Here is a 144,179-nt window from a genome sequence, read left to right on the forward strand (position 1 = left end):
AGGATATTAACTTCTCTCAACCCCCTGGTGATGATCTTGCTTATACTGCCCAGGATGCTGTTCACCTTCATTGCTGCAGGGTCACACTGCTGACTTAGGTTCAACCTGCTGTCCACCTGACCAAGTCCTTTTCTGCAAAGCTGCTCTCTCACCAGTCAATGCCCGGCTTGTACCAATACGTGGGGGTTTTCTGCCTCAAGTGCAGGACTTCACACTTGTTGTTGAACTTGTTCCTGTTTGTTCCATGGTTGCAAGTTCCGTGGGTTTGTATATGTCTGCTTTATTTAATTATTTCCTAATTTGATCCTCCTCTACTGTAGGTAGTATCTCTCTCCTCCAATCTTCACTAGTAGTCAAAGAAACCTTATTAGAGAAGAACAGAACAGAATAGAATAGATTAGTTCAGTTGGAAAGGACCTTCAATGATCATCTGGTCCAACTTCCTGACCACTTCTGGGCTGACCAGAATTTAAACCGTATTATCAAGGGCGTTGTCCAAATGCCTCTTAAACACCGACGGGCTCGGGGCATCGAGCACCCATCTAGGAACCCTGTTCCAGTGTTTGACCACCCTCTTGGTAAGGAAATGTTTCTTAATATGCAGTCTGAACCTCCCCTGGTGCAGCTTTGAACCATTCCCAGACATCCTGTCACTGCATCCCAGGAAGAAGAGATCAGCAGCTTCCTCTCGTCAGGGAGCTGCAGAGAGCAATGAGGTGGCACCTCAGCCTCCTTTTCTCCAAACAAGAGAAACCCAGAGTCTTCAGACGCCCCTCACATGACGTGCCTTCCAGCCCTTCCACCAGCTTTGCAGCCCTCCTCCAGACACATTCAAGGACCTTAACAACCTTCTTAAATTGTGGGGCCCAGAACTGCACAGTACTCCAGGTGAGGCCGCACCAACACTGAATATAGCGAGATAATCACGTCTTCTGACTGGCTGGTTATGCCCTGTTTGGTGCACCCCGGGATGTGGTTTGCCCTCTTGGCTGCCAGGGCACACTGCTGGCTCCTATTGAGTCTGCTGCCGACCAGCACCCCCAGAGCCCTTTCTGCAGGGCTGCTCTCCAGCCATGCCTCTCCCAATTTATTCTTGTCTCCAGCATTACCCTGTCCCAGGTGCAGAATGCAACATTTGTTCTTGTTAAATTTCATGCCATTGATGATTGCCTAATGCTCCTGTCTATCTAGATCCCTTTGCAAGGCCTCTCATCCCTTGGAAGGGTCAACAGCACCTCCCAGTTCAGTATCATCAGCAAACTTACTAATGGCGCATTCAACTCCTGCATACAGATCACTGATAAAAAGATTGAACAGACTGGAAGAACCTGGAAGGCTTAGCAGGAGATTCTGCTAGTAAAGACTAAAATAAATAAAGCATTTGGTACCTCGGCCTCTTCCATGACCTTCATTAGTAGATCGCCTGCCTGATTCAGCAGCAGGTCCATATTTTCTCTGGTCTTTCTTTTGCTGCCAGCATACCTGCAGAAGTCCTTCTTGTTGTCTTTCACATGCCATATCTGCTTCAATACCAGATAAACTTTGGTCTTGCTAATTCCATCCTTGTGTGCCCAAGCGATGCTCCTATACCCCTCCTTAGTAGCATAGCCTGTCTTCCACTTACAGTACACTTCCTTCTTGTGTTTGAGCTCAACCAGATGGTCCCTGTTTGACCATGCTGGTTTCCTGCAGTGCCTGCTGTATGTCTTGCATATTCAGATAACCCAACTGGCCAATAAAGATGTCAGGCCCAAGCAAGTTGAGTTCACTTGAAAACAGGGGTGCACAAATTTAAAATTTTTTTTTCCAATTTTGGCTTTGAGAGCACTCTAATATTTTGGCTTAGAATGATTTTTTTTTTTTCCTAATGGAACGACTTCATGTTGTCCTTCATATCTAAATTAGTCATTAAGGCTGAGACATACTAGTGCCTTAGTCCCTCTCTGTCAGAGCTATAGATTATGAGTAAATTCCATATGTGAGAGTTTACTTATTACTAGAATTGAGGGGTTGACAGAAACACTGTTTGAATCTTTCTTTCTCTAAGCCATGGTTTCCTTTTGCCTTCCTCAATCTTGTTTCTGAACAAAGCATGTGTGTACCCACTCTGTTCATTACAGAATCAAAATCAGAAAAGGAGATACAAATCCAGTGAGAATTCTGAAAAGCAGAACCTTGATGTTGAACCTGAATTCAGAGATGCCTGGCTGGAGGCATAGGTGGAGAATATACACGAAAAAGTAATCTAAGCACAGTATTCTAGGTCTCCTGAAGAATATGGGGATTTAGAAGAGCTATAAAAGAAAGACCTGAAATAGTTGAGAAAGGAAATGATTCAAGAATGAATAAGAATTTCAGCAGAGCCAGGAAGGAAAAAGTCTGTCAGTGCTGTAGAGATTGTGAGAAGTCAGTGACACACAAGCATAAATTGTAAGGAGGGTAGCAGGCTTAAATATCAGTTCAGGCTCAAGGATGGCTTCAACATTTCTGGCCTTCACTACTGCAGAAGATAACTAAGCAAGTAATTGCATTAGTTGGAGTCCTCTTACAAAGTTAAAAAACATAAATAAAAATTTCACAGCTTCCAAGCCAGCACCCCTGTAGGCTTTTCCTCCCTTTCAATAAAAGTTGAGGGAAGGAGGGATGCACTAGAAGAACTACAGTGGTATTCTGGTACTGACACCTGTCAAGGCTGGCCTCAGTGCACTTGTGTTAAAACAACCTATAACATACATTTGGAAATACACATGTAGAAGATTTATTTGTTTGAAGAGACATTGCAGAGTAAAAAAAATAACTAAAGAAGGTGTAAGAGAGGTTTGACATTGACAGCTCTTCTACAGGTAATAGTCACGGAAAGGGGCATGGAACAGAAGGATCATAGCAAATGCAGAATATTGTGGGATCATCTCATGTAGACAGAGTTCAATGGGCTCAACAGAAATGGGAACCATAAATGAAGGAAAGTCATAGGTGCCATTCTTGAAGAAGCAGTGACAGTTCAGACTGAAAATAGTAAAAACCTTAGACAAAGAAAAGGTGTAGAGGAGACAGCAGGTCAGTTACATGCTTTTCAGGGCTGTTTGGAAAGTAACAATGACAAAAGCAAGGTGGACAGGGTTCAGTGGTTTCCACCCAATAGATGTTCAATATACCTTATGTGAAAATGCTGTGCAAGATCTAAAAATGAGACTGTGCAGCTGGCTTTTATGCAAAGCTGTTGTCTCAATGAGAAAATGTGAAAGGCTGAAGAATAAACGTAAAAGAATAATTATTTCATAGACCTGTAAATGTAACAGAACACAGTCCTAGAGAAGAAATAAACAACTCTTAGATCAAAGGATTCATAGATCACCTTCACTGGAGGAATAAGTAGAAATTTATTAGTTGCCTTTTTCTTCTTTTTTTTTTTTTTTTAAGCCAGCTCACAATAAGTATAGAGCTTAATGTCAACTTAAATTACATCTACAGTTTTCTGACAGATTCATTTGCTTTTTCAGGTTTATGTCTAACACACTGACAGTTTCTAATCAATAGGAGACAATTCCCTTCGAGAGTTATTAAAATATACCTTGCATTTAAATGCAATAAAAAGCATGACTGAACATGCCTCTGTTCCTCATAACACATAAATACCACATCTGGTCCATAAAAAACATGCATTATACAGAGGTTGTACGAATGCCAGATACATATTATTACATAGAACTGTTTTATCCATCTAGCCTAATTTCCAGATGTTTTATTACTTGTAGACAAGAGTATTGTCAAAACTGTTGCTGGAAGTCCATTTATTTCAACAGGGAAAGGGACAGGGATAGCGAGTTAAGCTACAGGAAATGTTTGTGATATAGTTAATGGCAAGTCATGTGACAGAATCATCAGTGCTATCATGTTTAAAGAGATGCACTTAAAAATTCAATTTCAGACTAAAACTTCAGTTGACTGCATTTTAAATGTACAGTTACTTATTCTTCCAGCATTAAATGGCACATAATTGCAGGTAATATTTACAAAAAACAGAGCAGGCAACTAATGGAAATGAAATGGAAACCATTAGTACAAAAGTTGCTGGCAACTATAACCATATCAAAAAACATATTGAGCAGTTAGCTAAAAATTGTGAGGACACTGAAAACTAATATCCTTTAATTCCTCCAATTTGAAATTGGGCTGTGGGACTTTTCTTGGGTTTTTTCTCTGTAAGGAACAGAAATGTGTTTTCAAAAATTATTTGAAATTAAAGCAACAGTTTCAAGGAGCCATATGACACCTAAAACCTTGTTTGGGTACCCCCCAAAAGTGAGGTTTCTAGTGCAATAGTAAAAATATGATGTAGAGAATGGGAAGAAAAGGCATGTAGGTGAGTGCAAAAAGGAAAGGAAAAGCAGCAGACACTATGTCATAAAAATGGTGTTTCACAAAGATGTCGGAAGAGACACGGCTAGGTTTGAGCACAGCAAGGTAGAAATGAAGCAACAGTAAGAATGCTACTAGAAAGTAGGCACTAATGTGAACGTTGCACAGTAGCCACTAATTTTCCTTGTAATGAAAGTACATTTCATAAAATGCAGGATTTGGTTTAGTGAAGTACAAGCTATACAGAAATGTGAAGATTACCAAATGAAACACAGTGATTTTTAGAATATTTGACTTATCAGTGTGACATTTCTGATTTTATCGCTGAAAAAAAATTTAGAATTACTATAGTAAATTTACTTTACAATCACATTCAAAATGGCATCATAACGTGATCTCATAAGTTCTGTTTCGAAGAAGTAACATTAACCCTAGGCTCTTTTCTGTCCTGTAACATTTCCCATACTGGCACTGAAAACCTAAAAGTTGCTCTGCTCAATTCATTGTGGGTCCTGTTTCAAATTATGTACTATTTCTCACACCATACCTTCTTTTTTAGTAAATCCTGAGCAGGAGCACAGCCATTTAAAAACAGTGTCTCAGAGAAACCTGAAGGCTACAGTCTATGATTCTAGGGTCAATTTCCCAGTTAAATGATTAATTTGACTACCTCTCTTCAGAGGTAACATTTAAAACATTTACACTATATCCAGTAAAAACCTAGAAAACATTTCCAAATTGTTTGAGATACATAATAGCTGGGAGAGTAAAATTAATTTCAGTCCTCTCAATACCATGACCCCATAACTTGTATTTACCTGAAAACAAGCATAGACTCTAAATGTGACCCAAGGTTTAGAGAGAACTCAAGAAATGGGAAAATATTCATCATACTGTCCATGAAAAATATGATGGTTACTCCTCCATCACTGACGGTTCCTCAGAAATCAAGTTAAGATGATCATCAATAACATACTGCACTTCTCAGGTTAAGGCCTGTCCTGCTACAGCCGTTTGCCCTCTTCTCAAAAGACAGCTCCACCAGCTGCCTTATTGATTAGCGTTTCAGCAGGCCCCTTAAACCAGCCAGAAAACTTTGGTTTAATGTACTGCCAACTAGAAGACCAGGATATCTAGAATTACAGATTGAGTAGCACAGCACGGGAGATTATCCTTGATGAACACAAGACCCCTTGGCTCTGGCTTCTCAGTGTAGTCTGTGGCCAAAGCCAGGAGAGTTCTCATGTCCATCCCCTCTCAAAAGGTTTGTTTGTAGTGACCAAGATAGCTGTGATAAGGCTAAGGAGGTAATTAGTATTTCTCACTGTATGTATCAGCCTGATCGCTAAATGCATTCCCTTCCCTTTCTCTTTCAAACTCTTTGTTTTCTCGTAGTAAATGGAAAGCAATCTGGGCAGACAGCATGTCTGATTCTGCTTGTACAATAGATTGCTCAGAGGACAGAGTACACAAAAATAACCCTGTGTACAAACACCACAAAGAAGAGGGAAACAATACACTTGTGCAGTGCTGGAAGAAAAATATCCTGTACATTCTCTGCAATGTTTCTGTGTTGGGAATGTAAGTGAATTGTTCCTTTCTGAAGAAATATATGGATAAATTGATCCTGAGACTCTGCATGACTCCTGCTATTGAACACAGCCTCTTTGTGCTGCTAAATATCCTGACATCTCTAGGGATCAAATCTGTCACTTAGAATAAGTCTACACTGTCTCTAACAGAATGAAATTAAACTTGACTAACTACAGCAACACGTAATAGGAAGAGAATTCAAAACAAGCAGCTTGTTACAAACATCACAAGATTTACACCTTTATGCTCAAAATAGATTTTTTTCCAAAGCTAAGAACATAAGGTCTATAAATACTAATAGTAGTGTTCATGTTAGGAGGTCTCCAAATACTTTGCAAAGGAGACACAGCTCTCCAAATACACCATGCAAGCCAAAAACATGCTAACCAAATTACAGAGACAGAACAATCCCAAGCTAAATCAGAACAGCTGCAAATTATATAGCAGGTAGAACTGGCCTCATCCTCAGTTTTTAGAGTAATGCATTCACCTGTGTCCCACTATCCATTTTTATTGAAAGCATCTGCAAGCTTTCACTGCAACACTCTATTGTCCAAGAGAAAGATGAGTGTTGTTAAAAACAAAACAGTATCCTCAAAGATTGCCCCTATGGGGATTTTTCAATATACTGTTACCTAAATTATTGTCTAAAACATAGGGTATTCCTTTTGCAGCTCTCATGAAATCCAAGGGAAAAAAAAAAAAGGATATCTGTCTATCTTTGATTTTCTGGACTAGAAATGGTGTCTGCCTTGTATGTACTCTGGGTCCTGTTTGCGTACATGCTGTAATCCTAACACATGTTCTTGTTTCATTTTTTAAAGGACCAGTGGAAGAGTTTGTATCCACTGGACTTTTTACTGCTTCATAAAGCATGCCTCTTCTGTAATCAAAGTTTGTGATAAAAATGAAATGAGCCTAAGGAGGCTAATTCATTCCTCCTTCTCCATATCCCCCATCCACTCCATCCTGCAGTAAGGAGTCTGTATTTGAAATTGAAAAAAAAAGGGGGTTAGATTATTTTCTTCTTAACAGACTACTCTACATGCAGCTTGCTGCTTTTCAGGATCACAGTCCTGTTTTAAAACAATGGAAAATCAGTAACAATTTGCCAGCAGTGAATAATGCACCAGATCTAGTTTGACAACACACTAGAACACATTAGTGGTGGGCAACACTATCTAAGCTTTTGGACATACAGATACCAAATAGATATCATAACTCAAGCATGTCAAACATTTTCAGAGCATCTGTGTCTTTCATCTTTTGCTAACCCTTTTCTTGCTAGGTGATCTGACTGCTTTTGAGCCAGAACTTGACTTATGGGTCTTTACCTCAATGGAAAACCTGGAGCACTGTGTGACACACGCCCCCTTTTTCTTCTCTTCTGCCCTCTCTGCAAGACTTACTCCCCTTACCAGGACCACATAACTGCAGCGGTAGCTCTGCTCCATGTCCAGGTCAGCTTTTCCGGCACCCTACCTACCTCTGCACACCAAGGCACAGTCACAATGAAGCTGGAGGGTCTCTGTCTCCAGCTGCAGCAGGGAGAAGCACAGCATGGCCAGGTGGCATAGAAAGCTGAACCTAGTTAGGGGTATCCAAGGAGGACAGAAGACAATATCATTTGGATACTGTGCCTAATAACTTCAATGTCACATACATTTACCTCACCAATCAGTGCATACACTTAATTTAACTGTAGTGTATAATATAGATCTACTGCAGCTGGCACTAAGCCACAGCAGCATTGATCAAAGAGTATTGGCAGGAAAGGACTTCTGCGCAGAGTGGACTAACACTGACACCAGAATAGGTCAGCCACAGCTTTACCTGGCCAAGCTCAAAAACCCCTATGGATGAAACACTGTGGCCTCTCCAGAGAGCTTGTTCCATTGCTGCACCTAAGAAGTTACCAGCCTAGACTGATGCACAGGGCTATTCTACCCCTGCATACTTCTTGTCACTGAAGTTCATGAGTTTTCTGTTACTCCAACCCTTAAGTTTGTCAAAGTCTCTCTGAAATGAAGTTCTACCTGTAGGCCTGGCATCCTCTCCTCGACATCTCATCACAACAGACTCAGCGTAACCCTCTCTAGAGATCTGGGACTCCACTTGAAACCACTGCGCGTATGTTCATTTAGCAGGGACTTAGTACATAGTAAAATCATTAGGAGAAAGAGATCAAAACTTTTCTAAGGCCCCAGCAACTGAATTCATCCTAAGTTTAACATTTTCAGTGACAGTGAGGAGGAAGGCAGGAAAAAACGAGATCCACTCAGGTCCTTAGAAATTATTTTGTTTCTTTGCCCTCTAAACATATCCGGTTTAGCTTTTTTGCTATTGGAAAATTATTTTAGTGTCCTTAAAGAGCACGGGCTTACCCTTGTGCACTGAATTTTGCCCTGTCTCAGAAGCTGCAACAAATACACAATTAACTATTATCCTGCAATCTGTAATCAGTGAATTTTAATGATAGATACTCAGAATACAATTAATCATGAAGTAGACATCTGATTTGCATGGATTTCTTCAGTGACAAAATGCAATAATATTTACTTTGCCATATATGCACAGCATGGAGGAACCTAGCAAAAAACTATGCACGCGGAATCCCGGGGCTGTTTGTAATCAGCTAACAAAAGATGCAGACGAGACTAATTGCTGTTTCCATCATGCCTATAGTGCTACTTTCAGAGTGATGAGCCCAGGAATGAGCGCCAAACGCTGATTCAGTGAGAGCATAGCACCACCTACTGCCGAAGACAAGGCTTCAGAAGGGAGGAAAAGTTTTTGCCATCTCCCTGTAATACTGCTAGGTTTAATTAAAAAAAAACAACAAAAAACCAACAAAAAACCCAAAAAACAACAAAACCTCTCTGTATAGACCCGATCCTCTTTGATTATTAAAGAAGTCTGCAACATACAAAACTTGCAAGGGTTCTGTGCCTCAGATGTTGTGTGAAGACTCCTACTAGGTGTTTCTGGACCATTTCAATTAATCTATCACATTCATATTCAGTGCTGATAAGGTGCTTCTCTAGGAGACATCGCTTTTAGAGCTTGTACACATAGGCAGTTTAGTCTAGTATAAAGCAAGGGATGTAGCAGGGTCTGTGTCTTCAATGTGTAATTTATTACAATGATGCAACAGATAAATGACTAAAATTCTCTGACAGTAAATTAAGGTCAAACAAATGTACAGTAGTTATGTTTGTATGGGTCTGCCTTTGGTTTGTAATACATTAGCAGATGCCTTCCTGTACCACACCTCTTCCTGATTCACCAGCCTGCTCAGGTGGATGTGCTGTTCTCTCTTGAGATCTTAGAAGCCTGACGTCACCTCTCTGAAAAAATGCTGCTGTGCTGCCAGGCTTGGTCTACTTCCAGGAGACAGAGCATCTAACTAGCAAGCTCAGCACCTGGTCTATGTGTTATGCTGGCTTCTCATGTTACCAGTTAGAGCTATGCTGGGATCCTGAATTTTATTTCCTCTAAGGAAGCAGTAAAGAGGCAGGATGCCCTGAATGCTTAACATCAGGAAATTTTTGAGGAAATTACTGTCTTGTACTGCTATCATAGCTATCTTGCACAGACAAACTAGTGGTCCTGTCTGAGTCACCTCTCCCCATCTGAGTTGCACCCTCTCTATATATGTACCAAAAAGCTCTAATATGATTAGAAGTTTTGCAGTAAAAGACCTTTTAATAGCATATAATTCCATGACTGGGGGAACGCAGTTGCAGGAAGCCAGACAGATAAACAGTTGGAGATTGTAGTGCATAATTGCAAGGAAGCTTGCCCAGAAGAAAAGTCAAGAAGAACAACTGGAGGTATTTTTAAGGACAATCTTATTTAGCAGAAGGCCAGAACTACTTGAGTATTTGAGCTATAGTGGTAAAAGATCTGGAGATCTTCAGGGAAGTAGTCCTAGAAGCATTAGAAATTCTCCTTCTGCTTGACTAGTCCTTATTCCTCCGTGCTCAAAATAGTGACTCATTTGCTTACTACCTCACTGCTAATCCAAGGTAGCTCTACTATGTCCTACCCTGCCAAATCGTGTATGCAGAAAGCAGCAGGTAATGATCAGGCACAAAGCATTACTCAAAGCAGACTGGACAAGAGCCCTTACTGACTTCAGCCTTTTCTCCCTCTGATTATCTCATTGCAATCACTACAGACCAAAGAACCAGGGTTGATGAAAATAAAGACCTCAGAGCAATGTATTTAGGAGCAGCAGTTCTCCACCACAACAGGAGACTCCATCAGCCTGAAGTCCCCAAACCCAGAGTTAGCATTGCTCCAGACCTCAGAATTCCCAGACAGCTGTGAAGCAAAAAGACAAATCAATGAAAAAAAAATTAGTTTTATAGCCAGCCAATAGACTAGAATGTTCCTGCATCTGGCATATGCTGGCACTTTCTTCCAACATGTTTTTCATCCCTTCTAGGGGCTTAAATACTGAAGCCACAGACTTGACTCTACCAGAATCTACTTGAATCTACCAGAATCAGTCAGACTTTCTTGTATTCAAACAACATAGCAACCACTGAAACACTAATCAGACAACAGCATACAGTGAGGCTGGCAGCCTAAACCATGATTCCCCTTACAAAACAACATGTTTGTATGGTACATGCTATGTCCGCTGTTTGCTTTGTACCTTGCACATACTTAAATTAATCATACATCTGGCATGTGTATCCATTCAGAAACTGTCCTTGCTATTGTTTGAAGCAGTTTTGGCCTGTGAGTTTTCGCCATGTTACATCAGTTAAACATCCTGTTTTGGTTAGTTCTCAATCCTAATTACTTATGTATGTCAACATCAGTACCAGCATTTTCAGTGTGTAGCTTACACACAGCTCCTGTATAATCTTCTTCCATTTTTAAATTCTCCTCAGCCAACAAACATACTTGAAGTCTGCTCGTCCTAGGCCCATAATTCAAGCACTCTGTTGTCACACAAAGGATTTCTAGACTGTTGGGGGTTTCCAGCCTTCTAGATCTAATAGGTGCCTGGATACCCCTGATAGAGAAAAGATGCCCTGGAAAATAAATCTGTAAAAAGTGGCCAGTATAAAAGAGACAAAATCTGGCAAAATCTGGACTTAAAATCACCATACAGAAGACTGCGTATAAGCTAGATTAGGAATTTACAGTGCAGCAAGTGACTCCCTGCTAGAAGTTTATTCTATTTCCAAACTGCAGAATCTTCACATTTCCCTATAGGAAATTAATGTGAGCAGCTACTTGTAGTATGAAATTATCATCCTACCATACTCAGTCACAACATCTCCTTGTAGCAGGCCCTTCAGCTGAGGTACCCTATGCCATTTACCTAGAGAGTAAGCTACTGCATGTATAGATTCAGGCTTGTCTGCAAATTATATGTACTACTCATACTTAAAGGATATGTTCCACTGCTCCCATAGAGGAACAGCTGAACTGCTTACAACCATAGTGAAAACATCTACCTGTAATTCAATTCAGTTACCTATGAATTTAAATTAGCTTGGAAATGCAGTAAGTAAAGTATCACTTGGTTTCCAAATGATGGGAAAGTCACACTTCTTGCTAACTGTGATAAATTTCTTTCAAAAATCAATGGACGTGCCTTTAACATACTCTTAAAATGTCTTCAAGACACACCAAAGTGGAATTCCCAGTCTGGTGTCAATTCATACCGTAGTTTACTGGGCAATAACGTCCCCATATGCTGGCCAGACTACAGTGGCCACAGAATATTACTCAGTGATAATAAGCTACTATTTCCTCTCTGCTGCTCTATTATTTCTCAAATAAGAAGGGGAGTCAACTGCAGAGACTATATGGTAAATTTCTTTTCACATCTGGGAACACTGCTGAGAAATCTCCAGTCACTTTGAAGTGACTGCTGTAGCCACAGCATAATTGGCAGAACTGAGAGCCACCTTTACCACTTCCTCCTATAAAAGATACTGCTGTCCAGTCCTATTCCACCATTTTGGTTAGCAAGATGAACCTTTGAGACTCCTTAATGTCCAAAACTGTGTTTGGTTTTCCTCCTATTTAACACAAGGATGTGTGTGTCAAGGAATCTGTACAATTCTGTTGTAGAGGTCAAGCTCAGCTGTATTCGTATCATGTTTTATTTTTCCCTGTAGCACCATTTTCCCCCTTCTTCAGACCTGCCAGGAAAAAGGGTTAGACCATAACTAATTGATACTTAAAATTTTGCCTTAGAGAATGGAAAAGCCATCTCTGATAAAACCAGGAGATGCAGGTTCCTCATCTGAATAATGATTCATGTTTGCACTTCTAAATTTCTAAAAATTTCCACAAAAATGCAAAAGAGTACTTCTAGTACACATTTACAAGGTATGTATAAGCTATAAAGTTGTGTAAGTCTTTACAAGTATAGATAAAAGTACATTCCTGTTCTACACAGTTTACAATCATAGAATCATTCGGGTTGGAAAAGACCTTTGAGATCACCAAGTCCAACCATCAACCCTACTCTGCCAAGTACACCCCTAAACCGTATCTCCAAGCACCACATCCTAACAACCTTTAAACACATTAAGGGATGGTGACTCAACCACCTCCCTCGGCAGCCCATTCCAATGTCTGACAACCCTTTTAGTGAAAACATTTTTCCTAATGTCTTGCCTAAACTTACTCTGGTGCAGCTTGAGTCCATTCCCTCTTGTTCTATCATTAATTACCTGTGAGAAGAGACCAGCACCTACTTCTCTACAATGTCCACTTAGGTAGTTGTAGAGAGCAATAGGGTCTTCTCTCAGCCTCCTTTTCTTAAGACTAAATAGCCTCAGTTCCCTCAGCCACTCTTCATAAGACTTATTCTCTAGGCCTTTCACCAGCTTCATTGCCCTTCTCTGCACTCTCTCCAGCACCTCGATGTCTTTCTGGTATTGAGGTGCCCAAAACCGCACACAGTATTCGAGGTGCGGCCTCACCAGTGCCCAGTACAGCGGCACGATCACCTCCCTGCTCCTGCTGGCCACACTATTGCTGATACAGGCCAGGATGCTGTTGGCCTTCTTGGCCACCTGGGCACACTGCCGGCTCATGTTCAGCCGGCTGTCAACCAGCATCCCCACGTCCTTTTCTGCTGGGCAGCTTTCCAGCCACTCCTCCCCAAGCCTGTAGCGCTGCCTGGGATTGTTGTGACCCAAGTGCAGGACCCAGCACTTGGCCTTGTTGGACCTCACACAATTGACCTCAGCCCATCAATCCAGCCTGTCCATTTCCCTCTGCAGAGCCTTCCTACCCTCAAGCAGACCAACACTCCCACCTAACTTGGTGTCATCTGCAAACTTACTAAGGGTGCATTCTATCCCTTCATCAAGATCACTGATAAATATGTTAAACAGAAGTGGCCCTAGGACTGACCTCAGTGGAACATGACTTGTGACTGGCTGCCAGCTGGATTTAACTCCATTGATCACCACTCTCCGGGCCCAGCTGTCCAGCCAGTGTTTCACTCAGCAGAGTGTACGCTCATCCAAGCCATGAGGAGCCAGAATTCCCTGGGAAACAGTGTCAAATGCTTCACAGAGGTCGAGGTAAACAATTTCCACAGCCTTTCCCTCCTCCATCAGGCCAGTCATCTTGTCATAGAAGATGATCAGGTTTGTTAAGCAGGACCGGCCTTTCACAAACCCATGCTGATTGGGCCTGATCACCTGGTTGTTCTGTAAATGACTCATGATAGCACTCAAGATGATCTGCTCTGTGACCTCCCCTGGCACTGAGGTCAGGTTGACAGGTCTGTAGTTTCCTAGATCCTCATTTTGTCCTTTCTTGTAGATGAGTGTCACATTTGCTGTTCTCCAGTCAACTGGGACCTCCCCAGTTAGCCAGGACTTCTGGTAGATGATGGAAAGAGGCTTGGTGAGCACATCCGCCAACTCCTTCAGTACTCTTGGATGTAGCCCGTCCGGACCCATAGACTTGTGTGCATCTAAGTGGTGTAGTAGGTCACTGACCACTTCCTCTTTAATTGTGAAGGCCACATTCTGCCCTCCCTCCCTGTCTTCCAGCTCAAGGCACTGGGTGTCTAGGGAACTACTGCTAAAGATTGAGGAAAAGAAGGCATTGAGCACCTCAGCCTTTTCCTCATCCTTTCTCACTGTGTTTCCTCCTCTACCTAGTAAAGGAGGAAGATTCTCCCTAGCCCTCCTTTTGTTGTTAAAGTATTTATAGAAACATTTGTTATCGTCCTTAACAGCTGTAGCTAGTTTAAGTTCTAATTGGGCTTTGGCTCTCCTAATTTTCCCCCTGCATAGCCTGACTACTTCTTTATAGTCCTCATGAGAGACCTGCCCCCTCTTCCAAAGGTCACAAACTCTCCTTTTTTTTTTCCTAAGTTTATGCCAATGGTCCCTATCAGCCAGGCCGGTCTTCTTCCCCGCCAACTCATTTTTCGGCACAGGGGGACAGCCTGCTCCTGCACCTTTAAGACTTCCTTCTTGAAGTATGTCCAGCCTTCCTGGGCAGCTTTACCCTTCAGGGCTGCCTCCCAAGGGACTTTGTCACCCAGTCTCCTCAACAGGCCAAAGTCTGCCCTCTGGAACTCCAAGACGGCAGTTTTACTGACCCCCCTCCTTACTTCCCCAAGGATTGAAAACTCTATCATTTCATGATCACTATGCCCTAGATGGCCTCCAGCCTTTACTTCCCCCACAAGTTGTTCTCTGTTCACAAGGAGCAGGTCCAGAAGGGCACCTTCCCTGCTTGGCTCTCTCACCAGCTGTGTCAGGAAGTTATCTTCCACACACACCAGGAACCTCTGGGACTGCTCTCTCTCTGCTGTATTGTATTTCCAGCAGATACCTGGAAAATTAAAGTCCCCCACAAGAACAAGGGGTAGCGATCGTGAAACTTCTCCCAACTGCTTATAAAATATTGCATCCACCTCTTTATCCTGGTTGGGTGGTCTGTAACAGATTCCCGCCATGATATCAGCCTTGTTTGCCTTTCCTTTGATTCTTGCCTAATTCTAATTCTTACCTAATTTGCCTTTCCTCCGATTCTTACCTTAGATCCTTCAACCTAAGCAAAAAGTCTACAATAAAGGAGGATCAAATTCCATTCCTCTCAGAAGCATGACATCAAACTTACAGAACAGGCTAAGGATAAAGAATTATAGATTTCCACATTCAAGACTTTGAGTTGATAGTGGAGCACAGTGATCTTTGAGAAATACTCTTATTGCTTTCCCAAATTGTTCTATGAATTAGAGGTATAAAGTCATAAACAATTCAGAGATACTTTAAAACAGTATTTGCTAATCATAGTACAGTCTGGAAGCATAACCATATCTGTTATTAATGAATTATTAAAGTCAGCTATGACTTGATGTATCAGCCCACCTACAAATTTCAAAAAGAAAAACAAAATAGCATGATTCTCCCCCAAATTGTGACACTTCTTTAACCCACTGTAATGTGTATCTAAAACAAGGTGTACCCCCTACCCGAAATCTATTTCTATTGTCAAAGCCTTCTTACACTAACAAGGTTAAAATGTCTCCACTGCGGTGTTTTCTCCATCACTGTTCACAACTGTTATGGCCCCATTTCCTTATTTCTACAGATAGCGGCAAAAGATTCCTTCCTTCCCAGACTGATGCTTCATCCACATTTATTCTGTTTACTATGTCTCATCTCCTCCACTGCCAACATCCGCATCTGACTTTCTAAAAAAGGCAAGTTAGAGACAACAAGTAATTCTGTAAAAGACAGAAAAGTTACTCAAGAATTAAATCCCAGAGTGCCTATTCTTTAGGCAAAGGAAATGCCCATGCCACATCTTCCCACTTACATGTTCTGCTAATAACTTCCACTAAGAAAGCCCTTGTCTCCCAGACCCTTTCCCACAGACTAATAGGGAATAACACACCACAAAACCCTGAGAACATAAGGAACAATTGGTTCTCTCAGTGCATGCAGAAGTGTTTCCATCACTGACACCAGGGTTTGTCATTCACACGGCAGAGGAGGCATACCGTGTTTTTTGGGGGAAGGGGAAATGGAAAGAAGCTCTTGGGGCTGCAATGGGGTGTGGTTATGAGGGTCATAAGAGACAAGGTAACTAAAGCACGCTGTCTGGCCAGGGAGCCTTTCATTTCCTTGGCTAATTAATAACAATTTAAGTGTGGCTATTCTCCCTGTACCCTTCTGAATAAAGGTTTTATTTGGCAGATCAATTAAACTAAAGGAAGTTGCTTCACATTGACAACTGATTTATGCCATATACACAATATTTTCTTTCTGCCTTCTTAGCTGTCTTTAAGGAACTGAAATCGTCAGCTGTGTGTGCTTGGGATCCAGTCTTCCGGATCTTGTGTTTATTCCCTACCGAGAAAGTAGAGAGGAAAAGCACAGACACTCATCAGCCTGTTGCTGTGTAACATCAGGCTCCATTCTGCATCTCTGCAGTACTAGCCCAGCTCTTTATTACTTCTAAATTTCCCCCTGATATGCTCCTTGAATCGACTAAGGCTTTTATCATTTTTTTTTAAAGAGCATGAATCACACTGATGTCTTCTCTCCTCATGTGCATGCTGGAAACAATTAGAGTTCCAGATCTGCAGTTTCATCCATCTACTATGCTCAGTGGAAACCTCACTGAAATCAGCAGGCTGCTGAAGAAGCTGACATACTGGAGGACATATTTGCAACCTGCAAATACTCTTCAATTCTACAGTTCCCTGCTTATCCTCTACTTCTTCCCTGTGAGCTTAAAATGAGTCCCCAGATGCAGTATAAAACTCGGTTACTTTACAGCACTTCAAACATAATAGTGTCTAAAAATACCAATGCAAACTCAGATTGCTTATGGTTATTAAAGACACAACAGTCAGGTTTCCCCAGAAAATGCGGATAGCATGTTCATATCTGTTTACACCACCCTTCCACCCAGTAACTTTTAAATCCCAGTGGCCAATTTCAAGCAAAACTGGCAGAGAGGTAGATGTCTCAGAGATACTAAGTTCCTACAAGTTTGTCCAAGATAAAAACAAGTAAAATAAAGAAACTATATTGATGGACTTACGCAAGGAAAGACTACCTGCTCTCTTTATTGGTCAACAGAAAATTTACCCAGAGAAGAAAAAAAAATGCAAAATTTATTTAGTTAGTTTTCTGTGCACAGAATAGCTTATTTAAAGAGTGACAATAACAAATAAATAGGTGAATATTTATTAGGTGACTAATCAATAGATGTACTTAATTGATATAGAACAGCCTCGCTCTACAGAAGCTACAATCATTGAAAACCAAACTAAAGTAAAATTGCTCAGTGCATTTATAGCCACCAGCCCTTTGGGATGGCTGGGCTGGTTAATGCTAATCTGTAAACAGCAGACTTAGTTTAGTACCTTACAGTGCCCCAGCAACTTCAGTTACTCATCCTTGCCCTCTGCTTCCCCAACAAAGTTTACTGATCTCTCAGTTGTGCCAAAGAAACCTACAAAATAATCCAGATTTTCTAAATATGCCTAAAAATATGACCAGAGGTAGGCAACACAAACAGTTGAGTCAGCACGGCTGAAGAGACAATCACACCAGGCAAAGGGAAGGGCGTATGTAACGAGCAACCTGAAACCTCTGCCACCACTTGAACAGCAAAGTGTAACAAATGTCTCTGAAAGGGCCAGAAAAGACTGCACTGCCACTTCCACGTATCTCAGAGCATGCTGTGGGCAGGAGAGATGTGTGAGCATTACGTACTGTGTGCCTGTTCGGTACCGCATCATAAAGACTTGCTTTTTACTTATAGCATGACAAGATTGAACAACATGCCGCTATGGATAGCCTGCATCAAACAGCTTCCATCAAACCTTACACAGCAATTGCATGGATGGGCACAGAGAACAACAAAACCAGGATGTTTTGTGACTCATTCTCTTCAAGTGCAGTTCACAGTTTAAACAGGCCTGGCATAGTCCCAACCTTCCCCTCCTCCTGCTGTTTATTCCCCCTCTTTTCAGTGTGCCATCACTTTTTCTGGAGGGGGGAGAGATTAGATCAGCTCCCCGGACCTGCTGAGTGTGCAATCACATAAATCTGACTGCATGAATGGGAGCAGCACTGGGAACACCTGGCAGTCAGGACTCACATCTTCCAAAACTGCTGTGCATCCCAGCCCTGCAGTGATTCACGCATTGGGTGAGGTGCCAGCATCTCCCGGGGACCCTCCCGGACAGTAGGAAGAGCTGCTCCTCCAAACCTGCTAAGCGACATAAGCCAAAAGAGCAGGACAAACCCTACTGAAGAAGAGGGGGTTTGCTTCTTGGTAATTCTATGGCAAGAGGTCTGTGTCCTTTGCAAACAGATGTAACCTTCGTTATGGAGACACTCTTTAAAAAATTTTTTTATTTTACACAAAACAGTCTATTTTGTATCCCGGAGCATGTGACTACAGCATTAATCTTCCACACAAGGAAGATCACCAAGGGAGCCATGGCTGACCAGCTCAGCATGCAGGCATCAGCTCCCTCACTGCGACGGGTTTAACTGGTGCTTCAGCCAAAGCAGCAGTGATGACGCTTCAGTGTTTGCATTAACCATTCAGTTAGAGGTGGCTTAAAACACTAATTCCTCCCCACTGCGCCTTCCAGCTTTCAAACACTTGATCTGCCTTCTGAACGCTTCACAACAACTTTCTGAAACTTGTATTGGGATCTGTCAAAACAGCTGGTTTGTCTGGTTAAATCTTGAAATAATTTGCCGCCAGTCTGCCTCCTGCTTATTCACAATATAGCTTATAAGACAGCCTCAGGAAGGTCTGTTAAAAAGTAATTTCTGCTGAGACTGAACTTGGTTTGTAGCAGTACAAGCAACGCGTTAGCTTTCCCTTTATAAAAATGTAACCCAAATCAAGCCCTTTCCGTACAGAAATTAAACCGCTGAAAACTTCCCACCCAGCAACGCCCCCTCGTTATTCCTTCGGGCGGTGTCACGGGCAGGACCACTCGATGACAGCCGCAGAAACAAACCCCTCGAAGGCAGCGGGCATCGACCTCCCGCCCCGGCGGGTCCGCCTCCCTGGGCCTGCCCTGGCCGCGCAGCCCAGGGGGCCGCCGGGGGGGCCGCCGGGGGGGCCGCCGGGGGGGCCGCCGGGGGGGCCGCCGGGGGGGCCGCCGGGGGGGCCGCCGGGGGGGCCGCCGGGGGGGCCGCCGCCGCCGCGAGGGGGCGGGCGGGCGCTGAGACGCGGTGGCGAGGCCCGCCCCGTGATGGCGGAGGCGGGGCTGGGCTGGCCTGGGAACGGGTTTCCGCGGGTTGACAGAGGCGGGCAGCGCTATGGGCAGAGCGATGGGGCTGGCTGGGTTGCTGGTGGGACTCTTCCTCGTGCCCGCCGTGCTGGTGAGCACCAGCCTTCGCCACGGCGCCCCGCGGACCGAGCCGGAGCCGGCCGAGTGGGAGCCGGCCTCGGGCTCCGTCCCCGAGGACTCGCTGTGGCCCCTGCCGCAGCGGCTCCGCACGTCCCGCCGCCAGCTGCAGCTGGACCCCGGCCGCTTCCAGCTGGTGCACGGCGCCGGCTCCTCGGCGGGGCCGGCCTGCGGTCTGCTGGAGGACGCCTTCCGCAGGTGAGGGGCAGGGAGGCCGGGGCCGCGGCGGGGCTGCCAGCAGCGGCCTGGTGGCGGGAGCGGCTTACCTCAGGGCCCCGCTGGCGTCTGTGCTTCCCCGGCAGGTACTACGAGTACATGTTCGGGCAGTCCCGCCGGCGGGAGCGGGGCCGCGGGCCTCTCGGCGCCCGAGCGGAGCCCGAGCTGTCGCAGCTGCAGGTGGTGATCGAGTCCTCGGACCCCGGCTGTCACAACTACCCGCACCTCTCCTCCAGCGAGGCCTGTGAGTACCGCGCACGGCCGGGCACCGCCCTCCTCTCTCCTTCCACGGCTGACACTGCATCGTTAGCCCTTCTTTGCCAATCGCGTGTCCGATCGAGAAGTCAGCAGATTTTGTTCTTTTTTCAAAGGAACTGGAAATCGTAGGCTTACTGAGGCACGTGAGGACGTTTCACAACAGTGGCCATCAGAAGATAATTCTTGCTCTTAATATTGTGGCAAGTCTCAGCCCACAGTGAATCAGGAAGCTGTTTAGAAGTGTAACCTGTAATTTCTGCAGCTTAGCTGGCATTCAACTCATTTACCTGCTGCTGGCCTTTCTAGTAACTATCATGAAGAATCTGAGGTATTACACTATGCTGTACCCCATTATGTATGGTGAGATCTATGCATAGTCAAGAGATCATCCTTTCTTTCAGTATAGGGTATTGAGTGAAGGCTGGCTTTGCTTATTCACTTGCTCACCTTAGAAATAACTGCATTTGAGTTGAAGCTAGCTACACTGGCTTATGTACCTGGTATTTCTGTTTTTTCAGGAAAAACAGCAAGTGTTCATTGAACTTCTTGTTATCCATCTTGCAGTATTATCAATCCACTTTCTTTCTGTCAGTAGATACAAGAAAGGTTTTAAAAACATGATGGTTATATTGGATTTGTTCTGCTATGCTGCTTTAGTTCTATGACTGAAGTCCAGAGTGGAGAAGTACTTTAGAATCACCAGAGAATTTTCTTAACAGAAATAAGGATGAGTTAATAGTACTGCTTTTTGTCTGGGCAGGTTAGCACAGAATTCAACATCCTCAATTCATCTAGTTCTGTCTTGAGATGATCTTCTGTACTAGGCAAGGCAGTTGTTTGGTATCCAGGATACAAATCCTTAGAAAAAAGCCTTTTAATCTTAAGGCATACATCTGCAGCAGGATTAATTCCACTTGACTTTTGATAGAATGTACTGATTTTAAGTTTAGTCAGTCTCTTTGGTACAATGAGCCAAATAGTGCAATTTTTGTGTGTAAGTTTATCACTAATTTCAATGCAAATGAGGTATAGCAGCAAAATTGCTAATGCTTTAGAATTTTTCTGCCACAGTCAAGTTATACTGCTTTACTACTAGTTGAACTTTGAACTGGTTTGTGAACTTCAGATTTTAACCAAAGCTGGTTCTTCTCTTCTGTCACAGAATCTGTCAGATCATGTGAGTCTTAGGTTGTGCTCTTCAGAAAAGGCAGAGTTTTTCCCTCTACTGTTGGAAAGGGGTTTCCTGTTACAAATAATACTGAGTTTTCCTCGTCTAGTAAGCTGAGCTCTCCAGACTTCAGCAAGGTTTTAATTTTCTGTTTTTAATGGGATAGCTTGTTCAGGGAACAAATGCTGAAATACTTGCTGGGTTGAGCAGTTTGGCTCCTTTTCTTGATAGAGATAGTGTGGGTCAGTCAGTGACTATCCTGTAGCAAGAGTATTGGATATGTAATCAAAGTTGTCTGCCCTTCTCCCTGCTGGCTTCTTGCCTGCCTGTGTGAAAGGTTCCAAATAGCCATATAAATCTTGTCGTTCTGCATTCATTTAAGGTATGATACAGGTCCAGAAAAAAGCCTGCTGTCTTGGAAGTAAGTCTCTGACTGAACTACGGTTTACCACAGAAATACCTGTGGAGTTTGCAGTAGTCTTCTAGGTTCTCTTTCTTATCCAGAACTTCTAGTATATGCAATCTGTGTTTAGGTTAAAATGGAAGCTTGAGGTACTTTCTTGATGTCACTGAACGTCTTTTCTCTGGTAGTTGAGAGAAATGTTTGAACTGTATAACTTATAACCAACTGTTCTTTCATACTGAGGCAGATCCAATAAGTCATTGTACAGCGATTTCCCTCTCTGATTCTTTTCTCTACTGCTTCAAATGTGTGGCTCTGGTCAGTTTATTATTGCTTCGATGTTTAATAATAATATAAATCTATAGATTTATAGATATAGTATATTTTCATACATATGTATGTATGTGATTTTTTTGTGTAAAATTTAATGTTTAAAAGATACTGATTTCTTCACTAAAATTTACTGAATCATCTTAAATGGAAAAACAAATTTTTTTGTTGTTGTTTCAGTACTTTGTACTGTAATTCAGTACTCAAGGGAGGATTGTTACAGATACCTTTGGATACCACTCTTCATTTTACTTATATTACTTCATCTCACTGCCCCCATAATATGCTCATTAGATGGTGGGATCTGGTCTGTTTGTTTGTCTGTAGGCCTTTATAGTAAGCACCTAATAATATTACTTGGCAAGCTATATCTCTAAAAAATATGTAAGCATAATCTATATAAAAGCAAGGTAAAAGGAGAAATAAAATTTTGCAGTTAGGTCTGGCTTAGTTGCCCAGCACTTACCACCCATGTCTTAAATGCAAAAATATCATCTGATAAGTTTTAAACCAGTTGGGTTAAACTCTGCTGGAATTCTGGCCCATGTGCAGTATTTAACATTGCCATTATTAATCACCGTATTTGCATTACCATCTTACTGATTAACTGTTGACTGTCTGATAAGTAGCTTGCATTACTTCAGGAGCACGCAAATGAAAAATAGCTGCACAGTATCGCTGTTTAAAAGCAATTTAAAATATAGAATTTAAAAAACAGAGGGAGACACGGCACTTGAAGGATCTGTTTAATGTCTGTTAACAATGTCATGTCAATCCATGCTTTCTTGAGGAATAACTTTTTTTTCTTTTCTTTCTCTTTTCCTTTCTTTAGATCATTTAACTGTAACTGAGCCTGTGGCTATACTGAAAGCAGATGAGGTATGGGGTGCTTTAAGAGGTAAGCTGATACTTTTCCTATAAAGCTATTTGTTCTTATATCTGGTCTTTTGCAAACTCCCTGGCAGACTAAAAACCAGCTGACCACCGAGCCTTGCCCTCATTCAGTCCTTCATGGGAAGCAAAAGCTTGGGCATAGAGGCCAGAAGGACACCCATGTGTGTATTGGTCAGACCCTCAGCCCAGATGCTCAGCATCTCAGATCCAGTGGCACACTGTATGTGCAGTCTTGCTGTGCCTGAAGTCAGCCAAGCCAACCAAATCCTGGATGCTAAAAAAGCTCTCTGATCTACTGTGTGAACAGATTATTCTCTGACTGCACCTAATAACTGAACAAGAAGACCATAATGCTGAAGTTTCGGTCTTTCGTTCTTACTGGAACGTTAGTCTAAATTAGCAGAATTTTCATGCTGAATTAGAAACTTCACCAGTTCCAGAAATGACAGGAATAGATGCATGACAACACCAGAAATTCCTACCTTACAGTCAGTAACTTCCATGCTATTCAAGGATTAATATGGTATAGCTGAGCTGTGGTGCTGATATTCAGTATTTGTGTATAATGGAGAGTTTGAATGGTTCTCTCTTCAGAATTTCTTTAACTGTGGTGCTTAGACAATTAAGGAGACTGTGCTAAAGAGAATGAAACTCAGCTAGAAAGCATTCTTTCTAGCTATGTGAACACCTGTGAATAGTTATGGTCCCATTTTTCACTAAAACTTTAAAGACAAGTGCTGGGTTGTACTCCATATCCCGTTGTTGGATTTTTTTTCCAGGTTTGGAAACCTTCAGCCAGTTGGTTCATGAAGATGACTATGGAACTGTAAGTATAGCCATTAACTGAAACCACAGTCATGATAACAGACAACCACATTCTTTATTAGGTGTTCTTCTAGAAACAGAAGATCTACTAGTTTCATTAAGTATTTTTTCAGATAATGATCCTTGGAAAGCTGTTAACAGACTGCAAAGTAAGTATTTCCTGTTTGAAATGATGAATATAAAATGGGAATTCTAATTTTTAAATCTCATTCTTGTAGTTTCTTGTCAATGAATCTGAAATTGACGACTTCCCGAGATTTGCTCATAGAGGAATCTTATTAGACACTTCAAGGCATTATTTACCATTGAAAACTATTCTTACAAACCTGGTAAGTGGGCAGTTTTGTATCATTAATAGTGAAGTTTTTTTGTTGTTGTGTTTTGCCTCCTTTGTATGAAAGGAGAACCCGTCTCCTTTGTCTGACTTCTAAAAGGACAGAGTGAAGTTTGCCAGGTGAAGGTCGGAACGTACACCTGAGAGGAATTGAGTGGGCAGACACAACACTTAGTGAATCTGTAAAGGAGGCTGGGATTTGTGGTACCTTGGGTTTTCTGTGTTTTCTGTTGTCTAAACCAGCTCACATATTTCTTGGAAGCATGTTTTGAGATATCTGACTGTCACCAAGCAATTCACAGGAGACCTTTCAAGTCCTAGCTTCAGTGCCAGTGGTTGCAGGAAAATTCCAGTCTTTTCAGTTACCAAGCTTTGGTAGTCCTTTCTTAGGCTGCTAAGAGCAAGCTAGGTAATTAAGTAGTACAGAGCAAGGAGGGGAATTGGAAAGTTAATTGGAAGCTACTGGTTTCTTTCACCATGTCCCTTCAAAAAGAAAAAAAACAGGCAAACAAAATGTTTCTCCAAAAAGCTTAAGTAAGCACACTTAGAATTGTATAATCCTGTCTTGGTGGGAGGGTATGAATTCGTGTAATCATAGCAGCTACAACTATGAGTGTTTCTGTTTTGTACTCCCTTTTTCTGCTGTTGAAATCCTTGTAGCAGGGCTTATTTGGTGCGTTGAAATGGAGGAGCCTTTGAGCGGAGGAACATGCAGTTTCCTGCCTTGTCTCTGTTTTGTGTTTCCAAGATGAAATGGTATTAGAAATTTCCCTTCCATGTTGTAGAACTTTGCAGAGCAGGCTTAAGATGGGCAGGAAGAGAGTGCAGGTAAAACCAGTCTTCATTTCCGAGATCATCCTTAAACTGTGCTCAGAACTTGCTCCTCTGTGGGTGTTTAGCCCTTGCATTTACCTTTAAGATCAGTCCCTGTTCAGCGAGTAGTATTTATGTAGTATTTCTTTTGCAGCCAAGGGTGCTTTGAAGATTCAAGTAGTTACTCTTGTCAATTTTTGTTGTCTTTTCTGAAAGAGACAGCAATGTCCAAAGAGTATCTTGACTTTTGAGGCTTACATTTCTAACCATTTTTGTGTTTCTGCAACTGTTGCTATTCTGTTTTATTTTCTTAAATGATGTCTGTGGCTCAGATACTTTCCCAGAGCTACATTTTGTACCATTTTGCTGGTTTAAGAACAAGTCACCTCTGTGCCTGCTTGAATCCAGGCTAACCTAATAAAAAACAGCAGTAATCCCTTCACTGACGTATGATAATGAGATGCTTAAGGCAGCAGATCAAGTACATTTCGTGTTTGTGTTCTGCTGCTGTACTGTATTTCCAGGAAGGGCATTGTCCTTGAGGAAGGAGTGGCTGAGGAGAAGGCCAGGAGATACAATTTTCTATGTGGGAAAATGGTATTTGATAGAAATGCATGAAGACACATGGTAATTAAAACTTCTGCTGTCTAACAAAACAGATAAATAGTTTTGGGGAATGGAAAAGGTATAAATCTTCCTTTGGATTTGGTGGGAGTTCCTGAAGAGATTTTGTCACTTCTTTAAACACAGCTCAGTGAAAAAAGTAAGGGGAAGGGGTAGAAATAAATGTATTGTGGCAAGGGATTGGAAGCCACTGGATTGCAATTACTAAGTCACAAACAATGTAGAGAACATTTGTTCTGCCTGCTTGCAGCACACAGCACTTCTAGTGATTCTAACAAACTTGCATTACTCAAGGTGTGTGTGTAACTGTCCATCTGAAGTCATAATTCTAAAGTGAGTGTGTTAACATTTATCTTGATTGTCTTCAAGTCCAAAAAAAGGGAGGTACTGACACTGTGGTGACTGAAAACATAAGGGGAACACTATCTTCTGCAGGGAAAATACGTCATTTATTTTGCGTGCATTTGAAATGGATTCTGCAGAGGTCACTACCAAGTAGGTACATGCTAAATCAGTAGGAAGCACTCTTAGGCTGTTTAGTTATCGAGTCCAAAGTATTTAGGTAGAAAAGTGTAAGCTTTTCCATAAGCTGAAATAGTTGATAGTGAATAGAGAATTTACCACGTATGTTCTGAAGCGGAAGAAATTCATAAGCCTTTACAGGAGTTCCCCTTCTACCAGCCAGTGTAGCATGATCAGATCAAGAGCTTGTTGACAGGAGTGGTGCAAATAGATAGCAGAGGAATTGAGCAGTAGTATAAACAGGCGGGTGTCGTGATATATGCTTCTAGGATTCTGTGGAACAGGGTACACTTTTTGTTTGGTGTTGTATTTTGGTTCAGTTTTTAGTTGTTGCTTTAGGCATGCAGGATGTACTGGGACAAGAATACCTTTTTTGCATAGGTTTTCTGTGAGAGTGAAGCGCTTAACTAAACAAATTGCATTATTTGTTACAGGATGCCATGGCTTTTAACAAGTTCAATGTTCTCCACTGGCATATAGTAGATGATCAGTCATTTCCTTACCAGAGTATTTATTTCCCTGAGTTAAGTGACAAGGTGAGTAAACATCATTGGAGCTGGGGGCGGGGGGCAGAAACCTGGCACATATTTCATGAAAATAAAGTGCAGAGCCTACTGATGGTTGAGTACAGCTGCCTGGCTGATTGTGAAACAGTACCAGAGGACCAGTAACCAGCAAGTCCACATTTAGGATCCTGCCTGAGTGTCTGTGTGGACCATGTTCAAGTCTTCCTTGGTGGATGCATGGTAGATGACCTTCCTAACTCTTCTGTGCAAGTTTGCTGGTGACAGTGATCCTCAGTATTTGCAGACCTTCCAGCAATGATGGTGTGCAAATAACCCATTGTGGTGAACACTGCCTGGATTTCTGTTGGTGTGTTTGTTTAACTGGTAGACTTCCTGCCACTTGAACAAATGTAAGAGAGCTTCCTGTCAGCTCTAGGTTTGGAACCACTGCAGTAGTACTTTTGCCCTGCCTGAGATCTAGTTAAGGTTACAAAACACAACATGTCTGTAAAAGGTCCAGACGTGAGAGGCTGTTTTCTAAAACAAATACAGTGCAGTGTATCTATTTTCTGATTCACAGCAGATTTTGCTAATTAATGAAAGCCATCATGAGGTTTTTGCTCAGTCACAGTACAGTAATGGCCAAATCAAGCATGAATAATTGAGTAGACTGAGCCTAAGCACAAGATTTGTGATTCTGTTTTAAAATGCTTGCTACAATCTGACCCTCATGAAAATTATATAGGCAGTGCTTGAGCAGATGCCATGAAAGAAAAGTATTATAATTCAAAAGCTGTAGATGCTGCATGGTGCAGTCGGATTATTTTTCCTAGTAATAGCTGTGGAGTTCTGTCCTGTTCCCCATTGACAGCTGGAGAAAGGGAGATGGCCTTTGTCTCGATAGCCTTCTTTTTGAAAGGCTTCTTGTTTGTCATTATTAGCTGTGGAAGCCATTCCCAGATAAATGGAAGCTTAAGGTGCCATTAATCATGAGGAGTCATGATGCTTTTCTTGCTCTTTGGCAAGCATCTGTTTCACCAAACTGTAGGAGTCGGTTGGCTTTGTGGGAGTGGAGTAACGCTCAAATTCAGCGTCAGAAAACAAACTTGCCTTGATGCTAAGTTGGGCATTGTAACAAAACTGACAAGCAGAAGTGCTGGAAGATGACACCATTCTTTCTGACTTGGCAGAATTTATCCACTAGTCTTGCATGTCATGGGCACAAGGGCCCTAGTTTCAGAACTAATGATGCAGAGATGGAAGGGAAAACTAACTTACCTCTGTACAGAAGAATTGAAAAATGTATCTTTTGAAAATCTTGTTAAATTGAAACTAGCTTTTCTGTTTTCTTCAGTAACTGTGAGCTAAGGAGGAAAGGACGGTCCTCAGGAGATTTGTTGTAGTGTGGAAAAAATGGTTAATTCTTGTGTTTGGTGCTTTTTTTTCCCTCTAGTCAACTGAAAAGTTCTGTCAGTGCTGTTGCACATGTGATAAACCAAAAAAGGCCAACTTGTAAAACGGCTCTCCAGTCTAAATTATAACACTTTTATCCCAATGTTGTAAGCTGCTAGTATAATGTTTTGTAAACTGACTCTAAATTTGAATACTTTACAGGGAGCATACTCCTATAGCCACGTCTATACTCCTACTGACGTCAATCTGGTGGTTGAGTATGCCCGGTTAAGAGGCATTAGAGTTATCCCAGAGTTTGATACACCAGGACACACGCAGTCTTGGGGAAAAGGTATGTCTAACAAAGTATTAATGGTTAAAAGATTGTGGTAAGTAGGGTGTAGCAAGCAAGTGAATTTGTTAAAAAGCGGCCTTTAAAGTGCTTTGAAAGACTCGTGATAAGAGGTAAGCAAGGGGTGCGTACTCAGTGATCATCGTGACCTTTATGTGTTAGAGGAACTAAAGTGTGCTGGATGTGTGTGCGAAGGCAGATATATTCTGTCTGCCTTAGACTTCATGTCGTTGTTATCCCCCCATCCAGTACACTTGAGTTTAGAGTAATAAGGCAGTGGCTAGAAATAATGAGTTGCTGTCTCTAGAGTAGAGATTTCTGCTTTGGGAAGGTTCTCTCAAAGCAGTTGATGTTTCTATCTATTAGTAAAGTGGTAATCTGCCAGTGTACAAAACACGGAAAAGTTGGATGCTTCTTCACTCTCTGTCTTCTGGGGTTTGGTGTAATACTTCTCCTGATAGAGGATGCTTGAATCCTGAAATTAGCAGTGTTTACATGTACTCAAGGACCAGGGAAACTTGTGCCTTGATTCAAGGTGCACTGGCTGTGATTTCACTGCAAGTAACATGAGATCATTTTGGCCAAACTGGAAATAGTAAAGATTTTTGTAGCACTTCATAGCTTTAGCTTTAGCTTTAGCCATGGGGCAAGTCTTATGCTTGGGGGGGTGTGGCCATGTTGGAAGATATATCAGGTGCTTTCTCACTAATTTGAAATGAGGAAAAGAGCAAGGCAAAACCTAAATTTGCTAAACACTCTTTCTGAATCCTTCATCTCATGTGGTCTTTGCTGTCACAAAGCACTAATAAAAGCCAGTGGCTTGCTTAGTGAAATGTGAGGTGGTCTACCTTCATATTGGGAGCTCTCTTGCCTGAATTCAATGGTTCCTGGTAGCTTCTTATATAATAGCTTTTTTTAATGTGGTGCACAGGAGCCAGTGCTGGCTTTGCCTATGAACCTGGGTAGCTATTTTGTTTGCATTTGAATTGAAGATATTGGACAGAAGTCTTAAGGCATGTAAGGAGGGTAGTTGAAGCAATCTACCACTAGGGCCTTGTTTGGGGGAAATGTGTTTGGAGTAGGAAACACAGCTAGGAAGGTGCTGCTGCTGCAACCACAGTTTACCACATAAACTAGACTTGAGAGTCTCCAACCTACGTGTAATAACTTTTTTCTATTTTGTTAGCCTGGCTCATATTGCTTCAGATATCTTGACTCAGGAACCAGTGATTAGTTTTGATCTGTGTCTGGTCTTCCTTTCTTGTGTAGAGGTAAATTCCTAGCAGACTGAGAGTTAGGACATCTACCTTGAGCCATAAACCTGCCACCTATTTAGGTGTTAACAAAGCAGAGGAATAAAAAGAGAAGAGAGGCCTTTGGAGCACACACATTATATTTGGCTTTCTTAAATGCATTAAGGCTTCTTTTACTCAAGTAGTCATCCAGAATCTGTTTTCCAGGTACAGTGACATGTTCCATAAATTAGTGTGTGTTAATTCACAAATATAAAAGTCAGAGTCCTGATTTCCAGTTAGAGGGTTCTTTAACCTTGGGCAAGTTGTTTTATTTCATCCGACCTCTACTTGGTTATGCTTAGAATAGATGAGCACTTAAGTAATGAATATTAACCTTTTTAATATAGGTAACTGCCTCTTCCTTCTAGCGAAGTTAGGATACCAACATGGAACTGAATATCTTCTATCAATTCCTTCTATTAGGTCAAAAAGATCTTCTTACCCCTTGTTACAGTGGAGAACAGCCAACTGGGTCCTTTGGACCTGTAAATCCCATTTTGAATACAACTTACGACTTCATGACTAAATTCTTCAAAGAGATCAGCAGTGTATTTCCAGATGAATACATTCATTTGGGAGGAGATGAAGTGAACTTCGATTGTTGGTATGGTGACAGTTCAAAGAATAAGTATCTAGTGCCTTTTAAACTTGCCTAAATCCATCACTTATGGAACTCAGTTGTGTGAGACAGTTTTCACTGCTTAACTCGAAGTTCTCCACTCCTGTAACTATTTACAGGCAGAGTGTTTGTGATCCTCAACAAGCAAGTGAAGTTGTGCAGAATTTTGCTTTGACTAGTAGTTTCACGAATGTTCAGGTACTCTAAAGGATTTCTTTATGAAAATTAACCTGACAGGAAGGAGAAATAGTATGGTAGAAAAGTACTATATAAGATAATTAATGTTTAAATACTTGTTAAAGGAAAAGCAGTTCTTTCCGCTGAGGTCTGCCTTCCAGAAAATCTGCTAATGTTAAGTATTCCAATGCTAACTCTTGCGTACTTGTATTAAAAGTACGGCATGAGTTCTTCAATTGGTTGTGGATTTTTAATATTTTGGAGTATCTCTGCTGGAGTAACTAATAATACAGAATTTGGAGCAGATCTAATGGGTTGAGTATTCAAATTCATCACATTAGTATTTGTGTGTTCTCTTGAAACATCAAATCTGAACACTCAGGACACTCAGCAAACCAACACTTCTGTGATAAAGCATTTGTCAGAAATTTTATTTCTTTTATTTGCTTTTTGGGGTATTTTCCCAAATTCTTGATGTCACTCCTGCAGATCCCCTGGTACTATGGCTGCTCACTTTCCAGACCTGCTGGCAACCTTTCCACAAAGTTGCAGGGAAGCCAGGAACCCCAGAGCTCTTAGGAGCTTGAGGCAGCCTGCCAGAGACTGCTTCAGAACAGGGGCTCCAAAGGAGGGCTGTTGGCTTTATTTCAAATCAGGATGAAACTGTTTCGAAGTACCTAAATCATGTTAGCCTGCTGCTTCTGCTCTCTTGTGCATTCCACGCTATGGCGTGCCTAAGGTATCAGCTAGTGTGCTGTGCATAGGTGGAAATGGTTGGGAAATCTGGTTTAAAACAGAAGAAAATTATTAATTTTTTAAAAACTCATTTTGTTGTTATTATTTAAGGAAATCTAACCCTGAAGTGAAAGAGTTCATGAAGAAGCAAGGATTTGGCATTGACTATACTAAACTGGAATCTTATTATATTCAGAAGTATGTTGTTTTTTTTAATTCTTGCTCAGCTTTTCACAGCGACTATCTGAGGGTGGTGTTGAGGTGCAGATACTGAAGCTAATTTAGAGCTGATTTTGTTTTCAACAATTGTCATGTATTGGGGACTACCCACTTTCTTTTATTCAATACACTGAATAGCTGAAACATCTGGGACCCAGCAAGGATATGTAGGCTAGTTCTACGCACACTCTCAATATATGGGGCATCTTAAACTAGGTATCTGCTATAATGTGTAATCATTGCACAGGGCGGGGAGGAAAAGTCCTAAGATTTTTGCAGCCATGTATTTATCTTGTTCTTAAATAACATGGATTTAGACACCTGTATGAGTCGCTGGTAGTAGATCAGTTTGTGTTAACTGCACATGCATGTCCTTATACATGGGAGAACAGGCTCTTCGAGACAGAGCACTGAAGGCCAAACCCAGAAAAACTGTTTTTTCTTAGTTCCCTATGCAGTGCTGGGAGAGAGGCCGGATGTGCCTTAGGGCAGAAAATATTGCTACTTTGTGTGCCTGTACTGATCTCATTAAAGTTCACAAACATAATCTTCTTTCTAAATTCTAGGATTTTGGACATTGTTTCCTCGTATAACAAAGGATACATGGTCTGGCAGGAAGTGTTTGATAACAAAGCACAGGTAAGATGGGAGAATAAATAAGATACTCCTGCGTAACAGCACAATATTGTGGGAGACTTCCAAAGTAGACTATTAAGTAGTTACGGAGTTAAAGCAAGTCTGCCGACCTTAGCAAGTTTCCCCATGTGTGTGCCTGCCTTGAAATTATCATTTATTGAACATGTAAAACAGGTGGAACAGGAACACTAGCATTGAAGTGCTCTCTAAAGGTGAACACAGATAATATCCTTTAGAGCATCAGAGTAAAGGGTAGGGAAGTTTCTATGAGTTTCCGTATTTTTTTTTTTTTTCTCACGTAACTGTGCATCTGGTCTTAGTAAAACCAGGTGATCAGCTTTTCAGAGATGATCAGAACTGGTGCAGGTAGGAACCCTCTTAGGGCATTAACTGCCTACAGGATAACCTAGGCTTCAGTCTAGTGTGAACGCTGTTTAAAACCAGCAAAGAGTTAATCAGTTTTAGAATTTGTCATTATTTTTCCCCACAAGGTAACTTCCAAAATATTCCTCTTCAAAACAAAACACCACCCTCTCAGTTTTGAAATCCATGATCCTTTTTCATGGTAACAGAATTAGGATTGTCTTCAACGTTTTGGGGTTGGTTGGTTTGTTTGTTTGTTTTGTTTTTCCCCCTTTTAGCTGAAACCAGACACTGTCGTTCAAGTGTGGATGGGTAACAACTACGCTCATGAACTGAGCCGTGTCACTGGAGCTGGGTTCACTGCTATCCTGGCAGCTCCCTGGTACTTAGACTACATCAGTTATGGGCAAGACTGGAAGAAATACTACAGCGTTGAACCGCTTAACTTCCCTGGTTTGTTACTCTTTTATATGCATGTGCTGCGCATGAAAGTCTTTGGTTCACAGGAAGGTGTAAATGTAAAAAATAAGGCTATTTAGAGTGGTCATGTCATCACCATGATCAGATTCACTGTAATCAAAAGACTCTAATGTCAGCTAGAACTCTGGAAAATTCTCAAATAAAAAAATGCAGCTTTCCACTTCTCACAGGGAAAAGTGTTGCCTTACTCAAGCACATGGCACTGATGCTTGTGTGAGACAGGAAGCTGGGCTAGGTGGACAGATGCATTATGGGCAGAGTTGTGCAAAAATGGCTATTGGTAGACAGACGTGGAATTTGTATGTTAGCAAGCTTCTAGAGCGTTAGGCTGTTCTAGAAAAAGGCATGTTCTTTCCCTCTGGCTAAAGCTGATACAAACATCCTCTGTGCTGCCCGGGGCTTCCATTTTGTGCAAGGTCAGAGCTGATTAGGGGAACACCTGACTTCTGTAGCTTTTTCAAGGAATGTTCTATGTGTGACAGAATGAACAGTTTCAATCAGGACTGAAATTTCTGAGGAATGTCTTCAGAGGTTAAATGTTAAAATCCTTTCTGATAGAGAAGGGAAATGGGTTCTCTGCGCCAGTGGCCTGGTGGTTCTCGCATTCAGTAACAAGACTACCAAAACGTTAAGTTAGTGCTCAGGATAGATGTTTTATGTGATAAACCAAACAACAGCAATCCCCTCTGAGTATTGGAAAACGAAATTTTGGTATGTGCCTGTCTTCTGGGCAAATAGAAATTCTAACTTTCTGCTTTGAATTCAGGATCTGAAAAACAGAAAAAGCTTTTAATAGGTGGAGAAGCCTGCCTGTGGGGGGAATTTGTGGATGCAACTAACGTCACACCAAGATTATGGTATGAACTGCTTTGTCTTTAGATTTTAGAAAGCCAGGTACAAGGAGCATTAATTAATCCAACAGGATTGTGTTTTAGTGGTTATAGTGTGTACTGAACCTGAGCAGCTGTAAAAATTGATACTTCTGATACTAAAAACTTTAATCCATTCTTGGTTATAGACTCTACCTTCTTTAAACCTCAGTGTATCTTTACAGGCCTCGAGCAAGTGCTGTAGGGGAAAGACTGTGGAGCAGCAGGACTGTGACCAACTTGCAGGACGCCTATGAAAGACTGAGGAATCATCGATGCCGCATGCTCCGGTAAGATTAATAGCTGTAGTGAAGCTTGGTTCTCATGCCTTCTAACCAATGGGAGTTCAAGTACAGGCCGAAATTGCTGGCCCAGAAATGAAGGGAGGAGAGCTAGCAGTCTAATCTGACTATGTAAATGTCATCCCATGGGGTTTTTTTTATCCTCAGAAGAGGAAGAACAGATACATTAAGACAAGAGTTCCAGACAGTTTTGCCACTAACGTTTTCAGAACTCATTAATTTTTTTCAGTGAAATATTGGAACTCATCTATGCCTCTTTCCTCTGAAGGAAAAGCCAACACCATGATTGTCTTATTTCAGACAAAAAGGATACTAAAGAATATACAGGAGGAGGACACAGACAGAAGAAAAAATAGACTTTTAAAAAAAGGTTTTCTTATTTATTTATTATATATAATAAATAGAGACATGCAGCAGGCAATCAAGTGGAGTGATAGGTGAGCTTGAGTGAGCTATTCTTTTGGGTATTGCCTTAGTGTAAAGACTAAAAGGGGTGGATAAGGAGTCCTTGATGAATTACATTTTATTTATGGCTACTGTAAACAAAGTCAGTTCATAACATATTCTTCTCTGCAGTTCTTTCCTAAAGACTACCTAGACAAGTTACTGGTTGTGTAGTCTAGTAGCTGTCTTTGTATATTCACAGTTGTAGATATGAGTGATTTCCAGGTCTTAAGTCCAAGTTTGACTCCACTTTTAAAAGTATATAGTCAGAGAGCCTTTTAGGTTTTCCCAAGTGCTGCTGTAAAGTTGGACTGCAGCACAAATGCAACGTGCTGTTTAATTTCTCTGCAAAAGTTTATGACAAATCATTGAAAATCCCAACAGTGTGAATGAGTATTTCAAGGTAGATACAAATCAGCTTTTTAGAGAATGAGATACAATGGCAGTTACAGTTGGCACTCAAAACTCAAGCACTCTGCTTACTTTCCTGTAGATGTCTCAGCATGACTATCTGTTGTGACATTTAGCTCACAGTATAAACTAGCTCTGTAATTAATCAAGTTAAAAGTGACTGAAAGACTCGTAAGGGTCTTGTTTGGTTTATTTCAAGCTGGCTTTAAAGAATGCTATAGGAAAATAATTCTATGTGAATTGTATTATCTCAGCCATGAGAAAAATAGATATTATCTGAGCCAGTTAGCAATTACATGTTAAAAACAAGACTGAAGGGCTTTAAAAAAACTTAAGTCCTGTCACTTAACAGAATGGTGCAGCTCTTGATAGGGCTCAGAGAAGACACTGATACAACTGAACAGTGAAGCGTACAGTGGCTGTACTTCTAGGATTAGGGTTTTACACTGAACTAAGCCGTGCTATTCCTGGGCCTGATGAACTATTGCTCCACCTCAGTCTTCTTCCTTAATGCTGGCACTTGTATTGCTGTACAGGGAGCTGACCCATGGGACTGTAGCTGCTCGGGTAGTGCTAGCAGGAGAGATTCAAACTGCAGGGCCAGATGAAGGACTATTCCCTGTACTTGTTGCACACTTTTTCCTTAAACCACTTTCAGGTGTGAAAACCGTTTTGCTGGCATAAAAACTTATGGTGAACAATTCCTGTTATAAACAGACTACCTTAATGAAAGGACTTGTCCTTCTAAAAACGATACCTTTTACATAGGCTTTGAACCAGAAAAACGCGAGAGAAACTATTCACTTTCCACTGATGAAATGAGTGTTCCTTGGAGCTCCAGTTATGTTGCCTTGCATGTGTACAGGGCTTCCTTAGCATCGTGTGAACTCACAATGAGCTGATTTAATTGGTCAGGTTGTTGCAAATTCTTAGAGCGTGGGCGAAGGACTACGTCCCTACTAATGTTTTCATACGTGGCAGTTGTAGCAGGCTGAGGAGCCTTTCAGAGTAGAACAGCTCTGCCTTCCTCTGCAGCTTGGGTACCAGGGAGTGAGGGAATGCATAGGCAGAACTTTGTAACAGCCAGATCAACGCCACTGGAAGAACAAGTAGCTCTGCCTATCCACGTCTGAGGCCATTGCTGTTGACGTAGTACTATGAAAGCAGTAGCTGCTATTCAGATATAAACTCAGCTTCCTGTAGGAGGATACAGCAGCCCAAATTGCAGAGAAATGGTGATGAGAGAAGAAAAACAAACAGGTGGGCATATATTTCAGAGACCTAGACAACAACCCTGTCTTCTACAAAGAGGAAGTCTGGCTTGGGGGCAAGTGATAGTTCAGCTATTTCATTATCCAGTTTCTTCCATTGAAGCTCTTAAGTGCAAATTAAACACCCGTATATATTATTCTACAACTCACTGTAGCAGTATTAACTAGCTCTTAAATATCCAGGAAGCAGAATTTTGACCACAACTACTTTTAACTCTGAAACATCTTTTTATACTGTTACTGCAACATCATAAGCTAAAGGGTTTTTTTCTTTGGTTTGTTTTAAAGCCACATGAGAACAGACTAATTCATGTTAGTGTAGTAGCTGGAAAAGGTCCTCTTTACTAAAACTGGCTACCTCCCAAAAATGAATGAAAATGACAGTTAGAGCTGCATATGAAGGAAACACTGGGGTTGGGGCGAGTGTGCAGATGTCCACTGATTCATATTTTCACATTCTTATGACTTCTCTTCAATAAAAAAGCAATAGGTTTTGCAGAACATCAAGACAACTAGCCCCTGAATGTCAGCTTTTCAACCTGTTTTCTAATACTGCAGTTGAAACAGAGAACTGTACTTAACTGCAGTACAATCAACTGTAGAGTGGGGCCCTTTTTCACTCTCTAAATAGGCCATTTGTTCTTTCTTGGAAGTAGTTTTGTTTACACAAAGATTAAAATAGAGTGCCAGTATCTCTCTTCCTACCTCTGCAACCAGCAGGTGTTTGATTATAATTATACACATTCCACTTTATTTTAACAGCCGTGGCATAATGGCCCAACCTCTGTTTGTTGGATACTGTGCCCATGAAGCTGGAGGGCAGTAACTGCTGCAAGGACTTCTAGGCAACAACCTGAAGTGCCTCTGGGGTATGAATGTATGTACATGCAGTCTGATATTTGAACCAAGACTTAAACTTCTTGCTTTTAAAATAAAGTTATTTGACATTGTTGAAGGAGTAAAAATTATGGGGTTTGGCTTTCATTAGCAATAGGGATTCTTCACTGTGAAATCCTGAAACTTGATACTATGCAGTTAGCAATTCCAGTTTCCTTACATTCAAAAGTTGAGGGAAAAATTAAGATCAAACTATCCTTTTATTTCAAAGTATTTTATTATTTGCATTTCTGTGTAACCAGATAATTACAAATCAGGGCTGACTTGTAACACAGAGCAAGCACATCGGAACCATGTCAGCTTAAATCACTCATTCCTAAAGGTCAAAAAAAATCCTCCCTTAACATACTCCAAGGTGGTAGGTAGGGATCACTGTCCTCTGAGAACTCTGCCTTTCTCGTATTTTTTGCACAGACATTGCTCAATTTGCAGAAGCATCCACTCCACAGCACACTTGGGTAGAAGTTACACCCAGTCCTGAACCGTGGTTCAAATTGGTTTCTAACAATAGAGGAAGTAATACTTACAGTTGTACAGTTTAAAATGCGTATTAACTATATTCTCTTATTCGGCTGAAAACAAATCAAGATACAGACTGCTAAAGTTGTACAGTTATTTTATTTATAAACAGTCCTAATGGCACATTAAGGTGCACTCACTGCTCATTTCTGTGATGAGGATTTGCATCACATCTCATTGCAGAGATCTGTAAGATAAGAATTTGCAAAGCAGCAAATTGTGGTTGCATCGCTGGTTCAGCTGCCAAAAGAGCACCGTCTCTTGAACCTTCTCTTGCACAGGTAAGAGCACAGTCTGCTCATGCAGCTGCTAATTCATTTACCACAACCAGGTGGTCCCAGAAGAACATACTGGTTTACATAAACAGGCCTCTGAAAATACTTAACAGGGAGGATAGAAAATACCTTTACTGTTCTACAGAGTAAAGCAATCACACCAACCCCATTCTCCTCTGAAGAAGCGCGCTTTGCTCTTGACTGTTCAGGGCTTGATAACTGGCAAGCTCCAAGGTGAAGGTTGCTGAGCCTGATGTTAGAGAACGGAGAACTGTTGAGTAGCCCTGGACAAAATGGAGAACACATGTCACTTGGTTAGGGATAAAGGGAAGGTAAGTTAGCACAGAAAGCTCCTCAGGTCACAGAGAAAGTCAGAAGTATACTGCAACAGACTAGTAAGTTTTATTTTTTTAATATTACTGTATTAAAAGTGGAGTACATGCATGAGTCAACCTAATAATACACTTTTAAAAAAACTACTCTCTGCAAAACGTTTTTAGTAGTATTTACTTTACTCTGACTTACAGTTGAAGAGCATGCTGATTTAACAATCTGAGTCAGGCATAAAAACACTACAAGATTTGTGGGCGCTTGTTTCAGACCTTCAATAATTAAAATACAATTAAAAAAATCCATTCCAAACTTATTCATCCATAACAGGAAAAGTGAACTGAAGCATAATTATTTTTAAGCATATAAACAAAGACCAGATAGGCATTTTACCATTCATAATCACATACCATCATTTCTGCTAGTGGAACAGCAGCAATCACAACTCTGTTATCTTGACGACTCTGGATTTCCTGAATACTACCTCTCCGCTGTGCAAGGTCAGCGAGTGCTGCACTGAGATGATCTTCGCTTACTGTGATTTCTAGGTTCATCAGGGGCTCCAGTATTTGTATTCCAGCTTTTTTCAAAGCCTACATAGAAGGGAAGGGGAGTTACGTTGACTTTTTTTTTTTTCCCTAGTAAATTGACATAGTTAAGTACTTGCATAACTCAAGCTACTGCCTCTCACATTCTCTACTTCCAAGAGCTATAAAGTCCCCAGCGAGGGCATTACACTGTCAGAGATATTTTCCAAGGAGTATATCATGCTAATGTGTTCTATGGCAACTTACAGTTTCACTGTACCTTTTGCATGCAACGGGAGACACAGGCCGATACCATCGTGTGGGAGGTGTCGGGATGCACCGTCAGTGATTGTACTGTCACATCTATATCCTGAACTGGGAATCCAAGCAAGGGTCCTAGGGCAGGGGGGAGGGGCAAGGGAAAAAAAAAAGGCACATTTGGTTTTCAGAATATTAAGACACAGGCAAAAAAGTTTCGGGATTAATTTAGAGATTCTCACTTTGCTCTTTCACAGAATCACAGAATGGCAGGGGTTGGAAGGGACCCCTGGAGATCATCCAGTCCAACCCCTCTGCTAAAGCAGGGTCACCTACAGCAGGTTACACAGGACTATGCCCAGGCGGGTTTTGAGTACCTACTACCAAAACTGCAGAGTTAATTAACTCAATTCCATGAGGGATGAACCACGTCTAGTTCCTAGGTAGGTTATCTCCCTCCAGCCCAGACCAAAAACTGTATTAGACTGGATAGGAGACCCTAACCACATCTGAGCAGAAACACATAGCTTTCTTCCTACAGAGAGCATGGCCAGATTTTTATTTTTTTTAAAGCACTTAATGGCATGAATTTTAGGCTGGAGACAGCACAGTTCTGAAGTGGCTTCAAGCAGTGTGAAGATGCAAGTCAAGATGCATTCCACAGCCAGAAATGAAAGATGCTTTCCAACTCAACATAGCAGCATGAAAAAAACCACCTCATGCTGCTGCTTCTAGAGTAATTCTCATTTATCAATCCACTGCCTGTTAATTTCACGTAAGGGAGAGTTATTAAACACTTCCTATTTTTAATAAAATATAATGCTTTTAGTCCTTTAGAAAGCCTATGCTTTGCAATTAGGTAAGGCTTTTTATTGTGTACTTTCATGGATTTAATGTATCTGAAAATCCAAAAAACATGGCAGTAACTCTAATAGAAGTGTGGTATATACATGTTGGACTCCGAAGCTACTTGTCACATTGCTGTGGTTTACATGATGTCATTAAGTATACATGTTACCTCTGATAGCAGATCAAAAAGCAAACCCAAAGAACCCCAAGCTCACTGTTGAGTGACTGAGGAGAAATCAACCTTAAAACCAAAGGCTTGCTGACTTCCATTCCTGACATAGGGAAAGGAGTGCTTGGCAATTTTTGTAGTTAAGGCAATTTCAGAATTTTCCTTTGCTCCTAATGTGTGTTAATATGTACTATCTTTTAGTTTTCAAGCTACCGAGGAAGTTTTTCCTCCTAGAAACATATTAAATTGCTTCTTACGGAAATGTTTGACCAGTATAACTGTCACAGCACTTCCTTTACCTTGAATGCATGAATTTGTGATTCCATTTTCTATAGCTCCTTGGAGTTCTTTGGGTAGCACTTCAATGACACTTGCAGCATACTCGATGATGGGTTTTGTCATTGCTCTCTCCCCTAACCTGGGCCTCACCTCTAACTCTGCAGTTACAAAGTGTCGTTTATCTCCTACTGTTTTGTCCAATATATCTGCAGGAGGGGAAAAAAAAAAAAGGCAAACCAACCATTTGGAAAAAAACCCAATACAAATTCATCAGAAAGTTACTTATAAGATCATTTAAAGTAAATCAAGCTACAAAATCAGAAACAAGCTGTTCCTTCCATTCACTCATTTTACCTGTAGCTTGGGCAGTATTTAGGATGGTTTCTCTGTATGCTATTTGAAGAGGTCCCAAATAAGTCTCAATTCCATATTCACGTTTGATTCGGTCATGAATGATCTCGATGTGTAGTTCCCCCATGCCACAAAGAATAGTCTAGTAAGAAGAGAGTTAAAAGAGAAGAGGAAAAACGTGCAAAACTCAGGTTTTAATAGAACCTGTTTAAGCAAGGACTTGCATGCTCTGAACAGTCTCTTAGAAGTATTTCAGATTATAAGGAGCCTAGAGAGAAAACAGGACTGCTTTATGTCATCTGACATAAACACCGTATAAGCAAGAGGGTAATTACCACTACCGTGACCACTATAAAGAAGGTCATCTTACATTATCTTGAAGACCGTGTAATTCAAGCTTTTTTAAACACAGAACTTTCAAAAACATGCAGAACACACGATGACTTCCTCTTCTCTGTAAAGCTTAAGTGCACAAGGCTCCATTTTAGTCTAATGCACAGAATTTTGTACATACATGATACAAACATTTAGAGAGTCCTTTTTATTCAAGAAAATCTCAATATGTAAATGAACTAACTGAAGTTTGACACTTCTAAAATTAAGCTTGAGCAAGCAATAGAAGATTCATCTTACTTGTCCTGTGTCAGGATCTAGCTTCACTTTTAAACTTGGATCTTCACGCTGAAGGCAGCTCAATGCGTTATCCAATTCTGTACATAAATATCAAACATTATATCTAAAAAAACTTCAGTAATTTGAGAACCACAATGAATGTCTAAACATCACTTGCCTCATCAGGTCAAATCTTATTCTCAGAAGGAATCAAAAGGAATCTAGAGAAGCACAGATTTTGGCAAACAAAGTCGATTCAAATTACAAGCAACTTGCAACTTCTGATTCTCTCCAACAAATTAACTGCATCCTACAGAGTGCTTATTTAATTACCAAAAATACCATTTTCAGTGTGATATTTTTTACTTGTATTAAGACAGAATGGAACCCATAAGGGCTTCGTCAAGTCAGTAAAAAGTACTGCTCCCTTTTTACAAATAAGAAAAAAATGTCAACTAACTCATACATGACTTGCCTAAATATTCAAGATGAGTTCAACATGAAAAGGTTCAAATGCAAATTATTTTTTCTGATTCCCCATTATCTTTAACTGTTGAGGAAAGCAGCTACAGAATGATAAACTCACAATGGAGGCTGCATTTATCTACCTTACAATCTTTGAAAAAAACAACCGAAACCCAGAAAACCCCCACAAACCAGAACACCCAAAAAACAGGAACACTTCACAACGCAGTGGCTCAGCCTGCAGACATGGTGCTCCAAATCTGCATTCTACCTTGCTCCATTCCATCATACTACACTGGTACTTGTTCTTCCTCCTTTTCACCCCCACCCAAGCTCTGCTTCGTTGGAAAGAAGATACAGAGTTTAAAGTATGTATTTCCAAAAAGAGTCAAATGGACCCAAGTTCCCTGGTACAGATTCTCGGGAAAGGCAGTCAGACTACAGGTCACACTGCATGGGTGGACCCTAACTAGACACACAGAAGCCTCAGTAAGTGCAGACTTTACACCATCGAGTAAAACTGCAAGTGCTGACTAAAAAACCCCCACCATTTGTCAAGGTTATTTGTACTCAGGACACTATGTACAGCACACCAGCGTGACTGCAGCAAAAGTAATAAGCCTGACAATAGGAAATGAAAGTGCCTCCATCTCTTCTTTCAAAATGAAGAACTACTCCTTTTCTAGACACAAAAACTAGAAAAGTACTAGTACTAGTACTGCTTAATGTAGTAATGGCAAAGGATACTGACAACCACAATCTAAAATATATCGTCTGTGCAAAACACCAAAAAGGGCCTTATTAGATCCCCGACGGACAAGTTTGTGCAACTCACTCATGTCAACCAGGTGTGCATGGACTGGGGCCGAGCATTGTTCCTTACATAGGAGAATATGGTTATGCTTGAATATCCCATTTGTAGAATACCTTATCATATTCCTAGGTAGCTCTGTCGTACCTTGTTGTTTGGCCATGGAAGGAGGTTCAATTGTACAGAAGAAGACGGGGTCAGGGATCTCCACCCCTGCTAGCAGAAGGCTCTCTATGTCACTGGCAGACCTCTTCTCTCCCCCAGCATCCCTTCCAGCTCGGCGTGCTGCAGCTACTGCTGAAGCCTTTGATGACACTATGGTATCTCCAGTGGCACTCTATAGATCAACACCCCGTGACCAACAAGATACAGGAGCAGGAGAGGAGGGGATATGGAAAAAAAAACACAACAAAAAAACCACAAACCCTGACCATTTCTCTTCCTCAAAATCACTTATGCTAAACTCCACTTACAATTACTGTAACTTCTCTCTTGAAATAACTAAAATTATCTGAAAGAGGACAGTGCCTGTGCTCAAATTTAGACTAACATGTCTTTGTCCAGTTCACTGCATTTTAAATCTAACTTACCAGTCAAGATATAAAGCCACAAAAAACCATCACTGGTAAATGAAAATTTGCTTATGCAAGCCGAAGTTGGTTACATTTTAGAAAATCTGTGCAAATGAGATCTATGCAGCTTGTTCAGACAATAAAACACTGAATCAGTTAAACAATAGAAGCCAGCATGAAACAAAGTTAAATTGTTGCTTTTGGGTAACATTTGGAACATCACTCTTCTTCCCCACAGGAGGTCTCTCTATGGCATTACCGTGTATTTTAAGAGTTACAACATAAATCCAGGCTCAGAACCCTACTAAAACACACCTTGGGTTTTCAGTACTTGCCATGTAATCAGCACTGCATCTCCTAGGTTAATTACTGACACCTGTACATTGCAATATTTCATTTTAGGAGGAAGTACGTGTACTTAAAATAAAGGAAGTTTACATGTGTCACAATAATGAAGAACACATCTGAGATACAATACCATAAAAGTAGAAAGCACACTTAGTGAAACAGGCCCCTTTACAGAATCAATATTTTCCATTACCTGTTTTAACCCAACAGTAAGGCCAATGTTGCCAGGCATTAGTGATGGTATCTCAATTTGCTGATCAGCAAAAGGCAGGAGCAGCCGGCTCATTCTCTCCCTGAAAATGAAATTCTTGTATTACTCAGGCCTTTTAACAGACATTCCAACGACACACTGATCAACACCTCTACCTTACTCACGTGCAACTTTTGTTAATATTATATACAGCTGATTGAGGTTTCAGTGAACCTGAGTAAACGCGAATGAAAACTAGTGGTCCACGACATTTGTCATGGAGAACTTTGAACGCTAGGGCGCACAGGTCATCCTTGTACCATTGTCTGCAAAACAAAAAGCACAACAAAAAGCATACTTGTAGGATTCATCCACTCAAACTCACATTTACCTAAATTTCCACTCATTTAAGAAGCGGTATGTTTCTTACTGTAATATTAATACAGGCAGATTTTTAAAAATCAGTTTATACTGAAAAATATTAACCTAAGCAGTTCCAGATCCAGTAGGACACGTAAGATATCATGTGACTCAGCCAACACTAAAGATGATCCATAGACCTCAGCTTTGTAAAATGGCAATCTCCTCAGACTGAAAATAGACATTAGAACTCTGAAGTTTGACAACTGGAGATTAATGCATACATTTCAGTGGCACCAACCGAAGCAGGTTCAGTACTCAAGTGTATTTTCACGACCACATATCACATTTTTAAAGATATGAATGCTTTGTTACTATTTTTCATTTTCTCCTTTTATGCTTTCCTACTTATTTTTCCTTTTTCCTGACCCTCCTTTTCTCCCTGTACTTACAGAAACTCATATGAACGCTCATTAGGTGCAGGCAAGTACATAGTAATAGCATCCAGTAATGGCTGCACTCCTTTGTTCTTCAGTGCACTGCCACAGAGTACAGGTACCGCTTTCTGAGCTAGCGTGATTCTGCGGAGAGCAGACTGTAACTGCAAAAAAGAATTACCTTCTGTTAACATGTGAACTACGATTTAGCCTTAAATTGCATTCCAGCTATCAGATATTGCTCACAAATTCCCAAAAGCTAAAAAGTATGTTGGCAAATATCACTCATCCAAACTCCTTTCACTGCTTTCAGTGAGATCCAAATCACAAACCCAAATGTTTAGATTCCAAAACAGAAGACACTGCTTTTAAGATTTCTAAATATCTCATGCACAGCTTCAGCTGTTCTTCTCTCTTTCTAACAGTCGTTTTAATTCAGAATGTTGTACCTCCCCACTTTCAACATGCAGTGTCTGAAGACCTAACCAATTCATAGTGGTTGTGATGCTACTTTTGTTAGTAAGAATGAGCAGCTTGGACACAAACTGCACTGACTCTACCTTGAAATTACATTCATCTTCCCCTAAACGCTTTCACAGCAGCCTAACTTTCAAAATCAAACCAAAACAAAACTCACCTTCCTGCACAAAGGTACCCTACTTTTAAAATTGTGTCTAGTGTGGCTGAGAATCATAGCTAGTGCATTAACAAAAAAGATTCATACTAAGCTTGAATATACTTTGTCCTAAATACACAGCACTGTAAATTCACTACAAAAGCTGGTGTGGGGTTTTTTGTTGATAAAATACGCACATCTGCAAAATGCCAAAGGAAGAAAATCTGCATGTGCCAAACCCCACCCTTCAGAATATCAGCTAGTAAAAACTTGTTTATAAATAACGAAATGTAAAAATTACCTTGTCAGCTGGTATTAAGTCAAAATTTTCACTATATTCTCCTAGAACCAGTTCAGCAAATTCATCATCCAGTTCTGCAACCTTCAACAGAATAGTTCTTTATTATTCGGCATATAGCAGTTTCACAGACAAGTCCCAAATCTTAGTTATGTAGGATATATAGCTAAACAGAGCAGGAACAAAGCCTTTAAAGACATCAGAGATCATAAACCACAGAATATTATGGAAACAAAGGTTTCAAGAAAGGACAGGGGGAAAAAATAAAAATCAACTTATAAAGCTGCTGTCAGACACAACACCAGCAGAAGAGAAAATGCGTGTGCTTCTCCCTGAAACTGAAAAAACCTGCTGCTGTACAGCAGCAGCCATGAAGGGTATAACTGAATTTATTTCAGATCTGCAAACAAGTTGAAGTCTGAAGGAAGCAGCAAGTAACCTTTGCAAGCCAGCAGATACACAGCTGGAAAAAAAAACAGACAAGCCTTCAGGGAATTTTGACCTTTGTAGGTACAGGAGCTCAACAGTGTTTTCAAACTGTACCACTTAGCCTAACGATTAAGTTAACTACCCTTTGAACCTCATCTCTTGTGCTGTCATAGACCCGGGACACTCTACATGCAGGAAGGCACTTTGCCCCTCTAGTGGCTATGACAGCCATTGACCAAATACTGAAATGAATCACTGATAAGCAATCAGAAGTCTAATCAAGCTAACAGTTAAACACATGAGAGATAAAGGAAAGCGTTCATTTAATTAATTGAAAGCTAAGTGTGCAAGATGGCTGATATTCTAAGTACTAAATTTCACAGTGTTTCTGATAAGGAGTGTTACTAGGGTAGAAAGCATATCAAAAAATATTTTTGAATACAAAGTTATCTCAATTACCATGCTACTGGTCCACGCCTTCCTGCTTCATGAAGAGCCCAGAAACCAAAGGAAAAGAAACCCAACACTGTTCTTACAAAGTTTTCTATCGTACAACACATTTCTTAAGATAAGAGGCTGAGTAATATCACTCCCATTTAAAACACCATTATTTTGAACACCAGATTGTGCACGTGTTTTACTGAACTCAGAGCAGCATAAAATGGATCTCTGATTTTGATGTTTCAAAGGAAACTGAAAGCGTATAGCATCATCTGTTTATGCACTTGCAGAGTGTTACTCAAAAGTTGTATGGAGGGCAGCCCTTCCAGCAAAATTGATCAATACCTGAAACACAGTTGCTAATCTCCCATATTTTTGCTTATGTAAGTATGCATTCGAATGTAATCACTGCTACACTGTTAAGTTATAGATAAGCAAATCCAATGCAATAAAACCCCCTTTTTACTTGGGCAGAAGACTTGCTTAGAGCCTCTCAAGTACAACCAACTCTTCCAAAATAATTTTATCAATGACAAAAAACAATGCGGGACCTTAAAATGCCAGCTGATGGGGGAAGAAGAACACTCTCGACAAACTCTATCTATCATATGTTCTGCACTGCTCAACAGGCAAATTATTCTTTTATGTCCATTAATTCTTCCATTCTTCACCCCTTCTAAACTGTCAACTGTGGAAACCTGGTTATGAAGTAGATCAAGTTTCTATTACCTTTCTTAGCTTCACAGTTTGACAATTTATGTTAAAGAAATATTGATACTGTTCTTTTCTCATGTCTCCCAGGGATGTTTTGGATGGATCTGGAACAAGACTTATGGTGGTCCTCAGCTGCCTCTAACACAATAGTTAGTGATATTTTGACAAGCCTGCAACATCCCACCCAGCTTCTAGCTGCCACTCCAAAAGGGCATGGCTATCCTGCAGGTTCTGGGTCACATCTGCCAGGCCTCATGTGAATGTCCCAAGTATCTTTTGGCATCTAGGACAGCACAAGATGCCATGTTAGCCAACTGAATGCAAAAGCTGGTGTCTGCTTTCTTCAGTTCCTTATTTATAAAGCAGGGAGTATTTTCCATATTATGCATGTACTGTACAGCCAGGGGGGCCAGCTCTCTATATTCAGCGTGTTTTGCGTCACGTATTAATGTTTTCGATGTGCATTAAACATCTTTGACAGACGGAAAGGAAGCGAAGAAAATTTGAAATTAGTTCAATAAGGAAAAATGCAGAATCTTGCACCTGTGACAGCAGAAATCCATGTGCTGATACAGAGTGGGGAACAACTAGCTAGGAAACAGCTCTGCAGAAGTCAACCAGAGGGTCCTGCTGGACAAGCCAGGCAGCATTGCCTTCCAGTGACAAAGGCTAACTGCATACCGGGCTGCATCAACCACAGCATAGCCAGTGGATCAGGGCAAGAGGTTAGTACCAACTACCCTGCACTGGTGAAGCTGCATCTAAAACGCTGCCTGCCTGCTCTTAGTTTCCCCAGCACAAAAGAGACTGACGAACTGTGGCAAGTCCAGTGGAAAACCACTAAGGTGGCTGGAATGCAGCTGCAGGCCCCAAGAGTTGTGTCTGTCTCACTGGGAGAGGCTAAGGCACAATGCAAATGCTGTCTCTTACTACTTGAAATGATGGTGGTGGTGGTGGGCCTGCTTCAGGGAAAAGAGAGACAGATTCTTCTCAGAGCTACAGAAGGAAAGAACAAGCAGCACTGTCACAGGTTGCAACATGGTAAATTCCCGCTGGACCAGAAGAAATAATGTTTCACTACAAGGACAATCAAACAGTGGGACAGGCTGCCTAGACAGATTGTAATCACCATCCTTAGAGACTTGAAAACTCAACTGAAGAAGGCCTGAGCAACCTGACCTAATGCTGAAGGTCGCCCTGCTTTGAGCAGGTCACTGCAGCAGACACCACCAGGGGTGCCTTTCAGCCAATTTTTTCCTACTGTTCTAAATAACGGCTTTAAATATATTACGTATTTACTTTAGAACTTTACTTGTTCTATTAAGGTATTTCTTGCATCCTGGACTTCCTGGAACAGGTTGGGATCATCAGACTCCAGCAGTGGTTTTTGCTCAAAATTTTTTCCATCATCCAATTCAGAAGTAGGTTTCCAAATTATTTGTTCTTTAGTCACAACATCAACCAGTCCTCTGAAGGTCTTGGCTTCCCCAATGGGCAACTGCAAATACAGTGGAGATTTTAGACAGCTGCAAAAAATTAAGAAAGGAGTTCCATTCAAAAGGAAGTAAATAAGCATTTAATTTCTAAGCTTACCTGTAAAAGCAAAGGTTTTGTCTTCAACTTTTGTCTGATACTCTCAACAGCATATGTAAAACTATATTAAAACAACAAATACTAAGTTACACAAAACTTAATGTTATAGTAAAATAGGTTTACCATTCCTTATTTACTGCAAGAATTACTCCTAAAATAAAAATATGCATCTGTATAATCAAAGATGTATACAGTATTAACATAATTGGCTTGCTCCATGCTTAACAGAAAAACTTTAACTCAGTTACATACACTCTTTTACAAGGTTTTTAGCCATGAGATTAAAATAACTGTCTAAATACCTTGCCCTGGTTTTGTCCATCTTGTTCAAAAAGCAAATTCGTGGTATCTGATGTTTGTCTGCTTGTCTCCACACTGTGAGAGTTTGGGCCTAAAGCAAAAGACAAAATGGAAATATTACTGCTGATAGCTGAACTATACTCTCCCCAACACCGTTGGGGGACTGAGGTCAGAGTACAGAAGGGAACTGTGCTGCCTGTGTTGTGACAATCCTGTATCAGCACAGATGAACTCCACAAGCAGCTTTGTCTCATCTCATCTCCCAGCTGTTGTCATTCACCCTCCTTCACTAAGTACACACAGGCATGTGTGGGAACATGGAGAGAAACTAAGCATTATAGGGGATATATACGGAAAAAAAAATCAGTAGAGACTTAAGACTTCATTGCCAAGTTACTTAAAGCACAGACAGGCAAGCATTTCTGTGGCTACATATACAACACTAAAAGTACTGTGGTTTTGCTAGTAATTTGTGTACTGCTGAGCCATTTATGATGATACACATTTTTATTTGAAAGTTAAAACAGGTATACAAGAAAATCAGTTCAGATTCAGAAATAGTCTCTTAGCAGTACATGGAAATAACGCAAGAACTTCCTACACAGTTTTAGAAAAAAAACAAACAAACCACAAGCAGATCTAATTGTTTTGTTGTTGGGGGTGGGGGCTGTTAACTCAGTTCAGGTTCATATATGATGGCTCCTAAATGCTCTCCAATAGCAAGTTAAATAATGTGATTGACCAATCAAGACTTCTCTCATCCCTCATCCAGGAAAAAGGTATGTCCCCTGGAACACAGTGATTTCACAACATGTAACTTTTCTACAGGATTGAACTACTCAAACATCTCATGCTATAAAGTCAAATTCCAGCCTGCCTCCACCTCTTCTGCACTATGCCCCAAAAGGCATGTTAAACAGGACATTGGGGAGGGAGGAATTGTGGATGAAAATGACTCATTTTCTACATGAAAACTGAAAGTGAGAAATGAACAGATATTTATTTCTTTCCACTGGTGGAGCTAGCCAGAAGCATTCACCTCAATCAACATTCCTAAAGGACAGCAGCGAAACAACAAAAAATTCCCAGACTTTAAATGGAATCCCACTTATTTACCCCTTATTATCATGGACATGCCTGCACACTAGAGGACTTGAAATTAAATGCTGGGCTTCCTGAAGCTGAATTTTGATCAAAGCATCAAAAGAGGTAATACAGAGCAACATCTCTATACTATTATTACTATTTCAGTCTGATTTAAGTCACTAGACAAAAAATAAAAATTTCTAGCAGTTATTTTTACCTCAACACCAGCTGAAGCATCAAACACCGCTACTGCTCCATCCAGGACTCTCAAGCAACGCTCAACTTCCACTGTAAAGTCCACATGACCTAAAAAACAACCTCCCTTTTACACCATCATAATTCAAACAGGCAACATCAACAGGTCATTACAACTATTTTTAGGGGTTTTTTAAAATCATGTCAAAACAACCCTGTTTTCACTTGCAGAGAAATGTACCCATCAGCCCTTGAAACACACAAGACTGTTACGTTGCAACCCCAGAACTGAGGGCAATTTAGCGTGGAAACACGTGAGCTCACTTTAAACAAGCTAGATTAAGTACCAGCAATCAGTAATTAGCCAAAGCTGAAGAGAGCTCAGTATAGGCCTTTTTACTGCCCCAATTAAACCAATCAAATATTGCACCATATCTAAAACTCAGACTTTGTTCTATGACACCCCACCTTATCTACTCTTCTCTAATAATGTGAGTACTGCTAAAGTGTAGTACCTGGGGTGTCAATCAGATTGATTCTGTAGTCCTTCCAGTCAAATGTAACAGCAGCAGACTGAATGGTAATACCACGTTCTCGCTCCTGTACCATAAAATCTGTCACTGTGTCCCCATCATCAACATCTGTGAACAGGAAGCAGGATTATAGTTGGGTAGGTAAATAATTCAAAAGCCAAAATTGTCTCGGAATTCAGATGCTCAGAGAGATCTGGAAATACTATCCCTTTTATATATGTATAAACTATGAAAACTAGCCTTTTCAGAAAATGATAATTTACCCATACTCCCGTTCCAGTGAACAAATGCTCTGTAAGTCAAAGACAAGCAATTCCAACAGCCTTTCTGTTGTTCTTAATCCTAGTAACACCATGAGAAACCTGGTGTTACTAAAGCAAAGTCCAAAATCATGAACAAATTACAGTTTTAAAAAACCTGGCTGCACTCATTGTATGGAATGTGACTGACATTTTAAAATTTAGTAATTAAAAGGTAACGAAGTTAAAACTAAACTGAAGTTAAAAAAACAAGCAACAACAACAAAAAAACCAAACCAAAACAAACAAGTATGAGGTTGGGTTTTGCTTGTGTTGTTTTTTTTTTTAATTTTAAATTTTAATAAAAAGAGCAGCAGTTCCACATTTTAAACAAGCAAGCCACCATGCTCAACATCTTCTACCATTCTCATACACAGTAGAGAAGAGGGAATTAAATTTAAAAAGTCAAAAAGTAGCCCAAATGGGGGCTGCTGTGACCCTTTCAATCTTGAAGAGTTCTATGAGAGTTGTTGAAGCAAGGAATTCTTCCTGTGCTATAACTTTCAAAAGAAATGGTTACTTCTTGTTAATCTGGTTTCTTTGTAGGTCAAAAGAGAACCGAAGAAACAGCTTTACCAGAACGGCCAGTCAGCAACAGGCGAAACACGGGGAACTGCTCATTAAATGTTAAACAAATCAACGCAGTAAAAGAAAAATACGAACCTACGATCTCTCAAAGTACAACTGCCTTAGAACATAATGGAATGTGCATTAAAATTTCTCTATATTGCAGCACAACTTTGGAAGAACTGGCTTCTACGGTAAGTACTCCACCAGCAACCTCTAACTGCACTGCATGTAATTTTGTACTATTAAATCTCTCAAACTCACTCAAATACAAAAACCATTTCTAACCTCCAAGTGTTCTTATGTATCCAGAATAATACAGCATTCTCTCTGTTGTTGTCGTTTTCCCTGCATCAATGTGGGCCATAATGCCAATGTTTCGGATTCTGCATAAAGTGAAAACATTGCTTTTATTGTGGTAATTTTTTTATTCAGTGATGTTGTTATTTTATGAACAATTCATATTCACTGAGAATAGCATACCAGATTAATAACATCTTTCCTCTGTTGGATATCTGATACAGTGTACATTCTGATACCGAAGCACGTTAGTATTGAAATGGTAGATTTTCTCCAGATCAGTAGTACTCAAGAGTTTTGGAACAGGTTTCCATGCTTCCCTTCAGGGGGAGGCCACTTCTCAGCCTCATCCTCACCCATCTGCCCTCCCCACAGACAGAAGCAGCCCCTCCACCCTCTTGTCCATCCCAATCCCTAACCTCTGGTGCCTGAAACAATCCATTGGGTATATACCCTTTATGCCCCAAACATAGCATCCGAGCTCCCTTGAAATGGTCCTTGACTCTGTTCAGCCAAGTCTTCCTTTCTGAAGTACTTCACCAGCAGCTTCCAAAACTGCTTCACTAGCTCTGCACATCACAGGCTTGCGGTCAGCCCCATATTTATCAGCACCTTTAATGCTAGCTGAATTCACCCTTGGCACAGAAGTAGTGTTCCAAGGGAACTTCACCCCCTTTGGCAGCTCAGCCCCTCATTGCTAAGGCCCTCATCTAATATATACAACACAGCGCATAACCTGCCCACAGCGGTGCCTGCCAAGATATCCCTTCCCCCTCTTTCAGCTCTCAGCAACCACCAGATTTGGAGCTTCCCCAACAGCCCTGTTCTGCTCCTGATGATGTAAACAACAGGCAGCCCAAGACCTCTCTGCCACCAACAACCACCAGAAGGGTAAAAGTAAGGAAGTACTAATTTTAATTTAGAACATGCAGATGAACTATGCACATGATGAGCATAGCAACAACCCATGACTTTTTGTCACACCAACTCCCCTGACTGTCAGTTACATCTGAAAACTAAGCTAGCATTACATACCTGGATATATGAGGATTAATGACAGAACGCAGAGACTTAACATCTCCTGGAGACACACAAAACAAAACAACAATTTGTAAAACTGGTCCCAATGTAGGCATGATAGATTTTAACAACATTAAACACTTTAACAAAACTCCTAAAAAACTTATGACAATCTGTAACCTCTACCACCTCAATTTTCTAAAGATATGTACTTAATTTTCAATAAATCTCTCTCTCAAAAAAAGACAAACTCTTCAAAACAGCTGTAATTTAGAAACAATAGGAAAAAGCCAACACAGAAAAGTATCATCAGCACAGTAAAATCTTACTCTGCAGAAGCAATAACAAAACATGCCACAGTTCAAGACAACTGTAATGCTGATGTTCATCTGAACTGGCTATTAGATAACAAATTTCAAAAGTAACTTCTCCTTTAAACTGAAACTAGGCAGCCTAATTCTCTGGGAGAAAACACAGATTGACCTAGGTTAAGAAAACATGGGACTTAGGAGTTTTAAATGCATATTGTCTTGAAAGGTATTTCCTCTCTCACACCCTATTTAGTTGGAAAATAAGCTGCCAAGCTAAATTTTTATGAAACAAATCCATAATTCAGTTACTCAAGCCACATCAGTTGTGTTTCAGGAACTCACTTTCCTAGTACCTTAGTTTATCTTTGATAGGCCAAACAGAATTCAACAACATTTAAACTTACATTCCTTCGCCATCTACAGATCATCCCTTTTACCAGAGACGTTAAAGAGGCGTCTTATAGGTTAACGTCTCAATGAGGACAAAGACTGATCTTAGGAGAAGCAAGGTAACAGGCTGCAAATTCACCAACACCCACCACGCAAGAACTCCAACTAACACTGCCTTTTTCCCCACAGTTTCTACAATAACTTGCAAAATAACACATTAGTCTCTTTGAGATCTCTTGCTTGTCTAAGTCACGATATCTTCACACCCAAAGAGTCATGGTCAACAGCTTGATGACCAAGTGGAGACCAGTAATGAGTGGTGTTCCTCAAGGATCGGTACTGGGACCAGTGCTGTTTAACATCTTTGTTGGTGACACGGACAGTGGCACCGGGTGCACCCTCAGCAAGTTTGCTGACGACACCAAGCTGCGTGGTGCGGTGGACACGCTGGAGGGAAGGGAGGCCATCCAGAGGGACCTGGACAGGCTGGAGAGGTGGGCCTGTGCAAACCTCATGAAGTTCACCAAGGCCAAGTGCAAGGTCCTGCACCTGGGTCAGGGCAATTCCAAGCACAGATACAGGCTGGGAGATGAGTGGATTGAGAGCAGTCCCAGGGAGAAGGACTTGGGCGTGCTGGTGGATGCAAAACTGAATATGAGCCAGCAGTGTGCACCTGCAGCCCAGAAAGCCAACTGCATCCTGGGCTGCATCAAAAGAAGCGTGGCCAGCAGGTCGAGGGAGGTGAGTCTCCCCCTCTGCTCTGCTCTAGTGAGTCCCCACCTGCAGTGCTGTGTTCAGTTCTGGGACACCCAGTGTAGGACAGACATGAACCTGCTTGAGTGGGTCCAGAGGAGGGTCGCAAAGATGATCAGGGGGCTGGAGCACCTCCCCTGTGAGGACAGGCTGAGAGAGTTGGGGTTGTTCAGCCTGGAGAAGAGAAGGCTCCGGGGAGACCTTATTGTGGCCTTCCAGTACTTCAACGGGGCCTAGAGGAAAGGTGGGGAGGGACTCTTCATCAGGGAGTGTAGTGATAGGACGAGGGGTAATGGTTTCAAACTGAAAGAGGGGAGATTTTGATTAGTTCTTAGGAAGAAATTCTTTCCTGTGAGAGTGGTGAGACACTGGCACAGGTTGCCCAGAGAAGCTGTGGCTGCCCCCTCCCTGGCAGTGTTCAAGGCCAGGCTGGATGGGACTCTGAGCAACCTGGTCTGGTGGAAGGTGTCCCTGCCCGTGGCAGGGGGGTTGGAACTAGGTGATGTTTAAGGTCCCTTCCAACCCAAACCATTCTGTGATTCTGTGATCTTCCTGTGTATGGAATGAAGCTCTGCCTCCATGTGACATGCTGAGGGATGCAGCACAGCAAAGCAGAGCCTAAACACAGGAGACAGCAAGGACATTGCATAGACAACCACACAGAAACAGTAATACGTAGCAAGAGAGACTGTGTTGACATCAGCAACTAAGAGTAAGTTTTCTTCTTAGGTACGTGACTGCAGGCTAAAGACTTCTGCTAAGATACACAGTGCTGAATCCATTAACAATTGTGTTTATAAAAAATAAGTTGGTTATGCACCAGTTGACAATATTTTCTTCCTGTCTCCATCTTGATGTAGAAAAAGCAGCCCTGACTCCTAACGCTACCTTATATCAATCGATTTCCATTCAATCTCAAGGTAGCTACTCAAAAAATCAAAAATTACACCTAATTGAAATTTTGTTTTCCAAGTATCTTATTATTTTTACTCTGTTTTATCCACAGGCTGGATATCATCAGTTGCTTGATAACCAATTAATACTTCAGGCAACTGGACAGGGGTTCCAGCACACTTCACAATTGACCTGACTTCTTTTCTATCTGCATCTTTTCCTTTTCTTATTTTCTGAAGACTTTACACCACACATATACTGAGAAAAGAACAGCAATATAAAACACTTCTTCACAGTCCCTGAACCTAACTGCTGTTTGTGCTTCATACAACAAATTCTACAAATAATGACCAAAAGAATACAATAAAACACAATTTATAAAGTATTCTTATTCATTTTTGGAATAATCCCTAACATTAAGAAAATAATTTAAACTTGTACCTGGTGGAGAATGGTAGTTTCTTAGACTGCAGTTTTGCTGCGTCACACTTATGACTCTCATTTTTGTCTTCCTGAAATACACACACTTAAAAGGAGAAAAAACCCATACAGAATATTTATCATTATCATGATAAGTAATTACTTTGTAGCTGTATTTTTGCTAGTTGTAGAAAACGAAACTAAAAAGAAATACCTACAGGAACTAATACTGGTTTTAACACTTATATAAACTCAAAATACCATCTACTTGGAAGCAGAAACATGAAGATGGCAGCACCGACGTTTAAACCAAGTCCAATCCCAGTATTATTTGGGAATTCCAGTAAAAATCTATGACAGCATCAAAACATGATGCTGGTAGCCACAATATTTTAAAGATGTCTAATTATTTGTGTAAATAATATAAATTTAACAATGACAAATGTTAGGTAATCAAAATCACAGATGACTAAAAAAGTTTACAGGAAAATTACAAATTCAACTTACACGTTCTGACTTATGTAAAATCAATTCCAATATGAAATTATGCAACCTGTTTGGATACCAATTTTTAAAGGAAAAACAAACAAACAAAAAGAAGTTTACTCACGGTAACCTGAGTATTTCTTTTGCTACAGTGAAAGTATCAAAATTTGGGAAAAAATTTACCTCACTGTACAAACTCGATGACTTCAATGTGGTCGCCGAAAATTTCCTCATAATTCCCAACATTCTGGCTCCTGTCTCTAAAGCTGTTCCCTGCCAAGATATGCAAACACTGTACATGATGTTTATGACAGGAAACAGATAACTATATTACTTCCACATAAATCAATCATGAAACTTAACTGCTTTTTAAGTTAGATCAGTTTATTGCTTTGCAAGTTAAATTTGTATCAGATCTGTAAAAATAAAGTTATTAAGCCTTAAAAAGTCAGCATACACGCATGCCCACAAACACCAAATATATTTCTCAAGTAAGCCTGCCAACCGTGAAACAGAATAATTCACATCAGAGTTCATACTCACGCTCAGATAAGCTCCAGAGCACCGACGACCGATCAGTGAGATGTACATAGCTCTTCCTATCCTGAAGGAGGAAGGGGGGCAGGGAAAAGTGTGCACGCGAGACAGAAATAACAGAAAACACTAAATACTATGAGTTTTTAAGCACCACCAAAACCACTGCGACGCAAAGCCCGAGTGCAGAAGCTTCAAAAGCAGCGGGTGCTACTTACTTAAGGAGACACCAACACCCCGCTCCGGTGGCAGAGCTTCACAATAAACGGAAAGACGCTTCCGTACAGGCTCGCTTCCACCCCCTCGTCTTACCAGCCACACACCCGCCTTCTCCAGCCGCCGCTGCACGTCGCTGACCGGGGGAACACGGCAGGAGCGCTGCCCTCACGCTGCCCCTGACAAGCCGCCGAGCCGGGCCGAGCCAAGCCAGGCGGCCTGTGTCGCTCCGCAAACCGACAGTGCCCTGCCTGCCGCGTTACGAACGGCTAGCACGGCGCTCCGCCGGCTCCCGCGTTACCGCCTGCCTCCGGACGAAGAGCTTCCACAAGGCCAGGCCTGGGCTTGCGGCGCGGGCCCTGACCCGGCCCCGGCCGGGACAGCCGCCACACCGCCAGAAGGCGCGCCGGCTCTTCCTGTCCCCCGGGCCTCACACCTAGCGGCCCCGCGTTCCGCCCACCCGCCCCGACCCTGACAGAGCCAGGCGGCCAAAAGCGCCGCTCCGGCCTCTCTCGCTCTGTTTCTCCCCTCTTCGCGGCTTCTCCGAGTCGGGCGCATAGCCCTCGGGGGACGTGGGCTGCCGCCTCTCTGCCAGGAGGAACCGGAGAGCCGTGGGGGAGCGTTTCCAGCCGGGCCCGCTTCTCAGTAGGCCCGCCCTTCTCGCCGCGGAGGAGGCTGCTGGGAGGAGGGCCTGGCGGAGCGCGGGGGGACGCCGCGGGGACGCCGCCATGGTGGGAGCTGGGGTGGCGGGGCGGGATGGGGGGCGGCGGGGCAGGGGGCGAGGCGGGGGAGGGGTGAAGGCAGCCGAGAGGGCCCCGTCGCCCCGCACCGAGGGGGCCGTCGTCGGGCCGTGCCTGCTCGGGCCCCCGTCGCGTGTTCCAGCGGCGCCGGGCCTCGGTGAGAGTGCGGGGCCGGCCCCGGCCGCCTGGTCCTCGGCCGCCGGTGCCCGCTCACCGCGCCACCTTGTGCCCACAGCCGCAGAACGAGTACATCGAGTTGCACCGCAAGCGCTATGGCTACCGCCTGGACTACCACGAGAGGAGGAGGAAGAAGGAGGGCCGCGAGGCTCACGAGCGGTCCCGCAAGGCCAAGAAGATGATCGGGCTGAAGGCCAAGCTCTACCACAAGCAGCGGCATGCCGAGAAGATACAGATGAAAAAGACGTGAGTACCTGCCGCTTCTCAGACGCCTGTCCAGTCATCCTGGCGTTTGATGAGACGAGGCCTTAATATCGGGACAAAGAACTACTTTTTTCCTTGTGTGCGGAAGATCCTGGCGCCAGTGGTCAGTGTTCATAAAAGAGAGAGAGGAGTCCTGTAAAAATAAACTTTATTCGAATAAAGGGAGAGTCCACTGGGCATATCCCGTGGGGTCTCTCGAAGTTGCTGGGGTCGCAGCCCCCTTTTTGTCCTGATTTCTTGGCCGCATAGGACCCTCTCCCGTTCCCCATTGGCTGAGGTACTAGGAAGGCGCAGACTTCCCGATCCGTCTACTACATATACTACATTTTTACCCCTTAACACGTGCCCCCCTTTGCATCATATCTTTCATCATCATATCATTATGCATCTCCTGGGCAGAGAAGTTAATATTAATAAGGCTATTAAGCCTGCGCACTGTTTCCTAAAGTTGAAAAGTTCAGACATCCTTTGACTTTTTCGAGGGAAATTTTTTAATGATTTTTCTTTTGGGTTATCTTATGTAACAGAGCTTTGTAGTCTTGTCCTTGGTTCCTGTTGAGCCTCTAATTGCTGAGATATATGGCACCTTTTGTTTTACAAGGCCTGCTGAATAGTATCGTGTATCTGTCGAGATCTCCCTGTCTTAGTCTTATTATTTACTAAACACATGGCTCCTCTGGATAAACAGTGCCATGTACTTGCAAAAACATTCTCCTCCTTATCTGTTCACTGTTTAGGTCTGTGGTATCTTGTACCAGCCTGGGTAAATGGTACTGTATTTTTGTAAAGATGCTCTTATTTTGCAAAGACACTGTCACTTGGGTCATACGTTGTACTTTTAAGTAGCGTTCAGGTTTAGCAGAAAGTGGGTTTCACCACAGTGAAGACACTTCTCATTTCCTGTCTTCTCAATGGATGTTAATAGTTCTCCTCCTATAAGCATTCCTTCAAATAAGTGATAATTAGCAGTAGCAGTGACTAATGTAATTATGCAAAAATATGAATGTATTTACCTAGAGCTTTTACATCAACTGCTGTATTAGTGTAATAAGAGTCAGCAGGCATGTTTTAAACGGTGTTCATAGATAAAGTACAGTAATATACAGTGTTTGTGCAGAACATGAGGCATGTCTTCTGGGATAAATTACAATATCAAGGATAGATAAACAAAAGCATTTTTCTGAAAATTCTCTCTGTTGTTCGGAAATGGAAATCAAAGCTGTTAACAATATTGATTATTGCTAATGAACTTAATATCTATCTACGATGTTGTTTTCCAAGTGTAGACAGTTACTTTCCTTTGCTACTTGTAAAGGTATTGGGTTTATTAACTGGTTCTGGGGTCTTTTTTTTTTTCCCCTAAATTGCTTCAAAATCAATGAAACATGACCCCTTTTACACACACATGTTCCTCAGATTTGTAAGCATTGCCATCAAATCTCAGAAAAGTAGTAGTATGTTATTTTTTGTCAGAGAGAAGGGCCACGATCTCTCAAAGTGCTTGGCTGCTTGTTTTAAGTCATTCAGAAATTCCTTAATAAGATGCATTTCTTGTGGTCTGTCGGTTGTTACATTAAGTGAAATTATTAATTTACCTTGAAAATTGTTTAGAATTATTCCTTAAATATAAATATGTACTTCTTTACAAATATCTCTTAAAAGAACATTTTGAGCACGCACAAGCTAAGTTAAAAAGATATATCTAAAAATGAGCCTTTTTTTTTTCTACTCTTAATAGTGTTTTCCTTTCCTTGTAGCATTAAAATGCATGAGAAGAGAAATACAAAGAAAAAGAATGATGAAAAAACACCCAAAGGAGCTGTACCAGCATACCTGCTGGACAGAGAGGGCCAGTCCCGGGCTAAGGTTCTCTCTAACATGATCAAACAGAAAAGAAAAGAAAAAGCCGTAAGTAACTATTAAAATTCAGGTACTATTACTTGTTATAGTGACCACTTTGTGTTGCTGATGCTCAGGTGACTTCCAGCCTACAAGCAAAGTCTAAATATTGATATTGTACAAAACCTGAAACCTTGAGTAACTGAGCAGTCTAGGACAAAGTAAACATATGCTTGATTTTCATAACTTTAAATGCTAATTAAAATAAGTAGCTGTGAGTTGTACAAAAAGTATGGTGTACCACTACTCTTTAGAGAAATTTTATTTTATCCTTTGATTGTCCCCTTTCATTTAATAATGTGGCATGTAAGACTGACTTTTTTTTTACCCCCCCCCTTCCAGGGGAAATGGGAGGTTCCTGTGCCAAAGGTCCGTGCGCAAGGAGAAACAGAAGTTTTAAAAGTAATTCGTACAGGAAAGAGAAAGAAGAAGGCCTGGAAGAGAATGGTTACGAAAGTTTGTTTTGTTGGAGATGGCTTTACTAGGAAGCCTCCTAAATACGAACGATTCATTCGACCAATGGTAATGTTCTTGAGCCTTAAAGAATGTTTAAGTAATAATTCTCTTGACTTACTGCTTTGACTTCCTGTGGAAGGAAACTTTCATCTGTGGTAATGCACTTGATCACTGCTGACATAGAGCATTTCTATTAGTTTCCTTGCAGAAATCTAAATGCAGAATAGCCTGAGGGTGGGGAGATGCCCCTGCGGTCACAGTCAAAGTATCTATCTCTGCTTTTACTCCCATAACTCAGATGATGCCAGTAAGTTGAAGATACAAGCTGTCCAATTAGCATTGGAAGATCTTCAGCAAAGGCACTTGAATAGCTCTTAAAGCTGGAGTCTTTGTTTTTCAAGCCGCTGTCAGCTTGAGAGGCCAACTCTGCTCTAGGACTCCAGAACTCCCTCCTTCTGGCTTGTTAAGTCTGAAGCACAGTCGTGACAGTATGCAAGGGAAATGCTGTGCCTCCATCCTTACCTTTTCTTACACAGCTGCAGGAACAGTGCCTGGGCTCTAGCAGCCTGGCAGTGCACAGGAGGAAAAATGAGATTTACTAAGACAGTGTAGTTTTCCTACAAATACCTGTTCCTGCTACCTCACAGGATCAACAGAACTGCTACACAGGCTGCCTGTTGGATCGTACTGCATTACTGTTTTGATGGTCTGACATGGAAGCCTCAGATAGGTTTTTATTAGCACAGAAAAGTTTATGGTACTTAATGGTAAAGTACCCTTACAAAGCACAGGTAACTGTAAGAGATGGGTGTCTAATACTTTACAATATGTGAAAGGTTTTTTCAGTTTTAAAAGAAAAAAGGAAAAATTTCTAGTCTTAAAAACCAGTAGCACTGTTAAATGCCTTATCATAAATGCCTCATTTCTTCATGGAACAGAAACCATCCGAGATAGCAAGTATTATTCTTCTACTGCTATTAAAAACTGATATCCTGAAAATACACATGGAAAGCTTTATCCTGTCAGTAATCACGTTTTTAAACAAATCTGGCATTCTACAGTAGGCAGATAGCATTCTGTATTCTAAGTTGTTTCATTCTTCTCAATCTTTCAAAACACGCAAAGCTGAGGACATAATGCTGAATGTGTTAAACTAGATTAATTGTGGGGGCTTAAAGCAAATATTAACTCATTCTAACACTTCTTGTGCAACAGGGCTTGCGTTTCAAGAAGGCACATGTGACACATCCTGAACTTAAAGCTACTTTTTGCCTACCTATCCTTGGTGTAAAAAAGAATCCTTCTTCTCCTTTGTATACAACACTGGGTGTAATTACCAAGGGTACCGTCATTGAGGTGAACGTCAGTGAGCTTGGCCTCGTGACACAAGGTGGCAAAGTTATCTGGGGTAAGTAGTTAAGCTAGCTATACTGCAGAACAATCTTTAAAGTCTTCGTTGCCTGATCTATTGTTAAGACCACGTGCTGTAGTCATAATTATCTGTTGTTAAATGTTAGGTTTGGGCTGTAGCAGAAGCAACTAGTAGGCAACTTTAGAAGTGCAAACTTTAACTTTTAATCTGAGTCTTTCTGTTCACATTTCCAAAATCAAATTAGGTGAAGTTCAGAACAAAGACTCAACTTGCTTGCCTGTGTCTCACATTAAGCAATGCTACAAGTCTATAAAGACTTAACCATGTGTATGAACAACCGTATTATGTTTTCAGTGGAAGTTCTGTGGATCAGGCTGACTTCTTTTAACAGAGGGTTTGACTTGGACAATAGCAGAACATACAATTCTTAAATTTTTTTTTAACTCTACCCGGAAGTCTAAATGATCCATTTATAAAAGCAGCCTGAGAACCTAAGTTTGCAGCTCAGCAGAACGTAACTTAGATTTCAAAATGCATTTCCGTTTTGGAACAGGAATTCCCTACGCTTTAAAGAGACTTGCAGATTGAACTTGTAAATGTAGAAGAATCTGATTCATTATATGAACTACTTCAAGCTTTTATAGATATTTAAATCCCTTTTCTCTTTAGGGAAATATGCACAAGTAACAAACAATCCAGAAAACGATGGCTGTATTAATGCAGTTCTACTTGTTTAAGTGGTGTTTGATACTAAGCGTTGGTCATTGGCTCCTGCAAAATCAGCGTAGTTTCAACAAGTTTGCAAGATCTCTGGAACCTTCAACCGTTGAAGAACATTGATCCCTCAAGCCGGTGAGGAACTTAAACGTGCCAGAAATAACTGCTTGGGGTTTTTATATTTATTAAGTTTGCTCAGCTGAACACTGTCCAAATAAAGTGCTTCAATTTTCATGTTTTGCTAATGTGGTATGGATTTGATCTAAACCTTCGTTTTGTTTTTACAATAGCAGTTTCCTGACCTACATATAAATACTTAATTCAGCTCATGTTCCTAGTGGTGGGAAATACAGCCACTGTCTCCCAGGGTGGCCTACAGAAGAACATACTAACTTGTATTGTTTCTGGGAAAGCAGAGCAGGAAGAATGCAGCTAGAATCTTACTGCAGACTGACATCAGAAATTAAACACTCAGTTTGATACTTGCCCCTGCAGAAGGAGGGGCTTGAGAACACTAGCAGCATGGGGATGCAGTGGGGGAAGATAATTAGGGGGGCAGCTATCCTCCCCTCCTACCCTGCCATTACCTCGTGCCTTTCTCCCCTTTGCCTCTGTGACTGCTGCACTGATGAAAAGAATAAGGGCTAGATAGTCTAGCCCTTGTTCCAGGCAAGAGGAGAACAGTTTCAGAAGTTTAAATTTATGAAGTTGTAGGGTGTTTAAGATGTGAAATTTAAGAATGGCGTGACAACCTTGATACTACAACTACTTGTAGCTAGTTTGGTGACTTCAAGAAATATTCAAGAAAAACAAAAGGTCAGAAGCATCAACTAATCAATATATATTTAGCTGGCATCCTCAAAATAAAAAAGCTCCTTCTAAACTGCAAGCTTTCAGTGATCCTGTATATGACTACATCAGTAATCTTCCACTCAAGAGTTCGGTGGTAAACAAACAGCACAATCTATCACTACACATAAACACACTCACCATTTTATATTCCTACTTTTAAACAGTACTTCAAGCCAAGGAGCTCTTAACACAGATTCCAAGTCAAATCCTTATAAGCTTTCTCCAGTTTATGAGGGCACTCTTAACCCTGGACATTGTAAGAAGGAAACTTTCAAACAAAACTCTTCAGATATTTCAGAAGCCAGAATGTGAATAGGTTTGCTTTGGGGTTTTTTGCATTAGTGAAAGTTTAAGGCTGGAGGTGGTCACACATGCAATAAGCAGGTTGAGTAACAGCTTACAGAATCACGAAGTAGGTAAGGTTGGAAGGGACCTCTTGAGACTGTGTAGTGCAAGGCCCCTGCCTAAAGCAGAGTCAACTACAGCACGGATCGGAGGGCCATGTCCAGGCACGTTTCCAGTATCTCCAATGATGGAGACTCCGCCACCACTCTGGGCAACCTGATCCACTTTGACCGCTCTTACAGTTTAAGATGTTGTATGTTAAAACAGTATTTCCTACATTCTAGTTTGTGCCCACTGCCTCTTGTCCTGTCACTGGGCACTACTGCAAAGTCCTGCTCAGTCATCTTATAACCTCTCCACTAGGTATTTGTACACAAGGTAAGATCCTCCCAAGCTTTCTCTTCTCCAGGCTCTTGCAGCTGTCAGCCTCTTGTAGGACAGATGCTCCAATCCCTTAATCATCTTCAGGACCAGATCATGTTTCAGATTGGGAACTCTGGCCAGGAAGTCAAGCTAGCTGCTTTTGTACCAGCTTTCTGACTTCTCTTGTGCTATCTGATAGAGGCAGTACTTCAATTATACCAAAGTCTTCTCCTCTTACAGGCCATTTTGTTAGTTTCACACATTGCCCTAGTCTAGACTCAGTAACTTACTATGATTTTTACTTCTTTGTGTAGTGACACATGGATTTGAAACTAAGAGAGGGTCACAAAACAGTAAGTCATTTGTTCAGAGAGAAGGCATTTTGTCAAAACAGATAAGCCTCCATTTAAGTTCTTGTTGCTTTAACCTTTACTGCACGTTAAATAACATGAACAGAATACTTTAATTTTCTACAGCTGTCTCAAGAACATTACTATATTTTGTAGTATAACTACATGACTTGATGGCTGAATAACACAATTGTCGCACTTAAGACATTTTAATGTACCACACTCTAGGTAGTGCGTTGCAGCATTTCTAGTTGGCTTGTCTGTAGCAAACTATGTTAATAACTGCTAAGTTTACATCATCTTGCATCTTGGTATAAACAGCAGAATGCATGCTGTAGCCTGTTCTACAGCTTTTTTAATAAAAGTCTGATGCGTAAGCTAATTAAGTACAGGAAATTTTTTAATCAATAAAAGATTTTTCAATTACTAATCTTTGAGCTTTTAAAGCTTCTTAGTAGCAGATTGTAAAATTATGCTAGTTGTAGTGAACTGAACCACTTTAAAACGTGCCTCCCATATAGCAGAAAGGACTCAAATACTAAAAACCAAGAAAAAAAATAATCACAAAATATAAGTTTATTTACTACTTCAAAACATTTCAAAAGCAGCTAAGACATTTCTAAAAAAAAGGAAAAACTAACAAGACTTAAGTACAATACTCTAGAATAGCAACACGTCTTTAGTAAGATTTATAAACAGGGTATCACTAGTTTAGAAAACATCTAACACTACATTTGTGAAAATAAATTTAGCAGTGTAATCAATTTTAAGGTGGTCACTTGAAGCAGAGAGGCTGAAACTCAGGCCTGTTTTTGCTATGTTTAACTTAGTAGTATTGATGACATTGGAAATCGTTGATTTGATTACTGGCATCTACAAATGAAATGGTATAAAAAAAGCAACAAACCAAGGTCAGACCATCTCAAGTAGCACTTTTGAAATAAGACATGTTTTCATCTTCATGTAAAGGGCTATGAAACATGATTTGTATATGAACTAGCAAACAAGATTTCTGCATGAAATGAAAACAGACTAAAAGAGAACATGGGAGAAGCAAAGCAAATCCTGTTAAAAATTAACAAGCAGTACAAGACAGACATTTGAACAAATGTTGGATTCAAATACAAAACCATTTACCATTTAAGTGCAAGGCTGAAGTCACAAATTAATGTTCTTTAAACTCTATTCCTAGCCTAAATAAAGCTCAAAAGTAATACTGCTTGCTTTCACTGTTCACATGTAAGTTCCACAGCACATTGTAACAGCATTTGGTACAAACTTGTATAAAGATGTTTTCATCATCCGTTGCTGGTGTAGTAAGATCTTAAAATTCTTTAAGAGTTTGATGGTAATAAGACAGACAGTTAACAGATCAAAAAAAAAAAAAAAAAATCTTCCAAGCCTAAAAACTGCTGGTTTTTCCAGGTAAAACGCTTTAGGCAATACAGTGGTCAGATCTGTTCCCTTGCATTAATGTAACAGAAGGTATAGACTATTAAACTACTGTTCCGATGGGACAATCAGTTTAGCAATAAAAACTACTTTTTAAAGTCTATATTTTGAATTTGCTAGTCCATATTTACTGCAAGGTGCCTGATGCCAAAGAAGCTGTTATAGTAATAAACCGTGCCCTTTAGTTCAGGGTACTGCTGCGATCACAATTAGAACAATGTCCAGTTTTCAACACATTACTGGTTATCAGAATTGCTAATTGCCCTGCAACTGCCCACATTCTGTACGTAAGAGTCTAGTCATCAGCTACTACCTCAGGTACCCCAGATTTACCGAGGTATCTTCTCAAAAGTATACTTAAAGATATGAATTTAAGTTCAGTATTTGAAACTGCCTCACTGCAGTGAGATCAGAAATCTGGTTGTTCTCAGTAAGACTGACCTAATCTTAATAATCTTGTAATATTTATGTATTCAATCTGCAGAGTCTTAAGGAAGACACTAATCAAAATCAGTTCCAACTTAGCCATAAAGAGTAAAGCCAGATGAGTGACATTACCTTCTCATGAACACTGTTTTCCGACCTCACAGGGAATACAAGCAATACACATACACATCAAAAATCCACCTAGAAGTAATTGAAATAACTGGGACTCAAACTTGTCATAATCAAAAGAATCCTTAACTTTTTGAAAGTGGATACATTGTATCAATTGAAGTATTCAGCAGATTAATCTTTAGTAAAGCTTGCTCTAAACATGGAAGACAAGTCACGATATACTGTATACAACCACCGTTTTTTAAGCCACCAGCCCCCACAAATCCCAAATTCTTAGCAATGCAATAGATGTATTTTCTAGCCACTTTTTTTTTTTTTTAACACAATAAATCTTAGCAGCAAAAGAGAAGCCATACAGAAGATAACAGAAGAAGTTTTGTCTCATGGTTTATAGAAATGAATTATAGAAAATGCTTGATTAGTTTTAGAAATGCTTAAGGTTCGCTTGAGTATGTTTACAAATGATCATGAAAGATCTTGAACATTTATCAGCCATGGGTTTCACAAGGAATACCTGTATGTACATTGATAGGAAGTTAGAGCTACGTGCAGTAATTCAAGAAACTCAAATTTAACTCAGTAATCCCATGCACCCTGAATCTAAAGTTTAGGAAATACACATTTCTTAAACAGCTCCCCCCCGCCCCCGTCCCCAATAAGCTGCTCTTGACAGACTAAAAAGGAGCATGGTACTTCATCAGCTGAAAGAAATAGTATGAATGTATCTTACACAGTTATAATATCTTATAAATACAGTTAAACTTGAATAAGCAAAAAATCCCCAAACAGATTCTTACATTACCTTCATAGAGGGATGAAAGTTAAGACACCATTGCAACTATTCAAGTGAACCATGTACTCAGAAGTCCTGAACAGCAATTTCTAGTTACCTCTATTTTTGAGACACTGTGGGAGACTAGGTCACTTGTATTATAAAAGGCATATAGCAGGACAAATAGTGATGTGACTTCCTGTTCTTAGAACCACTGTTCTTTCTTATTCCTGAGTTTTTAACCCATTACAAGAGGAGCTCCATTTATTGAAAGAAACACATAGCAAAGTAAGGACTAACTTAGTGTATGTGTGACAAATTGAGTTAAATATACAGTTTGCCAGGAGAACCTCTGAAGGGAAAGAGGTATGAAAAGCCTGGTTTTATTTCTGTTTGCATACAGCAGTTTGGTCACTGCTTTCCAGAAAAGGTATGAACTTGGAGGCTATCATCCCAGGGATTGCACACAAGTTAGAAAAAGAAAGTGGGACTTGGAAGTATTTACAAGCCATCACCTGCTAACTCCTAAAGGCAAAGAAGTTTGGCAATCAAGCATTTGCTGAAACACCCACTAATATTCACACTAATGAATGTCACAACCACCTGAAATGCCACCACTTACAGGAGTCACACACCTGGCATACACAACATTTTAATAGTTACCCCACAGCACCAGCCAAGTCTTTGGAAAACACAAAGCATTGCTTCCATTAAGACCAAAATGAGATGCCATATCCTTTTCCTGTAATGTAACAAGTAATCAAGTATCACTCAACACATGCAAGTAGTTAGGAAGGCAGTTCAAATTATTCCTTATATATACACTGGAGTCTCTACTCCATATACTCTGCAAAAACTTAGGCTTACCATGATGCTCACCTTCAAAACTACAACAAATAGTTTACTGTGTAGGCATCTCTTAATCTTCACGTAAAGAAGCTGGTTATCAGAGTGCACTATGGAAGATGCTGGGCTGACCGTGTTTCTACTGACTCAGCTGTTTCAAGTGATTCTCATGAAAGATAGATGCTGCTTATGTTGTTGTGACCTACTGAGTTTACCTTCTTTTGTTTTTGTGACCTAGAATTACAGAATCTTACATTCTTTTAATCTCATCTGAGAAATCTATGGGGAGGGAACAAGGAGCAAGGAAAGGTTTTTCTTGTTTTGCTTTTCTCCACAGTAGAGAACACAAAAGTTAGTAAAGAAAATCCAGTGATGTCTGGCATTATGGAAGTCTACGGGAATTTAAGGGACTTTGATAGGGCCAGGATTTCATGCTGCATTTTTCTTCCACAACTGCCACCACAAATACGCAAACAACTTCCCTCTGCTAGCACACTGGTATTTATTCAGCATGTATCCTTTATAAAAGGAGGAGACTGGATGTTTACTCTGATGAAGCTCAATGTTTAGTGGTTAAAAATTCAAGAAAACCTGAGGAAAGGTGATGAATCCTAAGAGGAAATCCAACACAGATTTTTAAACTCACATTCTATGTCCCATATGGTTTAATTACACCCTGGTGTTTTACACAAAATAATAACTTTCTTATAAATAGCTGATTTAACAATCAGTATTTCATTTTTAAGCTGGCTTTCCTTTTTTCTTGGGTGGACCTTTGTAGCCTTTGGCCTTTCTTCGCAAGCTTCTCCGATCTACAATGGGTACCTCGATTTCTGCTTCCTCAGAGCTGCTGTCAGCAGCCCGCTCCACTGCTGTCTGCATGTACTGATCCATCTGCTCAGCAGACTCTTCTGAGTGTTCTTCCAACTGGTTCTTCTGTCCTTCCTGTCCAGAAGGCTGCTGAGAAGAAACACCCTCAAGTTCAACCACTATCAAAGAGCTCTGACTCAAGGCAACAGGGGCCTCTTGTGAGTTGTGCCCTGCTTCCTCATTTTGATCTTCCAATAAGGAAGCTGGTTTAGGCGACACATTTTCAGAAACAGATTCCTCTGCTGCTTCAGTTACCGTAGAGTTGGGCAGGCCATTGTCAGAGTGCTCCTCCTTCAATGCCAAAGCAGCTGCATTTTCAGTGGTGGCCTTTTCAGATTCTTGCTGTTCTTCAGTGTTGTTCTCCTCCACTAATCTACTTTCTTCAGTCAGCATTTCTGAATCATTTGCATTTAAAACCTGTGGGGGGAGGGGAAGGGTGCCAAAACAACCAAAGGGCAATCACTTGAAGATACAAGAGCCTGAACAACTGCCCCTAGCTAGCAACCTCAGAGAATATTCTGGCATTCAGCAGTTTTTAATGCTCTATGTAAAGTCAAAAACCAGTCCTTTCCTCCTTTTTGCATAAGACTATTTTGCAAACTGCATTTGATATCTGGAGTTGCTCTCCTATTTTCAAATTCAAATTATTCAAAGGATTATTCAACTACAGTAAAAACATTCTGAAATTAATCCCAGGGGAAAAAACCCCACACGTTTTTTACTTTAGAGGTGTAGGATTATAATTTTGCTACTATATAACAATCTGCTTTTACATTATAAACTAAACACAGTAAAGTCTACGTTCTAGAAGGGTATTTTACCAGTAATTAATTGCTTGTACACTTAATCAGGACAGAATTACTAGACAAAACAAGAACGTGTCTTTTCACTCGTATCCAACTAATATTTTAGTGAGAAAGAGCTGTTTCATTAGGGCCAAGGGAAACCGCAGCAATGAATCTTTCTTTTTGGTATCACACGTATACATGCCCCACTTCTGCATATTAAAACTGAAATGTTAGCATATTCTGTTTATGGATTTACATAATCCGGCCTCATAATACCTTCTTCCAAGAACTTCATAAAGTGGTAGGGGCTACTTGCTATCTGTTACTTAACAAAAGAAAAAACGCAAGATATGTACACTCTGAAGGAAAGATGACTTCACATTTTGTTTCAATTCTCTCACCTCTGAGACAGTGTCTTCTGAAGGTTTTGCCGGAGACTCAAGGATTAATGGAACAAACAGCGTTAAGGATTCTTCTCCTTGACTCTCACACTGCAATTTTGATTCATCACTTAGAACTTCACTTGCTGTTTCCTCTTTATCAGTAAGTGAGGTCTTAGCAGTTTCTTCTGTTACCTCCCCATTAAGAGGTTCTGCTAGAGTTTCCTGAAAAAAATAATGTTTCTAAGTCAGGATTTTGCCCAGCCATTGTTCCCCAGCACTAGTGGGTGTATATGTGATCTCAATTTGAAGCTTAAACTAAGAAGCAGATAGCTTGGGTACCTAGAAATGTGTATTAAGAAGGCAGAGCTTAGTGCAGAGTAGCTAACTTAACCAACGTATTAGCTTGGCGTTGTCACTTGCACTAAATTTCTAACCATAGTGTACACTGTTAGGAGCCAAGCCAAGCAGATTTTACGCATCTCACAAGCATACATGCTGCAGTCATTCCTTGAACCCAACATAGTGTAACATCCACTTTCTCACTGATCAGTAAGAACACAAAACCCTGGAGGCATTGCTAGCACAAAGGGTACTCACAGATTTAAACATAAGCTGTTAACAAGTTGTAGATTAAAGTTGGATTTAATCATCAAAGCAGGCAACCTTTAAGCGGAGAGTGGAGAAGTAGAAAGAGCCAACAGTAGTCACTGAAGCATATCAGCTATTGGCTTCTTTGAAGAAATTTTTCAAAAAAATAAATTAGAGATACTGGATCAGATCTTTACCTTACTCCAGTTCTCTGGAGCGCCTGAGTACAAGAAACCAATTAAGAAAATTAGGTTGGTAGACAAGCTAGAAATTCACCTTACTGAAGATCCTATGAACTTCATTGTTCAAAATAAGTATAATGGAATATTGCCTGAAACTAATCCTATACTAGCCTCAGCTTCTCAGATATACTTCTCAACGAAGCATTAGTACGAAAATCAAAATGCTGAAAGTCATATGGAACATGGCAGCAAGGACCATGTTTAACAGAAACTGCAGTTATATTCCAAACTTATCTGCTATCGCCATCACATCCAGCTCACCTTCTCACTCTGTTTCTCAGGAGGTGATACATGTATCTCCACTTCTATTACACGCTGCTCCTCATTTTCAACAGTCTTATCCTCCTCAACAGCAGTCTTCTCAGCTGCTTCTACAAAGTCTTCAGAGCTTTCAGGTGTGTAGCCAGAAAGTTCCAGCCTGCAGCAGGTATTTAGATATATCCTTTAATCTTTTATATTAATACATAATTTTGGTAATCTCAGCAGGGAAATTCTTTCATGACCAATTATAAAGTGCTGTATCACATGCTTGCCATACGAAATCAGAATCCAGAAAAGTAAATACATCTAAAAATGGCTAACTCCTCATTAGGAAAAAAAAAAAAAATCAACTAGGAAAAATTGCTTTGGTAATTACAAAATGAAGACATCTATCTCACTTTCATTTTATGGGAATAAAAGTTAGAAATTTGTTTATTATTTTAAAATTAGAAAGCAGTAATCCATTACATATCTAGAAGCCACAAAGAGGTGAGAAAGGAAGAAACTTCTCCCACCCCTACTGTAGAAACAGTTTAAAATTATGGAGTTATAAAAGCAAATATGTTTGTATAATCATTGAATATACATATATGACAAATACCATGACCAGAAAAGACTTCAAGGCAATAAACACATCATGGCTGAAGAAGATTCAATAAACTAGAGATTAAATTAGCATATAGCTAAAAATGAAGCTCTGATGCACCTGATGGATAGTAACACTACCTCAAATATTCAGTTCCCATTTTTGAGATGGTAAAACTTAGATGAACTGGAAGTACTACATACAAGCAAAGAAAAAAAAACATGCAATAGAATTGCAGGAGGCTGCTTCACAATCTCATAGTAAAGGCAGTGCTGGAGGGTTTTATCCCAGGTTCCAGTCTTGAGATGAAGGCACTACATAGGAGAAAGTCCCTGACAGAAGACTCTGCTGCATTTGCTAAAATGCACAGAAGCAGGGAACCAAGATGGTATCATGCCCTGTTGCCATCAGGATTCCCCTTAGTTCTGCTCACAAACACCATGTTACAGATCTTGTTCAAAGGAGCAGTGGCATCTCATGGACTTCATTTTGCAAAATCCAAATCCAAAATTCGGGAACAGGCTAGTCCTCTAGCCAATTAGTAGTAGTAACAGAGCAAAGTATTTCTCAACCTGTGGCAGCATCAAACCATGCCATTTGGCCTGTCTGAACCAGCTCAGGGAAGCGCACTGACAGTGCAGGACAGCAGTGCCTTATCTCTACAGTTCCACAACTTAAATACAGAAATTAGACTGTATCTAGATGAAGACCTCAGCTTCACATGAAGAAAAAAAAAAAAAAAAAAAATCAACAACAAAACTAATTTTGTTTAAAAGAAACCTAATGGAACAAGTTTGACAGATTTCCTAGAAAATAATTAGGTTACCTTCAGTTTTTCAAGAGGTTTTTCAGGTTGCAGTGGGTTTATGTGGAAGAGAATAAGAGAGGGAGAGACACACACAAGGGGTGGGGGTGGGGGCAGTGTGTGTCTATGAACACACGAAGGGAGAGGAATGAGCAATTACTTTATTTGTTTAAAATAGCCACAGTTCTGCTTTCTGAATGGAAATCAGTGCAAATTAGTACTTCAGGCCCTGTCTCATATGAATTGTTATGGCACATAAGTAGTACAATTCTTCACATCCCACTGGACAATCGTTAACAGGGTAACATCCTTTAAACTGGAAATGACTTTTTTATTTTTCAGGATGTAAGTTTGGATCTGTTGGTTTTAAATCAGAATTTGTCTAAACAAAAGGCTTTACTTTGAAAATGGGTGGCTATCTATAACTCTTTTGTTATTAAGTGACAAGCAGTAACCAGCTCCCGAACTAAACAGTCAGACTTTATTTTACTGCAATACACCACCATAACAAGAGGTCAGGAAGGAACACATCTCCAAAGACCACATGTAGCATTGTGGATACAAGTCCAGTTACATTACCACAAGAAACTATGCTGTATGAATACCAATGTTTTTACCTTCATGCAGACTCAGTTATAAGAGAACACCCTCAGCCCTCACTGTTTTCTTAGTGTTATTTCCAGTACCTGCTGAGCTTTCAGGGATACCACATTTTGGTACAATCACTCTTCAGGTGATGTCTCAATTTTCTTTCTCACATCAAGCTTTATTTTTAGCGATTTTAAAATCAAGCAAGTAAAGTAGGAAGAAAGCAGAAGAAATCACAAGCAGCAACCTGTGAGACACTGATGTAGGTTGGGACTGCCCAAGCAACAAAATAAGAAATAAGTAAAATACAGGCTCCTCTACCTGCTTTCTAACACACGAACAGCATTTTCCTCATCTTCTTGGAAAGTTTCAAATGGAGCCTCCTGGCTTTTTTTTCCTATCCTGGGACGTTTTAAATGACTGCCTCGCATCCAAGTTGAAACAGGAGTTGTGTTAGGGTCTTAGGAAAAAAACCAAAACAAAACAAACATGCAACACAGAACAGCAAATGAAAGTGAACAAATGCAGTCTAAGATCTCCATATAATTTTTCCCCCCAATATTTCATTAAAGAAACGGAGTGCAAGTAGAACAGCATTTCATTGTGGTGCTTTTATTCTGAATACACATACATAAGATCTTTACCATAGAATCACAAAATGGTAGGACTTGGAAAGGACCTCGCTAAAGCAGGTTCACCTAGAGCAGGTTGCACGGAATCATGTCCAGACGGGTTTTGAATATCTCCAGAGGAGACTCCACAGCCTCCCTGGGCAGCCTGTTCCAGTGCTCTGTCACCCTCAGAGTAAAGAGGTTCCTCCTCATGTTCAGGCAGAACTTCCTGTGCTCCAGTTTGTGCCCGTTGCCCCTTGTCCTGTTGCTGGGCACCACTGAGAAGAGACTGGCCCCATCCTCTCGACACCTGCCCTTTAGATATTTGTGTTGATAAGGTCCCCTCTCTGCCTTCTCTTCTCCAGCCTAAAGAGCCCCAGGTCTCTCAGCTTTTCCTCATAAGAGAGATGCTCCAGCCCCTTCATCTTAGTAGCCCTCCACTGGACTCTCTCCAGTAGTTCCCTGTCCCTCTTGAACTGGGGGGCCCAGAACTGGACACAGTACTGCAGATGTGGCCTCACCAGGGCAGAGTAGAGGGGGAGGGTAACTTCCCTCGACCTGCTGGCCACACTCTTCTTAATGCACCCCAGGATACCACTGGTCTTCTTGACCACAAGGGCACATGGCTGGCTCATGGTCAACTTGATGCCTACCAGGACTCCCAGGTCTTTCTCCACAGAGCTGCTCTCCAGCAGGTCGACCCCCAACCTGTACTGGTGCATGGGGTTATTCCTCCCCAGGTGCGGGACCTTACACTTGCTCTTATTGAACCTCCTTAGGCTCCTCCCTGCCCAGCTCTCCAGCCTGTCCAGGTCTCACTGAATGGCAGCACAACCTGCTGGTGTGTCAGCCACTCCTCCCAGTTTTTGTCATCAGCAAACTTGCTGAGGGTGCACTCTGTCCCCTCATCCAGGTTGTTGATGAATATGCTGAATAAGACTGGACCTAGTAGTGACCCCTGGGGAACACCGCTAGCCTCAGGCCTACAACCAGACTCAGCATCACTGATCATAACCCTCTGAGCTCTGTCCTTCAGCCAGTTCTCAATCCACTTCACTGTCCACTTGTCTATCCCACACTTCCTAAGCTTACCTATGAGGATGTGATGGGAGATAGTGTCAAAAGCCTTCCTAAAGTCGAGGCAGACAATATCCACTGCTCTCCCCTCTTCCACCCAGCCAGTCATGCCACCATAGAAGGCTGTCAGCTCGGTCAAGCTTGATTTCCCCTTGGTGAATCCATGCTGACTAATCCTGATCTTTTCCTCCACATGCTTAGAGATAACAGCCAGAATGAGCTGTTCCACCACCTTTCCAGGGATAGAGGTGAGGCTGACTGGCCTGTAGTTTCCTAGGCCCTCTTTCCTGTCCTTTTTGAAGACTGGAGTGACATTGGCTTTCCTCCAGTCCTCAGGCACCTCTCCTGTCCTCCATGACCTTTCACAGAGGATGGAGAGTGGCCTAGCAATAGCATCTGCCAGCTCCCTTAGCACGCATGGGTGCATCCCATCAGGGCCCATGGATTTGTGAGTGTCCAGTCAGGGTACGAGATCCCTAACCCCATCCTCCTTGACCAAGGGGCAGTCTTCCTTCCTCCAGACTTCCTCTCTTACCTTCAAGGTCTGGGATTCCTGAGGGCCAGCCTTAGCAGTAAAGACTGAGGCAAAGAAGGCATCCAGTAACTCTGGCTTCTCAGTATCTTCCATCACCAGGGCACCTGCCTCATTCAGCAGGGGGTCTGTATTCTCCCTGGTCTTCTTTGTGCTACTCAAGTATTTGAAGAATCTCTTCAATTCAATTCAAAAAAAAAATCTCTTCAAATCAAAAGTCTTTGACATCTCTAGCCAGACTTAATCCCAAATGACCTTAGCCTTCCTCGTTGCATCCCTGCATACTCTCACAATATTCCTATACTCCTCCCAAGTGGCCAGTCCCTTTTTCCACATATAAACTTCCTTCTTCCCTTTGAGTGTTTTCAGAAGATCCTTGCTCATCCAAGCAGGCCTTCTGCCTCGCTTTCTTCCTCACATAGATGCATCAGTTTTGGTCTTGGAGGAAGTGGTGCTTGAAGAGCAACAAGCTCTCTTGGGCCCCCCTACCTCCTAGAACCCTAGCCCATGGGATTCCTCCAAGTAGGTCTTTGAAGTTGCCAAAGTTAGCTCTCCTGAAGTCCAAGGCTGCAGTCCTACTGATTGTCCTGCTTTTTCCAAGCAGGATCCTGAACTCCACCATCTTGTGGTCACTACAGCCAAGGCTGCCCCCAGCCTTCACATCCCTGACCAGTCCTTCTTTGTTTGTTAGTACAAGGTCCAGCAGCACACCTCTCCTCATTGGTTCCTCCACCATCCGAGTCAAAGAGCTACCATCAGTGTCTTACAGGAACTTCTTGGACAGTGGGTGCTTGGCTGTGTTGCTTTCCCAGCAAATATCAGGGTGGTTGAAGTCCCCCATGAGAACCCAGGCCTGTGAGTGTAAGCCAGCATGCTTCCAGCTGTCTGTAGAAAGCTTCATCTACCTCCTCATCCTGATGAAGTGGCCTATAGTAAATGCCCACAACAATGTCTCCCATATTAGCCTGCCCCCTAATTCTCACCCATAAGATCTCAACTCGCTCATCATCCCTCCATAGGCAGAGCTCAATACACTCCAGGTGCTCTCACATAAAGAGCAACTCCCCCACCTCACTTAGTTAGCCTGTCTTTCCTAAAGATTACATTGCCATGCATGACAGCATTCCAATCATCCAAGCTGTCCCACCATGTCTCAGTAATCACAATGAGATCATACAACCATTAGGTTGGAAGAGACCTCTAAGATTATCAAGTCCAACCATTGGCCTAATAACCACCATGCCCACTAAACCACGTCTACAGATGCTACATCTACATATTTTTTGACCACCTCCAGGGACGGTGACTCCACCACTTCCCTGGGCAGCCTGTTCCAATGTTTGACCACTCTTTCAGTACAGAAATTTTTCCTAATGTCCAATCTAAACCTCCCCTGGAGCAACCTGAGGCCATTTCTTCTTGTCCTATTGCTTGTTACCTGGGAGAAGAGACTGACCCCCACCTCACTACAACCTCCTTTCAGGTAGTTGTAGAAAGCAATAAGGTCTTCCCTCAGCCTCTTCTTCTCCAGGCTGAACAGCCCCAGTTTCCTCAGCCGCTCCTCATCAGACCTGTTCTCCAGACCCCTTAACAGTTTTATTGCCCTTCTCTGGACACACTCCAGCACCTCAGTGTCTTTCCTGTAGTGAGGGGCCCAAAACCGCACACAGTATTCGAGCTGCAGCCTCACCAGTGCCAAGTACAGGGGCACAATCACTTCCCTGCTCCTGCTGGCCACACTACTTCTAAACTCAATCCCCTCATCCAGATCATTGATAAAGACGTTAAACAAGACCGGTCCCAATACTGAGCCCTGGGGGACACCACTTGTAACCGGCCACCAGCTGGATTGAACTCCGTTCACCACCATTCTCTCTGCTCAGCTGTCCAGCTAGTTTTTAACCCAGCTTAGAGTGCACCTGTCTAGGCCATGAGCCACCAGCTTTCCTAGAAGAATGCTGTGGGAGATGGTGTCAAGGCTTTACTGAAGTCCATGGTGATGACATCCACAGCCTTCCCCGCATTGACTAGGCAGGTCACCTGATCATAGGAGATCAGGTTGGTTAAGCAGGATCTGCCCTTCATGAACCCATGCTGGCTGGGCTTGAGTCCCCTGGTTGTCCTACACATGCCACGTGAGCACCCTCAAGATGAACCGCTCCATAACCTTCCCTGGCACCGAGGTCAGGCAGACTGGCCTGTAGTTCCCCAGATCCTCCTTCCAGCCCTTCTTGTAGATGGGCATCACATTGGCAAGCCTCCAGTCATCTGGGATCTCCCCTGTTACCAGGACTGCTGATAAATGACAGTGGTTTGGCCAGCTCCTTTGCCAGCTCCCTCAGTACTCTCAGGTGGATCCCATCTGGCCCCACAGACTTGTGGATGTGGCAAAGCAGGTCTTTAACTGCTTCCTCCTGAATTATGAGGGGTTTATTCTGCTCTTGGACCCCATCTTCCATCTCAGGGGTCTGATTACCTTGCAGATTGCTTGTCTGCCTATTAAAGACTAAGGCAAAGAAGGCATTAAGTACCTCAGCCTTTCCCTCATCCTTGGTGACAATGTTCCCCTCCACATCCAATAGAGGATGGAAATTCTCCTTGGCTCTCTGTTGTTAATGTATTTTTAGAAACATATTTTGTTGTCTCTCACACCAGTGGCCAGCCTGAGTTCTAGCTGGGCTTTTGCCTCACGGCCCTGCAACCGCACACAGACCTCCTGCTTATTCCCCATTCAGGAAGGGGGTTGAGCAAATACACAACTTGTAACAAGTTTATCCAAAGTCCTCTAAAAGGTTCGTGAGTTGAGCCTCACCACCTTAGAGGAAGGCACATTTATTTCATATGCTTTGCAGATAAATACGCTAAGATTGAAAGCAGTAAAAGAGCCTGCTGACCTATTAATCCACAGTAATCACAACACTGATCATCAAGGTTATTTTTACCTTCAGATGTGCTTGCTTGTTCATCTATCAACTCTTTACTTTGAGAGTCAGTCTGTGAAGCAAAAGCAAAGTTAATGTTATTCCAAAAAAATTTGCAATGATTGAAATAACTACAGCTCCCCAGCTATCTTTTGAAAGCACTATTTCATAGTAATGAGCCTATAGAAAACTAGCTACAACCATTCTTAATTTAAGATACTTGCATGTATGTATCTTATCTCTCAACAAATTTTTTTTTTTAAATTATCTTTATCACAAGGATGAATATTTTTTTTTGAATGTTATTTCTAGCCTCAAAATAGAAGACAAGACTTAAAAGCAACCTGTCATTATAAACACACCACCTAGTTTTTTCCTAACTATTCTGTTTATAACAGGTGTCCACATAATTAAATACTGAAGTCTTTTTTTGGCTGTTTCCCCTTTCTGTATAAACCCAAGGGACTATACTACAGTAGCTAACAAAGTTTAACAGGCAAGTTTGGTTTTATATTTGCATTCTATTTTGTAGTCCTATTTTTATCATGGCATGCAACAGAATACAGCAGCCCATACAAAGAAAGACATAAGAAAAAACAGAACTTAGTGTTGTGCTGATTTTGGCTGGGATAGAGTTAATTTTCTCCATAGTGTTGTCATTGATATTAAAAAAATGTAAAATGTGATTGAAGCAACCGGGAAGCTGCTAAGAGTCCTTTGTATGGTCTTGATCCAATTTTGTTGAAACAGTAACTAGATATGATTCAAGACTAGATTTAGGAACTAGATATTAGATAATGTGGCTCTGTCAGAAAGGGTGATGGATTGTGGTTTGGCCAGCAAACCATGAAGACTGCTCTAGACTGCCAAGATTAGAGAATAAGTAGGCAAAAGGTAATTCTGGCAAGGGGAGATAGCGACCACCGACTACTTGACCACCTATCCAAGTTATACCAGCTACTCAAAAAGGACAACAGAAGGCGGCAGCGGAGACTGTGCACTAGTTTGCATCAGAAGTGAGGAAGAAGAACCAATCAAAGGGAATAGTGATGAATATGTATTAGTTAAGTGTATAATTGTGGGAAACTGAGGCCAGGTGTGCTGACTTGGGACACCATTGATGCGCATCAATGAAATAAAATACCTTGACTCTGTGTGTATATTGGCATTTTGCACAGCGGGTACCAGACCCCACTTGTGGGACAACAATAGTAGCCGGTATGGGTCTGTATTTTGGATTTGTGATGAAAACAGCGTTGTTAACACAAGGACGTTTACACTATTGCTGAGCAGTGTGTTACATAGAGTCCACACCTTTTCTGCTTCTCACCCCACTCCACCAGCAACGAGGCTGGGGGGGAACAAGCAGTTGGGAGGGGACACAGCTAGGACAGCTGACCCCAGCTGACCACAGGCATATTCCATACCATATGACATCATGCTCAGCAAATAAATCTGAGGGAAGAAGAAGGGGGGGATGTTTGGAGTGATGGTGTTTGTCTTCCCAAGTAACCATTACACGTGATGGAGCCCTGCTGTCCTGGAGATGGCTGAATACCTGCCTGCCAATGGGAAGTGGTGAATGAATTCCTTGTTTTGCTCTGCTTGCGTGCACAGCTTTTGCTTTATCCATTAAACTGTCTTTATCTCAACTCACAAGTTTTCTCACTCTTACATTTCCAAGTCTCTCCCCCATCCCACCAGGGGACAATGAGGGAACAGCTGTGTGCTGCTTAGTTGCCAGCCAGGGTTAAACCACGATAGTGATTCAGCAGTAATGGAAGTTACATGCACAGTCAGCACAAAAGACTTTCAGAGTTCTCTTTCCCTAGAGCAATTTTGCCTCTTGTTCCTCCCCACCATCCCAATACTTCCATTTTTTCCTGCAAGTTAGCCAAGGACTCGGTGGTCAAGCACAGATGAAGTGGCTACAAGTTGCACATATTAAAACAAAGTTATACACATTACTCTTTCTTAGCTGCTGGAAGTCATCTAGAACTGGCAAGAACCAGCACTCAGGTGTCCCGCCACCTTTCCAGCCTCACGTCCAGTACTACCCCAAGGAGGACAGCAAAAAGTGGCCATATCTACATTCGCTGCTTGAAATAGTTTCACGTGAGTTTTGAATACATAATCATTTGTAGACTAATGACAAATTATTCTAGCATCAAAACACACAAAATAGGGAGCACTCCATGAAAGGTGAAAACGGAAGTTAGGGAATGTTTTTTCCTGGTTTGGGGGAAGGTAGGTAATTTATTTTGTTTGGTGGTCCAACAGTTTTCAAAGCACTGTAGAACTGCCTATAGATAGTGCAGGTGCCAAGAAGAGAGCTGCCAGTAATCCTATCAAGCTATGAGGAGTTGGGACACTAAGAACTACTATCCCTCTGCTATTTTCTCCAAGTATATCCATACAGCTCTCCAACCGAAACATGCGGTTTTTTAGATAATTTTGCTGATACGATCATTATTAGGATCCGAACCTAGAACTCAGTGATGATGCTAGAGTTGCTGCTTCTGGTCATTTAGACACCAAAACCATTACTACTTCGCTGTCAGTTTTGCTTTGGGAAATGCTAATTTTGTCAACTAGGAAAGACATTTGACTTACTCTCAGCTATTAATATTTAAACTTTAGACTTGAAATGTATCAATTCAGCCATTATTTCCTCTTTTTAATTAGAGCACTGACTTCTATGAGGGCACGGTCATGCCAACACTACAGACAGTCCTGAAGCACACAAATCTGTGCTCAATGTATTGGGCACAGCAAGTTATTCTCAAGTATATTCTGTGTGGCCTCAGAACACAAATGAGATCAAATATTAAGAAGCTGTTCCTCTAAGACACAAATATATTTACAAACACATATCCATACGTAGCTGAAATCTACACTGATATTTCAAATACACGTAAAGAAAGCTGCAGTCCTATATAGATAATGAGTAACTCTGAATGCAAACTAAACAATTCCTATTGTAGTGAACTGTGACGTGAACATGCACTTCTACAAAGACTTTTCCTCATCCTCTCCACTCTTAAGATGACTCTACTGTTCAACAGCCTTTCTAGACAGTTTAATCTCAGAACCAGTTGAAATACTCTCCCTTCTCTAATCTGCTAGCAAATAGCTCAAACTATAGACCCTGATAGCTGTGGCACAGACCCTCTACATTCACGGAGACATCACACCCCCTCCTGTAAGACAAAAAACAAAAAAGGTATTTTTAACCCCAGCTTAGTCATCAATGTTACATCATTGGAAAGCATAATATGTGGATATTACAAAAAAGTAACAGAAGCATTTGTCTTTTATATATAGTATGGACTTGAGACAATTCAATTATGAGATGGACAAAAAGCATTTCTCATGCTTCACTTTTTAGTAACAAAGCACTTGAGAGATACCAGTCTCTGTACCCACACTTAGCTTTGTTTCTAACTCAGTCTTCTGTCCGCTTCCTTCAGACACTGCTGCAGACTGATGAAAATGATCCTCAGCCTTGACACTCTTATTTTCTTTCTGTGAGGCCTCTGTTAAGATTTAAAAGATGAAACAGGGAAACAGAAAATTATAGTACCTTTACATAACAGTTAACCATTCCAAATACGATCTCACAGATCTCAGGACAAATAAAAGTCTTTCTGCTAGTTTCCATGGGCAGTGTTGACAGCTATCACTGTTGTACTTGTACAGTGTTTGTTCAACTTTTACAAAGTGTCAGAAAACAACAAAACGAAGCATTTGTACCTGCAATTTTGCACTGCTCCATTTGCCATATAGACATAATAGATCTTCTCTGGAACCAATGTCCTGCTCCCTGCACTTCCCACAAAAGGTCCTGATCCCCAGGGTACTTCTCAAGATACTGCTCACAAGCTGAACAAACGTAAGAAAAAGCACTGAATTATATATACTATATACTCAACTGTACCTCAGTCTTTAAAATTTATCCGAAATCAAATTAATTTGCAACCTTCCATTGTACATGTAAACCACCACAGAAAAAACTGTTCAACAAAACAGTAGAGTTTGAAATAAACACAATAATAATAAAATAAACATGCTTTATCCTGCTCATCCTTCTCAATAAATTCTTTCTTCAGGTTTAAACACTTTCCATTATTATCTTAAGCTGCAAACAAAGAAAGACAGGATTTTCTTATTCTCTAAGCACTCACTTGAGAGTTTTAGAACTTCACTGGTCACTGTCCCTATCAATCACAAGGCCCAATCCAGGATGGAAGAACTCTTAGGCAGAGGATACAGTCAAGTCATTTTTGTCACCACATGTTATTATAGGCACTCGTGAAAAGCAGTCTTTGGGAATGCTTACACCATTGCATGGTTTCTCATCCACTCACTGTTCACTTCTGGAATACCTTCTTCTCTGCCGTCCCTCCACCTCTTTCCTCCCAATACACATATTAAACATATATGTGGAGAGACATGCTTTGACATTATTCTGTACACTTTTTTATATCTTATAAAAATGGTGCCAAACTGTATAATTGCAAATCATACAAAGGAGCTACTAGGAGAACTGCCATTTTTCACCTGATTCGCTATTGATGCATATTCTCTGCAGACGAGATCCCTGCCACATCACTCCTTGTCCAGGGAAATGGATTAGTCATTAAATCCTGCTCAAGACAGTTTGCAGGTTGAAGCCTAACAAACCAGGTCTAGACAGATCCAAAACCAGACAGTAGTACTTGGAAAAGCAGAAAATTTCTAGTGGCTAAGGCGGTCAGATGAAAATGTTCATAAAAGGCAGATGACCTAAGAGTAGGACAAGCCTTGAGAAACTGGACAAAGAAAACGTTCTTCTTGCCTGAACACAGCCCTAGTCAACATCGTTTCCAGAATGCGTGTCATTTCCCACACGACATAACGCTCTTTGGTTGCTAATGGAAGAGCCACAGGTGTTTTCCTTGGACATTAGAACTGTGCCTTCCTATACCCAAGTTAAAACATACCCTAGTATGTCCATTTAACCAGAAGTTCTGAGAAAGTATGAATTAAATGACCTTGTGAGGCTTAAGTGTGAGCAAGAAGAAGGTGCTACAAAGACAGACATTAGATCACATACAAAAACACCTCAGCCCATTCTAGAGGCTTGGCAGGCAACACAGTGGTAATCTTCACAGTAGCAGAAAGCCAACAGAGGTCCAATAACCTAATCTCTTGTAGAGGATTAAAAATCTAATCATGAACCCCTTCACCATCTTAAAACAAATCAGGATTTTTAGCCTTCACTGAAGATAAGAACATTTAATTCAGAAACTGAGGATGCAGCTATAAACATGGAGCTTGAATAACAGCACTCATTTGGAGACAAAGAGAGAAAAAAAGAAGATCAGAAGGATAAATTAAAGAGCTTGCCTGTGTACACAAAGGGTGACAGTGGGTATCTTAGGCCAAGATAATCTTCAGAAAAAGAATCCACAAAGTCTTCCAACATCATTAGCCCACAGTCTTTTCCACGATGTTTCTTTCTTACAAACATTGTGTCTATCACTGGCAGCTTATACTTCTGACCATGGTAAGAGCTACAAACACTTCCTGAAATAACAGGAGGGGGAAAAGTATCCATCAGTACCTCAGCTGCAGTATGGATTTTGGTATATTCAAATAAACACTTTTTTATATCTTATAAAAATGGTGCCAAACTGTATAATTGCAAATCATACAAAATTATATTAAAAGTTACAAAAATAATTTATAATGTTAATTAAAAATAAATAATTGCTATAAGCCACTTATTGGCTCTTTGGGCAATCATCATAATGTTGCCAAGATATATCAATAGATTAATACATTAGAAAAAGCCAGTAGTACCAGAAAATAGCAGAGAAAGAAGAAAGGCTCACTTTGAAATCTCATTATACAATTCTATAGGATAACTACACTAAAAGTGAAGCTGAAAGAGGGAGGAGAAGAAAGGAGACAATAAAATTCTTGAATTGCACTTTTATGTAATTACTTCACTCCCCAGGACAAATACAAAAACTATAATTCAGTTCTTGTTTAAAGACTGAAACAATAATTCCAAATTTTTAAATGAAACCACAAAAAAAAACCTGTGACACTTGACATTGGAATTCTCCCATAAACAATACATCCATAAAAACAAAGATGAAACAGACTGTCCCAACACATAGGTACTTCAGTATCAGATGATTCAAATGGTAGCTTTGGACTCAGTGGTGACAAAGGGATACCATATAATGGCATTAAGATAGCCCATCAACCACTCAATCCATTTTCAGGCCCTCATTTTTTAAGTCAGTGTGAACTCTGCCAAAAAATTGCCTCTTCCTCTAACAAGGCCAAAGAAGCACACAGTTATCTATACAACATAGTTAGCCTTTCCAATCTTATACTTTTGCGACCAACGAACATACTTACCTTCATTTTCCAAGCAAGCAAAATGTGGGCAGAGAGTCTACGTTACTTTGGTACCCTTTGGGATACCCATCAAGCTCCACCACTCTTTCTAGAGCAGTCTTTCTCCACACAGACTTCATTCAGAGGATACAGCACACAATCAAACATGGGTGAAATATTGACAATGCCTAGAAATACTAGCCTTCAGTGTTTGCTAACTCAGGACAAGTAAACAAGAGGGTATCATGAGAAACAATAAGCAAGCATGAGTACAATAAAACTTCAGTGCCACAAAGTGCCCCCATTCTAGACTAAAAATAGAACCATTACTCTGACTTCCAGCTTTATAAGGCCACAACAAACACCACTGCAATGGGAATATTTTGCAACCACCACCCTACAGCAATTTTGACATTGAAAATAATGCTGAGACTTACACAAGTTATGCAATGCATAATTTCTTAAAAAAAAAAAAAAAAAAACCACAAGAAGATAACAAATTAGCTGATTGCTTTCCTGTCTTGATTGCCAGACCACCAATAGGTCAGTGATCCAGACAGTTTATTATTTTAACAGTTTGCAAAGGCATATATGTATGTTAGATGGGGGGAGTCTCTAGCAAGCCTCCAGTATCATCATTAATCCTAAATTAGTTAACGCCCTTTAGAGACAAAACAAACATGTCAGACTGTTTCTCCTTGATCCAAATATTGATAACCTACAAAGTGCTATCAATGCGCTAATCAGCCTACCCAAATACTAAATTTTACTCAGCAAAAAAATCAAAACCACAATAAATCCCAAAATAAGTAAAGGGTAATCATAACTTTTTAGAAAACGAGTAAAATGACACAAAGTCTGTAACATCAACAACATAAACCTCCCAGGTCAATTGTTATCTCTAAGGGAATGTATCTGTGAAAGGAAAGGGGATGTCTTTTTGTTATCATCAGGTATATCTCAATCTTACGCCTGTGAGCAAAGTTTCTATTCTGTCATGCTATAAAATGTTTGATAATGACACCTGATTCTACAAATATTCAGATAAACAGGACCTCTGTATTCTAGAGCTAAGTTAACCCAAAACAAAACAAACCCCAAAAAACCCCACCAAAAACCCAAGCACAGCCCAATCCAACCATAAACAATCGTTCTGCAGAAAAACCACAACTTTCAGGTATACCTCATTTCTACAGCTTTAAATGTATTTTGTAGAATATGAAAAAAATATAAGAACTTTCTTAGATTGCTAAAGCATGTAAGCATTTAAGCTAGAAATTTTAACAGCAATCTGACCTCTTATGATTTCAGGAAAACACCACCTCATTAGGCCTCCAATGCTTGTGAAGTCTACTAAATACAATATTCTTCAAACAAGCTCCATATCTTCTCCCCTCCACCCCTGCAAATCCCACAATACTCAAGTGTTTTACCTGTAGGTTTAACTGAATAGAATCCAATAGCCTCTCCTTTTTTCCACATGATCTTAGCATAGGCATTGATAGTATGACAGAGAAACGGGACCTCATTTCTTTCCATTTCTTGCGTCCGATAGACAATTCGATTCAGAACATAGAGGACAATCCTCTCTCCAACAGAATTCACCTAACGAAACAGAAGAACATTTTAGAATGGTGGTCGGATTAGTTAATACTCACACATCAGGGACCTTATTTTTCAAAGTCGCCAGTTAACATAGCTGCAGACAGAGTCAAGAGAAGCTGTAAGTGCTAAAGCAGGATGAAGCTCTGCAGTTTGAGGTCAAGGAGATGCCCAGAAGCCATAGCAATAGGTTAAGTATAAAGCACTACCATAGACAGAGGATATTTCACAACTTCAACGTCACTCCTAATCCAATGGGTAAAAGCTGAGAGAAATGCTGGGAGTGGGGTGGTGGGGGGAACGTTTTGATTTTAACTTAAAACTATTTCTGGATTTAAGAAACATTCACCGAACACAACAGAAGTACACCAGCCTCAGCCTTTCCAGGCTAGCAGGTAACTGGAGTCCTACAAAGGAGACATGATGAGCCTCACAGGGTAGCAGGACTTGGCACACTCAATCACTGCTGATAGAGTGGCAGAAAACAGGACATGATGCAGTGGAAGAACCAGTTACAACAGTTTCTGTGGCATGAAACAAGGAACTCAATATCCTTTTCTCTGTCCTGCAGGGTTCCTTTTACATAACGAAAATTAAGTTCACCACTATCCTACCTTAGAACCATGTTCCTTTCCCAATGCCCTGAGTCTCAACTGCCCTACCTGTAAAAGCTTTCCTGATTTAATCATCTTCCTACCATTAAGAAGCACATGGAATACAAGGCTACATGCCAAATTCTCTGGAGTAAATTAAAAAATACAAAAATCAAAGATGAGTGCCCAGATTCCATGAGCAGATATAAATTACATTCCTGGAAAAATACAAACTTCCAGTTTTGGAAAAAAACAAAACTCGATGCTACACAGGTGTCAGTAATGGTAACAAAGGTCAATGATGTATAACAAAGCAGATACCGGACAACTTACTTTCCCAAACCTCATGTTTTGCCACTGCAAGCCACCAGCTCCAACTCACCTCTATCAAACAGGTTCCCAACAATATTTTTAACTTACTAATCTCCTGACAAGATCAATAGGTACTTCTATGGTACAATGCACCACTCTACTAAGACGTTTCAACACAACCAGACACAAAATGTTCTAAAGAGTAAATAAAAAACTCTTAACACCATTAATATCTAAACAGCTTACATATGAAGCTACTGTTCAAGGGCCACACTTGCTCTAGACTCTACCTTCACAACCAAGCACCCTTCCCCCTAGTACCTATTCCTCTGTTCCCATTGACCTTGCTTTTGACTTGAGACAGCCAACTTATTTCTGAATTAAATGGAAAAAACGTAACATCTCACACACTAGCTATTTGCCATTACTTGCCATTATCTTGAAGGATAAGAACAATTGCTAGGTGAATGCTGGAGCGCTTTACCTGATGAAGCCCCTGTCTAGCATGGACAGATGTTCTCAAAATGTCATCAATTGACCACCACCGGTGAGCAAGATACAGGGCTACAGCTTGAAAGAAACAAGGGGAAATAATTAGTTAGTGATTCTCACCATTCCAAAAGAAAAATATTCATTAAAGGTGCTAAACAATTAGGAACAACACTGTAGTAACCAAGTTAAGCATCTTCTAGTTGGCACTATATTAATGCAGCTCTTATTACCCTAGCACAACAAATGTGGTGCTGTAGCACCCCCCTGTATGCAATTCTCCCTAGTCCAAAACTTGTTTGAAAGCTGAGAACAGTAAAACCAAACACAGATTTTATGCAGTATGACATATAGGAACAGTTTGTCAGCCATAAGCACTATCCTTCATCACCGTGCTCTAGCACCTCCTTCCACTAAAAGCTGGTCCTGCCAAGCCCAAGGAGTCTCATTCTACATGTATTTTAGTTTTGGGTTGCTAACGGATATTGATATTGAAACTGTGCAAGTTTTAGCAACTCAGTTGAATGTAAAAAGGCTGATGGCCATGTGATTAGCAATCAAGAAGAGTCTGATCTACGGGCATTTGTGGTAAACTTGGCAATAATATACATGGTATTAAATGGAAATAGAAGGAAACATGGAGAACTGGAAGTGAAGGGAGGGAAAAAACCAAAACAACAACCCACAACCAAAAAACCAGCAAGATGTCATCTTAGCCAGAGCTATGTTAGGACCTAAAGCTAAAGACAAGTTTACACTTGATGCTGATCAATCACTGCTCAAGAAGAGCACTTAAACTCATAGGCAAATTAATGGATTCTATGAACGCTCAATAAATTCCTTTTGGAGAGGTGAGGTGTAAAGAGATCAAGAGATCATGTTGTACTCGAGCACCATGTTGTTTTGCTACATATCTTCTGAATTCAATGGGTCCAGTTCTACTCTGATTAGCATGCAAAGTTCTATCACTTCTGCATAAGAATCCACAACAAAAATAATAGTATGGGAACAAGAACACAGTGAACAACAAATGCAAAGGTGGCAAAGTTATGAGCTACACTAGCATGGAATGACCAAGGGCCTGGTTACATGCATTTGTCACAGAAAAAGAAACAGCAACACATAGATTAAAATCTGAAAATGAAACCTGTGAGCGAGTCCTGCGGTGCAAACAAAGCAAGAACTTTGTGTGTCAGATCTTCACCATACAGAGGAACGAAGCCCACAGTTGATAGTCTAATAGGAATCTGAAACAAGAGTGTACAATACTTCAAGAGACTCTTGCTAAAAACATCAGTAAAATATACAGAGCGTGTTTAGCAGGGCAAGCAAGACAAATGTTGAAAACCAAGTGCTTAACAGTTAACTGTAAAGGACAAGCACCAGACCCTGTCCCTTACTTTAGACACTTCTTTCTAAAGACAGACTACATTATAAAGAGTTCTGACTCTCAAGCTCTGGCAGATTTAGCAACAGTAATTTATACTGGTACAGCTCTCTGCTGTCAGCAGTTTGCATTTATGTGCACAATTGAAGTTGCACAAAGAGCCAGCAGTATGTTCTCTTCAACCATCTGAGCTATACAAGCTGTCAAAGCCAACAGAAGAACGAGGCAGGCAGTCAAGCGCAGAAACAAACTGGCACAGCAAAACTGCTGTTTGTTAACATAAGCCTTAACATGCTACAGTGGGAAGGCTGAATTCAAAAGGGTTTTTTTCCCTTAAATTGCACACATTTTAGAAATTCCAAAGTTAACTTCTTTATTTCCCCTCAGGAACAACATCAGAGGGGTCAAATCAACCCACCTTTGAGGATCTGAGTACTTCTGTGGAAATGCATTTTGATACTTAAATTCTCATGTTTTCAATATTTAATCAATGCACAAAAACTAGACAGACATTAACGGTGTGGTAAATAGACTTGCTTACCCAATTTAAGAAGACTAGGATATGCTATGCCACAAACAAGGATGTTAATACAAACAAATATTTAGGCATATATACAGCACCTGCAGAAATGCAGGAAAATACTCTAGACTTTGCTTCTGCCAAGGAATCTGCAGCACTGACCTTTTGTTCCCACAGAGAATCCTTTTCATTAACACTGCTTTTATTGATACTAGTTCCAATATAAATGTTCATCTAGACAGAATCAACAATGACCAACTTACCACACAATGGGTAAGTGTTTAAAACAAAGTGTCACAGCCAGTTTCTACTAGAATACTCAACAACAGGAGGCAGTATTTCAGATAAAAAGAAAAGAATCACTTCTGAGATTAGCAAAATTTGCTGATCAAGAATTTAAGCCAACCATGAAGCATACTGCAGGACTGAGACACCAGAAGAGCCAGTTAGCTTCAGTAAATCATTAACCTCGTAGTTATGATGACAGATTTTTATGACTGCATGGATTAGCCCTTTTTAGGATAGCATTTGACTTACCAGCTGAAATTCTAAGGTTTTTTAACAATTAATCAATGCATACAGATCCATTGCCTAGAAGCAGCAAATAGTCACTGACACCCAGATTTAAACCCAGTTACAGAATGAAAAAAAGTAGAGCTTAACAAACAAGAATCTGGAAAATACAAACGCTTTGCTGAAATAATTATGTAATTCAACAGTTATGGACTGGATATTGTAAATCTTTCAAATCTACATGTATATGAAGATAACTGGGACTAAAGTATTTGCAGGTTCTTACATTGCCATGTTCTGGCAGAGAGAAGAATTCAGGACAGTTTGGATCCCCATACCGAAGGCCAAACAAGTATTTCTCTCCTGAGGTCTCCAAGTCCTCATGACTGCAGCTGTTCAACATATCCACAGGGAATGGCATCCTCTTGAAAGATAAGCAACATTATTACTGTAGGTGGTTTGAACGATACAGTGCACAGTTCATCACACGTTCCTACTAAACACGTAACTAAGACTGCTGAATACCCACTCTCTGCTGGTCTCTAGAGCCCTCTATATCCAAGCCAGAAAGGAGAAAAGGCATTTAATCAGGATGGTGCCTATTAACACTCAGTTTGTAACACAAAACATGAACCCAATCAGTGTTTATAAGCAGAAGAGGATGGGTTTAGCCCACAGATCCCTCTAGACCTAAATATGGCAGATTTCCAATGTAGAACGCCCCCCAGTTGTGGCACACATACAACAGACACATGTTGCCTTGAGGTGGCAGGCTCAGTTATCTCCCTCACAGCTGATGTTTTTGAGGCCACAGATTAAGCAGTAACTGGCCAGTAAAACAAAAAGTAAACAGCCCAAAAGTTAAACAAGAAAGAGGAGTTAATTTATTTTGGAGACTACAGTTAGATGCATCTCTGAAGAAACCAAAGCAATGTTCAGAACTTCTCTCAACAACTGGACAGTTAGCGTGCCTACCAGCTGGTTGTTTTCAAAAACATTTCAGGTTGTTAAAAACAAGAGCATGTAATAGATTTGAGAGGCTTTAAAGAGGCGACAAGACAAAAGCCGAAGCCCTGAAGACCAACCATAGTGGCAATAGCTCCTTGAAAGCTTTTAGAATCAATTTTTCCTTGTCAAAGTGGTATCAAATTACGATGAACAAGAGCACCTGGAATCCACTGTGTGCTCTTCAGCTAAGGCTCTTCCAGGTCTACAAAACTATACATAGAAACAGACCCCTCAGCTCCTTTAACTGAAACTCTCACAATCATGATCTACCACAAGTTCATGAGACTCTGCTCTGGAGGAACACAGGGATCTCTTGATCTGTCTCACTCAGCTCCCAGGAACTCATCACCCAACTCTCAAAACCACAAAGCTTTTCACAGGGTATTTACGACTCCTAGTCTCTACTACAGAGTCTTTTTTAAAAAAAATATTTTAAATCCTAGTCTCCAATGATTTTTTTGCCTTTATCATCAGTCCCCTCCCTTTAAATTCACCATTCGGTGTTCCACTGACACAGGTAAATCAAATGCAAAAGAACTTTTTATCTTGACCTACCCAGGAGACACCAAAAAGTCTGCATTTTAAAAGCTTTTTAAAGCAGTAACATATTACTATAAGTTGCTTGAATAGATGAGGCTGCTCCTTCTATAAAAGAGATATTTTTCTGTTAAAATTGAAAAACAAATTTGGATGTGACTTCACTGGCATTTACAACTGCTAGCTTCAATGCTTCTGCAGATTAAAACACTAATGCTTTCCATGAATGCTATTTTTTAGATATGCGTACACATTCCCCACAGCCTTTTCCTTCCAAATTCAGCTCATTTCTTCCCCTTATCTGTTACTCAGATTTTTTCTTGCCTTCTCTTCCAGTCTCTCACATTTCTCCTGCTATTGCTCACTGCCCCTTTCAGATTCTTAGCTGCATCTCTTAATTCTCCACCTGTTTCTTCCCACCTTCCAGGTGCATCCTCCACTAACAGGGCAGAAGCAGGCAAGAGTGACCTGACACCAGCTAAGTCCATTTGCTCCTGTTTGCAAGAGAAAGGACTTTTAAGAGCCAAAGGTGAGCCATGTGTGCCTTTGAATGAAGCAGCAATACACAGCAGCCAGAGGAGCTGATGCCAGGGAAGCAATTCATCCACCACTGGTCTCTTCACCTCCAGCAGAGATAAGTTCATGGTATTACAGCTCTGAAACACACCAGCAATACTGTAGTATGTGTAATGGACCAGCCTAATCTAAGTATGTTGCAAGAGGAACAGGAAGAGAGGGGAAGTGTGAGATTACTCTGCCACTGCTTCTGCAACAGGGTGACGCTTTAGCAACTGGTTAGCTCCAAATGGCCAGGTAAATTCTGTTTTAAGAGAATACAGACACATGAAAACCACAAAATTTAATTTTCTGTATGCTGGCAGAAAGGGGAAACCACCCTCCACTACTAAAGAAATACCTAAGTGCTTGGATAACTCTGAGAGTAACAGACAAATTGAGTGGAGCTTTTGTTATTACACAACAAGTAGACAAGCAAAGCCACAAGCCATAACTGAAAGCCTCTAGGTAACAATTCCTGACATTTTTTTTTGAATAAAAAAATGCAGGACCAAAGCAGAAAACACGCAATAAGAAATTCAGTAGATTATCTGAGTTCCAACCACTACAGCACTACGAAAATAAAAGCCACAACCTTATCTTTGCTTAAAAGGAAAAAGGACAAAAGTCTTTTCTGCTAATTAATAAATTAATTGAATTACCCTCAAAATCAAAGACCTTTCTGTTTAGCTGTTTAGGTTACTTAACACTTTCATATAGCATACTTCAATTTTATCCACTCCCAGTGCACTTACATTAGTCACTTTTGACTTTCCATCTTATATCATTTACACAGAACAGGTTATGCAGGAAAAAAACCCCACAATGATACAGAGCAATCTTCAAGACTGAACCAAAGAAAACCTACTCAGCATCCCTGCTAAATAACTATCTATCACCTGTACTGTGTAGCAGATTAGCCATGTAAAGTGACAAGCTCTCAAACACTTGTGTGATGTAATTTGTCTCAGTGTTAATGAGATCAGAAATATTTCACAAGATGCAAGTTCACTAGATTCCTGAAGAATTCAGAAGTTATACATAGAAAGTTATCAAATTACATTAAAAGCATTAAAGAGGCGATGAAAGGAGAATGTCCAATGCCAATCTACAGCAGAGCATGTGAAAGTAGCTCCAACAGTCCAAAACGCAAGCATCTTCACTTTGAAAGGCAAAATAACCTACTAAAGGCAAACCAAATGGCTTCCAATAGTAATAAATTAATACATTTCCCTCAAAACCACACAATTGGTTTATCAGTGTCTTTAAAGTAAAAATACAGATGGCTACACAGCTAGCCAGGCTCAAATACAGCAGGAGAGAGAAAGAGAGAAGGACACAATAGCTTTTCACTGTTCCTTGAGAAGAGCATTACACATTTTTCTCCACAGAGGCAGCAGGAACAGCGCACATCTCTGACATGCAGTCCTTCACACCCCTTTCTGTTGTCCTAAGCCTCCATGTGTTGCATGACCATAAAACTGTCAGGTCAAATCCTTGTCACACATTGCAGGACCGTGCTCTGCTCATGAGGTACCACTCCAATTGGTTAGCAAACAGTAAGGTCGACGAGGCACATGCAATGTACCCTTAAGCAACCAAACTCATCACAACTGCTTGTCCAAAAGGTGTATTAGAAGTGTATGTTTGGAAGGGGGAATAAAATTTATTTTATTTTTTATAGGAGGCAAATTATGCTTTTCATGTTCCAAGTGAAGGAAAATAAATCTCACACTCATCCTAACCATATCATTTCACATAATAGTATTGAAGATTGTACATAATAAACTCACATAAGCAACATTTGCTTTAATATGGAACTGTATGACTTTCCTCCTTGACAACATTATGCACGCTACTACACGAGAAATGGCATGTCCTTTTCTAGGAACAGCTGCAGCACCAGAGGGTAACAGATCAATTCAAGGAACATCAACAAAACCCACATTTAACAGGATGAGTGAACAAATTCCTGTGCAACTGAGGCAGTTCCTTATTCACAGAACCTTTATTACTCTAAGCATTAAAATTAAAAAAAAAAAAAAAAAAAAAAATCAAACGTAGAGTAAGCAGGCAACGTTGCAAATTGATTTAAGTTATAGCTGCAACCGCTATTCATCTTAGAAGGGCATGAAGGAGAGTTGCACAGTACATGCAGCTTCCAGCTCACACATGGATTTCAGCAGGTATGGGGAGATCCGTTCATCCCCTTGCAGGCTTTCAACACCGAACACCATGGAACAGCAGAAAGGTAAGAAGCCAAAAGCTACATTGTTTCTTACATCATGTCAAAGGGCCTGAATACAGCTCAAAACTGGGTTTGGGTGCCTTTATCTTAAGGGAACTGAAGTCTAAGTGGTTAGGCTTCCAGCCAAGGATTTAGAAGAATCAGGATGAATTTCCAACTCTAGCACAGACTTCATGTGAGCACAAACATTACTCGATCTGCCTGAACTCCTCATCTACAAAACGCAAATAATCGTTACTTCGGAGAGTTCAGTACAAGAAATACTTTACCAAGATCACGAGACACTTGAACACAAACTGCATCAAAACCTGACAAGTAGCAGAAGCAGACAATTACTTATACAGCCCAAACTAACTCCATGGCTCATTTTCCTTAAAAAAAATAAAAATCCCAATCAATCCACCAAGGGCTTTTCAACATAAAATAACTGGGACAGACAAACATGTCAGGTATAACAAATATGTGTAAAACTAAATCAACAGCTACATAGCAGGTGAACAACCTTCAGATTTAAATTTGCGTTTAACAGTAAGTAATTAGAATTTAATTAGGGTGAGGTGGTTTTTCATTAAAATTTGAAGTTTAGAGAACAGACACTGGGGTGCTCAAGCTATGACCTGCAGAACTTTCCTGCTAAACCAGGACAACTAACCAGGCTGCAGGACACACACCAGTCCTGTGATGAAGTATTGGCCTACTCAGACAAAAAGTAAACTGCAGTAGTGCCTGACCCAAGCTTTCATCTATTTAAACAAGTGCTGAGTATTGGATCACAGAAGTCCTCAAGGACTGACATGCATTTCTTATGAATCATCATGTACCTTGAACCAAGTTCTACCTTAAAAATAGAATCTTACCATCATCTCCCAGACGAGCCATAAGCCACACCTGGGGTAGCATCATCAGAAGAGACATAAATAACAAACTAAATCTATATCTCCATATACACACTAGCTGCTGATGTCCCAGAGAAAACCAAGTCAGGACTGCAGAAGTCCCGATCCACACTCCAGAACCAGATCCCTTGATGCATCAAACCAGCAATTATCTTCCCAGAGCAGCAGGAACATCATTTCCATTTTGCTATGTTAGTTTCCCACCTTGCAACGTCCAATTGCTTGTTTGGTGAAAGCCATGAAACTACACAGAAGTTGAGAGAAAAATAAAAACATTTAAAAAGCAGTATTTTTAGTATTCTACTTTCAACTACAAAAAGCAGCTCACAGCTGCCCCTTCTAAAATTGTTAAGTTCTACTAACGCTAATTCTATTAACAGACAACTTACATAATGTTGCTAGGCTTAGACTACCAGCTGTCACATACACAAAGTATTTTCATTGCTTTTCTTTCTTTTTTATTCAACATCGAATACTTTATTTAAATGCTGTTTTGTTCTTTTTTCTATCCAAATACATTCTGAAACATGTAGATATGTGAAAAGGTTGTTCCTCCTTTTCTAGTGTAAGTGAATTTTAAACCTATGGTAAGATAATTAAACATTCAAATATGTAGAGCGAGCACCTATCTGGTTTATTATGAGTCTTGTAGTTTGAAATACATAGAGAAAACCTGTCCATTTAGACCACTATTGTAATAAAGCTTTTATGTTTTATGAATACTTCCATCTCTTAAGACTCTATTCATTTTAATCTGTGATGTAATGTATGTCAACTGCAAGAAGAGGAAGACATTTGAGGAAAGAGAGCTTTTTTTCCAAACACAGACTATACATCAAGATTTCTTGAAAACCCTACAGGCTTGAACAAGCAACAATAATACACTATTTGATCTGTCACACAAAACAGACAACTCAACCCTCCTCAGTCAAATAACTACATATTTAAAGGTAGGTTTTCTTGGGCTTTAATTTAAAAAGCTTGCTTTTGTATATTCCTAAGTGGTCATCAAACCATTACTTGCACCATAGTACTAAGTCATATAAATACCATCTCCCGCAGCGTGGCTTTTGTTCACATTTCTAAAGAATACAGACACGTCAATCTTAAATACAAGTTCTCGCCCACTCAGATAAACTTGTTCTGGCTTAGGGTTTTATTTTTTCCTAAAAGGAAAGAGAATTTTTTTTTTTTTTTTTTTTTAAAAAGAAAGAGACATAAACCACTAAATAATATCTACTCATACACTATAAAATCCCAAATAGAAAGTTCTTAAGGAAACACAGGACAGTGATCTAGAAATTGTTGTCAACATCCACCAAGAGCTCTGGATTAATATGCCAACCACATTATCCGTAATCTGCTTGAAGAGGCTTACGCAGCTCTGGTTTTCTATCAGAGACACAAATCAAAACTGTTCATTTGAATGCAAACAAACAAAAATAACCAATCCTTTCCATTCATTAACCAGCCACCACAACTTAACTTTAATTTTCTTGTATAACACAGAATTATGAAGTCTACATAAAGAATCCAACTCTCCAGTCCTGGTACAAAACACAATTGCAGTGGAGATCAGCAAGAATTATGGTCAAAAGGTCTATGTGTGGGTTCAAACAGTCCCTTGTCAAATGAAACACGAACAAGAAAGAAAAAAGAAAGAGTGCTCCACATTTAAAAAAAAAAGTATTTGCATGTGATTTCTTTTCAATTAAAAAAAATGTTAAGTCTGGAAAACATACATTAATTTCACTGAAACAAAATACAGTCTTAAAAAATATCTGAAAGTTCATTCTACAGTTAAATATACCCAGGATGTTCTAACGTAATAAAAAAAATATTAACATTTGGTAGTTCTAAAAGACTAAACTACAACAAAAATGTACTAACATAAAACTTGATACTCTCAATTAACATATCAGCAACAATGTTAAAGAGTACTTTTAATCAACTGGTGGTTAGATTTACAGAAAACATGAACTCTGCTAACAACTACAAAATGATATGGCCTTAATGAAAACAGGACAGAAAACTTACCAGTTATCAAAACTGAAGTGACAGAGTAGTATTAGGAGAATATATTATACAACTTCACTCTCAAACCCATCTTAGATAAGTAAGGTTCTTAAGCCTATGCCTGATTAAGCACCAGTGTAACATCACAGGCATTTTGCTCAAATGATTAAAATTAGGTATTTGATTAGGTAGCCTATTTAATCAAAGATTAAGTTCTTGGGTATACAAACTACTAACCTGTTATTTTCGGTTTTTCACACAGTCTCACATTTTAATAAGATTATAATCTGGTTTCTGGAGGAGCACTTTATTCAGTAGAGAGTTTTAGGAAATTAATATGCACAAGCGTTTCCTATCAAGAAAGCATGCCAGAGATTCACTAAATTGAAATTCTGCATTTGAGCTCAAAATAGCCACAATTAATAAATATTAAAAAATAGTTTAAGTTAAAGAAACATTTCAAGCCTTCCCTCTCAGCTTCTCAGATTCAAGATTAATACATCCGTGCACAAAATGAAATCCCTTCCAGTTGTGTTTGAAAATAACGATCACCTAAAAGACAGAACAATAGGACTAAGTGGGACTATTACTTCCTGGATCAACCTCTCTGACCTATACCTCATCTCTCCTTATGCTCAGCACTCATTCTTCTTTCTAATCTCCTATTTTCCTCTGTCTCTCCTACAAAACACAAACCTGCTTAGTATCTTAAAATAACACCAAACCCCACACAGTTATCCCTAATGACCCACCCTTCCTCTCTGGTCACTGCTCTTTCTCCCTTCCATGCCCAAGCAGTTTAGAACAGCTGTTTTGCCTGCTCATTTTCCACAATTCTGTGTCTCTAGGTTTGCCTCCTCCTTCCCCAGGCGCCTCTTCAACAAGGCAATAAGATATGCCTCCATTTTAAGCAGCTTTTTTTTTTGCCACTTGCTATCAGAAGACTATCTCCTACTCCCACTCCACACCCATGTCTCTCAGCAACTTGTTCAGTTTTCAAACCTTCATACCTTCGTCTAACATTACCCCTCCAGTTTGGAAGGGCCACCTCATAAATACATCTAGTGATTTCAGAGGTAAGAAGAATACAGAAAGCTCTTCATTTGACCATGCTTCCAAAAACCCCATTGAATCTGGTTAGGTAGCTGGTGGACTATCAAGCATAAAGTAACTAGCCTAACACTGCAGTGAGACTGGTGTTGCAGTAACCCCATGTACACATTTGCATCTGTTCTTAAAATGCTTGTCCTCTCCCCTACCCCCACAACTTGGGAAGACTTTAAAGCTGCACAGATTAGGTCAGCCAGTCGCAGACACATGTTAACACAGACTAATGAGTTACTGCTCATCAGCCACACAGCAACTATCTTGATGGCTGCTTTGAGAATATTCTACATGGAAATTCAAATATGATGGTGACCATGGTTACTAACAGTCAGCAGCAGGTCATTAAGCTTTGCAATCATACCCTCCATACCCAAGGAGTTACTAAAACAGTTGCCTGAGCTACAACTATGCCGCATGATATCTGTGGATGTCATGGCTTTCAGCAGAGGACTTGTAGAAAATTCAAGTGTTAAGTAGTATTCAAGCTCTTTTTGTCTTTTTTTTAATTATCTGTAGGTGTTTGGAGGGGGGGGGTTAAAGTCATTTGCAGCAGGAGACCATAACTAAGAAAGCGACAATTGCCTTGGTTTTGAGGGTGATGCAAATCAAAACACAGCAAGAAGGGTAGCAATTAACATGGGATCTTCCCAGGAGTAGGAGTAAGTCACAGAAGTGAAGTGGGGAAAGCAAACAAGACTGCAACAACTGATCCCCATCAGACAGCTCTAAAATTTTCTTGCCGACCAGCAAGCACACAGAATTGAGAAGTTTCAGAGTCTGACTGTAAGGCCCTACAGCCCATTTGCAATAGCTTGAGGATCAAAATAGGGAAATCAGCACTATGGCAAGTGTAATGTTTCGAGCAGTAAGAATTTAAACCTTACTGTAGATTAAGATTTGCATTTTTCCAGAAAGGGAATAGGAGCTATCTCCAAACATTATTACAGTTATGTTCAGAAGATGACAGATGGCTAAAAATATGGTGTTTAATAAAAGCAAATTCTGAATATTACCTGCTATTTGAGCTCAGTATTCTAGATTAGCAAATTCTTTCAGCTGCACACAGCTGCAGGCTTGACAATGTACCACAAAATGATGAACTTCACAGGCAATGCTGTTTGTGGACTTAGCAAAACAGGATATGATCAAAGAGCACCAGAAGAGCTAGGGACACAGACAACTAGAAAGAACTTTACCTTGCCTTTCTCAAGGGAAAGGTAGGGTCAAAGTCTGATAACAAGAATACCACAGACATCAAAAACAATGTTCAAAGGAAGTAATCAGGGCTTTCAGACACCATGCTTGAGCCACAGACATGATGAGGAAGTCATTACTGAGTGTTGGTCTGAGCCCAGTCATTTTGTGAAGAGATATTTCAAGCTACCATCCCAGGTGACAGACACCATTCTCACAAATACATTGGTAGGCATAAGCATTTCCATATGTCCATGCAAAACAGCACCAACACTTCCTCACCTTTACAAAGGCCACACACCCAGACTAGCCCAATCTAGCTCACAGCTGGACTCAGCAGTGAATAAGTTTGTCTTCCTCATCCCGTCTTCAGAAGGATGAAAAAGGCACATATTAACTAAAACTATAAAACCAGAAGCAATCTCTATTCTCTGAAAAATACGCATTCAGAACCACAAATTCAAACCTAGTATCAATATGACTGAGAAGCTAGGAAAGAGTCAGGCATCTTGTAGGCTGTTCCAGCTAGAAGGAAAAAAAAAAAAAAAAAAGTAGCAAGGTCTGGTATTTCTTGTTTATGTAGAACTCCTGTTCCCAAAACAAAAGAATAATAAAACATCAAAAGAGTATTTCATTGCTCAAAGCCCTCAAGAATCTGTTCAGGCATCAACTGACTTACATCCCTCTTTTCTAAGCTTTCCAACAGGACCAAACAAACGAGTAGCAGCTCAGGGCACACCAGCTTCCCCAAAATGAATTGCTTCTCCCCACTGTCCATACCTACTGCTATCAGAATTAATATTTAGCAAAATCCTCAGCAGACAGAGCACATTCCTGAGCAGCTCTGTGTTCACCTTGCTTTCCGCAGCCTTGTAGTTGCAGATGGTTCATTTTTGTTTCCTGCAATTATCTGCATATAGCCACTGCTGTTTTAGTTCAACCTATCACAGCTACGTTATAAAAAACATTTGTTAACATGCATTCACTAGCTACCAGTAAACATGTTACCACAGGATTGAAGTTCTATGTCTGAGAGTGTTAGCAAGAATGTCTCTAATAGCAGAAAGGAATTCACACACAATCTCCTCCCTCCTGTCATCCTGTCCTTATCTCCATCATCAACCATCCCGACATCCTTCCAAGAACTTACACACTTCTGTGAATATACTTATTTTACCCTGCTTCTCACTGTAGTACACATTTGTAAGATTCAAAGTTCTAAGCTACACTTTCTAGTACATAGGTTATCTTGTTATAGACGCATTTGAATTTTCGAAAAAATTCATTAAAAGCTTCAATAACCAATCTTCTCTAGACATACAGACACTACTTGCTTGTTAGGCATGGGTTTAAAACAAAGATAAGCAAATTAATCGTACCTCTGAATGTATCTCTATATCATACTGTATAAAAAAACTGCAACAGTATTAGCACTGCTAACTCACGATAATAATCCTAAATTAGTGTTCAGCTTTAAGCCTCAGTTGCAGGAACCAGGTTTTTACCTCCTGCTTCTTCAGAAAACTTTCTGCAGCTTCAGAGTAAAGGTTGACAACACAAAATCTCAATGCTGCAGTACCAAGAGAAATAAAATGCTCCAACATTTTAAATCCTTTTAAGTTGCCTGTGCTGCATTGTAATAACATTTACATTGTTACTGTTAACATCCCCAACTATTTTATTACTATCAACTCACAAACCATTCATATTCCCTAAAGTTATAATTATTGCTGGCTAATTCTACAACAGGTGTGAGAAACGCTATTCAACACAGATAAAATATCAGTGTTCTAGCAGCACATTTGCTAACCTAAACACATTTCACATTTTTTTCACCTGATGTATTAGAAATATAAAGTCAGTTAGGGTTAATGCAGCATTCCATACCACTCGAAGTTCACCGATACTAGGTGCTTGGGAAAGGCCGTGCAAGCAGCAGGCTCACCACCACTGCTACGCTTGAACTTCTGAAGAGGGTGTATTCTTCTAGCACTGCCTCAGGAGCTACTGGTTTGTCCAAGACCACACCTTTACCAATTATTCTTCCTCTTCAGTAATCCACAGAATTAAAGAAACCTATTTAACCACCCATACTTTACATCTTTTGATGAAGCCTAGAAGAAAGAGTAACGGTAAATTCAATCCATCCTGGCCCATAAACAATTTCCAACCATAAGCAGAAGGGAGAGACACTGGAACTGTGATACACAGGTCCCCTGTTCTACAGTAATAATAAAATCATAAGATTTTTTACTACAAAACAAAGTACAGAACCAAGGGAAAAACAATTCAGATCTGAGAAAAAAATCAAAAAATCTAAACCACTACTTTGAATAGCTGTACAACACACGGTTCAGGACACAATTCAAACAAATGCTTCTCCCCAGATTTTCAATTGAGGAATCATTTAGTACATATAGATGTATCATTTAAAGCACTAGTAGGTTTTCCAGTTAACTTTGAAAACAAAGAAAGAGATATCTTAGTCCTGACAATTATCACTAATTTTAGCAAGATTTTAGAGAGGATTTGAAAGCTTGTCACTCATTTGGGACAGGATTCTTTTACATGTTTTAAGGAGGTATTTAAAAGCTTATTTGAAATCTCAGACTCACTGGAGAACACCAACTAAATTTATAACAATTAAATAAATATATGCTGTCACATCCCATTGTTAAAAAAAAAAAGTCAGCAATAGCAGACAAAACTGCAAGAATGCCAGCAAAAAGCTATGAAGACACTGCATACGCCATTTCAGTCATTTAAAACAATGTGGTAGAGGAAACACATTAAAGCAGGCTTTTCCACTCAGGATTGTTTAATCCATACTGTAACAGCTGGAAGCAAAAGTTTGAGAGGAGAGTTGAATTTTGCTTGATTGATTTTTTTTAAAATCCATTTCCATTGTATGAAAAAGGGGGTTTGTTTTTAAACAGTTCACAGAGTGATTACCCAAGACACATTCATTGATGAAAGCAGTTCCAAAGAAAAGTGTCCACCTCTACCACAGCTGCCCCAAACTCTGCATTTTACAGATCAAAGGATGACTATGGCTTTCTGCAATGTAAAGCTGATACAATTTGATGACTCTGTTATAAGCTCAGGAGTCTGGAAGAATGTATCTGTGAGGAAATGAGAAGCTAGCATAGCGAAATATTTGAGGAATAGCAATGTAAAAGTCACAGAATCACAGAATGTTAGGGGTTGGAAGGGACCTTGAAAGATCATCTAGTCCAATCCCCACGTCAAAGCAGGACCACCTGGAGGTAGGTCACACAAGAACGCGTCCAGGCGGGTTTTGAATGTCTCCAGAGAAGGAGACTCCACAGCCTCTCTGGGCAGCCTGTTCCAGTGCTCTGTCACCCTCATAGGGAAAAAGTTTTTCCTTATGTTACTGTGGAACCTCCCATGCTCCAGCTTGCACCCGTTGCCCCTTGTCCTGTCACTGGCCATCACCAAGAAGAGCCTGGCTCCATTCTCCTCACATTTGCCCTTTACACATTTACAAACATCGATGAGGTCACCCCTCAGTCTCCTCTTCTCCAAGCTAAAGAGACCCAGCTCCTCCAGCCTTTCATCAGAAGGGAGATGTTCCATCCCCTTCATCATCTCTGTGGCTCTGTGCTGGACTCTTTTAAGCAGTTCCGTGTCCTTCTTGAACTGAAGGGCCTAGAACTGGACACACTATTCCAGATGGGGTCTCACCAGGGCAGAGCAGAGGGGGAGGAGAACCTCTCTCCACCTACTGACCACACCCCTTCTAATACAGCCCAGGATGCCACTGGCCTTCTTGGCCACGAGGGCACATCGCTGGCTCATGGCCACCCCGCTGTCCACCAGGACCCCCAGGTCCCTTTCCCCTACACTACTCTCTAACAGCTCAGTTCCCAGCCCATACTGGTACGTGGGGTTGGTCTTTCCCAGATGCAAGACTCTACACTTGCCCCTGTTGTATTTCATTGAATTTCTCCCCACCCAGCTCTCCAGCCTGTCCAGGTCCCCCTGAATGGCAGCACGGCCTTCTGGCGTGTCAGCCACTCCTCCCAGTTTTGTGTCATCAGCAAACTTGCTGACAGTGCACTCTGTTCCCTCGTCCAGGTCATGGATGACTATATTGAATAGTACTGGTCCCCGTACCGAGCCCTGAGGGACTCCACTAGATACAGGCCTCCAAGTGGAGTCTGTGTCATTGACAACAACTCTGACTTCTTTCCTTCAACCAGTTCGCAATGCACCTCACTACCTGATCATCTAGACCACACTTCCTCAGTTTAGCTGCAAGGATGCTGTGGGAGGCAGTGACAAATGCTTTACTGAAATCAAGATAAACCACATCCACTGCACTACCATCACCTATCCACCTGGTTATGTCTTCATAAAAGGCTATCAGGTTGGTCAAATGTGACTTCCTCTTGTTAAAACAAGGCTGACTCCTAATGACCCTCTTATCCCTGATATGCCTTGAGACAGTACCAAGGACAAGTTGTTCCATCACCTTTCCAGGGATGAAGGTGAGGCTGACCAGTCTGTAGTTCTCCGGATCCTCCTTCTTGCCCTTTTTGAAGGCTGGAGTGACACTTGCTTTCCTCCAGTCCTCAGGCACCTCTCCTGTGTGGAGAGTGGTCTAGCAATGACTGCCCTTTACTTGTTTACATTCTTAGGTATAATAAGTGTTGGTATCAATCTCACTCCCGTACCTTGTAAGGAGAGTTTTAAGTTCATTCTGAGTTGTATTATCTTTACAATACTAATAGGTGCAAAAAACACCCCATCACACAAACAAAACTGGCTTTAATTGCTCAAGTGAAGAGACTTTATCTACCTTAATATGTATACAGAAAAAATTAAGAGTACTTTCTAAGTCACTTCTCACAGTAATGCCTCTTTGTATAGGAGCTACTTACAGAACACTCCAAAAAAACTTGGTACGGTGTGTCTTGATCATGCATTACTGGGGAAAGTATACTGGAAATTTACTCATCTTCCACAACAGCAAAGAAAGGCACTGTAAAATACTTGCTTCCTGCTACAGAGCAGATGCTAAGTAAGGTCAGACTGGGGTAAGGGGAATGGAATGGTGAAGCAACTTAAACACCCATCTGCTATTTCAGAGTCCTCAGCAGATTTTCATTCATAAAAGAGTGTTGAAATTGAGATATCATTGAGGTTAACAACACCTGAATTTAAACATTTATTGTATAAACGACTTTCCATCCTAATGTTTTGCTTCTATGAAGCTGGTGCTAAAATGTTTTCTTACTATCACCATTAAGACAAGAAGCAAGAAGTTCTTCAGTAACTAAATCAAGCAGAGGTCAATTAAACAAGAAAGGTGGCGGTGCTGTTAGGGAAACAGAAAGAAGATGCACTCAGTTCCTATAGGAAGACTTTGAAGGAGAAGTGAGACCACAATCACTCTGATCTGAAGCAATCTTTTATAGATCCTCCTGTGAGGCAGCACTAATTTTATTACACTGATCACTGACACAATAATTATTCCCTTTAAAAAATGGTGGGTTGTATACCAGACTACGACAAATGGTGCAGCCCAACACACAAAACCAGTATCTGCACTTAAGTGGAAAGAATAAAAAATTCCCTCCTCTCTCCTGCATGTACGTGCAAAAAACCCCAAGTATAAGCTGGACAGTGTCCCCACCACAGGTTAGTTTTCCAAATTTCTCATCATTAATACTGAGAACTCCACAGCCGAGAAGAGCTTAGAGATCACTCTTCAGTGGTTTCTCTAAATAGGACCTTAATACCTTTATAAAATTAGCAAGCTAGTATATTTGTTTTCCATTAATGCTAGTAAAAGCTTTGCTCTAGCTCCAAGTAACCCACTTTCTCAGGCTGGATTTAACACTCCATAAGCAGGATAGCAATGCTATGTCAACAGCTATCTTAGGCAAGATGCTGCTTCTTGTTTGAAGGGGGAGCAATCAACCCTACCTTAAAATAAAATTTGAAAAGCCTCACACATCACGTATAGGAAAACAGGAGTGTGCACCTGACTGTGCATGCCCACGTGTATTTGCATGTATCTGCACACGCAAGAGCCATCTTTTGTGAGAGTCATCTATTGTACTATTGCAATAATTGTTTTCATACAGATGTGTAATGGTATACGTACATGTAATAGATGTTATAGATGCATATGGCTATAGTATATACATTGCAACGCTACAATAGATGCCCCAACAAAAGACGGCTGGCCCTAGCCAAAGCAGGGTGGCCAGGGCCAAAACTCACGCCAAACTTAATACCATACGGGCCACGGCCCCCAGCCCGCGGAGGCCAAGCGAGGCGAGGGGCGGCGGGCACGGCCGAGGGGAGGCTGGGCCGCCCCCCGCCGCGGGAGAGCCTGGCCAGCCCCACCGCCTGACAGAGCCGCCTGCGACCCCCTCCCGCGGCCCCGGCGGCCCCCACGGCGGCGGGGCTCGGCGGGGCTACGCCGGCCTGCCCGGCGCTGCGATGGCCGCGGAGGGCGACGGGGACCGGGCGCTGCCCCCCGCGAGGGAGCGCGCACCCGCGCAGGGCGGCGGCGGGGATGCGGGCGGGCACCTGGCGGCGGGGCCTGCCGCGGGCGCGGACGAGGGGCCGCGGCGCAGCGCCCCTCCAGCCCGCCCACCTGCCCCCCGCTGGGCAGCACGCCCCGCGCGCACCGGCGCGGCGGGCCAGGCCGGGACAGCTTCCCTTCCCCCGGCCTTCGCAGTCGGCCGCCGAGTCCTCCCTCCCACCGCCCGGCCAGGCCTGACTAGGCTGCGCGGAGAAGCGGGACGCCTCAGCACGCTACCCCTCGCACCCCGCCACGCCTCACCTCAGCCTGCCGGGCAGCCTACCGCGGCAGCAGCTGCACAGGGACGAACGGAAGCGGTCGGGCTCCCTGACAGCACTCAGCGTGCTCTCCAGTTCACCTCTGGCTTCGCCCGGTCCTGCTGCCCGGCGCCTGATATCATCCCCCCCGGCGGCCTCCCCGCCCCTCGCCGCTGACGCACTCCCGCTGCTACGCCTGGAGCCGCCGCTCGCCCCGCGCCGCCCGGCATGGCGGCTGCCGTGGACCCTGCGCCACCCACCCCCCGACCCCGAGATGGCGGGTAGCGTGGTAACCTGCGCCATCGCCCCCCGCCACGGCGGTTTGTGTGGTACCTGTGCCCCTGCTCACCGCCACGGCAGTTAGTGTGGCGGTACCTGCACCAGCGCCCCCCGTCATGGCGGCCAGTGTGGTACCTGTGCCATCGCTGTTCCGTGGTCAGCCTCGGTGGCTGCGGTGGTGCCCGTGCCACAGCTCACCGTAGGGGGGTGGGGGTGGTACCTGCCGTGTGGCCCTGGCACACGGAAGGAGCCCAGGGCTGCCTTGGAGATGAATGGTATCCACAAGGAGGAAGGAGCCAGGCCACGCGTAGTCTCCTGGTGCTGGGCAGCTGAGGGATGAGACATTCCCTGTGCAAGAAGGGTGGCCTCATGGCCCCGGCCCGTAGGGGCTGCCTCCCCATCTCTGAGAGATGCCTGCACTGTGGGCCAGCCCGAGGCCTCACCACCACCCCTGTTCACTAAACTGGGGGGTGACTGAACTGCATTACTGGCACTGGAGCATGTTTTCCAAAGGAAATCTGCCAGGCCTGTTGCCCAGCGCTGACCATCGCTGGCCATGGCACCCAAGCACCCACCCCTGAGAAGACCTGCATGCCAGGGAGCTGGAGAACAACAGAATGAAAGAAGGGCTCTTATGTGAGGACAGCACTCGCTCTTGACTCAGGCTGTGCAACATACCCTTGGTTTATAGCATGTGATCCTTTGCTCTGAGCTGGGGGAGTATTAGATACACAGCTGTGGTGACATTGGTGGGACAGAGGCACAGAATGGGGTCACTGCCCAATGTGGGGGACAGCGGTCATTCCATGGACTTCTCAGTGCTGTCTGCCAAGGACAGGTTTGTCACTCCAGGGGCCAGAGGACCAGGGATTCAGTGCATTAATAATGATCACATGCGTGTCCAAGATAATATAACTTTACTGAAACTACCAGATTACAAGAGGGCTTTTGGGAGGCAGCAGGACCAGAACTTTTTAAATACAGTGATTACCTTAAAAATCCATTCGTGACCAAGCTTTGACAAATCTCTGTTGGCTGTTGAAATAGGGATTAATAAGGGAATATTCTTTAGCTCATACACACTTATTCCATCAAGAAGCCTTGTGAGCTCAAAGATCAACTTATACAGCTGTATGTAATAGGACCAAGGTTTGTGCTACCTTAATTTTTGTTCTTCTAATTAGCATAATACTAATTATATTTTGCACTTGCCTTTCAAAAAAAGACAGAAAAAATTATTTACACAGTGTTACATATTGAAAATTGTTCTGCAGTATGAAGTAGTAGAAAACAAGACATGTTAATGGAGTGAGATTAGAATTTAACCCTGTCAGGAAATTCTTAAAATTAGTAACTCCACTTCCTGTATTTTTTGCTTTCATGACAAATGAAGGAAAGAATCTAGAAACTGGTTGTGCATTTCTATCTTAATTTTTGCTGAAACCAGTTTCATGGTTTCATGAAAGAACCTTTAGGCCCTTTTTTTGTGAAATTTTTTTAATCCATTTTTTGTCATGGTTATTTAGTAGGTATTGTAAACGAGATAAGGAGATTTTAACCTACATGATGTAATTTAATAAAAATATTTCTCTCCTTAGTTGCTTAGGGTATGGATGTGCTGTTAAAGTCCTGGTCATAAAGTCTTTCAGGAAAGGAAATATAAAGACAGATATGATCTTAAGGCAAAAGAATAAATTCAGATAGAAATCCTCCAATCAATTATTGACTTCACAGGTCACCTCCAATATTGTTTAGAAATAAAATTGCATCTAATTTTTTTTTAATTGTTATTACTTCTTTCATGCCATCTTTTATGTCTGGAAGAACCTCCATGCAAAACCCACGAATAAATACCCACTTTCTGCTTTCTCTTTAACTTAGGTTGTGGGGCTTACAGAAATCTTAACAAAAGGTGCATGGTCATGGCTAGTGCTTTTTCTGGTAATCGTATCAATCTCACTGTGAGCTTGTGTATCCATTCCTTCTCTCCTATACCATGCTTACATTGCAAATTTTTAAAAGCATGTTCAACCTTACTAATGTGACCACTCACACCAATAACATTAAATATATGCACTGGGGAATCTTACGGATTGCATTACATAGAACTGGGATGATGCCCAGAATGTGTGTGCAATAGATTATACACACGCACACATTCCCACCTGGCACAAGGGGTTTTAGCTCTCCTTCAGCATTTTGGGTTGCCATGACAATGTTTACAGTAAAGACCATACCCCATCACAGCCATTGTAGTGTAAAGGAAAAGGAAATGCTCCCACAACTAAATACTTCATAAAACCTCTGGATCAAAGAAAAAATGTAGAAGTGGAAGGTCTAGCATCTTGCCCTGTACTTTGACATCTTCTGTCCCCCTTCTGTCTTAGAGCAACTGATGCTTTCCAAGAAATGTCAGATTGGAAGGAAGCTCAGCAAATTGTCTGGCCCATATTGCAGTGAGGCAAGACCAAGACTGGGAGATGTTTGTCTAAGCTGATTTTTCTTAAATCTCCAGTGAGGAAGATGCCCACAGCCTGACTAGGTGAACTTCTAGGTTAAAGGTTTTTCCAGTAAAGAAAGAATAAAAGGAAAGGTAAGGAGTTCTCATGGTGTTATGTTTGTGAATATCGTATGCTAAATGATGAGCATGCTATGTAGCGTGCTAAACACAAGCATTCTGTGCAGCTAAAACGTATGCATCTGACCATGCGTTTGGCACAGGTTCTGTGACTTGTACTGCAGACATACATTCCAGTGACATATGATTTACTTAGAAACATAGAATCATAGAGTGGTTTGAGTTGAAAGGGACCTTTACAGATTATCTAGTCCAACCCCCCTGCCAGGAGCAGGGACATCTCTCAGTAGATCAGGTGGCTCAAAGCCCAATGGAACTCGACCTTGAACACTTCTGAAGATGAGGCATCCACAATTTCTCTGGGCAACCTGTTCCAGTGTCTCACCACCCTCGTCATAAAAAAACTCATCAAAATATACTTGTTAGAAGATGTTACAGCTAGTAACTGGGACTTATCATTAACGAAAATCAAGAATTTAACAGGCAAAATACTGTGGTTTACAGGGGGAGACATCAGTTTGACAAATAAAGAACTGGTGGCAGACATTGCTGGGGGAGCTCTGGTGGCTACACACCTGTTGAAGTGCACAGGTAGGGCCAGCAAGATTTGGTAGCCAAGAAGGAGCTAGTCATTTATTGCTGATGACTAAGGAGTGCCTAACCCATCTAGAAGGGACTGCCTGCTCTTTGCAAGATCTACATAACAGGCTAAAGCATAACAAACCAAGGATACAAAACACGAAAAATCACAGCCACTGACCATCTCACTGTATTTCACTCCTAGAAGAGGGCAATCTTAAATTTGGGGTGTTGTTAGGTGAGGTAATAAGGAAGAAATGTGTAAAGAAAGAAATGTGCATCTTGCAGTTCCTTTTACTGACTCGTTCTTTTAGAGCACATCAAGCAGCTATGTCAGGTACATCTATCCTCCAGCTTTCTCTTCTTTAACCTCTCCCAACGCCCTTCACAGGATGGACAAATACAGCCTTGGCGTCCTTCACAGAGCCATGTTCGCTCCAGTAAAAGTTATGTCATCTTGTCATCTCTGTTGTTGAGATATTTGGTCCATCAGTGTGACTTACTAGCAAAAATCTGTGTGTTCCACTGTGGTGGGTTGACCCTGGCTGGATGCCAGGTGCCCACCAAAGCCACTGTATCACTCCCCTCCTCAACTGGGCAGGGGACAGAAAATACGATGAAAGACTCATGGATTGAGATGAGAACAGAGAGATCACTCACCAATTACGTCACAGGCAAAACAGGCTTGTCTCGGGGAAGCTAATTTATTTACAATCGAATTACAGTAGGATAATTAGAAGAACAAATCTAAAACCGCCTTCCCCCACCCCTCCCTTCTTCCTGGGCTCAGCTTCACTCGTGACTTCTCTACCTCCTCCCTGTGAGTGGCACAGGGGGACAGGGAATGGGGATTGCAATCAGTCCATCATGCATTGTCTCTGCCGCTCCCTTCCTCCCTACACTCTTCCCCTGCTCCAGCATGGGGTCCCATCCTCGGGAGACAGTCTTCCATGAACTTCTCCAACGTGGGTCCTTCCCATGGGCTGCAGTTCTTCACAAACTGCTCCAGCATGCTGCGGCATGGAGTCCTCCAGGGGTTCCGGGGTGGATATCTGCTTCACTGTGGACCTCCATGGACTGCAGGGGGACAATCTGTGTCACCATGGTCTTCACCATGGGCTGCAGAGGAACCTTTGTTCTGGCACCTGGAGCACCTCCTCCCCCTCATTCTTCACAGAGCTTGGTGTCTGTGTAGTCTCTCACATTTTCTCACTCCTCTCTCCCAGCTGCTATTGCGCAGCAGTTTTTACCCTTTATTAAACGCATTATCACAGGGGGCCAGCACCATTGCTGTTTAGCTCAGCTTTGACTAGCGGTGGGTCTATCTTGAAGCCAGCTAGAACTGGCTCTGTTCAACATGGGGGAAGCTTCTAGCAGCTTCTCAGAGTAGCCACTCCTGCAGGGCCCCCACTACCAAAACCTCACCTTGTAAGCCAAATACATCCGCAATCACAAAACAAAGTTTGTTTCTCTCTTCTTTTATTCCTGTAGAAAAGCTAGAAACATCTCACTTTGTGATCAGCTTATTCCGCATACAAAAGGATTTTTCTATGTCATCAGAAGTTTCATTATCAAATAGCATGTAACAGAAATATCAGTTCCTAAGTTAACACCTCCTTTTCAATTTTCAATTTTATAGCCTGAAATCTCCAGGATTTTCCCTCCAAGTACTGTATGAGTTTTGTTTTCCCACTCTGAACTTCTTTTGCCTAGCCCCTACTCTCCCAAAGACTCCATGTTCTGTCTTCTGGTAGGGAAACATTTTTGTGTGGATATAATAAAATATAATTTTCCAGCAGGTGAAGATTTTTGGAGCATTTTGGGATTATTTCATAAGCTTCTTTCATCTGCATCTTCCATTTCTTGACAAGATCTTCTTATTCCCCAAATACAGAGCATTTATAAATAAACCAATGGTGCTGTAAATGAGCCAAATAGAAAGCTTTCTCTTGTAAATATATGGGAAGGTAAGAATAAAATCTGGATAATTCCTCCTTACATTGTTTTAAGGAGTCATGGAGATCTTCTGACCTCGCACAAGTGGAGCTGCATTGTAAACCACCAACGTAGACCTCCTGTTGTGCCATGTTGATATTGCAGTCAGATGTGTGATTGCCACACAGGCAGACATGTTAATGTGCGTACAGTGTGCAGGCCTTTAACCACGTCAGCTTTGCTGTCCGTAGCAAAAGGGCATTAGTAATGAAAGACCTCTAAGTGTGTTCGAAGAAGATGCCATGTGGAATTGTAGATGTAGAAAGTTCTCTAGAAGGACTCTACCATCACAGAGCAACCCAAGAGAAGACAATTCACAAAGGCTGAAAAACAGCTTTACCATTCTAAGGCTGCCCAAATTTGCTTGCTCAAACGTGTATATTCTTTATTGTTTCACCCTCCACATCTTCCACTGTTAAAACTGTCTTCAATCAGTAGTCTAGCCTCTGCAGGATGCATATTCCTTACCCCCCCGGCCCCCCATCTGCCTGTACAATGCCTTTATTATGCAGTTAATTTGAAACCTGGCCTCGTGGCCTCTGTCCCCTTGCTGGCCCTGTGACTTACTGCTCCTACTGGACCTGAGGCTTAAGGCCCCTCACAGCTTCACTAGTGTGAAGTGAAATGCTGCAGCAGTCCCGCCTGCTCTGTGCAGCAAAAGTCAGCCAGGCATTCACTAGTCACAGTCTTCGGGAGTTAGAGAGGCTCTGTGCAGGGCACACATGGGAAGAAAGAGGGACGAGACACAGATGGAAACATTTGCAAAACTTAAGTCAAATATACAAGATATTACCTAAAAGGTAAAGAGCAGAAAGAGTTAAGGTAAGCAAGCTCAATTTATCTTATCTCATTGTGTAGTGACAAGAACAGTTCTTGGTGTGGACTTAACTAATCTATAGTAATTACCCAGGAGAATACCTTTACGAAGTGGTGAGTATAAGGTAAGTACAAGGGGGTTTCCCCTTTCGTGTTTTTAAACAAAACAAATTTCTACTGCACTTTTACCCTAGCTTCTGGCAGAAATATACACACTTGCCTTGTACTTTAGAGATTTTTTCAATAAATACCAAAGCGGCTCTCCATAGCTGCCTTCAAATCCTTTCTTAAAAATTTTTTTGTCTATGATAGCTGCAAACACTTGATGGCAGATGCGCAGATGCAGACCACTGGTGTGCTTGAACTGCTCATTGTCAGGCTGGTCACTATGGTGTCCCTGTTACCTCGTGCTTCTTCTGTCAGCCAATACACCTCGTGTTTCCTTTCTTATCATGAGACCGTCAATTCTCTGGACAGGAACCATCTTCCATAGTTAAGACCATTCCCTGTCTATGGCAGGATTAACATTTTATGGCAGAGGAGAAAATGGGAGGACAGACTTTGCCTTAAAATACCACACAGAAAGAGTAATCCTGAAGCCAGAATTTCATCCCATAGTTTCAACACATCCAAAAGAACCATAGGTTGTTGTGCATGTGACAGGAATGTTGCCTGTACTATGCTTTTACAAATGGCTCACAGCCTTATCTTTTCACTTGTCTAATACCGTGATTTTTAATGTGGATATGTATCCCTGTGCATTTGTGACAACTTTTAAAGGATTTCAGAAGGATAACTAAAAAAAAGCAATTTTGCTGTCCTTAGACTTAATTTTACTGTATAGAAGAGAACATTGAAAAGCAGAGTTCTGCAATGTAGGAAAGAATGAAAACAGTTGCTCTACCTGAACACATTTTTAATGTCAAAATGTTAGAAAACAGCAAACACTTTCCTTCATCCTCAGATATCTTTGTGTATTTATTACTACAAACCACAAATTTAGTAATTGTTCTGATTAGTACTTAGCACTATATTTGCTCAAGTGTTTTTTCACTTGAAAAGCAGTGACCTTACCAACTGGATAGTCACATTTTCAGAAAGAAATTCGCTTCTGCTTTTTCACTCCCAAAATTCAAGGTAAAAATTGCTTTTAAAATTCACTTGCACCTCTTCCTATGTACCACTTGTTTCTATATGCTGATTACCCTGTGGCTGGGGAGGGTGTGTCTGTACATCCTGATGCACAATACAGTGGTGGCATTGGCACTCATTGCTGTGTGACCATGTTTACGCTCTCCCACTCCAAATGAATTGTCCGTGTGAGAAGAGCAGCTGCTGCAGTGTGTTTCTGAAGTGAAGGAATACAAATATCAAGTCGTCATTTCTTGTAGTCACTATGGAAAAGCATTCTGTGTGAGGAAGAGGAAGGAGGACTAGCTGGGGAGATGGTAGGAAGAACTTCTAAAGTTGTGTTTGGAAACCTGGGGAATCTCCATCAGCCCTCCCAGAGAACAGGTAGGGCAGTACTGTTTTGCAGAAGTGAAACTCCCAATAAGGGCCAGAAAAACACCAGTGGGCAAGAAGAAACCCACCACAGCCCTAATAATGGACAGGGAGTAGCAAAGTTACAGAGACAAGCATTTAAGACCTTTGAGGGGGTGTAAGAAGGACAGAGAGGCTGTCTGACAACCTAGTGTTATTATTTACATCTTTTTTCCTTCTCCACCTAATAGCAGCAAGCCTTCTGTCAGAAACACAGTTGACCGTGGCTGGATGCCAGGTGCCCATGAAAGCAACTTTGCCACTCTCCTCCTCAGCTGCACAAGGGGGAGAAAATATAATGAAAGGCTTGTGGGTTGCGACAAGGCCAGGGAGATCACTGACCGGTTACCATCATGGGCAAAATAGACTTGATTTGGGGAAATTAGTTTAATTTATTACCAATCAAATCAGAGTAGGATAATGAGAACTAAAACCAAATTTTAAAAACAGCTTCCTTCCACCCCTCCCTTCTGACTGGGCTCAACTTCCCTCTTGAGTTCTCTTACCTCCTCCCCCTGACCAGCACAGGAGGATGGGGAATGGAGGTTGCAGTCAGTTCATCACACATCTCTGCTGCTCCTTCCTCCTCAGAGGGAGGACTCCTCACACTGTTCCCCTGCTCCAGCATGGGGTCCCTCCCACACGAGACAGTCCTCCATGAACTTCTCCAATGTGAGTCCTTCCCACAGGCTACAGTTCTTCATGAACTGCTCCAGCGTGGGTCCCTTCCACTGTGTGCAGTCCTTCAGGAACAGACTGCTCCAGCGTGGGTCCCCCGCGGGGTCACAGGTACTGCCAGAAAACCTGCTCCAGCATGGGCTCCACTCTTCATGGGTCCATAGGTCCTGCCAGGAGCCTGCTCCTGTGCAGGCTTCCCACAGGGTCACAGCCTTCTTTGGATACATCCACCTGCTCCAGCGTGGGGTCCTCCAGGTGGATATCTGCTCCACCATGGACCTCCATGGGCTGCAGGGAGACAGCTTGACTCACCATGATCTTTACCATCAGCTGCAGGGGAATCTCTGCTCTGGCTCCTGGAGCACCTCCTCCCCCTCCTTCTTCACGGAGCTTGGTGTCTGCAGAGTTGTCTCACGTATTTACACTCCTCTCCCTCCAGCTCCAACTGCCCCCACCCCCCGCCGCCCCTTTCTTAAATATGTTATCCCAGAGGCACTACCACCATAGCTGATGGGCTCAGCCTTGGCCAGCGGTGAGTCCATCTTGGAGCCGGCTGGTGTTGGCTCTATTGGATGTAGGGGAAGCATCTAACAGTTTCTCACAAAAGCCACCCCTATAGCCACCCTGTGCTACCAAAACCTTTCCACACAAAGCCAATACACATGGGAGTAGCAGGAGCTCCAGTCCATCCTTTGTACTGAGGGCGGACTAAGCCTAGACACAACTCTGGCAGATACTTCTCTAAACTTCCTCCTTTAACCTCTAGTGAAGAAGAATCCACAAAATCAGCCAGGTAGTTTTAAAAAACTTCCTTTGGTTTCTAACCAAATTTAATATGAATGTAAATCAATTATTTTTTGTCTCTTGTCATTGTGCCCAGAAGCATGATTGATCACAATCCCCTTACAGACTAACAGAACATTCTTATGTGCAGTGCTGTGCATTTGTTTCTCTTTTCTTCACTAACCACTCTGTCCTTTCATGCTTGCCTCAAGGATCATGTTTCCGACCCTCTTTTCACACTTTATTGTTCTTCTCTCGACACTGCAATTTGTCAGTGTACTTTTAAGTGCAGTACACCAAACTGGAAAAAATATGAAAACTACAAACTATAAAACTGAGACTCCACCAGTGCGACTACAGCAAAATAATTACCATAGTCATCATTACTTCTGTTAATGCATCCTGGAAAATTGAAACAAGAAAGATTCTGACAGGATATAAGCAAAGACTTTTTCGATTATGAAGACAGTCAAGCTTTGGAACAGGTTAACCAGAGAAGCTGTGAACTCTCCATGGATGGAGGTTTTCATGGTAGGACTGCGTAAGGACCAGAGCAACTTGGCCTGACTTCATGGGTGACCTTGCTTCAATCAGGAAGTTGGGCTAGAAACCTCCAGAGGTCCCACCTGAATTACCTTATGGTCCTGTAAAAAAACCTGCTTCCCTGTCAGTAATGTAGCGTTGCTGGCCCGTATTCAGTTTACAATGTACCGTAGTACTCAGGTACTTTTCTCAGGACTGCTAGCTGCCCAATTAGTCCTTATGTTATAGGTGTGCAATTAATTTCTCCTTCCAAAATGCAGCACCTGTTCCTCTTACTATCGCTCCCAAAGAGCTCCTCTCTGCCATTTCCTAAGTTCGCTGATGTTTGCTTTATCTGAGGTCCACTGATCATTCTGTTGCTCCTATATCTTCTGCTTGCAAGAATAACATCAGTTTTTAAGTTTTCTGCCATATTGCAGAGCAACTTCTTTTGACACAACGTTACACATGACACCTTTGCAAGCCATTTGCTAAGTCAGCTTAGTGCGTCTGGAATTGTCTGTAGCACAGCAATGGAGGGATACTTCAGCCTGGGATGCCCTGTGGAGTTTCCTGAGAAGCAGTAATGTCTTCACAGGTAGGGGCTGTGGGCTCAGTGATCCAGCCTTGAAAGCAACAACTTGAATTCCAGTCTCAATTTGATATTCATGTTCCATTCTCTTCAAATTACACACATCCTTTGATATTTCCAAATATCAGTCTGAACATGCCTTAACTTAAAATGCTATAGTACCTGTAACTTTAATTCAGGTCTTCATTTTTTAAGGAAAAACACTTAAGGAATATTTGAATAGAACCTCCTCACCTGGGAAAAGGCAAATCTCACCACCTGCTAAGGACGGCTTTTCAGCTTCCTGAGAGCAGTGGTCTGCAAGAAACTGTCCTGCTTTGAAGCATTTGTGATCAGGAACTCTAAACCTCAATTTATCTACAAACAAAGGAATTAATTTTTTTCTTCTTAAAACAAGGATAATCTTTAGGGATATTTGTTCTGTAGTCAGTGTTCAGGGAAAGCCAAACAAAATCAACTTCCTTCTTCATTACTAGGAGCAAGTAGAGATTTACTATCTGTGTTTAATATTCTACTTGTTCAGAGTGAGTAATGTTAAATGACTAAGTATCTGTGTATGTTCCTGCAGGACCAGTAGGTGTATTTGTTTTAATTCTTTATGTTATACTCTTTGTACAAATAACAGTTATTTTATCCAGATAGAAAAGTAATGGTTCTTCAGCAAGATTTTATTTTTGCTGAGAAATGTTATTTTTTGCATATTTGTCAATTTGCCTTTAATTCAAACTATCAGTTACAAAATAGGCAAAATACTTCAGTGAAAGATATTACCCAGATAAGTTCCAAGCAGAATTCAAAGCAAGAAGGAGATGCTGCTTTGCGGAACTGGCTGATAGAAAAATACACATAACATTTTGTAACTGATAAGTGCATATTTGTTGAAACTGAGATATTTGTCAGTAATACTTTGATGGTTTTAACAATTTTTTTTGACAGAACCCATAGGGTTTTTTCCTTCCACAATATTGAGATAAAGTTAAAAAACTGTTTTATTTTCCTAGAGCTTTTATTTGTTTGATATTTACTGTATGTACTGTTAGGTTATGTGATAAAAGGCACATCTCCACCCACACACCAGGAGCACAGAAGCACAGTACCAGGCAGGAGAACACTAGCAACCCTGTCAGAGAAAGGGAGCCCCTGCCCCATCACCTCTCAGCACTGTCCCAGGAGGGCCATCAGCCCCTTGGGCTGGGGGTGACACCCACCACCGTGAGTGGTGAGTCAGGCACCTTTCAGGTTACTGCCTAGGGCTACACGACTCACAGGATTGTACTGGTTTTGGCTGGCATAGTCAAATGTCTTCATAGTAGCTGGTATGGGGTTATATTTTGGATTTGTGCTGAAAACAGTGTTGATACTGCAGAGATATTTTCACTACTGCTGAGCAGGACTTACACAAAGTCCAAGGCCTTTTCTGCTTTTCACCCCACTGCACCAGTGAGTGGGCTGGGGGTGAAAAAGAAGTTGGGAGGGGACCCAGCTGGGACAGCTGACCCCAGCTGACCACATGGATATACCAGACCATAGATGTCAGCAATAAAAAGCTGGGGGAAGAAGAAGGAAAGGAGGGTTATTCAGGGCTATGTGTTTGTCTTCCCAAGTCACCGTTATGTGTAATGGAAACCTGCTTTCCTGGAGATGGCTGAACAGCTGCCTGCCAGCTGGGAAGAAGTGCATGAATTCCTTATCTTGTTTTACTGATTAACCCATCTTTACCTCAGCCCACAAGTTATCTCCTTTTTACCCTTCTGACTCTTTCCACCGTCCCATAAGGGGGTAGGGAGGGGGGGGATCAAGCGAACAGCTGTGTGGGGCTCAACTGCCTGCAGGGGTTAACCCACCACAGGGATACAGGAAAGAGCATTTGGGAATTGTTTAAGACTTATTGAAGGATATTTAGGAGAAAAAACAAAGGTGGGGAAAGCGAAGGATCAAAGTGGTTTGAGGAGGAATGAGTGTGGGAAATAGGATAAGGGGATGAAAGGGGTGGTGACATGTAAACATGCTGGTGCTCAGCATGCTTGTCTGGCCATCCCCTGTGCCTGGTCATGACAGTCTGTCCTGTATTCTCACTAAAATCTATTTCTAAGCAATCTCCTGAGTGAGGGACTCTCTACTCTGTGTGCACGTTGGACATGGGTGTCCGAGTGCCAGCAACTGGAGCAGGGACCATGTGTTACAGCAGCCATCCATTCACAGTGCCAGGGACTGGCATGAGTGCAGGTGTGCGAGCAAGTCTGTGAGCACTAGCAAAGATCACGCTGGACTCAATGGCAAGCAGGGGTGGCATGGGAGCCGGGGGTGCCTGCATCTCTGAGTGAGCCCACAGAAGGAGCTGGCTACTGGGGGGAGCAGGGTTCCAGGCCAGACTGTGGGGGCTGTGGTCGACTGAGAGTCTTGTTTGCATCTGTATATGCGTGTATCTGTGTGAGGCAACTGGAGACAGGAGGATCCAGGTGACACTTTCTGGGGGATCCATAGTGTGCTTATGTCTGTGTGGGGCTGCAGGCACTGGGGTTTTGCATGCTAGCAACTGTGGAAACTGAGGATCCAGGACCACATAGTGAGGGTTTCAGTCAGTTACTGGAACAACCTATATTTTGTTTGTATGTATGGCTGTGTTTCCCTCCAACAGATCTTCATCCTGATGAGCCAGAGAAGGGAACAGGATGAGGCCATTGGTGCAGCTTGTGTTTATGTGAGTGGCATGTTTTCTGCCCATTTTCATTACTGTGGCCAGCTATGTGTATATGTATATGTGTATTGTATACATGTGTCTCTGTGTGTGCCTATTGGGACTACATGCTCAGCCTTGCTCCTGGTTGGACCTGGGAGTGTGAAGCCGTGAGGCTTCACCTCTGTTGGACCGCCAGATGTGTCCTCTCTGATACAAGGTTTTGGCTTATGAACATTGTTTTCATCTCATTGCAACTAAAGAGTTTTAAATTTGTTTATAATGATAAAATCATACCTCAGTCTCAAAATGCTTTGACCAGAAGAGTGTTTGGCTTCTCATTCCAATTCAGAAGAAAAAGACTCGCAAATAAGAATTTTGAATGGGAAAAAATAGTGTGCCATCACTTGTATCTCTGAGAGGCTCAGACAATTCCGGAAAGGGTAAAAAAATTACTAGAAATTTTGCATTTGTATACGCTAGTTAGGCTATACTTGAAATCAAAAAGAATTACCGTAGATTGAATGGCACAAACAACCCCATTGCACAGTTGTGAAGCACTGGCATCCACATATCTGATAATTTCAAAAGGCCCAGGATGACCTGAGGAGAATATCCTCATTTTACCTCAATTAGTTATGCTGCAATTGAAATATTGTTGTCTTAGTTCCACTGCAATTAAGACTCTGCTCATTAGTCCCAGTGAAAATGTCTCCTCTTACAACACCACTTGTGTACTATAATGAATGAGGAACAGACCACTCTGATACTGTATTTCTCTTGAATGGGGATGAATACGCAGTGGGAAGCCCAATATCCTCCTCCTGCTGCTGGAGCTGGAGCATCAGGCCACTGTGAACACAAGAAGTCCTGTCCAGCTAGAATTGTAGGCCAGAATTTAGATAGACAGAATTCAGCCATCCAAACCAGTATTGAAGTGGACCAGTGAGAAAAAAACAGCCTTTTTTTTTTTTTTTTTCTTTCACCAGGGAAGACCTGGAGACATCTAAAAAGCTTTTGTAAAGATTGCCAAAAAAAAGTCAAACTTTGCTTCTGCTTGTAGATTTTAGATTTTTCCAAGGACTTTTTAGGTTCCTGAGATACTGCATAGATTTTAAAATGAATGCAAGTGTAAAACACAGTCAATAAAAATTCTAGTTTACTGTTTAATACTGCATCTAGAGCTCATTTGAAACTCACAGTGGGCTGTCTAGACTGATTCAAGAATATAATTGTTTTCTTAACCAAAACGAAGTGTGTTACAAAACAGATACCTGATAATTTATAAGCTCTGCGATATGCTTAAATTTAACTTGGGAAGTTCAATGTTGACCAAAATTAATCCCCAAATTAAAAAAATGAAAGGTAAATATTAATACAAAATATTACTCTTGCTGAACTCCATGTCCGAACATGATCTTTTAAAGTAGGTCAATATTATCTTAGTTGATATTTATGGAGCAAACTTAATAGTAAAGTTGTCTTTAACACTACAAACTGAGGTCTAAACCCAGGCAGGTGCCCTGGCAGGCTCTTAGGGCACCAGCAGTGAAAGAGCGATTGTAGGTGAAAAACAATGCAGAGGGAAAGAGAGGCAGACACTGTTTTTTGTTACTGTAAAATCTTCTGAAGAAAAATTACTAAACAAACGTAATTTTCCTTCCTAACCTCATTAAAGTCAGCCAGGTACCACCTAGATTAGGAGGGTCTAGGGAACAGGTTATCATGTGCATCACGCAGCTGTTTCGTAGAAACAGATACCTCAGTGCCATGTATAGTACCTTTTATATCTCAAAATACATGAACATAAGGCTCAGCAAAAGTATCTAAACATCTGATTGTCCTGGTTTGGCTGGGATGAACCGTAGGCCAGCCATACTAGGCAGGTTCAAGCCAGACAGGGCAGCTGACCTGAGTTAGCGACAGGCATAGCCCATACCATAATGTCATGCACATTATGAAGGGGGAAGGCTTACTGAGGAGAGGGAGCTCCTGTAAGGTTATTCCTGCTGGGGTTCCTCCTGCTCCTCCTGAGGACTACTCTGCAGTACAGCCTGACAACAGCATATTCATTTGGCTAAGTATGTTCTGTTTGTACTGGTGGTGTTTTCATTAAATCTGTTGTACTTTCACCTGTGGGTCTTCTCTCCTTTTTCCTGATTCCCCTCCCTGGTTGGTGAGGGTTCATTGGGTGATAGAGTAACTGTTACAGTTTAGCCCTGGGTGCAGGCTAAATGTAGACACTGATGCAGACAATTTCCATAGAGGGTTTTGCTGTGCTTCAATGTTTTACATAAAAGGAAATATTTGACCTTTCCACCTAAGGGAGGTTGATACCTACCAAGAAGCTAAGAAATGCCAGTATACTTAAACTTGACGCTTGTGCTGGGCTGATGTTCCTGGGTTCATGGGAGATCTGGTTTGAGGTGGGGCTCTTAGGTTCTTACTTGGCTCTGTAGTGCCTGAGCCTGAACCTCTGCTACTGTCTGTACCCTTAGTTCCTTCCTCCTCCCCTTTCAGGGGAATTTGCTGAGATACAGCTCACTGGTCCCTCTCTTCTAAACAAGAAACATCAAATCTGTCCAAGTTTCTTTACCTTTATGTTGGAGCTCACACTGTGCTCTCCAGCCAGAGCTCACTCTCGGTCTGTCCCAGCTGTATCCTGCACCAGACATTGCTCTCTTCCTACTGCCCCTAAAGCAGTTTGACTGGCAGAGAGGAAGGATCCTGCAATGTAAATCCGACCAGTTTCACAAATGAAAATGTTAATCACGTCTTGGAAAGGTAACAATGGTCCATTATGGCCCTCTCCACCAAAACCTCAAAAAATACACAATGAATTGTGAACACCCTCCAGGATTATATAGGCGCTTTACGTTGTACGTAAGTAATGAGGTAGGGAGGGAGCAAGAAATTAAAAGTGCCACAGAAAGGAGGAAATTACTTTTTCACATTTCTCCTGTTGATTGCTCCTTTCCATCCCCAGCAGGTGCTGCGGATACAGGCCTGTTCAGCTCATGTTTCTCACTGGGCAGCCTTGTGGCTTCACAGTCTGTGGGTCAGCCATCAAGCAGAAAGCACTCTTCTCCATTTCTACTGCCAGCTTTACTGGTGTACTGAGGCATGTGTTACACAGTACCTTTGTCTGGGGCTGCCTTTCAATACCCAAGAGACAACAAGCCAGGTTCTTTGCCATTTGTTGCCAAGATGATCTATTTTTGCACTGGTCAGAAGATCAATCGTCTTCCATCCTACTCGATTGCCTGGGGACAGGAGGGAGCTCCAGGGAGAGGTCTTGTCTGTCTGAGTGCTCAGTTCCCTTAGATAAACTACCTTTGTTTAGTGCATACAAGAAGGAGGTAGTTTCCACCTTCATTCTGCTTTTTTCCCTGCCTCCCTATCTCAGAGCAACCCAGCCATACATACCCTGCAAGAGAATTCATGAAACCAAGAGCCTTTGGAGACCAGAATGGCCAGCATCACTTATCACACCCTTCTGCTTGCTTGTCCTCTAGGAATCTGTACTGTACTTCTCTCTATGCATCATCACTCACACTGAAAGTTCCCTAATTGAGAACAGACTGTCTCAGTGGTTCCTAATGAAAAATGATGGAAGATGATACCAATAACAGGCAACACACGATAGCACTGGTTTGCTCCCTGAATATCATGATGTACATTGAGGTTGCTGGTGTCCCTATTTCAGGCTTCCCTAAGCCTGACCTGGACACACTGCCATCGGAATGCTTGGTCAGGAGAATGACAAATGACACATGAGATGACATACAGAGCAGACCATTTTGTCATCTGGGTGCCAGGGCACAGAGGCCACACAGGTCACTTTCCGCTGTTTACCAACTGTTCTGCAGCCAGGCAGCCACTGCAATTTCTCTCTTATGATAAATTTCCATGCATCAGTTTGAGTAGATAGAGAAAACACCTATTATGTCTGTATTTATGTCAAGAAACACTTTGTTAAAATCCTGAATCTATTCCTAACAGGAAACTTAAATAGTTTCCATCTTACCTTCAGCTAAGACTCCAAACTACATGAAGTTATAATCTCTTGTTACTTGTTAGGTGATTTTACCATTTGATGTGATTAATACTCCAAAGTTTTAGCTCACATTGAACCTGTTGTAGCTGTAAGAGAAAGTTGCTAAGAGAAGAAATGTGCCTCTGGATGTTGGGTGGTTCAGCAGTGTGATGCATTGACTATGGGACTGTGCTAGGCTGTGACATGAGCAGCACGTATAAAGCAGCATGTATAAAGAAGCAATAAGGGAATGATAAGTATTACGCTACACTGGGACAATCCTGGGAGATCTCTGAGGTGCCATCAGCTTAATGTGGTGGTTTGGCCATGGCTGGCCGGGTGCCCACCAAAGCTGCTCTGTCACTCTCCTCTTCAGCTGGGCAAGGGAGAGAAAATAAGACAAAAGGCTTTTGGGTGGAGATAAGGACAGGGAGATCACTCAGCAGTTACTGTCATGGGCAAAACAGACTCATCTCGGGGAAATTAATTTAATTGATTCCAATCAAATCAATCAGAGTAGGATAATGAGAAATAAGAACAAATCTTAAAAGACCTCCCCCCCCACTCTTCCCATCTTCCCAGGCTCAACTTCACTCCCGACTTCTCTATCTCCTTCTGCTCAGCGGCACAGGTGGATAGGGAATGGGGGTTGCAGTCAGTCCATCACACATTGTTTCTGCTGCTCCTTTCTCCTCACACTCTTCCCCTGCCCCAGCATGAAGTTCCACCCATGAGCTGCAGTTCTTCATGAGCTGCCCTATCGTGAGTCCTTTCAATGGGGTGCAGTACTTCAGGAACAAAATGCTGCAGCCTGGGTCCCCTGCAGGGTCACAGGTCCTGCCAGGAGCCTGCTCCAGCTTTGGTTTCTTTGGCATATTCTCCTCCTACAGTGTTGGCTCCTCCACGGGCTGCAAATGGATATCTGCTCCACCGTGGACCTCCATGGGTTCCAGGAGACAACCTGCTTCAGCATCCTCTTCACCATGGGCTGCAGGGGAGTCTCTGCTCCACCACCTGGAGCATCTCCTCTCCCTCCTCCTTCACTGACCTTGGTGTCTGCAGAGTGGTTTCTCTCTTGCACACTCTCACTCCTCTCTCCTGGCTGCAGGTACACAGGGTTTTTTTTTTCCTCCCTTTCTTAAACATGTTACCACAGAGGCACTCCCACTGTTGCTGATGGGCTTGGCCTTGGCCAGTGGTGAGTCCATCTTGGAGCCGGCTGGCATTGGCTGCGTCAGACATGGGGGAAGCTTCTAGCAGCTTCTCACAGAAACCACCCCTATAGCCACCCTCTGCTTCCAAAGCCTTACCATGCAAACCCAATACACTTTTCCACTTCTCTTTTCTCTTTTCTTCTTTCTTTTCTCTTCTCTTTTCTTCTTTCTTTTCTCTTTTCTTCTCTTCTTTCTTTTCTCTTCTTTCTTTTCTCTTCTCTCTTCTCTCTTCTCTCTTCTCTCTCCTCTCTCCTCTCTCCTCTCTCCTCTCTCCTCTCTCCTCTCTCCTCTCTCCTCTCTCCTCTCTCCTCTCTCCTCTCTCCTCTCTCCTCTCTCCTCTCTCCTCTCTCCTCTCTCCTCTCTCCTCTCTCCTCTCTCCTCTCTCCTCTCTCCTCTCTCCTCTCTCCTCTCTCCTCTCTCCTCTCTCCTCTCTCCTCTCTCCTCTCCTCTCCTCTCCTCTCCTCTCCTCTCCTCTCCTCTCCTCTCCTCTCCTCTCCTCTCCTCTCCTCTTTTTTCTTCTTTTCCCCTCTCCTCCCCCCTCCTCTCCTCCCCCCTCCTCTCCTCCTCCCTCCTCCCCTTCCCCTTCCCCTTCCCCTTTTTTTCTTGTTACTTTGAGAAAAATCAGCTTTCAGATGAAGGCTTTAGATAAAATGTAAAAGTTAGTTTAGCTTGGATTGCAGGTTACTAGCCCAAAGGGTTTCATTTAGCATGAATGGCGGCATGCCCCTTTGGCAAATACAGCGTGTCCTCGTCTTTTACACTGAAAATCTGCCCCATGCATGTATCACATTTTGTTCACCATTATATGGGGTACACTGGAAAAAAACCCTACATGGGTGGTGTTCGATTATTGCCAAAGCATGGAAATACCTTAGCCAAACTACTGTTTGGTAGCAATAGGACATACATTAAATAAACTATCGATTTGAATGACAGTGGTTTTAGGTGAAAAAAACCGCGTTCTGGCAACTTAGAAAAGCAAAGCTATATGAGGCATTTCCAGGAGATGGCGGTATTCTCAAGCCTTTTGCATCTTCTCACAGGCTCAGGGGACCGCCAGCCTTTCCCTGGTAAGTTACCGGTAGGCATCATTTATGATTGAAATAACCACTAATTTTATCGGGTTCCTCAACTGCATGTTGAAGGGCCCGCACTGCCGAACTCCCCTGAAGAGATGTCTTGTGCCATTACCTTGTGAAGGTGCGTGCTTGGGGTGAAGGGGACCTCCTGCATCCACATGGATGGAATCACTTCTGTCTCCCCCAGAAAGGAAAACTTAAGGGAATGAGACTCAGTGGTTTTATTCTTCACTTTTCTTCTCCAGAGTCAAACCATTGTGCCTTATTCTAAACAAGAAATTTAAGTCCAGATCTGTAATGGGAGTGGGATACTCAGTCTCACAGCATCAAAGCTATAACCACTCACCTCTGCAGAGGAATCCTCAGTTCCCAGTTCAGTTCCCAAATAAATCCCTCTGGGAACTGGCATCTTCGACTGGAAGGCACAAGAGGCAGCATGCAGGTCAGGGAGCCACTGAAAATAGCCTGAAAATGTGACACCATCCAAAAGAGTGGGTCTCAAAATTACCCACATAGAGCCTTCACTGCCTTTGCTGTGCTATGGGTCCTATTGGTGCCTCCAATACAGCTGCTGGGACCGAGATGCCCTTCCTTTCAATGCCAAATGGCTACTGCTTAGATGAGTTACAGGCTGCAGAAGACTCAGCTCCTAGTCTCACTTTTGCCTGAGGATACTAAAACACACATCAGTCCAAAAGGCACCCTAGACACCTACTACAGGCTGTTTTTCAGGAGAAAAGCTAGTTTTGTATCCCATTTTAAATCAAACAACACTTGTGACAAAGCCTAAAACTAAAGGGTAGGGAAATAAACTGGAAATTAGAGACTCGGTTTTTAAACCTGTGCAGGTAGGCTTTGGAGCATGGATACCTATTCCCAGAGAAGATCCCAAACCACCTGGCTGTAGTCCTGCTCCTGCTCTCACCCTACATCACTCTCCATCTTATTACTTTTTTGCCAGTGGCATGGCTTCATGTGGAGAGCTAGTCCATTTTCCCCAAGTTATGCTTCAAGCCAAAGAACCTGTGGCTTGGTAGTCAGAGCAAAGCTGCTGGACACATGCGGGAACTGAGACCAAACCTCCTGCCTCAAGCCATGAAGAAGACAAAGGTGTTGTCTCACTGTTGCTCCAGCAGGAAGAACCAGCATTTTATGTGGAAGCCAATGCAGCAGGTGTCTCTGGACACATGTGAGAAACAGTCCTTAAAAAGGCCGGGTGAGGAAACAGCAGGTTTGTGAATCCTGAAGGGCTTAGACTTGAGGTGCAAGCTGATCTGTGCTGCAGCAGGAACCGAGAGCCTCTGGATGTGCCTGGGAGAAGTCCTTCAGGCATGAGAGGAACTTGAATGTCAAAATCTCAGGTGCTGTCAGGCTCAGTCAGCAGACAAGGGGGCAGCTAGACGTTGGATGGCACTGCCTAAACCTTCTGATCTCTCTGAGACTTGGTCTTTCAGATGTAAAAAGGAAAGTAATGTTTATCTTATGGTGTTGCAAGAAGTGCTTGAATAATGTACCAATTCTACCAAAGTCACTGGACTACTCAAGTAAATGAGGGGGCAGGATTGGATCCAAATTCTGCATTTGGTGGGGGACAGAGCCCCCAGACTTTCTTTTGCCAGCAGTATGCAGGTTCTGAAGGATGAACTCTATGTAGTTTCACCTAAAGATGAAAAGTCACAAGCATTAGTTTTGTTTAAAGAAAACGGTAATTTTTAACTCCAAACTTTCAAACACCAGCAGCTTTATTTTTTACAAAAAGTCTGAGAAGTTTAGTTCACGATTGCCTTTAAAATGGGTTAAATCACAATTTTTGGCCAAGGAGATTTCACCAGGCCCAAGCATTAGAACAAACTTTTGCAATATGTGCATGTAGTTCATGAATGTTTAGTGCCTCATGGCTGAGCATTTTTGGAGGAGATAAACAGATGGTCTGGTGTTCTCATGGTCACTTCTTTCTTGTATTCATTACATTTTTTTGCTTCTGTTTTTTTTTTGTATGTGTAACAGAAATTCCTGGCTCCTGTTCCCCTAAATAAAAAAATTCACTAAAGAGTTAAATGTGTTTTAATTTAGGTGTGTTGTAATTTCTCTTCTTTAGTTTCTTGGTAGATAAGCCGTTCTCGACTGGTTTTGGCACTAGTTTAGAAAAGCCTTTTTACTCTGAGAGAATATTTAAGCATACACTTCGATTTTAAAATGTACTTGAGGCCCATTGCAGTTATGGTTAAACACTTCCCTGCTGATTTCAGCTAAAGAATTGGGTTCTTTGTCTGGTTTGTATTTTACTTACCGAGAAAGGTCCTATCTGCAAAAAACTGCCTTGTCTGCAATAAGAAGCTATAAACAGTGAATTAGTGAATCAATGTGATTTTAGAACAGGAAGCTGCTCTGAATTACATTTTTCAGCTTTTGGAAAATTGCATTAAGGTCTGCAAATGAGCCTTTGGGGATACAAGAGTGGATCATAAAAATCCATTATGAATATATTAGTTGCATTGGGGTTTAGTGTTGTAAAAAAAATAGTTTCACTGCTTGGTTGAGGATTTGGTGAAAAAAAGAATTTAGAAGCGTCTGTTATTCTGTTCTATTGCTCCTAACACCCTGTGTGGATGTGCAAATAAAATAAGATTGTTCTGTGCAATATGCTTAAATTCATTCATGTAGTCGCTCCATTGACTTAAAAATAAGGACTGCATTTGGCTCTGGATCACCAAGACAGCAGTAGATAAATGACCAAATTTTGTTGGTTTTTTTTTTTTCTGTGCCATTGTGGGGAAGTTAAAGAACAAAATTATTTTGTTGTTTATTATTGATGTGGCTAACAGATGGAAAACATTATAGCCACCCTGCACAAAGTTCATTTTAGGTACTAAGAAGTAATAAAAAAAAAAAATTAACTCTTCTCTGTATCAAAGAACCTACTGAAAAAATGGGAATTGTATAAAAGAAAATTTGCAGCAGACAGCTGTTAAATATTATATGTAACATTCATTTGCAAGCACTACAGCTCCAGTACTGCAATGCACAACACTAAAGGGAACAACTGCACCTGTACAAACTTCTTGGGACCTTCTGCACCCAGACAGTGTGGAAGTACTGGAAAGATACCATGCCTGCCCAAATTATGGCCCCCACCTCTCCCCTCCTGAATGGGCATTTTATGCCAATTTACACCAATTGACGCCAATTTACACCAATTATCACCAATTCACATCAACTTATATATTGGTCTAGTAAGTAAACAGGACTTTCATTAAAATTAACAGGACTTCCACTGATGTGAGAGATCTTGAGACGTCTCTTTTATGCCAGGTACTATCCTTTACACTAGAACATCTTTGCAAAACTGGCCCTGTTTTCAGTGAATCTTCACAGACATTCAGGTGCAACTTCCATTGAACTTGAATATAATTAAGTTCCCTTGAAAATTCCAGCTAAGGCTTTTCTACTAAAAGTGTAAATAGTGTGGCGAGCTGCAGATTTATGTACAAGAAAAAGTAACGTGTATGACACAAGTATTTGCAAGCTATACAAAAAAGCTCCCTTCAAGATACCCAACTACACTACCACCACTACTTCCATAACCCTACTGTAATCTGAATACTTGTGCATCTGAAGGAAATCAGTGCCAGCCCAGCCCTTTCAAAAAAATCTGCATTTTTAATTGTTAGTCATTATTGTGTCCTGACAGCATCCTGCTTATTAGCTCCTTATATCAGAGTTTGCACATAGACTCAAAGCCAGATCCAGAAATACTGACTAGCTAAATAGCAACCAAATGTAATAGAAATAGCAAAATTTTTGTTGGAAGTGACCACGAAGAGTCATCTAGTCCAACCTCTGCTCAAAGCTTGTCCAAGCAGATCACGCTGTGCAAGGCTTTGTTAAGTTTTGTGTATCTCCAAGGATGGAGCCTAAAACCTCTTTTGGCAGCCTGTTACTGTGCTTGACCACCCCCCTATCGAAATTTTTTTCATTACATCTAATTAGAATTTCCTGTAGCTAAGTTGTGTCTATTGCCTCTTGTCCCATCGCTGTGCATTTCCAAGAAAAGTCTGTCTCTGTCTTCTCTATTAATAGTATCCCATTCATTAGCTGAAGAGAGGAAAAAGGTGTCCTCTTTGACTGCTTTTCTTCAGGCTGAACAGATCTAAATGTCTCACCCCTCCTTGTATGCCACATGTTCCAGCCCCAAGCAAATAGCCAAAACCTGCAAAACTGTTTTCCATTTTCCATCTTTAACCTGTTTGCTCTCTCTGCTGTGCTGCTGGCAAGATTCTTTGCATATCTTTGCATATTGAACACCTTTCTGCCTTTCCACCAACGCAGTCTCATTCCCCAAAGCACAGCTTACTCTATCAAAGCAGTTAAGAAGGAAAAATAAGCACACCCTCCTCCTCTTGTTCCAAACTTTGGACACAGGCTAAGATACCCAATGTGGAGCCACCATTCCAACATGTGGGAGCAGTGTGAGTCCAGCACTAAGTCTGAGCTAACAGGTCCTTTCACAGCCTGGAAGGAGGTGCACTCCCAAGGGACTCAAAGTCCAGTCAGTCTTCTTTGGCACATGTCAGTCCTCACCAAGGTAGAGCCACCCCTGCCCTGAATCCCCATGCTCCTCAGCCAAGGATGGCAGCGCTCCCCTCTCTCCCGTGCTGGCCAGCAGTCAAATGCAACATGATGCCAGTAGCCGAAGGCTTCATGGAAAACACCAAACATTGTCAGGCTTGTGTTGAAATGCTGAGTTTGGCAACAATGATTGTAGTTGAAGCTACACAGAGCAGAGCTCATGAGAGACCCATACTGCTGGATCCAAGCTCTGCTCCATAAGCTTAATACAAAAAGCTGCCCCAACAGACTATGCCTGCCATCAGCTGAAGCTCCAACACAGCATATTTCAAGTTGTGTAAACTATTCCCTGACTGGAGGAAGTGTAGCAGAGCATTATGGATGCTTTCTGCTACTACACGTTTGAGGAACTTCAAAGCATGTTTATGCAGGGTAGAAATTACAAAAAAAAAAGGCTTTAAGCAGTGGAGTATTCTTTATTCTGGGAATTAGCTGATGGAGATAAAACATGCTGAGTCAGGAGGGCCACTTTATGCTCCTTTAGATTCACGCTGTAGAGTCTTATAGAAAGAGTTGGTCATTCTACACTAGCATTTTGAAATGAATTTTAGTATACAAACTACATTTCAACCACAATTTCTGTTCTGCAGTCACTTTACAGACTTCACACACTATCCCAATTTTCAGTCTGCTGAAGCTGGGCAGGGCCTTGCTCTCACTACAGTAGCAGGGGGACTAGTCATATGGATCAGGACCAGTAGCGAGGCTTGGTCATAAATCTCCTTTCAACCTCATCTCATAAAGTTATTGCAGTCTTCGTGCCACACGTCAGGCAATGCTACCATCTGTTCAGCTCTGCTGCTGCAAAAAATGCTTTAAATCAGCAGGTGATGGGATCTGGGTGCAGAAACTCGGTTTGACATCAGGATGCAGAGGAGAGGGAGTCACTCTGTGCCACTCCTGCCATCTAAAAATATTGTCTGGTGTATCTCACTCTATCAACAAGTTAAGCAAATTTACCACAGTGTCAAAACACTACTAACTACTTCAGTAAGAACTAAATCGGCTTTCTCTAGCTGTTTCCAGGTTTCATTGCTTTTACCTTTCACCATAAGCTTCTGGGAAATGTCACCACACAGTCTCTCTCATGTTCCTGGAAAATTAAAGCTATACAGTACAGATACATTTGCTGATTATTTCATAAGGCTTCTACCAGGTGGTCAGCTTTTATGCTGGAAAATATTTTAACTGAGTTTTTTAAAGTTTGTGTGTGTTTGCAGGTGTAAATCAAACTGCGAGCCACTTTATAATTTCTGATAGGATAATGGAAATAGTAATGGATGTACTAAACTCAGAAAATTAACTAGCCACTAGGGGACAGCAGAAATCCTACTGTTATGACCCATAGTAAATAATATTCAGCTATAACACATCTAATAGATGTCAAAAACAAATATATTGTGCTATTTGCCTGGACTAAGATGTCTCTCAGTTTTTACTGGGGAACAGCCCATCAAATTTAGTCGGGTGGTATAACTAAGAATGTTTTAAGATACTTCAATAAAAATGCAATAATGAATGTTACAAATCTTTACAAAAATAATGTGCAGTCCTGTTTTATCTCCTTATCAGCGATAAAATCCTTCCTTCCATACCAGATCCACAGACAGGGACAAATCAGTCTGGTGTGTAAATCCCTGAACGTGGGAGCTATAGTTGAATTCACTGAAAATAAATTAATAGTATCCAGAGAGACCGAAAATTTTGAATAACTTTAAACAGAGCAGTCTGAAGATGATTGTGGATAAAAGGCCTTTTAGAAGTATCATTCTTCTAAACTATTGAGTTAAATCTCATGCTGTTGTTAGTGAAATACACAGGAGGTAAAAATTTCCTGATAAAAATTTCTGGCAAGTTCAATTGATTCTGTGTTCAGATTTGAGATCTACTTTTCTGCATTAGAGCAGAAAACCTGAAAATGTCACACGTGTTGACAAATGCAGCTCAAAGAGACGCAACACAAGTGCTGTCAGAGGGTGGTGTTATGCTCAAGCTCTCATTTTCCAGCAAACACAAACCTGCAAGCCCTTTGTTGCACAGATCCCTTTCTCCTGGAAGGCATTGATCCAGACCTGCTCGAGGCTCTTTCCGAAGATATGCTTTGACCAAGGTTTGCCTTAATTGGTGAAATGTTTCATTGCTCTGTAATGGATGTTTAAACACTGGGGCCTTTGCTAATGCATTTTGCAAGCGTATACTAAGATCAATGCCAAGATACTACCACAAACATAGTCTGAAACCAACAGACAATAAATAATCTATTACTGCTCCCATTGTCAGATGTTGGCTTGCAACCTAATAGCTTTTACTGTTTCCCATTAGGCTTACTAGCCATTCATGTAGTTCCCAGGAAAGAGGTACTGTGCAAAATGAAGGAACAGGGCTGGGCTGGGCTGGACAGTTTCTCTTATATCAATATCAAGGGAGTTTAACTGGTTGGTCTGACCGGAGGACTCTTGATGAACAGCACCGTGGTGGACACCCACCAGGCAGCATTCAAACATGTCAGTGAGACAGAGTGAATAAATACAAAGCACTATTGCCCACCAAGAGCAAAAGCATATATGGGCCCTTCTAGTCACAAGAAGAATGGCTTAAAGATATTGTGGTATAAAACAACAACAAAAGGATTTTTTTTTGCCTGCTGGTCTGGGGGCCTTCAGCTTTTGGCATTTGAAATCATTCCCATAAGCAAGGAAGTCCCACATAGCTGCTGCATTCGGGGCTTTAAGGACAGCATCAAATGCTCACTTTTGCCGTCAGTTTAACTCTAAATTAATGACAATGCAAAAATTCTTTGAAAATCCTAAGCTGCCTTTTTGTGCAGAGTGCATGCTGATATGTAATCTAAAAGAAATCTTAAATTTTATATATAATATGTTAAAAGAAAAGATTACTTTTTCTTATAACCATAGTTGCACATTATGAGTTTAACCTTACAAGACAGATGCTAATGAGCAGGGAATCCCTCCTGGAATCCCCATATGACACTGTGATACTGAGGACATTTTTGAAGGTAGGGAATTGGCAAGTGCAAGAAATGCAGCTCAGATATTTTCCTGGCCACCTCCCTTGCTCCAGCCTTAGCAACTCCCCAGCAATTTATTCTCTCTAAATCCCCCACACCCGTCTGAGAGCTGCTGCCACTGAAAACTCATCATTACATATGATACAAGGCTTATCTCAGTGAAATTTTTGAACTTAAAATTGAAACTTAGATGCCGCAGCAATTGATCTTTGATGCTTTCACAAAGGCCCAAGGTGATACTAAAACCAGGGCATGGTCTAGAAATACTGAAAATATTTAGGAGCACAGCCATACACCAGATAAGGTTTGCTACTGCAGAGATACTGGTAGGCTCTCCTACTGTAGAAGATTTATACGGCAAAATATAAAATATTGCCTGTTTCTGAATAAAATATATTGTACTGGCAAGACTTTTATTGCCCCAACAGCATCCATGCAACTTGCTTTCACTGGAATAAACATGTCTAAATATAAAGTAAAATAATCCCCCTAGCCACCATTTCAAGCTGATAAAAGTCTGGACTTCATACTTACAGTCCCCCACAAAGAATGTTCCTAAATTCCCTTGTGCTTTTGGAAACCTCCACTTAATATAGCCTGTTTGCCTCAGTGTCCCCTTAACATTCACTTCCAACCCTATTTTAAACCTATATGCTAATTTGATCCAAGTTGTAAAAGGGGCATAGTTCTGTGAAGTTCTTACACATCCCCCAAAAATTAACAGAGAAAAACACAGGCAAATCTGTTATGTATGTAGGTATTGCCTGTTTGTGCAGCAGTTTTCAAACTAGCCATAGGCAAATTAGAAAGGGACATGAGAATTAAAAGAAGTTACAGTGGGGTGCAGTGGGAAGAGAAGAAGCTGAAGTTGCTCTGGGAGAAAGTGAAGGTGCTAGGGGTGGCAAGAAGGTCTAGGAGCATGGGAAGGACCTAACACTGCCCTGGGGGGTAGGGTCCTGGGGACGTGAGGAGAGCTGGAGAGGGAAAGGGACAGAAATCTGGAGGAAACCAGTCCTCTCTAATTCCTCTGCTCATAGAATCACTTTAGAACTATTTGAAAAGTTGTTAGGCCATCCTTAGAAAGACTAATTAACCTTCCAGGATTCTCAGAAAGATGTGGACACCTGGAGATGTAAATACATTAAATCTAGCTATACAAAAATAGTTCCTGCACTGTTTAAGTTATTTTATTTCATCTACACAGGCCATAGAATTTGCCCTTGTTTATGCCACATAGATAGGGATTTCTTGTTTTCGTACTTTCTGCGTGTCCTCCCAGTATTTCTATACAGCTGCTACAATATGCAGCAATATCAGATGACATGAGATAAGACCTGAAACAAGCTTCCTGATGCTCCAGAAAATAAGGACAGGAAGAAGATTCCCTAGCTTTGAGAATATAAGGCAGCTGTGTTTCACTGTATTTGGAAGAGACAATGGGAATTCAGATGTGCAGGCTACAAGAAGCACCAACACAAGTTCTTCTCTTGTTCCACATAATCTAACCCTAAAGACAGAGTCAGCAACTGGATATGCTGTATATACCTGGGAGGGGAATACAAGAAGGGTACCGGAGACATCTAAAGGAAGTGAGGGGACTATATATGCACTGAGGTATTGGGAGACAAGGCGTGTAGGAATTGGGGAAGAGGAATGGAGGCAGTGGGATAAAAAACGGATCAGCAGCATGAGAAAATCCTGACTGTGCTCCTCCTATAGAACATGAGACGTCAGGCTATCCTAGACTACCCTGCCAAATTAAGACAATGATGAACATGTTGGGACAGTGCCAGCATTCTTCATGTTTTTTCAGATATTTATGCTGAGATCTTTTCCTCTAAGACTAGAAGAAAATGCCTAGAAGACAGAGCCTAGATGAAATCTCTAATGCTTGACTGTCTTTCGGCATCTGAACACTACTGATTTTCAAACTGCTCAGAATTAATTTACCTTTAGCTGCAAACATCATGACCTATATTTAAGATGCTCTAAATAGTTCCTAGCAACCAGTCTCATCTGAGCAATGAAACATCATTCTTTGCTATGGTGCTTAAGACTTACTATACATGCTGTGAGACAACCATTAAGCCTTGGTCTTACAGAATCAGTGAAGAGAACAACCTTTATTGTGGTAAAAGCCCCAATCCTAAATATAATGATTGTACAAACAAACTTCGTCCTATTTTGAGCTAATGTGAAATGTCAACTTTCTTTCAAGTTAACATTGGGGTTACCAATTTCATTTATCAATTATTTCTTTATAGGAAATATATGAACAATACTGGGAAAGTACTTAAAGTATTAGAAAAATACTTAAATTATTAAGTAGAGTATCTCAAGAGATTTTAGCATTAAAAAAAATGTAAAGCCCAGATATGCTTTCTTTTAGGCTTTGATTTGACTTACACAAAAGGAAATACGCCTTAATTTTGTAAAGAATTGGTCTGTTTCTGTCAGATGACCATACCAGAGAAAATTTTGCGCAAGACCCAGCAAAAAGGAGACTGCTTTTAATCTCTCATTTTAAACTATTAGCAGAAACTTTGGTCAAATTCACAGATTCAAAAATCTCTTTTACGATACAAGATTCCACAAGTAGCTAGCAAACCAAAAATACCTCACTCAATTATAGCATATAATTTCAAAACATTTCCCATCTCAGTGTGAAGCTCACAAATGGGAATAAAAAATTGCTTAAGGAGAGAAAAAGATCGCATTGTGTTGTTCAAACACTTAATTGTTCTCACTGGTAAAAGCAAGCCAGCAGCCCTCCCTTTTCCCCCCACACCTAGAATTTCTTTGACCCCCCCCTACTTTCAGCCCTTTTTATGAGTTGGTTGTTAAACCCTTACCCTGATCTCATTGTTAGACAAGTTTGATTATGCCAATCTGTTTTCTATCATGTATTACAGGGCTTTACTGCCTTGTTTTTACTAAATAACAGACAGAATCCGCCTTATGAAGAGAGAATTCATTTCCCTAGAAATGTGGCATGGGGTCTTTAAAGACTCGTTACTCATCTGTCTCTGCAGTTTCAAAATTAATTTTTTAATGTCCTCAAAACATGAGTCATGACTCAACAGAGGTCAGCCTGTCCCACTGTCTGAATAATAGTTACTCTGAAATAGTGAAATTTGTTCATTTCTAAGGACTAAGAAAGGAAGGTCTCTGTTAAGTATTTTGCAGTAATTGAGTATTATCTCTATTTCAAATGGACTTGAATCTTTATTATGACTCACCTCATGGAGTTTATTCAATTGAACTGTGGACAAAAGGTCATTGTGGTCACACTGGATTTATCCAGGCTCAGGAAGCGCTCCTAGTTACTGTCTGTGTTCAAGAACTACTTCTGGATATACTTTTGACGAAGAGAAATTGAATGAATGAAACTAGTTTAGAAAACAGAGAGAACAGAGAGGAAAATGTAGCTCCAAATCAGTTATAAGCTCCATGCAGCTTTAAATTGATGGCAGGTGGTTTTGGCCAGGCAACTTTTGCCTTTGCTACAACAGACACAATAATTTTGGGTCAGCTGTTCTGACATAAGGTCCTCAACATTGCCAGCAGTTGTCTGTGATTATCTTGGCTGCAATCAGTCAGTCATCTGAGATTGCCAGGAGATAAATTCTAAGCCAAGAAGTTGTATTTCTCCATCTAACGGGATATACAATATCCACTCTGAGCCCTACTCACAATGCGCATTGACCTGACAATAGCACACATCCTCATAAGGAAGAGACAGGTTTTTCTATCTCGAGAGAGGCTGACTTTGGGGAATTCACATGTAACAGCAATCAAAGAAATACGGTCCTCGCTAGTCATGTAACTTCTTGAATAATTAACAGGGTCAGTCGGTTGGCACTGAATGAGTTCCTGAGATGCAATCTGCAGTAATGCAGCTGCAAAGGCCTCAAAGTGTTCAGAGGTTTCTGCACGCAATCGATCGATGTAGCTTCTCCCTCTCAGTGGCACGATCACTGACCTTCTACCACAACTGCCAAGAAGATAATTCCTTTTACCCTGGCCATTTACAGTTTACAGGAGTGAGTTTAAAAGCCAGCTGAAACATCTAGGGACAGAAACCCTATTGAGTTCCAGAAGACCTTGTGTTCTGATCATAAATCCTCCAGATGCTTCTGAAAATCTCCCAGCACACAGTTTCCCCATGTTTGAAATAGTGAACCAGTGCACTTAGTTCACAGTAATGTTCAGAAGAAGACAGGTCAACAGTGAGGCCCCAAACGTATTATGTAGTTCCCAGCTCCTGATACCCAGCTTCTTGTCTCTGACTTGGCTTTGAATGCTGACTGTCTACCATTTCCTCCCATCCTATGGTAGAGCACTGAAATACTGGATTCTAAAAATATCTGTCCCCCAGTTCATTCTGTCTGGCTGTCACATCCATGGATGTACTTCCCAGAAGGGGCATGTCACCTCTGTCAACAGAAGACACCAACCTGAGATACGAATGCATTGGGAGGAGGGGTGCAAGGACCCTTCTCTCTCCTCAAGGAAATTGCAGAAGAACATAGGCAGGAGGAGACTGACAGGGCCATCAAGACAGTCCTGCACAAGCTTGGGCAAATTTATAAGGCAATTTATTCAAAAGGACTACATCTACTAGACATCCACTACACCCATTCATAGAAAGTTACAAACACTGCCTAATGCTCCTCAAAGATGACACACAAGGAACAGAAGCACAGCAGTGTAAAAGTTGGCAGGGGTTAATCTCACACTGAGACCTTGGTCTTATACTAATAAAGCTGCACAAAAATTATTATCAGCAACTTTGTACTCGTAGTCTCACGACACTTCACCAGTGCACCAATATAGTACTTTTGCAAAGTGGTACTTTGAAAATAAATACTTTGGACACTGACAAGCTAAGTCATTTGCCTATGACAGATCATACCATGATTCACAGAATCACAGAATGACAGCATGGTAGGGGTTGGACGGGACCTCTCGAGGTCATCTTGTCCAACCCCTGCACACAAGTAGGACCACCTAGAGCTGATTGCCCATGACCACACCCAGGCTTCTGAGCATCTCCAAGGATGGAGACTCCACAACCTTTCTGGGCAATCTGTGCCAGTGCTCAGTCCCTGTCACAGTAAAAATGTGTTTCCTAACATTCAGACAGGAGCTTCTGTGTTTCAATTTGTGAATACTCCCTTGATGAATCCATGCTGACTACTCCTGATGACTTTCTTGTCCTTCATGTGCCTGGAAGTTGTTTCCAGGACTACTTGTTCCATCATCTTCCCAGGAATCAAGGGGAGGCTTACCAGCATGTAGCTTCTATTCCTCATGATGTCATAGGCCCTTTGTGACTTCAAGTCACAAAGAAGTTGAGGATAGACCCAGGAACCTCGCCTTTTAGTGTTAGCCACCAAATGCACCTCTTAATGCTATTGTGATGGTCTACACTAAGACAGTAGTTGCCTTCTGGACACAGGACAAGTAGAGCTCACTGTTTGAACAGCTGAGTAGTGAAGTGCTTTCCAGTATCACTTTTGAGGAAATGAGCAACAAAAAGGATGTACTAAAACAGGCTTACTATGAAAAGGCACAGGATGGCAAGTCTGCCTCTGTACGTGGCTGAGTGATTTCCATAACTCTCTGGCTACTGCTTAAACTGAGAAGTTTCTCCCCAAAGTATAAAAACATTCTCTCTGCAGCTAGCTGGCTTTCCAGCTTTTTTGGTCTGATTGCACATTGCACATCTCTCACTTGCATTCCCTTCTCCTTTTTCATAACCCTACAGTGAACAGACACGCTCTCTTCTTCATATCACTTTCTCCAGGCCTCCTGTTATGCAGCCTCTTCTATTAAAACCTCATCTAACTTCATTATTTTTTTAAATATAAAAGGGGAAAATCTATTCCCTTTCCATTGCACTGATTTATTTCTTGACTACATGCATCATTCAAAAACGTAGTCCAATTGTACAAGAGCGAGATGAAAATTCAACTTGCACATCACATCTACAAATCCTTCTGGGTTATGTGGCAGGGAAGAGGTACTAAATATAGAAGTTAAATAGCTTCCATAGTTAATCTAGATTAAATTAAAATTTTAATATTGAAATTAAATATCTAATGTGGCATTTAATCAGTGTACTAATGGGATCATGTTTCAAAATATGAAACAGAAAATAGAACGTTCAATATTTTCTACCCCAGAGTCTGACTCTTAGGATCTGTATCAATTTTTGCTTAGGTGCCTGTAATGTCCCTTCATATACCTTACCAGACAAAACAGTTTCAAATTAACTGGAAGGCCCGGCCACAGCCTAGCTGAAGACCTACTGCTGGGTCTCTTTTGGTATTTGCAACACCTGGCACAGGACCCCACTGGCTAGAAATCAGCTAGGGAGACACTGCAAAAGCAAAACTGCTGCCAGGCCAGCAGCAGGTTGCTGCCTGGCACAAGCTGCTCCATCCTGATTTAAAGCCAAATCTCCCCAGAACAGCTGTGATCTGTTGAGGGGCCTTACTCTTTGCTTGGATGCTGGCGATGACTCGTTTTTCCACAGACATCTGCTGCAAACAGCAGATTAAATAACACAAGACCTTATACCACCCCCAGAAGTGCTATAAGCACACTGCCTCTCAGCTAGGGAGCTGCCCTTTGTGTCGCCTTCCCTGAATGCTGCTGCGTCTCCTTCCTCACCTTGGACACCTCCACACTTTGGGAGGACTCTTTCATCTCATCAGGATCTGGAGGCTCTCAGCTCCCCTTAGCCCTGCCTGCTCTACAGATGGTGACCACACAGCCCCCATGCATCTGGGCATGGCAGCAGACTCCAGTGAGCCTGTCACTGCCGGGGCTGAGAGTTTGGAAGTAGCAACTCTCTCTCCTGAATGGTTTATGGACTCCTCTCCTTCAGCACTCTGCAAGTATTGGTACATGAATCTGGAAATCTCACATTGTTTCCATACCCCATTCCTGTATATCCTTCAGGGCTTCTGCTCACTGTACTTCAGATAACAGGCACATTTGGGTTCCCCAAGCAAGCTGCGCTCCTCAAGATACCAAAGCTCCCAGATTATCTTGTCATAGTACTGCTGACGCCAAAGGCCTGCAAAGCTTTCTCTGAAGTATATTCCTGCACCCAGATGCTTTAATAATTTATAAAGTCGGCAAATCACAGCATTGGCACAGAGATGCTTTAATATTAAGCTGCTGTAAATCTGGACTAGATATATTCTGCTGAGCCCAATGAAAGGCAAATAACAATAACATGAGAAGACAGATGAAATATTCAGTACATTTGGAAAGATGCTTGGAAACCCAAATATTTAACAATTTATGCATCACTTCTGCAGATGCTTAAGGAGGATTTGATTTGACTGAACACAAAGGTAAGCTACTAATAAGGTCAAAAGCATCTATGTATTTATGGTACATAGCACAGTGTTATATAAGACAGCAAACCCCTTGAGAGGACCGTATGCATTTCTTTCACAACATGCTATATAATTGTAAAGTAATTCCTCTCATCTACTTCTAGTCATGTCAGGCAAATAACACAGGAGACAGAAATAAGAAGGAAAAAAATCTAACTGAATGACCTCAGATAACCTTCCCTGTAGAGGGAAAATGGCAGTCACAAGCAGTCACCTTTGGTTTCAATAGCACACAGAAAGACATGTGTGCTTTGGGGTGGAGAGAAGACCTGAATAACATGACACAGAGCAGAAAGCAGTGCCACAACTGCGTGCTTAGTCTGTATGGGCATGCTTTGTTACCACCAGTAGGAGTAGTTTTCAAGTGTGTGGGTTTTTTTCTTCTTTGTTTCAGTGGAACATAGTATATGTGAGTAAACAAAACACAGTTTGTGAGTAAAGAAAAATGGCATTCCAACAAATGGAAAAATGGTGAATCCCAGGCCAAAAAAGATACAGCTAAAGCAATAAAAGAGAAGGCTGGCAGTATGAAGCAAAATGCACTGCAGAGTTAGAGTTGTTTAAAAATAAAGCGAGGCAATTCACAGTTCAAGAATCATAAGCACTGTCTTTGTCTACTTTCTTTTACACTAAAAAGCAGGCATGCTGACATCTCCCATCCGTGTTTCTAAGATAAGAGCAAAAGGCATTACATGTAGACCACAAGGCTTTATTCGTATCTCCCACTATGACTTTATACCAACCCTTCTCTGGTTTTCTTTGCTAGGCCCCTCCTAAAAGTAATACTGCCTTCCAGACACTGGCTTCATCTTGTTCTTTACCCAATCTCTCCCATAGGGTTATCCAGCCACTAGTGTTCCACCAACAAAACTAAATGGTAACTTATCACTTCTTATTTCTGATGGCTTGGCTTAAAAAAAAGCCAGTTGACTTTGACCTCTAAAAAGTTCATTTAAGATTTCATATTTCAAATGTCAAATTAAAAATTCCCAGCCTGGAGCTCTGAGAAATGCCAGATGAATATAAGATGAAGTGAAAAAGTAGAAAGGTGTTTCATCTACAGTAGAAAGAATCTTCCAACCAATTGCAATGAGCTGTAGCACTGAATATAAATATCCCTTTCAAAGAGAAGTACATTTAAGCTCTAATGCTAAAATAACTTGTGCATATTGATGGCAACTTATCAAAACAGAAGTTTCCACTGGAGCTTAAAGCATGCTTTGACAAAGTCCCAGCCCAACATAAACGTTGCTTGTAAAGGCAACATTCAAAATACCCTGTTGAAATCACAGGATCGTTTTTTCACTTGGACACAAATGTGAATCCTTACACACAAACAATAAGTATCTATGGCTTTGTCCATCGATACTCTGTGTGACACCCTAGAAGAGGCACAGCCTTACCCCATCTTTCTGCCTCAAACCCTGGTTTGCCTGGTATTAGCAGCATCCCCTTCCCAAACTCATGCAGTGAAGAGCTGAGGGAAAAGTCTCTAAACGTTCACATGCAGAGGGCGTTCCCCAATGGTGCAGTTCTGTCCCTGTCTGTTCTTTATAAATATTGATCCCTGAAATGAGGTAGGGGATGGAGGACCTTTGCAGCCAGGTACCTCGAGTGCCTTGCAAGCTTTGGCCATGGTGCATCTTACAGTGCCGGCCCCAGATACGCTGACTGCATATCAGGGCAAGGCACCCGTGGCCACTGTCTTTGCAGGAGTGGAACAGCTGGCTGTTGCTGCAGAACACATAGCTGCTCTTCTCTGCCATGATGGGGCCCTTAAACCTCACAGTCCTGTCATCAAGGAGCAAATATTTCAGAGGAAATTTTGATTTCATCTGTTTCATGTGTATTTTAAAGCTGATTTTAACCCCTTTCGTTCTCCTGCTTGCTTCTTGCCCTTGTGGTCTAGATCTTGTTTCCATCAAGTTTAATGAAACCCTCATCACTAAACTCACCAGGTCCACTTCACAATCCCCACAACCACCACCAAATTTCTAATTGCAAAGTGCTATATCCTGACTTTGTATTTGATCTTGTGTCCCTGTGTTGCCTGATCTTAGCAGCTATAGCACCCTGTTACTCACAGCTAATTGGTCCCCCTTTTAGTTCAAGTAATAGATGTCTACCTTTCCAAGCTGATCTTTTCCCACAGCTGCTGTGCTTTACTGTAGGCAAGAAGTTAGGTAGAAAAGCAGGTGAGGAGCTGTACTTTATGAGAACTGGGTTTTTTTCATTTCATTTAGCCATAGAGATAGTTAGGCTAGAGGCACACAGAGATCAAGTATCATGCATAAGGTAACAGTAATTAAAGTTCAAGATCTGGTTCCCAGATCCTCACCCAGAGATTGGAGATGAAAAGCAGCATTTGCAGAGATACTCAGCACTGGGAAAATTCTGCGCCTGTCTCCTTATGATGAGGGACACAGACATCAGAGAGAAAATGAAGAGACCTGATAAAAGATGGGTAAATTCTTGTTGTCTATTATTTTAGAGTAAGTGAAGATCAGTTAAGTGTGAACATATTTGAGTATTTCCTCCCTTAGGAAAAAAAACACTACTGGAAAAGCTTTTCTCCACCAAATGAGCTGCTTCTTAACTACAGTGGCTGCTCATCATATTAAGCTTGACTCTTGTTTTTTCTTTTACCAATAGTTGATGAAAATGATTGTCTGATCAGATTGTCAGACCTCACGAACTAAAATGGTGAGAGACAAAAACCCCAAACAGGCTTGGTGTCATCCGCCCTGCTTGGCTGTCAAAGACGCCAGTCCAGGAGAGTCCCTGTTCTGTTCTGCTGAGCTGCCTGGGATTTATAGTTTACAGCAGGGTTAATGAGCTTTGTTAATCAATACCAAAGCACACCATAAAACCCACAAGCTTATAGGGCAGCTTCTCCTCCAGGGCTGGGAAAGACCTGGGGGAAGCAGAGACCTGAGCAAGCAACTTCTGAGGAGAGGAAATCTGATGAATGATGAAAATTCCTTCCTTTTTATATTGCTGCCCTCAGGAAGATATACCTGCCTTTCTTCAGAAAGCAAAAACTGTGGGTGAAGGGGGGGGTGTGGGGGTGTGGAGGGGTGGTGTTCAGTTTTATCTGCATTGCTGCAGAAACGTGAAACTTGCTTCCCTAATCAAGTTACATGTTGTCTAATGCTCACATTTGCCTGCAGCCTTAGGAGTAAGGTAAGAATGCTGTAGGGCATTTTTTTACTTTGCCCCCGCATGTGGCCATATGGTTGACCTAATGCCTAGAAAACCTCTGAGACGCCTCCAGGAGTTTGTGCTGGGAAGAGGAGTTTAGAGGAGCCCTACTGCATCTCCTCATGCTCCTCCCCCCACCCGCCTGATGTGAAAGGTACACAATGAAGCAGGTAGTATGGGCAAGCACAAGCTGCCATACCACTCCTGAAGGACCTCTCATGCAACTGGGACTAGCAGTTGGCCCTTAAGGCCAGTTTGACTCAGCGCTGCACCGGTGAGGTGGCTCAAAGCAGGCTTTCATTAATTTTCCTTGCAGGATCTGTCACCATGTACTTTTTGAGTCCATAATTTTTTGTTACCCTCCGTAGTGTCTTACACTGGGGTCTTGAGGGCTCAAATCCCTAATCACCCCATAATTTTCAAGGATGGTCATCTTCATGACTACCAGGTGAACTGTGCCCTACACTTAGATTTATTACATC

At 41.6% G+C, this 144,179-nt stretch overlaps 4 protein-coding genes across 4 annotated transcripts; 2 read left to right on the top strand and 2 right to left on the bottom strand.

Annotated features, from left to right (window-relative positions):
- Positions 1 to 19,262: 19,262 nt before the first annotated feature.
- On the top strand, positions 19,263 to 36,667 carry HEXB (hexosaminidase subunit beta). Its single transcript, XM_086479004.1, has 14 exons — positions 19,263 to 19,549; positions 19,654 to 19,811; positions 22,559 to 22,624; positions 23,400 to 23,446; positions 23,664 to 23,774; positions 26,173 to 26,274; positions 27,859 to 27,988; positions 29,707 to 29,887; positions 30,926 to 31,012; positions 31,600 to 31,672; positions 32,311 to 32,485; positions 33,279 to 33,369; positions 33,567 to 33,671; positions 36,572 to 36,667. The coding sequence occupies exons 1-14, from the start codon at positions 19,263 to 19,265 to the stop codon at positions 36,633 to 36,635; spliced, it is 1,677 nt and encodes a 558-aa protein (XP_086335130.1). The 3' UTR covers positions 36,636 to 36,667.
- Positions 36,668 to 37,305: 638 nt separating this feature from the next.
- Positions 37,306 to 56,329, bottom strand: GFM2 (GTP dependent ribosome recycling factor mitochondrial 2). The gene is made up of 21 exons (XM_009951615.2): positions 56,247 to 56,329; positions 55,887 to 55,976; positions 55,239 to 55,323; positions 52,465 to 52,510; positions 51,418 to 51,515; positions 50,246 to 50,371; positions 49,753 to 49,841; positions 48,452 to 48,540; positions 48,150 to 48,210; positions 47,869 to 48,054; positions 44,976 to 45,056; positions 44,074 to 44,222; positions 43,447 to 43,587; positions 43,265 to 43,364; positions 42,299 to 42,488; positions 40,897 to 40,973; positions 40,267 to 40,405; positions 39,933 to 40,118; positions 38,638 to 38,753; positions 38,241 to 38,423; positions 37,306 to 37,784 (listed from the first exon to the last, which is right to left on the bottom strand). Exons 1-21 carry the CDS (start codon positions 56,292 to 56,294, stop codon positions 37,656 to 37,658), a joined length of 2,409 nt encoding a protein of 802 aa, XP_009949917.2. The 5' UTR covers positions 56,295 to 56,329; the 3' UTR covers positions 37,306 to 37,655.
- An 803-nt stretch (positions 56,330 to 57,132) lies between these two features.
- Positions 57,133 to 62,310, top strand: NSA2 (NSA2 ribosome biogenesis factor). Its single transcript, XM_086479455.1, has 6 exons — positions 57,133 to 57,184; positions 57,429 to 57,616; positions 59,392 to 59,542; positions 59,876 to 60,055; positions 61,205 to 61,397; positions 62,031 to 62,310. The coding sequence occupies exons 1-6, from the start codon at positions 57,182 to 57,184 to the stop codon at positions 62,096 to 62,098; spliced, it is 783 nt and encodes a 260-aa protein (XP_086335581.1). The 5' UTR covers positions 57,133 to 57,181; the 3' UTR covers positions 62,099 to 62,310.
- Positions 62,311 to 68,357: 6,047 nt separating this feature from the next.
- Positions 68,358 to 106,287, bottom strand: FAM169A (family with sequence similarity 169 member A). The gene is made up of 14 exons (XM_086480199.1): positions 106,156 to 106,287; positions 89,964 to 90,101; positions 88,405 to 88,504; positions 87,253 to 87,338; positions 85,695 to 85,866; positions 83,257 to 83,436; positions 81,622 to 81,750; positions 81,295 to 81,404; positions 77,890 to 77,941; positions 73,049 to 73,187; positions 70,749 to 70,905; positions 69,676 to 69,879; positions 69,551 to 69,553; positions 68,358 to 68,903 (listed from the first exon to the last, which is right to left on the bottom strand). The coding sequence occupies exons 1-14, from the start codon at positions 106,282 to 106,284 to the stop codon at positions 68,358 to 68,360; spliced, it is 2,145 nt and encodes a 714-aa protein (XP_086336325.1). The 5' UTR covers positions 106,285 to 106,287.
- Between the last annotated feature and the right edge of the window lie 37,892 nt (positions 106,288 to 144,179).

The sequence above is a fragment of the Leptosomus discolor genome, chromosome Z, assembly GCF_034619465.1.
Source record: "Leptosomus discolor isolate bLepDis1 chromosome Z, bLepDis1.hap2, whole genome shotgun sequence".
In the NCBI taxonomy this organism is placed as follows: domain Eukaryota; kingdom Metazoa; phylum Chordata; class Aves; order Leptosomiformes; family Leptosomidae; genus Leptosomus; species Leptosomus discolor.

Coding starts and splice junctions, on each gene's coding strand:
- HEXB (XM_086479004.1), top strand. CDS start 19,263: ATGGGCAGAGCGATGGGGCTGGCTGGGTTGCTGGTGGGACTCTTCCTC. Junction 23,775..26,172: donor AAACTATTCTTACAAACCTG/GTAAGTGGGCAG, acceptor TATTTGTTACAG/GATGCCATGGCTTTTAACAA. Junction 33,672..36,571: donor CATCGATGCCGCATGCTCCG/GTAAGATTAATA, acceptor TTATTTTAACAG/CCGTGGCATAATGGCCCAAC.
- GFM2 (XM_009951615.2), bottom strand. CDS start 56,294: ATGTACATCTCACTGATCGGTCGTCGGTGCTCTGGAGCTTATCTGAGC. Junction 51,516..52,464: donor ATTAATCCTCATATATCCAG/GTATGTAATGCT, acceptor CACTTTATGCAG/AATCCGAAACATTGGCATTA. Junction 42,489..43,264: donor TTACTGTTGGGTTAAAACAG/GTAATGGAAAAT, acceptor GTTGATCTATAG/AGTGCCACTGGAGATACCAT.
- NSA2 (XM_086479455.1), top strand. Junction 57,617..59,391: donor AAGATACAGATGAAAAAGAC/GTGAGTACCTGC, acceptor CTTTCCTTGTAG/CATTAAAATGCATGAGAAGA. Junction 60,056..61,204: donor AACGATTCATTCGACCAATG/GTAATGTTCTTG, acceptor CTTGTGCAACAG/GGCTTGCGTTTCAAGAAGGC.
- FAM169A (XM_086480199.1), bottom strand. CDS start 106,284: ATGCCGGGCGGCGCGGGGCGAGCGGCGGCTCCAGGCGTAGCAGCGGGA. Junction 85,867..87,252: donor CTAGACAGGGGCTTCATCAG/GTAAAGCGCTCC, acceptor CTGTTTCGTTAG/GTGAATTCTGTTGGAGAGAG. Junction 73,188..77,889: donor ACAAGCAAGCACATCTGAAG/GTAAAAATAACC, acceptor TTTTTTCCTAAG/ACCCTAACACAACTCCTGTT.